Below are 141,933 nucleotides of genomic sequence, written 5' to 3' on the forward strand. Positions count from 1 at the left end.
TTTTGTTGCTTGTGCTTTTGGTGCATATCTAAGAAACCACTGCCTGAATCAGCATCACAAAATTTACTCCTCTGTCTCTTTTTAAGAGTTTTACAGTTTTGGGTCACCTGGGTGGCTCAGTCAGTTAAGCATCTGCCTTCGGCTCAGGTCAGGATCCCAGGGTCCTGGGATCGATTCCTGCATCAGGTTCCCTGGTCAGCAGGGAGTCTGCTTCTCCCTCCGCCTCTTCCCCCCACCACCCAGCTTGTGCTTTCTCTCTTGCTCATTCCCACCCCCCCAAATAAATTAATAAAATCTTAAAAAAAAAGTTTTCTAGGTTTAGCTCCTCCATTTAGGTAGTGACCCATTTTGAGTTATTTTTTGTATATGATGTGAGGTAATGATTCAGTTTTTCTTGCATGTGGATATAGACATGACATCTTAATTCTATTTTGTATTAACTTGTTCTAGGATATTGTATGTCAGTTTTCCATATATCATCTTTTAGATGATTTTCATCCGACTACAGCCTACAGTGATAAAAAAAAAAAAAAAGAAAACCTTATGAAGAAATAGTTTAAATGAGGAAGTGGTTAGCCCTTCCCTCATTGCCTGTCATCTGTAATTCATTTCCCCGATTTTAGACTTTTTCCCCTTTTCTTATAACATTCCACATTGCAAAGTAGCAGTTGGTTGACTCGTTAGTCATAACTGTATAAATGAGCTCTGCCCTGAAACTCAGATATTACATTTAAAAATGTAATATAACTAAGACTTTGGGTACCAACAATGTGCCCATTGGTCCTGATAAATCTGAGATAAAAAAAGACAGGTACTCTGCCCTCAGACAATTACAGCCTAGAAAGGGAAAGCAACAGCATATACTCGAATAACATAGAGTGAGTATGAACACAGGAAGGAAAGAGTGGTTGTATGGGAGGGCTGGGAAGACATAACAAAGGGAAGGACCCAGAACAAAGGCTTAGACTGGGCCCAGGCATGGAATGCCTATGTCTGATGCCCCCTAGGGAGGGCCTTGTTGAGCTGGAGGCCGGTGTGCTCCCCACTCATCCCCAGCAGATTATACCCCTACAGAGGTGGGCCTGGTAGACCCAGGAGGGCCAGACTTCTTTCTTTTTTTTTTCTTTCCCAAGAGAAGTTGGGGAAAAAATCTAATTTTTATGTGTAATCCTTCATTTTTTAAAGTTGCTAAGTACTTTAAATTTTAAATACTCTACAGTGGGTTCCTCAAAAAGTTTAACATAGAATTACCATCTGGCCTAGCAATTTCACTCCCAGGTATATATCCAAATGAATTAAAAAATGGGACTCAAACAGATATTTGTTATGCCGGTGCATGTTGTCGCATTACAACAAGCCAAAAGGTGGGAACAACCCAAGGGTCCATCAACAGATGAACGGATAAACAAAATGTGGTCTATCCACACCATAGATGGAATATTTTTCAGCCATAAAAAGGAATGAAGTATTGTTACATGCTACATAATGATTGAACCCTGAAAACATTATGCTAAGTGGAATAAAGCAGACACAGAAGCACAGATATTGTATGATTCCACCATATGAAATATGTAGAAGAGGCAAATTCATAGAAAGTAGAGAGGAGGTTAGCAGGGGCTGGGGAATTATTTCTTAAGGGTAGAGAGTTTCTGTTTGGGGTGATGACAATCTTGTAGAAATAGATGGTGGTAATGGTTGCACAACACTGGGAATGTAATTAATGCCACTGCATTGCTCACTTAAAAATGGTTAAAATGGCAAATTTTATATTTTGCATAATTCACCACCACCAAAAACAAAAAACAAAACAAAACCAACTCTAAGAGCGGCGGCACAAAATATGTCAGGGATTATTATGTGAGCTGTGGGCCACCAGTTTGAGACCTTGGGCTCGAGTGATTAACACCGAACCGAACATCTCATGTGCCCTGAGCAAGGACTCAGCAATAATGCAAAAGTTCCACACTAGACACTGGGCTGAGAAGGCAGATAAAATTAAAAATACATATTCTTTATCCTCAAGGAGATCAATGGCCAGAAATAGACCAACTAGTAGGAATATGACAGTTCAGGAAGTTCCAAAAATGTGCTTCGAGAGATTCGGAGAGGAGATCAGAGCTGGTTGTGGGGATCACTAAAGATTTGTGGATGTGAGGGAACTTGAGCTGAGCACTGAAGGACAGATACAAAAGCAAGGCTGCTCCAGAAGAGAAAGCATGAGTCAAGGTCAAGAGGAAGAAAAGAGGGTATATTTCAGTAAAGAGTCCAGTTTGGCTGGAGAAGAATCCAAGTGGACAGGTAGCTGTAAAGGTAAGAGGAGACCAGGACCAGAGTGCCGTGATTGCCAAATTGGGGATTTTCCACTTAATTTTGAGCAGAATGAAGTTCTCAAGGCTGTCCCTGGGATTGATGAGCTAGGCATCAATGTGTGAAATAGATTGAAGGAGGTGGCAGAAGCTTCTGGACAGCTAGGCGAGAGGTAAGGAAGGTCTGGCCCCGAACAGTGGCCATGGGAAGGGATGAAGAGGAGGGGGGCACAGGGGAGGGGGCTCTTTGGAAGAGTCGCAGAAGCTGATGGTTGCAAGGGGGAGGGGGAGTGTCAGAATGGGGCAGAGGGTGGTGGCTATATTGTTTAGGGTGTAGATGATTTTCAATTCATTTAACAATGAAGATGAAGAGAGGGATTTGGGGGGGCATCATTTTGATTCATTTTATCTGTTTTTTAGGCTAGGAGAGACTGAGGTAGAAGAACCAGTAGCATGGAGGAGACTAGAGACTAGACAGAGAAAGAAGAGTGAACCAATGGAACAGAAGAAGATGCCAGAGGGAGCAGAGTGGACAGGCCTGGCAAAGGGTTGGGATAACGCAGACAGAAGTGAAGGGGAAAGGGTAAGAGGAAGTCAAGAGAACATTTTTAGTGGAGTGGAAGGAATATGGCTTCCCGCTCATCAGTAAGATCAGAAGTGAGACTCTCACTGATGGCTCCATGATGGCACATCTGCTGCTAAAGGTGACACAGGGAGCCAACAGAGGAAGAATTCCATGACTGCTGAGTGTCAGCCACGCTTTGACCCAGCCATGAGTGCTTGGCACTTGAAGTGGAGGAGAGTGGGAAAAGCTTAGGGCAGGGGCTGGCTTCTAAGTATGCTTAGGATGAGTGTAACAAAAATCCAAGAGTGAGGCATTCTTGGACCATCAAAGCACATCTTTGAAATGGTCAGCCATGGGCTTTTCTGATCTCTGCAAACCAATAAGAGGAGGCAGCCTGGGGTGACTGGCAGAATGAGAGGTCTAGGGCTTGGAGGTCAGGATGAGTGTAGGTGGGAAGGAGAGAAAGAGGTGGTGGTCTCAAAAGGTTCTGAAAATTGTTGTAACTCCTTAGGCAAAATATGGTAAGATGTAGTGGCCCTACTGTTTCATGTTGAGGACCTTCAAATCTGTGTCCAGACTCAGTTTGACTAAGTGCCCTGGCCTGGCCATTGATTAATAATGTCTGGCAAGGGCAAGGTGAGGAGAGCCATGATCATAGCCTGTCAATCCTGTGAAACATGGTCAGAGAGATTTTAGGCTGAAGAGATTGGAAGAGGGATATTTCCACTTGATTAGGAAATCTGATGAGCCTAATTCTCCTCATGGTGGCTGCAGTGTCCGGCAAATGCAGGCACTGAACTTAAGGTCTAGAAAACTAGAAGGATGGGATGTGTGGATGGTCACTAACACAGATGTTCAATTCCTTGGTAGTGATGGTAATAAAGAGGGTGGGACGCTCTCAGTCCAGCACTGAACTTATTACAGTCGGTAGACTTCCTTGAAGGGAGGGCTTCCTTGAAGTCGGTAGATGGACATGATGATGACAGGCAGTATAATTAGGGAACCCAAGAGATAGCAGGTGTTCAAGAATTACTTACAGAACAAAGGGAAGCATCTCCAGAGAACAAGTAGTGTCCCGTTCCCTTCTCCTGCCCCCACAAGCCAAGGAATTGACAAGATAAGGAGCCAATTAGATGGGAAGTGGCATGGTCAGGAGAAAGTCAAGTGGATGCTAGCAGGAGTGGTCTGGGAAGGTGTGCACAGAGCCAGAGGAGTTGAGTCTTGAGGGACTGAGGAAGGGAGCCTGCTCTCAGGACTTAATATAAATTCCAGATTCCATACACAACACTATTGGGAAGAGCATGTGGATAATTCAGAGAAACACATTATGGCTTTAATAAAACCACTCAGAGCACAGGCCCTTCTGGAGATGGACCGGTCTCATCTCCTATGTGAAAGAAGTTTCCCAAAAAAAAAGAACAGCATGATAGAAATCAAACACAGATCAGAGGTCTAATCTCAATTGTGCCAACCAAGTCTGTGCTCTTTGGCATAAATGCTGAAAGGCCCCATTCATTCATTCACTCATTCCCTTTGCCTCAGGGTCCTCACTTTACAATGGGCCTAAATATCTGTCCTCCCGATTTCATGGAGTTGCTCTAATGATAAACACAAAAGCTACTTCAAAACACTTCACACTGAAGCCCCCCCAAGTTATCCCATCACAGTGAATTCTAAATAACTATCCCTCGTGCTTTAAAATATTGTGTAACATGTCTGGAATATGTGGGTCATCCAATAGGGCTTAGAATTAGCTTTGATCCAGAGACCAGGTCATATTTATGACAAGGGTTGACCCTGTACAAAAGTGAAGTATTACTCATACCCAACCTCCTCCTGTTTTCTATCCTCACTTGTGGTGTAATCGACACAGCCCTCCATGCTTCATCTTGTCTAGCTCTTTTTGGAAATAATGCCCTTGGATGTTTTGTTAGTAAAGCTGCCTTCCCCTCAGAGCATGTGTGCTGTGCAGCCACAAGGAAGGGAAAATAGAAAATCTCTAAAGCAGTAAATTATCACTCTCACTCAGACGGTGCTATGTCACTCTAGACAAGTCACCCAACCTAGCTGTGCCTGAATTTCTCTAAAGCATCCTGGAACGATTCTGGTGACAGACACACGCAGAGCTAGAAGGCAAGGAGCTCCTGCTGTGAAGGAGGAACACAGACACGTCACAGTTTGAACTTGAGTGGATCCAAGAAAACGAGTGCTGGGAAAGTGGCGAGAGAGAAAAAAATGCCTTGCTACAAACATAAAGTGGGATATTCAGCACAAGCTGTGCAGTGATGAGAGAATGAGAAGCTTAGCTAAAGGAGCCCATGAGACCCGTGGCCTGTCTCGGGTTGACCAGATGAAGGATGACTCATTTTTAAGCAAAGTATAGCATTAGGATGATTTTTCAACCAGGGATTCTGCTGGAAGTCAAAGGGGGACAGATGTGGTGAACTCTGGGCCTGGACCCGCACTAGGGGGTTTAGTGCTGAGAACACCAGGATTTGTCATTGAGATAATTTGGTGTTGGTAATATCTTGAGTTAGGGCTAGTAATAGGGGAGGACCAACCAAGAGATGTGACATACCTGGTTGAAAAGCTATCCTGAGAAGGAAAAATCCAACAACTGTGATTTCATACGTAAATATAATGCTTGCTGAGCAAGGGGAGAGAGAAAAGAATTAAGAGAGAAGAGTGGGACAAAGGGAACAGAATGCAGATTGGATTTAAGAGGGGCAGAATATAATACTGAGGGATATCATAGAGATTGACGTAGAAGCAAGTCCAGCAAATGGGGCTAAGTAGCCCCCTAACTGGGGCGCCTGGGTGGCTTGGTCGGTTGGATGTCTGCTTTGGCTCAGGTTGTGGTCCTGGGGCCCCAGGATGAAGCCCCGCATCTGGCTCCCTGCTCAGTGGGGAGTCTGCTTCTCTCTCTCTCTCCCTCTCTCTCCCTCTTCTCATCCTCTTTCTCTCTCTCAAATAGATAAATAAAATCTTAACCAAAAAAAGTAGGCCCCAAATTTAGATAAGTCTCTAAAAACGACCACTATCTTCCAAATCTCAGGACTGCTCTTCTCCATATTTCCCTAGGGCTTGGTACAGACAGGAGCAGGAAGCCCTTCAAAAAGGAATGGACCAGAGAGCAGAGCCTCTCCTGGCTGGCACTGCCTCCTACATCATTGGCCTCCCCACTGCTCCGCAGCCCAGCAAGCCCGGGAAGGGCACAGAATTCAAGTCGGGAAAGGAAACTGCTGGAGGCCTGACTCACCCTGTCCTCAGCCACTCAGATCATGGGTGGGCAGGCCTGCGCACGATGAATCACTGAGCACTGTGAATGCTATTCTGAGCTCTGCCAAGGACACGGCTGCTCTATTGGCACCCTGGCACCCTTCACAGTTTCTCTCCTTCCTTGTCTGGCTGCCAGGAGACAAGTGCTATAGGAACTGACTATTTGAGTTTTTTTAGCCCAAGACAGAAACTATCTAATTCGTTCTATTCCTGCTACCCTTCTCAGTTCCTGGAAATCACTAATCAGAGGCTGGGACTGAGAGCTACCTCCTTCCAAACCCAGCAGAGGTAGCCTCCCCTCCAGGGAAGGGCAGGGGAGGTCAGGGCATACCTCGTGTAATTTCCCAAATGAATCACTTGGCTATTTACTCTGACTGAAAGTGTGGAAGAAGTATATAAGCGTATTTCTAGATTCTACAAGGGAAAGCCAGACTGGTACCTACAGCTCTGCATAACTGCACAGCACTTGGGCTAATTTCCCAATCAAGCTCCCATACGGTCTATGATGACTTACATCCAAACAAGAGTTAACGCATAAACAGTTAAATGTTATATGGAACGGGATAGGCCGGTGATGGGTGTTAAGGAGGGCACGTATTGCATGGTGCACTGGGTGTTACACGCAAGTAATGAATCATGGAACTTTACATCAAAAACTAGGAATATACTGAATGGTGACTAACATAATATAATAAAAAATTATTATTAAAAAATGTTATATGGACTATATCAAACCCACTACATACTGCTGGACTTAGTTATCAAAAATTTAAATAAGAATGTGTCTTTGTAATATCCTCACACTACTCAGTATTAAATTACAAGAAGATCCACAGGGAAAAGTCTGTGGCCCTTCATCCTCTTATTGTCTGTGTCACACACCCTTGGGGATAGGCATTTGGAAAAGCAAAGCTCATGCTTCAGGAAGATGAGAATGTAGTATATTCCATTAACAAATATTGATTGAATATGAGAAAGGCATTTTGGGGTTTACAGAGATGGAGGCGGCACCCTGGAAGAGATTAAATCTATCTAAGATATGTACACAAATCATTTTAATGAAGCACAAAGTCCTACAGGATATGAGGAAGGGGAACTACCTGGTTTGATGAAAATCAGGCAGGATCCATGAGCTATGACTTGGAGAACAAGTACACTTTCCACAAGGGAAGAGTCAGAGATGATACTTAAGGTACAGAACACTCTCTCATTTTTCTACAAGGATGTGGGGAGCTAAAACTGGAGAAGCACATAGGGTTTGGACACGCAGTGCCTTAAGCTACAATCCAGTGGGCGTAGAGAACTCACTGAAGACAGTCAACCGGGTGAGAGTCATGATCGAGTCAGTTCCTGGAAGCTCAGCCTGGCAGTTCCAGCAGGGTGGACCAAAAGGGAGAGAAACCAGGGGTAGAGAATGAGTGTTTTAGTTCAGATGGTACTAAGAAAAGCCTGAAGGAAAGCAGTACTAGGGGGACAGAAAAGGAAACAGGTGTGTAAAGTATTATGGAAGGGATTAAACAGAGCCTGAATTTCACTGAAAGTGAGGAGATGAGAGGACAGAAAGACATCAAAATGACTCTGGAAAACTAGAAACCGTAAGAGACAAATGTGTTTTTCAATGAGAAAAAAATGATTTTAAGCTGGAATGACAGAAATTGATAGCAGCATTCATAGACTTACAGATATAAGGAGGAGGAAGAGATTTGGGGGATGGTTCTTCTTTTTAAAAATTAAGAGGCTGTGTAGATGCTCAGAACACAGTCAAAAATACTTAGGAGAGAGATGAGGGTGGACAGAGAGATGTGGGAGTCACCCACACAGGGGTACCAGTGGGGACTATGGGACACAGCAAAGAAAAGCATTCTGAAGGCAGAACTAACCTAATGAAGGCCTACATTTAAAAGAACAGAAGAAACAGATACAATGGGGGAAAGCAAAAAGAATGAGTATTTCTTGAGTTCCAACCATGTGCTTGTGCTGAGATTCCCATATACTATTATCTGTGATAGTTCCCATATACTGAGATCTGTGATATCTTTTTCCATTTTATAGATGAGAAAACTAAATCTCAGGTTAGTCCACCAAACAACCCAGAATCCCACATCAGACACCCGAGAATCATTCTCTTCAAGTCCATTTTCTTCACCTCTCACAGTCAAGTGCAACATACCTTGTTACTTCTACCTCTGAATCTTCCCTGACTCTCTTCCCTTCTTCCATCTTTACTTTGGGACTTTGATTCTTCCCTGCTTAGGCATAACCTCCTATCTCCAGATCTTCCCATTCACGGTCTCTCTTACCACCAATCCATCTCCATCTCCTCCCCTACCACCATCCAGTTCTCACAAAGCCTTCAGAAGCTTGCAAAGCCCCACTTATCTCCCTAGGATCACCTCAAACCCCTCACTTGCAAGCATTCCAGACTCAAGCCTCACGGACCGACCTGTGGTTCACAGAATCCAGTTACCATCCCATCTCTACACAGGTACCCTCTCTTCCAAGACTATCTCCAATTGTTCAAGAGCAATTTAGGCATCATCTCCTTAAGCTGATCTTCCCAAGGACCTGTTTTCTGTACTCCTCACAGGCCTGGCCATACTCCCATCACAGCACTTATTTATTTTTTAAAGATTTTATTTATTTATTTGACAGAAAGAGAGAGACAGCCAGCGAGAGACGGAACACAGCAGGGGGAGTGGGAGAGGAAGAAGCAGGCTTCCCACAGAGCAGGGAGCCTGATGTAGGGCTCGATCCCAGGACCCCGGGACCACGCCCTGAGCCGAAGGCAGACGCTTAATGACTGAGCCACCCAGGCGCCCCCCATCACAGCACTTATCACACTACAATATTTTATCCATATGACAGTCTCTCACTGTATAAACAGCAGTTTGGGAGCAGGGATTTTCTTCTATATACTGGTGTCTTAACACTCAACATCTTGTAGAATTAATAAGACAATCAATTCAAATCCAAATCTGATTTTGAGGTCCACGTTCCTTCCACCATACCATAAATTCAGAGAGTAGACAGAGAAACAAGATAGTTTAGAATGACAAAAAGGTAAGAGGCCATCTATGAAAAACCCACAGCTAACATCATACTTAATGGTGAAAGACTGGATGTTTTCCTCCAAAGATTAGGAGCAGGACAAGAATGGCCACTGTTGCCACTTATATTCAATACAGTAGTGAAAGTTCTAACCAGGGAAATTAGGTAAGAAAAAGAAGTAACAGTCATCCATACTGGAAAGGAAGAAGTAAAACTATTTCTATTCCCAGATGGTATGATCTTGCATACAAAAAAATTCTAAGAGGGATGGCTGGATGGCTCAGTGGGTTAACCATCTGCCTTGGCTCAGGTCATGATCCCATTCTGGGATTGAGTCTCAGGGGGGGTCCTTGCTCAGCAGGGAGCCTGTTTTTTCCTCTGCCTGCCACTCCCCTGTTTGTTCTCTCTCTCTCTCTGTCTCTCTGATAAATAAATAAATAGATAAATAAATAAATCTTTTAAAAAAGAAAAAAGATAGGATGAAGAACTTTAAAAAATAAATCCTAAGGAAGAATTATTAGAACATAAAACAAGTTCAGGGGCGTCTGGGTGGCACAGCGGTTAAGCGTCTGCCTTCGGCTCAGGGCGTGATCCCGGCATTATGGGATCGAGCCCCACATCAGGATCCTCCGCTATGAGCCTGCTTCTTCCTCTCCCACTCCCCCTGCTTGTGTTCCTTCTCTCGCTGGCTGTCTCTATCTCTGTCAAATAAATAAAAGCTTTAAAGAAAAAAAAAGATTAAAAAAAAACATAAAACAAGTTCAGCTAGGGGGTAGGACACAAGATCGATGTACAAAAATCAGCTGTATCTCTATATACTAGCAGTAAACAATATGAAACGAAACTAAGCAAACAGGTGCGCCTGGGTGGCTAGTCAGTTAAGCCTCTGCCTTCGACTCCGGTCAGGATCCCAGGGTCCTGGGATCAAGTCCCACATCGGGCTCCTGGCTCAGGCGGGGGTCTGCTTCTCCCTCTGACCCTCCCCGCTGCTTGTGCCCTCTTTCACTCTGTCTCAAATAAATAAATAAAATCTAAAGAAAAGAAAAAGGAAATGAAACTAAGCAAACAATCCATTTACAATAGCATCGAAAGAAAAATTACTTAGGAATAAATGTAACAAAAGAAGTACAAGACTTGTACACTGAAAACTACAAAACATGATTGAATGAAATTTAAGAAGACCTAAATAAATGGGAAGATATCCCATATTCAAGGACTGGAAGATTTAATACTGTTAAGATGGCAATACTCCCCAAATTGATCTACAGAGTCAACACAATCCCTTTCCAAATTCCAGCTGCCTTTTTTTTTTTTTTGCATAAATTGAGAAACCATAAAATTCACATGGAAAAATAAGGGACCCAGAATCACTAAACCAATTCTGACAAAGAAGAACAAAGTAGGAAGACCCACTCTACCTGTTCTCAAAACTTACTACAAAGCTTCAAAAATCAATACTGTGAGGTACTAACATAAGGACAGACATAGAAATCATTTAGATGTATAGGTCAATGGCACAGAACTGAGAATCCAGAAATAAACCTTTACATTAATGATCAATGGGTCTTTGACAGGGTGCCAAGACATTTCAATGAGGAAAGAACAGTCTTTCAACAAATGATGCTGGAACAACTGGATGTCCACGTGCAAAAGAATGAACGTGGACTCCTATCTTATACCACATACAAAAATTAACTCAAAATGGGTCATACACCTAAAGGTAAGAGCTAAAACAATAAAACTCTTAAGAGAAAATTTAGGACTAAATCTTCATGACCTTGGATTAGGCAAAGATATCTTGCATATGACACCAAACTCAAAAGCAATGAAAAAAAATATGTAAGCTGACTTTATCAAAATTTTTTAAAAATTGAGTTTCAAAGGTCACCAGCAAGAAAGTGAAAAGGCAATCCACAAGTTAAGAGAAAATATTTTCAAATCATGTATCTAATAAGGGACTTATATCCAGAATACAAAAAGAACTGCTACAATTCAACAGTAAAAAGACAATCTAGTTTTAAAATGGGTAAAGGAAACACTCTTCCTTGAAAAGTTGCTCAACGTGAAAAGTTGCTCAACATCATTAGTTACTAGAGAACTGCAAATAAAAACCACAGTAAGACACCACTTCAAATCTATGAGGATGACGAAGTTTAAAAAGTCATACAATAACAAGTACAGATGAAGACATGGAGAAACTGGAACTTTCACCTATTGCTGGCAGGATCGTAAAATGGTGTAGCCACTCTAGAAGATAGTTTGGCAGTTCTATACGCTAAATATAGTCACCATATGACTCGGCAATTCCACACCTAGGAATATACCCAAGAGACCTGAAAACACAGATCCACACAAAACTTGTACACTAAGCTCACAGCAGCATTTTTCACAATAGCCAAAAGTGGGTATAACCGGGAAGTCCATCAACTGAAGATTGAATCAACAAAATGTGGTGTATGTATAAAATCCAAAATCCAGTTAAAAAAGATGGAATGAGGAACTGATACGTGGAACATAAATGAGACTTTGTCTCAATTTTACTTGCTGAATTTTCATTCATGGAGTTACTGAGTGATGACACAGAGAGGTCGATGCCATTGGAAGAAGAGCTTTATTACTTACAATTCCTGAGAGGAGGGCACACCATGCCACACAGGGCCACACGGGGAGGCTCTCCAGTTTGGGTCTGGAGGCAGGAGGAATAGGAGAAAACTGGAACCAGAGCCTTTATTATGTTTTCTGCAGGAAAGGGAAGGCAGAACAGGGTAAATAGTTCAGGACTGGCTTGTCTGGATAACTCTGACAGGCTTTGGGAAATAGGGGCTGTCCCTAGTTGTCTGGTACCTGGCTCTGGGGTGATTTAGGGCAAAAAATATTGGCGCTGTGTGTGAGCGGTTGATAAAGTAGAAGGTTGGTTCAGGGTGTGGGCTCTGGATTGGTTCGTTTGCATATGAAAAGTGTGCCTCAGGGACAGTTCTTTGCTATCTCTAAGAACTGGCTAACCCGGGGAGAGGCAGTCTCTACCCCGTCACAGAGGCCACAAATGTCAGAGCATCAAGAACACAGGAAATAAGAAAAGTACAGTTAATACAGTTGGCCCTCTGATGAATGAATGCCAAGTAGACAAATACAGAATCTAAGAAAACCCAGTTAGAACAGCCTTGAAAACATAATGCTAAGAAGCCAATTACAAAAGACTGCATGTTATTATATGATCCCATTTATGTGAAATGTCCAGAATAGACAAATAGATACAGAATGTAAATTAGGAGGCGCCTGGGTGGCTCAGTCGGTTGAGTGTCTGACTCTTGGTTTCGGCTCAGGTCGTGATCTCACGGTTGTGAGATTGAGCCCCATGTCGGGCTGTGAGCTCAGTGCCGTGTCTGCTGGAGATTATCTCCCTTTCCCTCTGTTTCTCTCCCTAGTCGCACTCGTGCTCTCGCGCGCTCTCTCTCTCTAAAATAAGTAAATGAAATCTTAAAAATAAATAAATAAATAAATAAATAAATAAATAAATAAATAAATAAATAAATCAGTAGTTGCCAGGATCTGGGGATAAAGGAGAAGGAGAGTGACTGCTAATGAATCTGGGGTTTCTTCCTGGGGTGATGAAAATGTTCTAAAATTAACAATAGTGATGGACGTACAAATCTGTGAATGTGCCTAAAACCACTGTCCACTTTAAGTGGGTGACTCGTATGGTATGTGTAAATTATATTTCAATAAAGTTAAAAAAAAAAAAAGATAAGGGAAGAGAGCTGTTCAACGCTCTAACAAGACGCCACTGGAAGAGAAGTGTCCCCCATGCTTGCTCTCAGAGCTCTGGTCTCCCAGATTTTCTCGCTGAAAGTGAGGATTCATGCAAGATCTCAAAATTAATCCAGTAAAGAAGAGAGACACTTTTGATACATGACCAGGAGACTAACACCACAAAAACACTCTTCAAGAAGATTATTCTAAGAGTTGAGTGTATCCAGACTGGAGCGGGACAAGACAAAAATAAGGCAGGAACACCAAAAATAAGGCCGCTGTGACTAATTCAGGTAGAGTAAGGTAGCTTAGAAATTAACAAGAACAATGAATGAAAAAAGCAAGAAAGGATCAGCAACACCTGGAGGCTGACTGCATGGAGAGAGGAAAAGATGTGTCAAAAATGATCCTTAAGGCTGTGAAGGATGGTGTTGCCACTGACAGTTAAAGAGAAACCAGACAGTATGAGGATTATGGCACAGTTGAGGACTCATGGTCTAGGAAAAGAGACAGCTACTTAATGACGAAGAACTGAGGTTGCTTGGAAATGTTCCAAGCAGCTTATTATACAAAGTCCAGTGGGAAGGTTATATGAATAGTGGATCTGCAAGAACTGGGTGGAGGAAACGAACTATATTAAATCGGGCTGCCAACAGGACATCCTAGTGAGCTCCAGGCAATTTAAGATTAAAAAATGAGTAACAAATTGGGGCTAGAGATAAATACTATGTAGTCACCTGTAGGTATTAGAAAAATACGAAAAAGGAAGCTTTCTAAAGGAAAAAACTAGAACAGAGGAAATTAAATTAAGTTCTACCTTCCCCTCGCCAGGCACCATATTAGGAGATTTTCTAAATGGTTAGAAGGTGATCCTGACTTTCCAGAGTTCTGTAGACTGATAAAGACACGGCTGAAAATAGAGTATTAACGAGAGCCTCTGGAGTACAGAAGATGAAACAATTTTGTCCAGAGAGTGTTCTTGAGATTGAATATTAGGAGAAAGAGGGGAAATCAAATCGGAGAGAGAAGAGCTCAAAGAAGAGAGGCAAGGACTTCAAAAGTAAAGAACTGCATTGGTAGATTTGATCAGAAATCAATAGCTGGGGGAACAGTTTCAATACAGATTTAAGATTTTTGGAAGCCCAGGGGCGCCTGGGTGGCACAGCGGTTAAGCGTCTGCCTTCCGCTCAGGGCGTGATCCCGGCGTTATGGGATCGAGGCCCCACATCAGGCTCCTCTGCTATGAGCCTGCTTCTTCCTCTCCCATTCCCCCTGCTTGTGTTCCTTCTCTCGCTGGCTGTCTCTATCTCTGTCGAATAAATAAAAATAAAAAAAAAATCAAAAAGAAAAAAAAAAAAGATTTTTGGAAGCCCAAAAGGCTGAAAAAGAGAGGGAAGCGGTCCTCAAATATTCCAAGAGAAAAAATACATCTGTGTTGCTTGGGAAGGAAGAAATAATAAGGAAAGGATAAGGAGTTTTCTAACAATTAGAGCTCTGGAACAATGGAATGGCCTCACTAGGGAGGGCGCGCTCGGTCAGCAGAAAAGAACATTCCCAAGTGCTGGTCCCACGTAGCTGTTAGGGGACCATGCGAAGGAGTTCACACCTGGGGGAGGAGGCAGACTATGCTTTAGCTCTCACCTCAGTATTTCAAAGCTTGTGTCCAGGTTAGGGAAGGAACAGTTAGTGTGGTGGAAAAAAGAGAGAAGGGGGTTGGGAGAGAGGTTTGCATGGGTAGCCCATCCATGTGGGTTTGGACTTGGACTCACTCCTCAGGGTAGAAGGGATGGTTGAGGATGTCAAATGAGAGGCTTGCAGAGTTTAATGACTGGGAATGAAAGGTGCGAGGAAGCTAGTCAAAAGCCGTGGGATTTACAGTGAAGCTAAGGCATTGCTTCCTCTGGGAGGCAGAAATGTCTAAGTGGAGACACTCCAGAGAATCTCCATCTTCCCGTAAAGTAGGCTGGGCGGCTGTCAGCTGTGGTAGGAGGCTGGGGGCAGGGGCAGGGGTGTGCAGCGGGAACTCCACATATACAGTAATAATGAAATAAAGAGGGTTTCAAAACACATATACAGCAATCATGAAATAAAGAACACGTGGCACCTTCTGGTGCTGGAAAGTACAGCAGGCAGGGTCTCTGGGACTTTGTCTCCCCCTGCTGAGTCAAGAAATATGAACGGCCTGAGCCGGGGAAGGAGCTTGACGGGGGAAGACCGACTTCCTTTGGGATGGGCAGAAGGAGGAAAACACACCTGTTGATATAAAATCTCCTTACAGGGGCGCCTGGGTGGCACAGCGGTTAAGCGTCTGCCTTCGGCTCAGGGCGTGATCCCAGAGTTGTGGGATCGAGCCCCACATCAGGCTCCTCTGCTATGAGCCTGCTTCTTCCTCTCCCACTCCCCCTGCTTGTGTTCCCTCTCTCGCTGGCTGTCTCTATCTCTGTCAAATAAATAAATAAAATCTTAAAAAAAAAAATCTCCTTACAGATGAGAACCAGCACAATCTCACAGCACTCCATGCGCTCTGGCAAAAAGTAGCAGTGCTGAGCCCGAGCCAAATAGCTGGATGCGGGAAGGGGGGCAGCTCTGGGCCATTTCTATATGCCACCCCTGAGTCTTTTCTCAAAAAGATTCTTGTCTTAACTAACACATTCCTTTATCCAGAGGCTGTTTCAAGAGCCTAAGTGATTGCAGAGACCAGGGGTGGGGGTGGGGGGGCTATGGTCTTATTTTAACTTAATTAGGAACCTTTCCTCCGGTCGTGACACAGTCTTATCTCGAAAAGTTCTGCTAATCTGGGTGATGATGCAGCACTTACATTGCCCCCAAGAGCTCATTCATAGGATCATCTTTTACATGAACCCAGCTAGTAGTGCCAACAATGGTGAAACCTGTTTCACGGCTCTGGGGCATTTGGGGCAGGGTCTCAGTGGACTCGATTCTAGTCACTGTTGCTTCACCTCCCAGCCGCACCCGCCTGCCTCCAGTTCTTTTATAACCCCACTAACATCTTCATCCCACGAAACAAAGGCAACTCATGTATGCTACTCATTAGGTGGTCATTTTAATGGAAACCAACTGCATTACTGTTAGGTTTCTGAAACTTGTCTTAGGGCGAGGCTAGGAAAACAAACAAAACGCTAAATAAATAAGCAATTGCGCACACACACACACACACACACACACACAGAATTTAGGACTATGGTATCCTGATGTCCCTCTTTAGGGTGTGATAGTAACAATTAAACAAGGTGAAGGCCTCTGAAGTCCTCAGATGAAAGGTTTCACGTAAATACAATCATCCCATTAAAATCCACAACATTCTGGTCAAACAGGGCAGCACTTTTATCAACACTCCACCGTGATAAGGGGGATTTAGAACAGTTCCAAATGATTTTGGTACTTCTTGAATTTCTGGAAAGGCAAAAGGAAAAAATAGTTATTTCTTCAGTAGGACAATAGCAGGCATGAAAAAGCGGACTACCGGCATCTCAGAAGCAAGCCCGTCATTCAAAGTTAATGCAGCATTCATTAGAAAGAAAGGGACGAAGCAGGGATCTTGGTCAAGAGGAAAGAGGCAGCCCTGGCAAAGGTGAGCACATGACGTCATCACACCTGCACCAACTTATCCAGGGGCCCGGAAGGAGGGAAGAAATGACAATGCAAGAGGCCGTCAGGTGGCAGAATCCCCGACCCTCAGGGAAAAGGACCGAGAAAAAGAGGGAAGAGGCATTCTTTACAAAGGCAAACTTGGGGATGCAAAGCAACTGCAGAGGGAAGCCGTGGGCTGGCACAAGGGCAGCAGCTCTGAGGGGCCTGGCGGGGACCCCACCGAGCAGCAGGTGCAGGGCCGGAGGCCGTTTTAACTCAAGGTCTGCTCAGGCCCTGGGACTCTGGGCCTTGGAAAAGATGAGAGCAGTTGCACAACGTAAATACCTTGCAAGTAAGGCTAAGATGAAATCAAATGAGAAGAGGCCACATGGTATCATGGCAAAAGTGCTAGAGTTAAGTCAAAAGGCCTGGGTTTTTATTTCATTCTGCTTCTGTCATTTACTAACTCTGTGACCCTAGGCAAACCACTGAATGTCTCCGAGCCTCAGCTCTCCCATCGGAGGTACAGAACCACACGTCCTGCCTCACAACGATGTGGTGGGCGTAAGAGAGAGTAGTGAGCGGGTGGGCACTTTTTAAAGACATACATGTATGTGAACTATTACGTGAGGATGAGAGGAAGACCACACTACCGGGTACACAGGTACAGAATTTCAAGTATTAGACTTGACGTATGTGTGTGTAGGTACGTATGTATATGTGTGTATGCACACATATATTTACATATAACATATATACTGTGGCCCATAAGCTGTCACACATGCATATAACCATTTCAGTGATCTATATTATCTACCTTACCTATGTTTGCATATATAAATATCATTATCTGCTTTTTAATCTGATTTATTCCGATAGATGCTGAAACAAACTTGGTCACCAGAAAACGATCAGGGCATCTAAGGAAAAGCAAAAGGGAGATGACCCTGAATCTGAAAGTACAAGAGGCCACATGGGAAGGTAAACCGGCTGCCTGGATTAAATGGCGGGTACATCCTTGGACATGGAGCTTAGTCTTTGATGCTCACAATTTAATTGAGGAAATGACAACCAGAAACAACCAGAGAACAAAATAGAGCAGTAAAATCCATCAGCCTGGGGCAGACTGTGTGGTCTAGGAGTAACGGCTCTGGAAGTTTAAGGAAGAGAAAGAGCGTGAGGAGCAGCGTCATCAGGACAAGCTCCTCGGAGGCAGGCCGCCAGCGGCTGAGACGGATGAACAGCACTGGAACGGCAGCGGAAGGAGGGCAGTCCAGGTGAAATCGCACAGCAGGAATACAGACAGAAGCCTGAACAGCGTGGGACCTGCGCTGGAGCAAAAAGCTCGCTGCTCACTGTTGCTTAGCCTCTGGGAGAGCTGACAGGTCTCCCAAGGAGCCTGAGGAGAGGATAATGCACCCTAGGCCGGCCAGCCTCCCCACCTGGCCACTACTGCGGGAGGCGGTATTGTATATAAAGAGGAAGGGCCATCGGCAGGGTCAGGGACCGACACCCCGCTTTGCCTACCCTCCACTCCCTCATTTTCCTTCCACCTTTTCCAACATAATCAACATTTACTCAGCACCAACCATGCAGGAAATTGGAGAAAAAGAGCAACAATCTCCTTGGGGAGTTAGATGTAAAAAATAGCTAAGACAGAAGCAGCTAAGCACCAAGTAAGTAATATTGTTATTCCTAGCCAAGGAAGGCGAGACAGCGGATGCTAGTCATGCTGGTTGGGAAAGGTGTCTTGGACTAGCCAGTGCTGGCCAAGCCTTGGAAGAAAGTTGAGATTCATAAGGCTAAGAGTTAAAAAGGGGTATCACAGACAAGAAGGTATGCACAACGGGAATACTCATAATACTACTGTACTATACGCTTAAAATGATTAAAATGGTAAATGCTATATGTATTTTCATCACAGTTTTTTTAAGATTTTATTTATTTATTCGACAGAGAGACAGCCAGCGAGAGAGGGAACACAAGCAGGGGGAGTGGGAGAGGAAGAAGCAGGCTCATAGCAGAGGAGCCTGACGTGGGGCTCGATCCCACAACGCTGGGATCACGCCCTGAGCCGAAGGCAGACGCTTAACCGCTGTGCCACCCAGGCGCTCCCATCACAGTTTTTTTTTTAAATTATTTTAAATGTAAATACAGGTGCTTCCTTAAAAAAAAAAACAAGAAGATGTGAAAACACAACCGCCATTCGTAGCAAGTGATGAGCCAACCTGTCTGATTCTGTAGAAGGTTCATGTAGCGTGGCAATCAGGAAAGAAACAGCTCGAAACCAGACTGTGGAAAACCTCATGCCAGGCGGCACTTGGTTCTCTACACCAAGGTTTCTAACTTTGTGGTCCAAGGAAGGGCTTCAAGTTTTGGCCCATGAACACCCTGTAACAAATTTTGAATGTTCATTCATATGTGTGCTTTGATCTAGGGAGAGGGTAAATGGCTTTCAGATTCTCAAAAGGGTTTATGACTTAGACACCTTGAAAACCATTCCTGTAGGCAATTGGCAGAGTGGTCCGTGTGGGGACAGGACAAGGGAGTTGAGGTTATAGGACTTGAGTCCATTTCCCTTGAGACTTGCTCTTCACTATACACCAGATAGTATTTAACAAACTGATACCAGACCTCTCTTTAATGGTTTCTTATTCGCTAAGTATTTACCAGAGCTACTGGTAGATGAGAAGAACAGCTCACTGGGGAAAGGTGCTGACACTTATTGTAGAAAAGAAACTACCAGAGGGTGAACACCGAGGGAACCCAGTAAAGGGGACAGGAGGTCAGGAAAGTCAATAAATTAAAATGCTATAGAAGCTGGGGGAAAAGTCCTGAGGAGGATGGAGTGGTTACCAGCGTCCAGTACAAGAGAGGAAATAAGAAAGATAAGGAATGAGAGAAAAAGAGCTCCAAATTCAGTGGTCTTCAGACGTGCGGTTTCTATAGGGTGAGGAAAGAAGAGATGAGAGGGTACAGATAACGTGTCCAAACCGGGGCGTGTGTAGAGAAGGGAGGTGCTGCTGATAATTATGTCAGAACAACAGGAATAAACCTGGACTGTCCTGGGCAAGCAGATATACAGTTCGTTACCTCGCTGAGAAGGAAGTTAGTAGGACAGCCAGAAAGGCAGCAGAGGCCACCCATGAACTCAAAACGTTTCGCTGTGCAAAGAAAAATAGGAGTCAGCAGAACTAGGAGGGATAAGAAAAGGCTTTATCAGTTACTTATGGGGGAGCAGGGAAGACTTCTAGAGGTTTTAAAGAGTGGAGGGAAGAAATGCATGAGAGCGTCCTGCACCCTCCATCAACTTCACGATGCATTTCTTGCATGAATGTTGACTATGGGACTCTGGCCTTCTAGGAAGCAGGAAGGAAAAGAATAAGCAGGAGCAGGGAGGGGACTTTCTTCCTTTGAAACTACACAAAAGGGGAAAAGAGAACACAGTGTGACCAGAAAGGGCAGGGCAGAGTGATTTTCTTCAACCTAGTGAGCATCCGAGAGATAGCTGTCAGAGAAGCTGTCATCTCCAAATTAGCTTTCCCTGTGGCCTTTTCTTCAAGGGACAAGAAATTAATAAGAAAGTGAAGTTAGGAGTTCTTTAAAGCTGATGCCTATGTAGCCTGCCAGAACTAGAACAATAAGGAAATATACCCACCATGCAATATATCCTTTCACTCAGGGCTGAGCACTCATCTATTTATAATTTCATTTTAGATACTGCTGGCAGGTTACAAAGACGTCAGGGGAACACTCACCCAGCTAAGTTTAAACAGGGTAAAAAAAATAAAATAATAAAAAACAGTATAAGAAAACAATGTTGATGTCAGGACACAAAGATGCTACCATACTGATCATGTGGGCAGAGAGGAAACTCTCAGCCAAATGTCAGAAGGAGGTTAAATAATAAAAAAATGGCATTCATCTACAGACAATTCTTAAATTACAACCAGGCAACTCATCCAAACTTAGCACAATCTCACACAAAAGGGAAGGGAAGGTGTTCACAGAACATAACAGAGACGGGGCCATCAGGGAGAAGCTAGCTGTAGTCTGGTAGCACCGCAGGGTCAGTAAATGGTCAACCGCAGGAAATTATAAGGTATGAATCACATCCTAGAAAGAGGAAGTCACAGTATATATTTAAATAACCAGATGGACAGGTATTTACTATAAAAGTCAGTTTATTTTCCCTTCCTGTGTTTCGTATTTTCCCTTTTTTGTCAGTAATAAGGAATTAACTGATTGGAAATCTCCTTGATTAAATAACATTAACAAGTTCATAAATTTACACACCACATTTTAGAGTATAAAGCAAGAAGCTGAAAAATATTCCCTAACCCAACACAAATTAGGCAGCCCACAAAATTGCACATTTTCCCCCTAGTTTGTTTCCATAATTTAAAATACATATACAGAATGACCTAAAAATATTGATAATTAGTAGAGAATTCACAGCCTTGAAGACATACACGCTACAAACTTCTAAAGAATAGATACCTAGTTCCCAAGCCCTAGTAACCCATTAATGTGATTCAAGGTCACATACTTAATGCTTACTAGGACAAAAGGTCTTCCCTCTGTCTCTAATTCTAGTCTTCTGCTGAGGTAACTCAAGGAACCCGGTCGTGAGAAAGATCAATTCTCTGAAAATAGGGCTAAGCAGATCAGCGTCCTAGTGGATCCTAATGTTCCCAGAGAGCAAATCTGGGGTTGAGTACTTCAGCTGTGAGCTACACCTTGGAATGTTCATGACAACTGATGATGTACCTTATGGTCCTTGAAAGGAAGACTGAGTACTTCAGGAGTCGAAGTTAATTTTGAATGAAGACAGAAGAGAAGGAGCTGACAATAATTTGAAGGTATTTCTGCTTCTGGAGCTGAGTAACTTTAGATCAGAGAGAGTGACTGAGCCAGTCACCATGTAGTGTGATTTTTCCCACCACAGTTAACAAAGGGCTTCTTTGTCCAAGGCAGGCTGATGCTTGATCCAGCTTGAGCACTCTACCAGGATTTGATGCTTCAAAGATGAGCCGCTCTCTGCAAGCTCATTATCAAAGCAAAATCCAACGATCCTTTCCTATTCACGGAGCCCGTCATTGATGCAAACCATGTGCGACGGTCTCATGGCCACTCAACTTTCCAGGCTGGAGAATTAGGGTCCAAGTCCAAGACAGTATTTCAGGTTAAAAGGATAAACCTCAACAGGCCAAATAAAGAGGCTGGCAGATTCATAGGCCATTCAGTACATTTATGAAGCAACAATGAAAATCATCCACAATAACTCAGGCAGTGCAGAAAAGCGGCCCAGCCTTCACCACCGGTCAGCATCTCAAGCAGCTGACACTGCTGAAAGAGGCTTGACCATCTGAGGTTTTGTTGGAGCTCTTAAGACAACCCCCAATAGGGTGAGTTAAAAAAAATAATAGTCTGATGTGTCTCCCATTGTTCTTCTCTTCTGTGGGCAACACTCACTCACTCAATACATGAGCCTGTCGTCTTTGCATAAGATAGCAGATTTCCCTCACTATTAATGGCGAGATAAATAAAATTGTACAACTTGTCTGTGAAGAGAACAAAGCATTAAATATGCAGTGACAATTAACTCTGTTAAAGCATCATGTTTTGAACGTAATAATGAATGTGTGGACAATTGCAATCATTTTGACTTCGTACAAATTTGTAGATAACTCCATCTTTTCCAATGAATTAGAAAATGATTTTGAAAATCAGGTTAGTATTTTTTTAAAAAACTTAATGTTACATAGTCTCCAGAAAAAGAACTAAGGTACACAAAATTAAATAATTTGCCATAGGTAGAGCAAAAAATTGGTACTGGAGCTCGCTTTATTTATTTTTTATTTAAGTAATCTCTGCACCCAATGTGGGGCTCCAACTCATGACCCCAGGACCAGGAGTCGCACGCTCTACCGACTGAGCCAGCCAGGTGCCCCTGGAGCCCACTTTAAAAACAGTGCTTTTCCTAATAGATTCAGTTTTCTTTCTAATACAATTTCTTGTATGATCACACAGCAGGTTCATCAGGAGACATTTCCCTCTATTTAGCACAGATGTCAGAAGTGGAACACAGAGACATATGGCCCAGTCTTTAGAAGCCGGAAGGCAGTTAGGCAGAAGCAGCATCCTCTGTGATAGCAGAGTACGTAGCCCTAAGGCAGCTCCAGGGAATTCGGGAGCTGAGCTATCCCTGGGCTCCTTGGACAAGGCTGGAGGACCGTGGCTGCACTTGGAGCGCTTGAGGCTGTCTCCAATTAGGATGCGCTAGATTTAGGGACGGGATACAAAATGCATCCCCCCGTGGATGAAGCTGTCACCAGACTCTCTCACGCAGACCTGTCTTGAGCACCATTTCACCAATAATGCAGGAGGGTAGGTCACATATTTATTCAACAGAGAGCAACGTTTTAAAAGTATAAGGCCTTGCTCTGAATTGGCTATTTCCCAGAAAGTACACGATTCCGGCCGAGAATGTTTAAGGCATGACAAATATTTTCTCAAGAGACTTTCTTCATTTTAGAACCTACATACCACAGTTTAATTACAGCAATGCTTCTTTTAGAGCCCGATGTTGCTTTTTGTACACTGTAATTTCCTTCAAAATTCCCAAATTATAGCTAGCACAGAGAGTGTACCCCGGAAGAGTACACCGATTAATACTTTCAGTAAGTCTCTCATCACTTTTTCTGGAATTATAAATGGCAATATTCATTAGGCTCAGGTCAAGGGCAAACTATAGACCTGCTCCCACCACAAAAAAAGAATGTATCTTTTAGATGCATGAAATGTTATTTTTCACAAAAGGGTCATTAAAAGCCTTCAGCAATTGTGCCGATTTAGGAAGTGATCTAAGCAAATGCTTTGAACTAAATTCCTAAGAAAAACCACGAGTTAAAAAAGGCACACGCTCACTTACCATGAGAATGAAAAAGTAGAACACCCACATCCATCCCAGGTTGTCCTGGATCAAAGACACTAAATACTACAAGGGAGAAAAAGAAATTACAATATAAACCTTTATAAACTAATCAAATGAAGGAGCTGAAAGGTAGATTAAACACCGCTCTTCCAGAAAATGAGAAGGGAGTTCGATTTATAGAATGGTTTTCCGTTTGCATAGCTTTCACATGTGTTCCTACTTAAAGATACCCGGCCTTCATCATGTAAGCTGGCAGCGTCCAAGTACAAACACGGCAGAAGAGATGACTATAAGGTTTATTTTTATTCACTTTGCTAATAAAAGAGGAAGATGAACGTCCTCAAGCCACTTCTGTTTAATCGTTCTTTCTTCCAAGGAAAGGTACTGTAATTGATGCTTTTAAAAAAAGGTTGTCTTTCAAGCATGTTGCCCATTTTGCAATGGTGTTATTTATACTGAGGATTTCTATACAGCTTTAACACTCTACAGCAAATTCTTTTACCTTATTTCGATCACTGGAAAGAATCTAATAGCATTTAACCCATTTTCTTTTTCTATTATGATAAAATTTATATAAGATAAAATTGGCCATTTTAACCATTTTTAAGTGCACAATTCAGAGGTATTACGTACATTCACAGTATTATACCACCATCACCACTACCTAGTCCCCAAATTTTTCATCACCCTAAACGCCAAGTCTGCACCCATTAAGCAGTAACTCCCCCACCACCCCCTCTTCCCAGCCCCTGGTAACCTCTGAGAATTCGCCTGTTCTAAGGATTTCGTGTTCAGTGCAGTCACACAGTATTCGTCCTTCTGTGCCTGGCTTATCTCACTCAGCGTGCTGTCTTGGAGGCTGTGGCACATGTTGGACTAGCATCCCTTTTTATGGCTGAATAATACTGCATGCTACGCACATGCCACCTTTTGTCTGTCCTCAGTTGATGAACATTTGGTTTGTTTCCATCTTTTGGTTATTACGAATAATGCTGCCATGAACACTGGTATACACACATGTATGAGTCCTGTTTTCAGTTCTATTCCTAGGAGTGGAACTGCTGGGTCACAGGGTAATTCCATGTTTAACTTTCTGAGGACCCACCAAAGCATTCTGCACAGCAGCTACACCATTAGACATCCTCGCCAGCAATGTAGGAGATCCAGTTCCTCCACATCCTCCTAACTACTTGTTCTTTTCTGTTGTTGTTTTTAAAGTGATAGCCATCCCAGTGGCTGTGAAGTGGTATCTCGCTGAGGTTTTGATTTGCATTTCCCTAATAACTAAAGATGCTGAGAATCTTTACAGGTGTTTATTGACCATTTGTACATATTTGTCATGAAGATTTGTCCCTACGATTTCTTTTAAGAGTTTTTATATTTTTAGATCTTAAAGTTAGGTATTGATTCTTTTTATGTCAATTTTTGTCTATGCTGTAAGGCAGGGGGTCCACCTTCATCCTGCGTGTGTGTATATCCAGCTCCCCCAGCACCATTTGGTGAGGAAACCATTCTTTCCCCATTGAACGCTCTTGGCACCATTGTCAAGAATCAACTGACCAGGGCACCTGGGTGGCTCATTCAGTTAAGCGTCTGCCTTCAGCTCAGGTCATGATCTCAGGGTCCTGGGATCGAGCCCCACATCGGGCCCCCTGCTCAGCAGGAAGCCTGATTCTCCCCCTCCCTCTGCTTGCTGCTTCCCTGCTTGTGTGCACACGCGCTGTCAAGTAAATAAATAAAATCTTAAAAAAAAGAAAAAAAATCAACTGACCACAGATGTGAGAGTTTTACCCAAGTTCTTCCATCACACACTACCAGTGAAATTTACAAGTGGAAAAAAATTAAAGCAAAGCAAGTGAGTGATGTAACCTAGATTATATAATGGAAAAGCAAAAAAGCGAGTCTAGTCGCCTCTTAAAGGGCTCACAGCAACGCTCCCAAGTCTTTCTGCCACTTTATCTTTCCTTTAAACCATATAATTTACCTAACATAAAGTTCACCCATTTAAAATATACAACTCAATGGTTTTTAGTATATTTACAGAATTGTGCAACTATTACCATAATCTAATTTTAGACCATTACTATCACCCCCCCAAAAGAAACCCTGTACCCATTTAACAGTCACTCCGTAGACCCACCTGACCCTAGGCAACCACTAATCTAATTTCTTTCCCTATAGACTTGCCCATTTTGGATATCTCATACGAACGAAATCATTTAAGTATGTGGTCTTTTGTAACAGGCTTCTTTCACTTAGCATACTATTTTTTAGGGGCATCTATGTACCATCTATCCAATTTTAAGTGCCGGATATCCTGTTCAACTGCCAAATACTACTCCATCATATGAATACACACATTCTGTTTAATCCATTCCTCAGCCTATGACATTTGGGTTTTTTCTATGTTTTAGCTGTTATAAGTAATCCAGCAATGAACATATATGTGTTCCAGCGTTTATGTGCACATTTGTTCTTATTTTTCCTGGATAGATATCACAAGTTAATCTAACTGAGCCCCTACTATGTGTCAAAAACATACTAAGCCATTGGGACCACAAAGATCAAGGAAACGGTTCCTGTTCTCAAGGAAGCGCAGAGTCTGACACAGACAGATAAACCAGTTAATGTGATGCACGGTGACAAGCACTGTTAAAGTCGGCACCAACTGCTACGGAAACCAAGACAGAAACAAACAGTTTTCTTGTGAAGTCAAAGGAAGGTGGGGAAACAAAGCTGTTCGGGGTATATCAGGAGAGCTGGGACAAGGCTCATCAAGTTTCTAATATTAAGTCATAGAGTTTGGAATCTCACACCCCACGCAATGGGAAATTGTTAAAAAATCAGTATGGAAGAGGAATGAATAAAGCTAACAATGATTTACTCCAGATCCCATTTCACCAGCCACCAAAGGGAGCCTAATGCTGACCCAAGCTCATAGTTAGGGATCCGAATACTGGCAGGTGAAACATTCTAAATACAAATAAACTCCTTGAGGGGCACCTGGGTGGCTCAGTCAGTTAAGCGACTGCCTTCAGCTCAGGTCATGATCCCTGAGTCCCAGGATCGAGTCCTGCATCAGGCTCCCTGCTCAGCAAGCAGTCTGCTTCCCCCTTCTTGTGCTCTTCTCTCTCTCATTCTCTCAAATAAATAAATTAAAATCTTTAAAAAATAAAAATAAAAAATAAACTCCTTTAAATGCTCATTATATAACCCACTCATTTGATTAACGAAGAAAACAGGGAGAAACAATAACCGAAAATAGAGTAATATCAGGAAAGGATGACTAGGGGCGCCTGGGTGGCTCAGTTGGTTAAGCATCTGCCTTCGGCTCAGGTCATGATCTCAGGGTTCTGGGATCGGGCCCCACGTCAGGCTCTCTGCTCAGTGGGAGCCTGCTTCTCCCTCTCCCTACCGCTCCCCCTTCTTGTGCTTGCTCTCTGTCAAATAAATAAAATCCTAAAAAAAAAAGGATGTCCAATACAATCACCCCTTACCCTTTATATAAAGACCTCTAAACTAGTAGCCAATAGCATTTTTGGTTCCTACTCCAGCGCACACTCAAGTAAGCACATTTCTCGTACTTTTGCTAGGTTTTTTTTTCCTCTTCAGTTTCATAATCAAGTACGCTAAGCACATCAATCCTATCAATCATTCATTCTACAGCCATTCAACAGATGTGGGCTCGTCTACTGTGTGCCAGACACCATCCTATGTACTGGGGCTACCGTGGAACACAAAGCAAAATGCTGTCCTCGTCATACTTACATCATAGTGGGAAAGTCAGACATTAACAAATAAATATATGACATATGGTTGGGTAGTGATAAGCATTAAGATGGCTTATTTTCCTCAATACTTGCTCTCTCATTAACTACCAGGAATCAGACACTGGTGAGCTATCCCCACAGAGCAAGCAAAACAGCAATATTCAAGACTGGTAATGACCTGAATGTCAGAACTAAAGACACTTTTCTCCTCCCATTCTCCTTCTCTGGCACCTCTACACCTCTGATCTCACTGACTAATACCTCCCTTTGCCTACATGGCACTGCTGACTTCCTATGTCTTTGACCACCGGGCAACCCCTGAGGTTTTGCTTGTATTTTCTTTGCCCATTAAACATCTCATTAATTTCCAAAGTTTCATCTATTTTATCCATGCAGATGATTCTCTGATCCTTATTTTTGCAAAATTTGCCCTCAATGACTTGGAAAGGTATACCCCAGGAGAGGCATGAGTCACGACTGTCCCAAGGAAGAAAAGGCTGAATTTAAGCCTTTGAGTAGTTCTGACCACTTACTGTAGGCCAGTCTTAGCCTAGCCAATCTCAAGTTTAGAGTGCCTAAGAATCAGCAGGAAGGCTTGTTGAAACACAGATCTCCAGGTTCTAATTCAGCAAGCCTGTAGTAAGCTCAGTGTTCTGTACTTTAATAAATAACCCAGATGATTCTGACACAAGACATTTATGAACCTCCCTTTGAGACACAGTCACTGGAAACAGAGAAAGTGACTCAGAGCAGCTGCAGAGTCCATGGCAATTTCTGGTAGGGATCCATGAGAAGAACGTGTATGTCTGGTACGAGACAGGAGGTAGGGTATGCATGCCAGGTGGGGGATAATGAGAAGCACGTGTCTCGTGGCCCCTCGGAGTGCTCAGTTCAGGCTAGGAAGAAGGGAGAAGCAAACTGGGACTGAGGATCTGTCTTATGAAGTGTCAGCTCATTTCCAGACAGGAAGAATCTGAAAATAAAAGTGGGAAGAAGAAACTACAAAATGTAGAGGGACTTTCCGTATTAGGTCCCATGAGCTGACCTCAGAGAAGATTAGAAACCTAAGGCTTACACCTACTGTGGCCCAGTGGGCAGGTGTCAATTCTTCCACCAATGAGAAACTACTCACCACTCAATTTCAAGCCCTTTCTTGTTCTCTCACCTGGCCCACCGCAGCTCCAATGCTTCCAGTTCCATCAACAATTCCTGTGACGGTTGCCAAAGCCTCACTGCTCCCTTGGATCAGCTCTTGGCGACCAAGGTCCGCAGAAATAGCAGAGCTAATCATGTTAGAAGGTCCACCAATAAAAAATCCTGAAGTCATAAACAAAACAGGTTCTCATTAAAACACTATTCATCACACCACTAGAAATCTACTGGACAACTCTTATCCCAACATTTTAATCAGTACGTTGGAGAGAAACAGCAAAAGGGAGAGGAAAAAAACAGTAAAAACAAAAACTCTTCCAGATCATGTCATCTTCAAGCTAGTTAGCATCCACTTTTCTGAAAGCCCTACTTGAATTATACAACATTCTGGTATATCTTATAAAAAACCAAAGATACAGAAAATACAGTGAATATACAGTCTTTCTAATCCGTAAAGTCTGCATCCATTAATAACTAATTACACTCACTTGTCAACTCCTATGGTAGAGTTGTATCAACTGAGTATCTGACTATCCAAATTCAACCACACATATTGGGGGGAAAAAAAGAAGAGAAAAAGCTCTGTAAGCAGTACAGACAGGTCTATCAGCCACTGCTCTCCACGGACTGAGCAGGAGTTGGCCCATGAGACTCTGTTCACATGGATGGAATGAGTTCCATGTACCTCACACATCATGAGCAGCTCTCACTATCCTGAGTAGGATCTAAAGTTTAAAAATAATCTTTCTATACCATAGTCCCCAATTACACTCAACTATTTCATCCAGTGCCCACGTGGAGCAACACTGACCAATTCTGACATAGGAGGAAAACCTTTTTGAAAGCTGATGAATTGGTTTCCAATGTGGCATCTTTCTAAGCCACTTCCAGAATAAGGGAAGCTGGGGCAGCAATCAAACATTTTAGAAAATCTCTGTCAAAGGGGACTGCTCTGTAACAACAGGACTAAAGAGGTCACATAATAGCAGAGAAACAGAATCTGAATCTGAAGCAGGCAGCTTTCCTTTTACCACTGGAGCTCTTTATAATGAAGGTTTTAGTATTACTCAAAACTGAGGGAGCAAACGGTCTCCCTGTCTTCCTTTTTATTTACAGAGGAGCAGTAATAGTATAGTGAAACGGAGCCACATGACATACCTGTCACCGCCATCAGAAGTGCATTAATGGACTTATCGTTTGGAGAACCTATGAGAAAAGACACAGAAACAGCATGCTGACTTTAAAAGCAGATTACATGGGCCCCCACTGAACAGCACAGAAAGATCTGGATCTCAGTGACCTCACAGATCACTCCCAGAGACAACAAAGGGATACAACTCTTTCACCGCCTACTCCAACTTTTATTTGTAATGTCTGCCTCTTGCTGGTGCCCGAGCTAATAAGACTTCTAAAAGCTAAAGGAAAACTCCACTCCCATCTCAGCAGCATCTTAAGGGACATATACCAAACCTACTAATTACCATCTTTCCTCTTTTGAAACCCTTTCCCTTTTATTGTTTTATTGGCTCTAATGCTGGCCCTCTGGAGCCTACCCTCAAACAAAGCATATACACTCCCAGGCAAGCTTTTAAACAAATCTCCAAAGCAGAAGAGATGCCAGTTTCCTCCCCAACACAAATAAAACTACTAGATGGTACTTTGACCAGGCATTTACAGGACAATACAAAGGTCTCGTATCAGCCTTTGTAGCTGGTCTCAAGCATCTCCCCAGGGTGGATCGCTGACTCATGGCAAATGCCTTAGTCCGAGAGATCAGAAAAATAACTTAATTGCAAGCAAATACTCACGGCTATATCCAACGAGGGACCCAATGGCCAGAAGCAGACTGAGAGCTAAAACCGGAGCCCTCTTCTGTAATATGTCAGAGATGAAACCTTGCAAAGTTCCACCTGCAAGTACCAAGAGTGCATCACAACCAAAATCATTTATGATTTAGCTCAGTTATCTGAAGCTTGTTCCCCATGTACCCTCTCCCTGCTATCAGGATCCTGACACTGGTCTACCCAAAAAGATGGCTGACTTTCCCAAAAAGGCTTCTTCCACAGCTTCCTTTAAGGAAGATTACCTGACTGTTAATAGCCATGACAGCTGAGAGGGACACCATGAATCAGACAGCGAAATAAGGAAAAACAAAAAAATCTTCAAAACCACCCACTGTCCCTTGCTGTTCTCCCTTCTCAAACCAGCTGTGAAGGCTTTTCCTGATTTTTCTGCTTTTTATTATTTTATTTAATTTTTTTAATTTTTTTTTTTTAAGAGAGCAGCCATGCATGTGCAGGGAGCAGAAGGACAGAATCTTTTTTTTTTTTTAAGATTTTATTTATTTGAGAGAGAGAGAGAGAGTACAAGCAGGGGGAGTAGCAGAGGGAGAGTAAGAAGCAGGCTCCAGAGGCTCAATCCCAGGACCCTGAGATCATGACCTGAGCTGAAGGCAGCCACTTAACTGCCTGAGCCACCCAGGCTCCCCAGAGGGAGAGAATCTTTCTGTTGTTGTTGTTGGTTTGATTTGGTGTTTTGTTTTGTTTTGTTTTGTTTTGTTTTGTTTGTTTTGTTTTGAGGGAGAGAATCTTAAGCAGGCTCCACGCTCAGCGCAGGGCCCGACACGGGGCTCGATCTCACAACCCTGAAATCATGAGCCGAGCTGAAACCAAGAGTTGGACGCTTCACTGACTGAGCCACCCAGGTATCCCTCTGCTTTTTATTTTAAAAGATGATTCATTAAAGATCATGCCTCGTGGGCTGTTAGTAGCAGCCAATAAATGTTTACTAAAATTAAATGCAGTGATTATGATTTGGTGATAATGAACAGGTCAGGATCTTTAGAAAGAGGTAATGTGAATCCTTCAAGCAACAAGGTCACATTTAGCATGCAGCCCCATTTCGAGCAGTAGGGGCTATGAGACATGTGGTATATCCTCATTGGACAGCAAGACCCAGAAGTATGATCGGGTCTAAAGGTGGCAGCTTCACCTTTGGCTCTGTATCTAAGAATAGGGGCAGACAAGTTCAAGTACGGTAACAGTGTATCACCTGAGGACTCACTGCTCTCATGTGCTCAGGGCAGCTTTGCCTTACCACAATTCTAAATCCAAACATTACAGAAAGGATGTTCCGATTCTGCCATAGCCATATAAGTAACACCCACTAAAATCCATTCTGCACAACAGTCTTATTTTAAGTACTTATTTATGCTTCCAGCCACAGCAAAAAGTTACTATTAAAATCTGCTATGTGCGGGGCGCCTGGGTGGTACAGCGGTTAAGCGTCTGCCTTCGGCTCAGGGCGTGATCCCGGCGTTATGGGATCGAGCCCCACATGAGGCTCCTCCGCTATGAGCCTGCTTCTTCCTCTCCCACTCCCCCTACTTGTGTTCCCTCTCTCGCTGGCTATCTCTATCTCTGTCGAATAAATAAATAAAATCTTAAAAAAAAAAAAAATCTGCTGCGTGCAACGGAGCAGTTGCAAAATACTCACAGAAGTGAATCCCCACTATTATTCCTACCTCCATGACCTGACAAAATCTAGACACTATTTTCCCTTCTTGGCCTGTGGGTGGTGGGAAAGGGGGAAGTAGATAAAATGAACACATTCGCATTCTCACTTGGATCTCTGGCATAAAATTAGCTTTAGACCTAAGATATCACTGAAAGTGTGCGAAAGGGTTACATTTGAAGAGATCACAGAGGGAAACATCCCTGTGCTTCCCAACAGAAAAGAACTGATCCATAAACAAAGAACTGAGAAAAAAAGAGCCCTATAAATCACAGGGCTGCCATGGGCTGGCTCTTCTTTTCTATGGATTCTTTTTTTTAAGAGTTTAGCTGTTTACTGGTAGAAGGACGGTTTAGGAAAAATGGCTGTGGACTAAGTAATAAAACTTTAAACAACGTCAGATTTCATAACCCAGTAAAATATTACCAGTGACTAACTCTCATTATAGAAAAAGATGCATCTGGCATTACCTATAATTCCTCCAACATCGTACCAAATGGACAACTTGTCAGCTTCAGCCTCCTTCCATCCAAAGTTGTTAGTCAGATAAAAGGGCAACCAGAAGAAGAAGGAGTAATTTACTAACTTCAAGCAGGCATAGGCCAGTGAGTACTACAAGAAAAACATTCGACTTTTGATAAGGAACAAACAACAGCATAGCAGGACCACAATTCTCAATGTAATTAAAAAGCAAAACCATACACAGGAGTTTGGGAAGACAGTACCTGATTTTAAAATTACACACTCCTATAAATATCCATTTGCCTGACTTTACCTAGGCTCCCTTTTCTCTTTATCCCCATTAGCTTCCAGAAAAGCATGTGCAACAGGCTTCTGGAATAAAAATACATATGACCATTTCTTAATTGTCCCCAGTTTCTTCTCCTTTCAGTTCCCTAGTAGAAGCAAACCAGTGTTTGAACCTCAAAGGCAGAGCATACACTCCTGTTTCTTTGTTTCGACAAAGATAAAAGGTATCCATACCACTATCATTAACCATAAGCAGAGAAATCCAGTAAACACCGCAGCTTGTATTCCAAGCAGCCCAACTTTTTTGGTTCTACTTCCTGCAAAGTTAACATTATGAACAGTGGAGAGCAATGTGACGAAACCATAGTTTCAAGGTCTAAGAAAAGCATCAACATTAAAACCACTTTCACACTATGGTTTCCAAAAGCCTTGTATTCCAGCATCGAGTGGAAGAGCAAAAAGTATCTTTGGTGAGTCAGAAATGAAAGCACATGACCATCCTCGGCCTTGTGGCTCTACTTTGAGGAATACAAGTTGCAGCTGCCTTAGGATGGCAGTGGCGCTAAGACTCCTATATTCAACACATTATTACCAGGAAATCCTGACATTTAGCATCAAAGGAAAAAGGGGGAGGAACAGAGAGGCTGACTTCAAAGGGTGTCTGGCTAGTATATTCTTTTCCCTGGAGCGGCCAGTTATTCCCTAGGTATCACTCGTTTTTAAACAGCCTCCCTGGCAGGGCAACAGCCACCCCCTAGAGAGCCAAATCCCAATCAGGAGGGCGTTTTGTCCGGACAGCCTGCTACAAGACAAAGGAATTAAGTTAACTCGATTTCCTCTGCATCCCTGTCCATGTCAGGGAACAATTGCTTGTGAAATACAAAGGAGTAGCAAACGTTTCATATTTAGTCACATCAGATGTAAGGTCTGTCCCACAAAGTACACTATTACCAGCAGAATACTTTAACAACTACTTAAAAATTACTAATCTTTAGCGTAAGAACAGGCCTCAAGGAACTTGCATTTCGCCTGTATATCGTCTTTTGGTTACAGAACTGCAGAAACTTACCTTCTAACTCATACTTCACTATCTGTTTGCAAATGTCGGCCCTCTCAGCTTGGGGGCACAGGCAGAGGGAATTAATAAGTATGAAGTACAACAATCTGCAGACTGAATCTAGCTGAGGAGTGACATTCGTAAAGCACCTTAGACAATAAAATAAACAAAACCAGGTGCTTATTCACAATAAAGTAACCCAGTGTTACAGACCCCGGGGTAGACTTTCTGCTCTGTGGGAAGGGGAACTGAGGACACAAGGATGGGCTGAATGACTTACCCCAGGCCTCACAGAGAGTTAGTGGGTAAGCTGGAAATATAACCTAGGCCTCTTAACTTCCACTCCCGTGCCTGCGCGCCCGAAACATCAAGACAGAAAAACTGCAGCAGAAGGGATTTAGTTCAGACGTTAGAAGTTCTCCCAACTGTAAAGGTTTCGGAAACACTGGAATGCATTACCAAGAAATACTGTGGAGTACTGTGTTCTGCACCTTTTAATACAAGGGCAAACAATTGTTTTCTAGACTGATAAGAATACAGGCAAATAAGGCAGATTTAAATGAACCATTCAAAACCCTCTTGGTCACACAGAATTTTACATAATACTTCAACAGGCCAAAAAGAACATATTTAAAACACCACTTTTGCCTTCTTTCTTGAATGCAGGATCAGGGTCAGCAAACTAGAGCTCACAGGCCAAACCTGTCCACACCCATTTGTTCCATACCATCTAGGGTTTCTTGTGTTCTACAGATGTGAGTAGCTGTGGTAGAGACTGTACGACTTGCCCCCCACCCCCCGCAAAGCTGAACACATTTACTATCTGGCTCTTCACAAAAAAAAGGAACACCAACCCTGCATTAGAATGCAGATAAAATTTCAAGTCGTGCCACCCTAGACACAAGCTGAGGGGCACTATACAATAGACCTCTGAACGTAAATTCCTAAAATAAAGTATCAAAGAGAAGCTAAGTACTTCAAGATGCTTTATCAGAGGTAGAGCTAATATCCACGTATAATATCTCAAGAGTTGTGGTAAGGAGAGCTGAACAGTCCTTACCGGTATAACTCCAGGAAGACAGCAGGCCTGATAAAAGCTTACTGCCTTGACCTGGGTAACAGTACTGCCTTCTTGGATGGAATAATTGGGCTCATATTCGTCTTCGTTTTCAGCACCATTAATTAATGGCCTGTGTGAGTCTTCTTCAAAATTTTCTTCTGCCTCGATACCTGGGAGACCTAAAACAATAACAGCCATGATTTACAGAGTGCCTTCTAGATGCCTGGCACTGAGCAAGGTGCTTTGCATGTATCATTACTCATGGGGTTGAGATTATTTTTATCTCCACTTTACAGAAAAAGCAACTAAGGTTCAAGGCCAGGGTCAACCAAGGTCAATTAATGCCACACAGCTAATAAGCAGATTCTACTTTACCTGGCTTCAAAGCAATGTTTTTTCAACGACATTTACACTATCTCAATTACATTTAAGAAAATGTTAATTACATACTATTAAACCGACATGTCTCTTCAATAACACGCAAAAGATGGAATTGTACATCTATTTGCTTCTGTGGTTTTGCTTGTATGTAACCACAGATAAGTATCAAACTAAATTACTTTTATGAAAGGAAAGAAATCTGTCTGAAGAAGTGAAATGAGAAATAGATGATGCTAATTTCCAGTCAGTGTCTCAATTACAAAACTCATCTGCAAATGCAGAGTTTTCCCTGAATCTAGAAAGGTGAGCCTCGCTCCCCTCAAACGTCTGTGCCCAGTTAGCCAACCAGTGTCTACGGAACACAAGCAGCAAATACGACTCCTTCAACCCCCTGAAAGGAGCCCACAGTTCTCCTAGGGAAAAAGAGATTGGCTGTGCTGGCTCAGGTTTCTCGTAAACAGTAACAGTAAGACATGCTGAACCGAAAGGACAGCTTCTCCTCACCGATTTCTTCTGGTGACACCAGGAGTCCAAAGAAGATGACGATCCCACCGGCAAACTGCACAGCCGCTGTCACCAGAAAGGCATACTGGAGAAGAGAGGAGAGAGGTGCTGCTTACCCATCGGGGCTATTGCTTAGAGCACATTCACTAGAAGCACATGTGGGGAAGGTGGTGGAGGATCGGGTGGGAAGAACAGGGGGATAGGGAAGGAAATGAGCACTGAGTGCTCAGGCCATGCCAGGCACGGAGCTGTTCCACTTGTGTTTTCCACGCATTTTCCCCCGGAGGCTCAGAGAGGCCAGTTAAGGTCCCAGGGACACTGAGTGGTACCACTGCAATTGTGAAATCAGGACTGGCTCCAAAACCTCATTCTCTGTACCACAGAGCCTCCCACAAGAGACAGTATCTGCCCTCAAAAATATTCTATCCAGTGGAGGGGATTAAACAATACACCAAACAATAGTATAAGGCATCAAGCAGGCGAATGAAGGAGAAGGCCCAGTCCTAATAGGAAACAGCTAACGATGCTGGCACAGCAACACAATGTCTTCAGGAAGAGCCGAAAAGGCCACTGATGGTCTGTCCCAGCACGCCCAAAGCAAAGGGACTGGGAGGGGATAAGAAAGCCTCCCACGTGGTCGAAGGAGGGGGGCGGCTTCACAACCAAAAATAAAACCGCTAGGAATAGGTGAGATCAAGACGAAAGAACCTTAAAAGCCAGGCTGCATAGAGGAATTTTATTTAATAGGGAATGGAGCCTGATGTGGACAGTCTAAATTTCTGGAAAAGACAGTGACAAAATTAGTGCTTCCAGAAGTCAAATCTGGGAGCCGCACGCGGGGTGAACCAAAATTCCCATCTGAGCCAATTAGTACAATCCAGACACGAAGCCAAGAAGCCTGGAATAAAAGTGACTGGGAATACAGGAAGGACTTCTCACGGAGCCTAACTAACTTGACCAAAATTCTTCTGAGACCAAACACTTGGTGAACTACTTCAAGATTTAACTACTTTTTAAAAGAGCAACTTACTTACTTTTAATTATTTAGGTTTTTGAACACATCACACTTTCATATGATCCAAGCAACCAAAAGTAAATGGGTGGTAAAAACTCTCCCTCCCACCTCTTCTCCCGTCCACTTAATCCTCATTTTCCTAACATACAACCATTATTGTTATTTGATTTCTACTTCCCAGAGACTGTTTTAGAAACATACAGTCCAATACAAATATACACTCTGATTCTTCCTCCATTTTACAAAAATGGCATCGTTCAGTACACACTGTTCTGCACCCTGTTTTTCTTCACTTAACAAACCACGAAGAACTTTCCCTCTCAGGACCCACTTCACAGCTGGGCCACCTTCGCTTGCATAGATGTGTCACACTGTGTCTCCCTCCTGGTTCACATATGTGAATTTTTTGCTCTTACAATGTTGAAATAACCACGTAGATGCATCACTTTGCACACGTGGAAGCACGGTCACCTGTGGCATGAATTCCTGGAGGTGGAGCAGCTCGGTTAGGGCAGCTGTCATTTTTTTTTTTTTTAAGATTTTTTTTTTTATTTATTCGACAGAGATAGAGACAGCCAGCGAGAGAGGGAACACAAGCAGGGGGAGTGGGAGAGGAAGAAGCAGGCTCATAGTGGAAGAGCCTGACGTGGGGCTCGATCCCGTAATGCCGGGATCACACCCTGAGCCGAAGGCAGACGCCTAACCGCTGTGCCACCCAGGCGCCCCCGGGCAGCTGTCATTTTGACAGACAGTCTCAGACAGGCTCCAAGAGAGGTCAATGCTTGTTTGTCCACATTCTCATAAGCACAAAGTGCTATCAAATTTATGGATTCTTACCAATATAATAAATATACAGCATAGTTTGTTTTTCTTCTCTTTTTCTTTTTTTACAGTGTAGTTTTAATTTGCATTTCTCCACCAACTAACACCTAAGCTCCACAGGGCAGAGATTTTTCTTTTTTGGCCAGTGCTCTATTCTCGACTGCTGCACTAGGAGAACTGTGATACATGTTTACTGAATGAATGAATAAGTTACAAATGAAGTGGAATGTTTTGTCATCTATTTCGAAGCCATTTCTATTCCTTTTTCATGAACTACACATTCAAATCCTTTACCTTTCTGTGTATTCTTGGTCTTCTTATTGATTTGCAGGTACTCTTTACTTACGTACTAGGGAGATTAGCTCTTGATCTGTAACATGAGCTGCACACACTTTGTTCCCAACTGATTATACTGTCTTCAGACTTGGGTATTTTTCCCATGAATAATTTCTGTGTTTGATATTCTCAAGTGTTCACTTTTAATATAAGCCTTGCCCCACCCAAACAAGCTCTACATAGTTCTGGATGGCCATGGTATTATTTCCTAGAAAACCAAAACATATTATATATAGTGAAGAGAAAGCTACAAGGAAATACCTACCTCATAACCGTACTGCAGAACAGAAGAAGCTAGGCACGCTCCCAAAATATTGCCCACTGAAGCACAGGCACTCCAGAGACCAAAAACAACTCCTCGCCTAAGACAGAGAACAATGAAAAACAAGACAATAGAATCAGAAGGAATTCTGGTACAGTTCAAACACAAAATGGCCAAAACAGTGAAGTTTACATTCCAAAGAACCAACATTCTATCTTAAGATTTTTTTAAAGTATACCCAAATGACGAAACATCAGGTCACTTTAAGAAAATACTAAACTAGGGATACCTGGGTGGCTCAGTCGGTTAAGCATCTGCCTTCAGCTCAGGTCATGATCCCAAAGTCCCAGAGAGTCTGCTTCTCCCTCTCCCCCTGCTCCTGCTCTCTCTCTCTCTCTCATGTGCATACTCTCTCACTGTAATAAATAAATAAAATCTTTTTAAAAAAAAGATAGTATTAAACTAAAGTTCAGGAGCGCCTGGGTGGCTCAGTCATTAAGCGTCTGCCTTCGGATCAGGGCGTGATCCCAGCATTCTGGGATCGAGCCCCACATCAGGCTCTTCCACTATGAGCCTGCTTCTTCCTCTCCCACTCCCCCTGCTTGTGTTTCCTCTATCGCTGGCTGTCTCTCTCTCTGTCAAATAAATAAATAAATAAAATCTTTTTAAAAATATATAAATAAATAAATAAAATTAAAGTTCAATTTCGGGTGCATCACAAGACACTGTTAAGAGAATTTTTAAAATAAGCCACAGACTATTTGCATATCATTTATCTAATAAAAGGCTCACATCTGGAATATAAAGAACTCTCAAAACTCAGTAATACAAAAACAAACAATCCACAGGTGCTGGCTGGCTCAGTAGGCGGAGCATGCAACTCTTGATCGCGGGGTTGTAAAGTTCAAGCCCCACGTTGGGTAAGGAGATAAAAAATTTTTTTTAATCTTAAAAAAAAATCCAATACAATGTTAAAGAGTATGAAAACTCAAGATAGAAAAGTTTTTGAAAAAGCAGCTTCATGCACACAAAAACATGATGCAAATAAGCACATAAAAAGGTGTTCAACATCATCAGACATTAGGGAAACACAAATTAAAACCACGATTATGTATCACTACATACCTACGAGGATAGGTGAAAGTGAGAAGAGCACACACATGTGTTGGCAAGAATACATAGCAACTAGAACCCTCACATGCTGCTGATGGGAATATAAAACGGTAAAGCCACTTTGGAAGAGACCGCCGGTTCTTGAAAAGATGAACATACACCTACCACATGACCCTGCCATTCCACTCTGACATACTCATCCAAGGAAAATGAACGCATATGTTCATACAAGGATTTGTACACAAACGTTCACAGCAACTCTATCTGTAATGGCCAAAAACTGGTAGCAACCCAACTGTTCATCACCAGATGAAAAGATAAATTGTGATACAATAGATTACCGCTCAGCCATAAAAAGGAATGAACTATCGATGCATGTGACATGATTGGATCTCAGAATAATTACACTGAATGAAAGCAGACAAGAAATAGTATATCCTGTATGATTCTCTTTATATTAAGTTTGAGAAAATTTCAAATTAATCTAAAGTGACAGAAAGCAGGTCAACAGTTGCCTGGAGATGGTAATGGGAGGGAGGAGAGGAACTGCCAAAGGGGAAGAGGAAACTTTTAGGGGTAATGGATACGTCCATTTTCTTAATCGTGACAGTGGTTTTAAGGATGTATGCAAATGGTACGTCTTAAATATGTGCAGCTTATTACATACCTTAATAAAGCCATTTAAAAAAAAAAGGAAGAAGAAGGATGGGCAAAGAATCTAGTGGAAGGAAAACTAGCTATTACAACAGTCCTGGAGAAAAATGATTAGCTCTGAACAGAGGCAATGACAGTACGGCTGGTGAAAGAAAGAAGAATTAATTTTTTTTTTTAAGATTTTATTTTTAAGTAATCTCTACACCCAATGTGGGGGCTCAAATTCACGACCTTGAGATCAGGAGTCACGCGCTCTTCTGACGGAGCAAGCCAGGTGCCCCAAATTAATTTTTTAACATCAAAATTTGTATTTTATTCTACTTGATACATACATTTTTAAATGTGTTTATTTATTTATAAGGAATTTCTACACCCCACATGGGGCTCAAACTCACGACCCCGAGATCGAGAGTTGCATGTTTTTCTGACCAAGCCAGCCAGGTGCCCCTCTATTAATAACATATTATGTTAGGTCTAGATTTTTTAGCTCCTTAAACATTTTTATAACCTCACTGAGACAGAAGGAGTCTTAGAAACGAACAGGAAGACAACACAGCAGTGAAAAATGTCTGTTCTGAAGTCCTAGCTCTGCTGCTTCCAGCCGTGCAATCTCAAGCAGGTCACAGCTAAGGTTCAGCGTTCTCAACTAGAACGTGCTACACTCCTCAAAGCACTGAGCACAGTGCTGTGTGGGAAAGCACTCGGGGCTGCACGAGTGTACCTGTCAGCGTGACCTAGTCGGAATCTGCTTTTAAAAACTATGGCCCTGGGGCGCCTGGGTGGCACAGCGGTTAAGCGTCTGCCTTCGGCTCAGGGCATGATCCCGGCGTTATGGGTTCGAGCCCCACATCAGGCTCTTCTGCTATGAGCCTGCTTCTTCCTCTCCCACTCCCCCTGCTTGTGTTCCCTCTCTTGCTGGCTGTCTCTATCTCTGTCGAATAAATAAATAAAATTTTGAAAAAAAACAAAACAAAACAAAACTATGGCCCTGGGAGCACCTGGCTGGCTCAGTCAGCAGACTGTGAGGCTCTTGCTCTCAGGAAGAGTTTGAGCCCCACAATAGGTAGAGAGTACTTACAAATAAAATCTTTTTTTTTTTTTTAAAGATTTTTATTTTTATTTATTCGACAGAGATAGAGACAGCCAGCGAGAGAGGGAACACAAGCAGGGGGCGTGGGAGAGGAAGAAGCAGGCTCATAGCAGAGGAGCCTGATGTGGGGCTCGATCCCATAATGCCGGGATCACGCCCTGAGCCGAAGGCAGACGCCCAACCGCTGTGCCACCCAGGCGCCCCACAAATAAAATCTTTTTAAAAAATAAAAACTATGACCCTGATAAAGGGGCACGATTCATCCGAGGTTAGCAGTTTTTTAAGGCAATGTCTTCAACAGATCACTTAATTCCCTGGAGCCCCAACATTTTCTACCTGGAAAACAAATAATTTAAACTAGATAATCTCCATGTTCTCCCCAGGGCTCAAAAGCCCTGCCCTGTTCCTCTAAAATAATCAAACCTAGCAAGAGGGTCCTGGAGGAAAGAGTCGGAAGGTCAGGCTCTGAATAACATTGGCTGACCAAACACATGATTTTAGAAGAAACCAGCTGAGGGGCACCTGGTGGCTCAGTCAGTTGAGCAGCCGACTCTTGATTATGGCTCAGGTCATGATCCTGGGATCCTGGGTTCGAGCCCTGTGTTGGGCTCCATGCTCAGCAGGGAGTCTGCTTCTCTCTCTCCTTCTGCCTTGCCCCCAACTCATGCTCTCTCTCTCTCATATAAATAAGTAAAATCTTAAAAAAAAAAAAATGTGTTGAAGCAATTTGAGCGATAGGATTTCAAGTGGTTTTACCTTTATTTTTCTCTGTTCATTTATGTTCTCTGGCTTGTCCACAATAAAGAAGAAGCCTTTGTCTAATTTTCAAAAATCTCGAATGGAAAAAAATTACTTTAAAAATCTTGATAAAAATAAACAGCATGTAAGCAGATAGCATCACCTAGTCCAATAGAAAACTAAAGTATTACATGGGAATAAGTATCTCTTAAAATTAATTCTCTTAAACCAGGAATGCTAGCGTTAGAATTCAACAGAAATCACCAGCACAGTGAAGTATAGTCAGAGTATTCTCATTAAGTGGTACTTATTCTACCCACAAGACATCTCATGGGTAAACTTTCACGACGTTACAGATTATTAGCCAGCAGGAATATGACTCCCATCGTGAACCTGGGGAGGCTGGAAACCCAAGGGGGGCCGGGCAGAGCATGCACTGATCACCTGGTGGGCGGATAATGTGTGCTGCATACACTGGCCTATGGTAAAGGGAGTAAACAAATAAAAAAGATTGAGCTATAGATTAAATAAATGTGTATTTCATAATATATAAATATTTATCCAGGAAAAATGAAAAAAATTCAAATTAATAATATTCCTGAAATCAGAATGTCACCAACAATGGCAAACAACAAAGCCAAGTCTTTGGTTATCTCAACTTATTTTCCATCTTGCAAATGAAATATGGCTCTTCTTCCTGGTAGCCTAGAAGATACTGTAGCAGGTGTCCACCTTCACGCCACGGCCTGCATCACACATAAACTCACATACCATCTGACAACTACTTGAAGGTTTATGGAAAAAATGTCCAATTTGGGCTTTTTTTTTTTAAAGATTTTATTTATTTATTTGACAGAGAGAGAGAGAGAAAGAGAGCACAAGCAGGGAGAGCAGCAGGCAGAGGAAGAGGGAGAAGCAGACTCCCCACTGAGCAGGGAGCCTGATGCAGGGCTCGATCCTAGGGTCCTGGGATCATGACATGAGCCAAAGGTAGATGCTAAACTGACTGAGCCACCCAGGTGCCCTCCAATTTGGGCTTTTAAGCCCCAAATTTGGCATTCTTCATCTGCATCTTATTAGAGTCTTCGTTATGTGATCTTAGTTAGGCAAGTCCCATAGATAATTGTTGGCCTCAGTTTCTTCACCTTTAATGTAAGAAGGTAAAACTAAACCACTGAGTCTCAAAAAAGGGAAGGGAAGGCAAAACACACATGAAGACATGTGATGGGATGGCACGTGAGATTTTATCACGTTACGTTACTTATATCCTGTAAAGGGAAGATTTTTATTAAAAATTGAGATGTACTGCCTTAGCCACACTCAAAATCTGACCATGGCCAGCAGAATATTAAGAATGTGCCTCACTGGGGCACCTGGGTGGCTCAGTCGGTTAACGGTCCGACGCGATTTCAGCTCAGGCCCTGATCTCAGGGTTGTGAGATGGAGCCTTGTGTCGGGCTCCATGCTGGGTATGGAGTCTGTTTAAGATTCTCTCTCTCCATATATTTGCAAATGATGCTACAGAAAAAAGACTGGTATCCAAGATCTACAAAGAACTTCTCAAACTCAATACATGAGAAACAAATAAACAAATCATAAAATGGGCAGAAGATATGAACAGACACTTTTCCAATGATGACATACAAATGGCTAACAGACACATGAAAAAATGTTCAAAATCATTAGCCATCAGGAAAATTCAAATCAAAACCACACTAAGATACCACCTTACGCCAGTTAGAATGGCAAAGATAGACAAGGCAAGAAACAACAATTGTTGGAGAGGATGTGGAGAAAGGGGATCCCTCCTACATTGTTGGTGGGAATGCAAGTTGGTACAGCCACTCTGGAAAACAGTGTGGAGGTCCCTTAAAAAGTTAAAAATTGAGCTACCCTAGGATCCAGCCATTGCACTACTGGGTATTTACCCCAAAGATACAGACGTAGTGAAGAGAACGGCCACNATATGCCCCAATGTTCATAGCAGCATTGTCCACAATAGCCAAATCGTGGAAAGAACCAAGATGCCCTTCAACAGATGAATGGATTAAGAAGATGTGGTCCATATATACGATGGAATATTACGCAGCTATCAGAAAGAACAATTTCTCAACATTTGCTGCAACATGGACGGCACTGGAGGAGATAATGCTAAGTGAAATAAGTCAAGCAGAGAAAGACAATTATCATATGATTTCTCTCATCTATGGAACGTAAGAACTAGGAAGATCGGTAGGGGAAGAAAGGGATAAAGAAAGGGGGGGGTAATCAGAAGGGGGAATGAAGCATGAGAGACTATGGACTCTGAGAAACAAACTGAGGGCTTCAGAGGGGAGGGGGGTGGGGGAATGGGATGGACTGGTGATGGGTAGTGAGGAGGGCACGTGTTGCATGGTGCACTGGGTGTTATACGCAACTAATGAATCATCGAACTTTACATCAGAAACCAGGGATGTACTGTATGGTGACTAACATAATATAATAAAGTATATAATATACAAAAAAAAAAAAAAGATTCTCTCTCCCTCTACCCCTCCCCCTGCTCACATGCACTCTCTCACTCACAAAAATAAAGAAAGAAAAAGAAAAAGAGAGAAAAAGAACATGTCTCACTGAGCTAGGCCATCCCTCCAGTCCACACTAATTCCTGTAATACGTTCTGACGTGAAACCTTCTCTCTCAACTAGTCTAATTTTCTAAAATAGAAGCTGTGGGTAGTGTCAAAAAGATCGACTTAACTGATGACAAGTCTGAATAATCTGATATTAAAATCACTTAAAAAGAGAAATTAAAGAGGAAGGGAGTGGCATACCCAGCTTTCCCAAACCAATTGCCCATAACAGCAACCACACAGGGCCAACCAGTGGACTGCAGCAGGCCATTTATGATCCACAGGCAGCAGTAGAGCCCCTTGTTGTAGAAATGCAGCCATTCTGTGACTGTGCCAAAGACGAAGACCTAAGAGACGAAGGGAAGAAAAGGGGACATGTGACATCCACACAGATACTTTCAGGGACACCAAACTGGCTACCACACTGACATTTGCACATTCAAAGGTCTAGAAAGGTCTAGAGCCTAAGAGACCTATGCCGACTCTTCAGATGCTCCCACTCAGAGCAGCACCGAGTAAGACACCCACCAAACCGCCACCTCTGCCCAGAGATGTCAAACACAATGCTCAGTAATGATTACCCCCGTCCAACTTGTATCTTAGGCTCTATGAAGTTAAGTCCTCATTGTTCAATTTCATTAGACAACGCTTTCCGTTTTCTCGTCACCAGGTCTGTGGGTGTGCAGGACTTCTGTAGGGACTGACTGAGGTCACATATGTGTGGTCAGGGCAGTGCCGCGCACACCGTGGGGACCAGGACGCGCCACCTACGGTCATTACTGCAGCCGTTGTAACCTGTGATCTGCTCAGCAATTCAGGAGCATTTGCCAAATCACTGCTTTTTTTTGGCATTTTCCTCAAGCAGATGTTTTATCGGTAGTCAGAGTTTCTTTTGGAGGGGTGCCTGGGTGGCTCAGTCAGTTGAGCGCCTGCCTTTAGCTTAGGTATGATCCCAGGGTCCTGGGATCAAGTCCCGCATTGGGTTCCTTGTGCAGCGGGGAGCCTGCTTCTCCCTCTGCCTGCCGCTCCCCCTGCTTGTGCTCTCTGACAAATAAATAAAATCTTTAAAAAAAAAAGGTTTTTTGGGAATATTTTGCATGGGCTAAAAACTAGTATGTACAATACTGTAGGATTCCATTCTGGAAAAAGCACAAGGACAGAAAAATGGTCAGCGGTTGCCAGAGGTTGGGGGAGGCGGGGGGAGTGGTGGTGACACAACTATACTCGTTTGTCAAATTTAGAACTACACACCAAGAAGGGCGAGTTTATGCACATACTTCAATTTTTCAAAAAATGTGAAAAAACAAAACAAAAATGTACACAGGATTTAAAACAATACATACATATGTGTGGGTGAGTGGGCCGTGAATAAGTGAAGTGTGTCGAACTCTCAAACGGCAGATACTGGAAAGCAGTAATAAAATTGGGTCTAACTGAACTCCATGCTTTCATTCAACAAAAATTCCTCACTAGGAGCTAGGAAACAAAAAAAGATGCATCAAATGTGGATCTTGGCCTCTCTAGCACTTCGTCAGCCAGGCGCTGTTCTGCGTGCCTCACACACAGAAACCCCTATAACCGTCCCTACCAACCCAGGTGGGAGGTATTCCAACAAGGAGGCTGAAGCACACAGCAATCACACCTAGGAAATGGCAGACGAGGGACAGACACCCAGGGAGTCCAGGTCTTAGGAAATCTGTGACCTCAACCACCATGCCACAGACTCCTAGGGAAAGCAAGAGTAATACAGAAATCAGTGGACTAAGTCGTTGACAACATCAGTGCCTTCAAAGAAATATAGGCGGGGGAGGCACAGAAGAGGAACCGATTACTTTCAAGAATGAATGAGGTCAGTAAAGGAAGACATTGTGAAGGAAGTGCCATTTGGCCAATAACTTGCTGGCGACATTGAGTGAGACTATGGAGAGCTGAAGAGAGAGCCATTCAAGGCAGGAAGAGCAAGAGCAAACATAGTGAGGCAGAAAGGCACAGGATATGTTAGGACCATGGAAAATAGTCTGGCCAGAGCCAAGTGGTGAAGTGTAGTGACAGACACAACAATCAAGGCGGGACATGACCCGGTTCTCGAGAGCACTGAATGCCGCGTTATTTATGCTTGGCTCTTGGGCTCGCTTCACAGCACGTATACTATTATGCATGGCTCCGGTGCTGACTGAGTCATGGAAGGGGCATGATCCAAATCTCACTTTAAAAAGATTCCCCTAACTGATGGGGCGCCTGGGTGGCTCAGTCGTTAAGCGTCTGCCTTCGGCTCAGGTCATGATCCCAGCATTCTGGGATCGAGCCCACATATCAGGCTCCCTGCTCAGCAGGAAGCCTGCTTCTCCTTCACCCACTCCCCCTGCTTGTGTTCCCTCTCTCGCTGCCTCTCTCTGTCAAATAAATAAATAAAATCTTAAAAAAAAAAATCTTCAAAGAAGCAGTCTGAAATTAAATAAATAAATAAATAAATAAATAAAAAGACTCCCCCAACTGAAAAGACACACACAGCATTAAAAAACTGAAGATTAATTTTACTTTTCTATTCTACATATAGAAATGGGGGGGAGGGTACTTGGATTCTAAAATACCAGACCAAGATGATGATACTGATGATGATGATACCTTTTCAACTTACCACTAGCGCAGAAGAGCACATGCCAAAAGACAGAACCCATCGTAAATTAAGCCGATCACCAACAATTCCACTGATGAAAAGGCCCTAAAAATAAAGCATTTTATTTTATAGCTCTGAATAACAATAGAGCCTGAGAAAAGGAAGACATGTTGCAAAGCAAGTAGGGAAATAAAACACTAACATGACTCAAAATTGAACTTCATTCTTACGCCCAGACTAGCTGTCTCCATCAGTTTCACAAATGTTTCATGAAACGACAGGGCGCTTCTGCACATGATACTGTAAACAGACTCATGCACCAAAATACCAGAATCCACTGTAACTTTGCTTCTACCAAAAGCAGATAGATCCCCCTCACTGCCTAAAAGGAGGCTGGAAAAACAAAAATAAAAACAAAATGAAATAAAACCAGGAATACTAATAAAACAAGCACATAAATATACTTCATTTTCTAGAACAGATCAACTCTTACAGATCAGTCATCTGCATTCCCAAAGGGGCTGCTCTTAGCCATCTGCATTCTGAATCAAGATGTGTTACAACATGTCCTGCACAACAGAAGTTTCTGGGGCACAGGCACTGCCTGTTTAATCTGACCCTTGGGTTTCATGACCTCATGAGGCAGGGAGAGTAGGGACGCAAAGACAGTAATTAGTTGAAGATAAGTACAAATGTTCTGCCTTCTGCTCTCCTCCCACGGAGGGGCAGGAAATAAAAACCTAGGTCATGGAAGCAAAGGCAGACAAAAGAGCCCAGGACAATACACTAGGTTTCTTCCATAAATACGTAAAATGAATAAACGCCCTGACTGGAAACCTAAATCCAAATACAAGTGTTTCTGATCAATTGATATCTACATTAGAGAAAATTTAGATACGTGTCTCATTATGGTAGACCTGTCACTACCTCAAAAGAGGCACCTGTAAGCTTTCGATCCTGTGTTCTATAGCTGTCACTCACAAGCCTTACGCTATATACAGAAATATATACATAAAAGAGCAGTGAAAAAATCTCTCAGTGTTTCAGATTAGGGAATCAATTCATTCCATGTTGTTCCAAAAGCCTGTATGATGCCTGGAAGCTACAGAAGAACATGCAGCTCAGTATAAAGAAATATGATCACTGACGTTTCATGGCACCTTTTATCTTCCAAACCTATTTAATTCTAGGGATAGGTATTATCACAACTCTACAAAAGAGGAAACTAACGATCAAAAAAAGGTTAAATTCCATTTCAAAACCGAGTTTCACACAGCTAGTTGACGGCGGTAGAGCCAGTCTTTGCACTAGACTACACTGCTTCTTAAAATACTCACAAAAGGCTCAAAGAGAGGCACCCCCGGAAGTGCACCAGCCAAAGCCAGGTGGCCATATACTGGCATTTCATACAGAAAACGCCCAGGGTGAGGGGCATGGCTATGTGATCTAAGGTCTGCTCCAATTGTTTCTACAAGTTTCCTCTTTGAAGAAGATATTTCAATAACTGCCCAAGTAAACATTCAGAGAATACTCGGGGACTTTCACTGGGGATTTCACATCACCTGGACATTCATAATGAAAAGGCTTTTTTATAGGGCGCCTGTGTGGCTCAGTCCGTTAAGTGTCTGACTCTTGATTTCGGCTCAGGTTGTAGTTTTGCGGTTGTGGGACTGAGCCCCGTGTAGCTCGGCAGGGAGTCTGCTTGGGATTCTCTCCCTCCTTCTGCCCCTGGCCCTGCTTGCATGTGTGCATGTACTCTCTCACACTCTCTCTCAGATAAATAAGTCTTTAAAAAAAAAAAAAGGTTTTTTTGTAACTGTACACATTTTCAAGAGAGGAAATCAGACACTGGGAGGAAAGGGAGGACCACTCAGGGTTTGTGGGTCCAGGGGCTACCACCTCTTCCCACAGCCTTAATTCAGCAACCACCAAACCTGCTCCCCACAACCACACAGAGATCCCAGCTGCCCCATCCAAGATGACTACCCCAGACAGAGAATTAGCCCCTGCCATGCTGGTATGGCTCCCAGGACACCACCATCCCACGGTTCTCCTCCTTCACTGCTCTACCTCGGCCCTGCTCGTCCACTGTTCATGTCCCCTGCCTCTAAGTAAGGAAAGCCCTACTCCTCTTCTCTATCCTCACCCGCTCCCTTGATGATTTCATCCAGTCTCGTAATTGAAAATTATCTAGATGCCAAGGACTCTCAAATTTGTACCGCCAGCCTGAACCTCTATCTTGAACTCCAGACTCGCATAATCAAGTGTCTACTCTTCATCCTTGGGGCAGTAATAGGTATCTCACAGATAACATGTCCAAAAGACATTTCCCCCAAAGCCTACCGTCCCCATCATCTTCCTCTCTGTCAATGATACTTCCTCCCTAGAGTCGTTCTCAACACCTCCTTTTCTCTTATATTCCACATTCAACAGGAAAAAAATTTCTTGGTTCTACCTTCAAAACACAATTAAAACCTACTCTTCTCACCTCTGTTACTCCCACCCTGGATCTAAGCCACCATCATCCTTCACCTCAAAACTGGAATAGCCTAACCTGTCTCCTTGTTTCTGTCTCTGCCCTTTGGTCTAGTCTCCCAGGGCAGCAAGTGCGCCTGTCCAAACACAGGGCAGATCCTGGTACTCCTCTGTGAAAAACCTTCCAGGGCTCCCATCTCACTCAAGGTTAAAGCCAAAGCCCCAAACAAAGGAACCGAAGCCCTAAAGGTCTGAGCCCCATTCCTTCCCTGGCCTCACTTCCTGTCACTCTGTTCCAGTCACCCTGACCTCACTTACCCACTTCAGGTCTTTGCTCAAATATCCCCTCCCACCCGAGGCTTTCCCCAGCCATCCTACTTAAATTATGACTCCCAGACAGGGCTATTTATTCCCCTTTTCCTGCTTTTTTCTCCACAGCACCTACCCCCTTCAACCATACTCTCTATTTGCTTATATATTACTATTTGTCTTCCTTAGATCCCATTGCAAGAATATAAGTTTTATAAAGCTAGGGATTGTTCCTGTGTTGCTCACTGATGAACTCCCACAGACCTGGCACATGCTAGGTGCTCAGTAAATATTTGTCAAATGGATGAATAAATGAATGGATGGATAGGTGGATGGATGGATGGATGGATGGATGGATGGATGGGAGGGACACAGAACATCAACTTTAGCAATACTGAACTCTCCTTAGTCAGCAAATTCTAGAATCCCTTACACACTTTATAAGGTTGGGAGTCATTTCCATTTCCATCTTTCCTCAACCTAAAACCCTCAAATTCTAAAACTTACCACAGCGTAAGAGAAGAGGAAAATAGTATCCAGGGTCCCGAGGAAAAGAGTGGCCTCCTCTGCACTGGGAAACAAATGGTTGCTGTTCCAGATCTGTAGCGACACAACAAGAACCACATCAGTCCCCACCGGTGCCTATCAGGTCTTCCCATTTCTCAGAGCACCGGCATCTACAGCCTCACAGAATCCTGGGGAGGTTGAACAGAGGAAGTCGGCACTCTGTAGGCAAGGCAACGCACATGCCAAAAGGTCTGCAAGGTCAAAGCTATTTGCACAATACTAAAATGTTATCTGCTTTTGCCCTTTAACTTTTCCATTGATGATGCAAACGCAGGTGGGGGGGGTCATGTAAGCTCGTGTGGCTCAGCAGGAGTCAAGGCAGTTACACTAAACCTAATCCTATATTTAAAAAAAAATAATCGCTGTATTTATTGCCACAGTCACAGTTTAAAAAAAAAAAAGCCAATTTCACTTAAGAACATCCTCGGTACATGTTAGATGCTCAATAAATATTTGTGGAGTAGTAGAGTGCCTGAGTGGTTCTGTCGGTTGAGCCCTGGACTCCTGATGTCAGCTCAGGTCAGGATCTCAGGGTCGTGAGATCGAGCCCGTGGGCTCCATGCTCAGTGGAGAGTCTACTTGTCCCTCTCCCTCTATTCCACCCCCCCACACACAAGCTCTCTCTCTCTCAAATAAAAATCTTTTTAAAAAAAAACTGTTGAGCAGTAAGAAGTATTAATTGTATTAAATCTGGCTCGAGTACACTTATCTTTGATACTCTGTGTGCTGGAGTGGACAGAGCGCACCCGCACTCAGCAAACAGAAGCACCACGGCTGTCCCGCAGGAAAGCAGTTGCGCAGCTGTGTGAGGGGCAAGCGAGGGGGCTGTTTTTCACTTGAAAGAATGACTGACAGACAAGCTATAGTTATTCAGATTTGGGTATTTGGCAGATATTTCCTCAAAAAAGAACGAAATAAGCCTGTCATTTCAGAATCCATTCAAAGACAAGACAGACAAATGGATCTTAATGTAAGGGTATAAAAAGTTAATTGATACAGTTTCAGATTCCACATGGCAACTAACCTTTAAGAAACTGCCACTTGTCAAATTCTGGCGTAGTATCAAAGATGAATGCCCACAATTAACTGAAAAGGCTATTAAAATACTTCTCCCTTTCCCACTATGTATCTGTCAAAGGTCAAATTCTCTTTGTATGGTTCAAAGGATCATGTTGCAAGAGACTGAATTCAGAAGCAGACATGAAAATCTACTATCTTCTATTAAGCCAGACATGAGGGTTGCAAAAATGTAAACCAATGCCACTCTCCTCATGAAGTGATTCTGTTCCAAAAAAATCGTTTTTCATAAAATGTTATTTATGTTAACACATTATGAATTTATTTAATTCACTTAAAAATAACTAAAAAAAGAACTTTTTGAGATTTTATTTATTACTTATTTTAGAGGTGGGGGGAGAGGCAGAGGGAGATGGAGAGAGAGAATCTCAAGCAGACTCTGTGCTCAGTGTGGAACTCGACCCGGGGCTTGACCCCACAACCCTGAGATCACGACCTGAGCTGAAATCAAGAGTCAGATGCTTAACCAACTGAGCCACACAGACACACCTGCCCTTTTGATTGTTGAAAACTGATGTATTTTTTTTTCAATTTCTCAGTTTTAATTTCTAAAACAGTAAGTATCTAAAAATATGAACCCACATAACCAAAAGCTCTTTGGGATGATCCTCAGAGCAAAAATTTAGAGAACTATGGGAATAAATGATTTCTGAGATGGGCTGTTACAGAAAAGAAATTCTGACTTTAGAATATTCAGAAGAAAAATCACAATCAGCAATAAAAAAAAATTTGAGAAGAAAGCAAAATTATAAAAGAATATATAAAGTGTGATTCTAAAGGACTGGGACTCACTTCTGTGTGGCTTGTGGCACCAGTCTTGCTCCTTTAACACCGCCTCACATACTGCTGTCATGATAGAGAAGAGCTTCCAAAGCTAAGATCCATCAATGTCTCAGTGCGCTAAGTGGGGCCCTAAAGTTCTCCAATTAGAGTTATTTTGCCACATTTTCCCTCGGACCACAATCTCTGACCCTGATGTTCATCAGGACCCAGGATTAAGCCCTGTTGGGCACACACCAATGTGACAGCGGCCTCAAGCAGCTGCTTGGTTTCTGGAGTTTTTCTTTATTCTCTCAAGAGGTCACCAAAACTCCCGGCAGGTGTGGTTTTCACAAGAACTGACAGATTTTAAACAGGTTTCTTCTGCTTCACTGCCAGAATTCAGCTGACATATACTTTTGATGGCTTACTTGACAAGTAGAAAACAAAGCCAAGCCAAAAACTAAAAAAACAAAGTAGGATTAACACAAAGATACAGAAAATAGGATAACAGAAAAAGCCTAGAAAAGAAAGTTTAACCCAATCATAGAAGTCAGATCAAGAAGAATATACTAAGTGAGAAATGGTCCAAATAAACACAGTGAATCATCCAATGTTTTGTGAAAGTCACCGACAAAATGACTTTACCATGCTGAAACCCCACATGCTTCAGTGGTTTGAGGTGCCCTGCAAGTGTGTACAATTATCACATGAACCCACTGGCCTGTATGAATGTGGGGTTTTCCTGTGTCTGGAGGGGAGGGGTTGCACGAGCCTACGAGAACAGCTGCGTGTTGAGGCACTTCCTGGAAACACAAAATTGCGTGCTTACATCAACAATGACAGTATGGGTTTCCTAAGTGAGAATGTTCATCACCGAGTGCGGGTGAGGCATGGGGTAGGACCCACTGACAAGAGCTTCCTGCAGTGGTGAGCGGAGAATGAGCTAATGCTGACCTGCGTTCAGGGTTTGTTCTCTGCCTACAGTGAGTGGTTTCCGCTGACGTTAGGTTCTTCAGGGGAAGAGTGGCTGTGGATGAGCTTGAGATGGAATGCTGAGGACACCCTGAATCCCGCTTCCCTCTCCTGCACAGTGGAGGCCCCCTACACTATGCTCATGGAAAGACTGTACTGTCGGGAGAGGTAAGGCCTTTAATTTAGTGAATAAAATTCTGTTTACAATTTTCAGTCAAGTTATCTGACATGTCAAATTTAACCATTACTTCCTTATTACCTCTAAACTTAGATTTTATGTTATGTTCACTGGCTGTTTTCAAAGTTTGTCCAAATCAGCGGGATCCATTATAAATTCTCAAGGTAAAGGGACTGTATGTGCTTAATTCTTTTTGTAAAGCACCTAAGATAGCTATGCATAAAAATGAAAGCTATCTTAAGTAATTTTTGATAATGCTGTTCAGGACACATAAGTAATGTTTAACAATATATAAGCAAAATATTTTTCAGAATAATTCCACATAAACTTCCAGTTCTAGAAACACTTCCCACTTTGGACAAGAAAGCAAGTCCCAAAGGGAGGCCAGGGTTGACAGTTACAGACCCAGAAGCACAGGAAGAGTGAAAGGAACAGATGGCCCTAGCAGCTCCACTCCCAGCAGTGGGCTTCAGGAAGGAAAAAACCCAGACCTTAAGGTCTAAAGAAAGGAACGGAAGGTCAGCACAGCTGTCCACAGCACAGCAGAGACAGAAGTACAAAGATCTTCAGGATCAGTCTGAACTTGACTTCTATATAACCAATCCATCCAAACTATTTAATCCATAGCTCTGAAAAACCAGAATGGTGAAACCTATTGTAGCAGCAACTAGAGTAAGTAAATAAATGAACACCCAAACAGAAAAGTTAATGCAAGTCCCATAAGAGCTAATAATGTGACATAGTTACTGGCAGGAAAGAGTTAACACAGCAGGCCCCAGACTGTTCTCCTCAAAAGGGCCTACTTGTGAGGCGAGCCCCTGGCTGGCCTCTGGTAACAGGGATTTCAGGAGGGTTCCCATCCTTCCCTGCTAAGAGTGGTTCACTACACCTAAACTGCTTATACAAACAATGTGGTTTATGCTGAACCTGCTTTCCTTCTGAGAGTCTGGAATTTTTGTATGTGCCAGGCACAGGGTGCCTATACGACCAGTCCCAATAAAAACCCTGGGTGCTGAGTCTCTAATAACCTTCCCTGGTAGACAAGATTCCGCCACTGTTGTCACAACTTGTTGCTGGAAGAATTACATCCATCCTATGTAACTCCACCAGACATGCGCTCTTGGAAACTTGCACCTGGCTTCCTCCAGACCTCAGCCTGTGTGCCTTTTTTCCCCTTTGCTGATTTTGCTCTGTATCCTTTCACTGGAATAAACCATAACTGTGAGTAGGACTATAAGCTGAGTCCTGTGAGTCCTCTTAGTGAATCATCAAACCTGGGGGTGGTCCTGGGAACCCCCAACTCAGTCATCTAAAAAGCAAAGGCAGCCTTAGGCAGTATAACCAGAAACTCGGTGCCTAAATGAAACCCGATCATTCTGTATACTAGTCAGACCCGTGCAGTACCACAGTTAGAGCAGAGTGTACCACACTACAGATGAAGGGGCCAGCGATGTCTGGCCTCAACGAGAGAAACTTAGGGAGACAGGTTTTCTTTGACTATTCAGCAGGCTGTCATGCAGCAGGGATCAACCACTACGCGTGCCTCAGAAAAAAACCCAAGAGCGAAACTAAACAGCAGAATACTTTTCCCTCAATACAAGAAAGAACGTCCTCAAAGTATTAAAGCAGAAGGTGAGTGGTCATCTTTCAATAATGACAAAGAAAGATTCCATTCTGGCTGAGAGGTTAGAGCACACGACCACTCTAAGGCCATTCCGTCTTGAAGGTTTGTGACAAGTCACCTGATCATTTAGACATACTCACTGTGCACACAACACTAGTCAAGACTCAGTGTGAAATCTAGTCCTCTATTCTTAATATCTTTCCTTTTAAAAGTTCCTGATAACTTAAATTCAAGAAAAATTGTACAAGAGGGCCGCCTGGCTGGCTCAGTCAGAAGAGCATGGAACTCTCGATGGGGTCGTAAGTTTGAGCCCCACGGGGGTATAGAGATTACTAAAAAAATAAATAAATAAACTTTTTTTTTTAAGATTATTTATTTATTTATTTTTGCGAGGGAGAAAGAAAGAGAGTGCGAGAGAGAGCATGAGCAGGGAGAGGGGCAAAGCGAGAAGCAGACTCCCTGTTGAACAGGGAGCCCAATGCAGGGCTCCATCCCAGGACCCCGGAATCATGACCTGGGCCATGGGCAGACGCTTAACTGACTGACCCACCCAGGCGCCCAAAAATAAACTTTAAATAAAGGGGGGTGGGGAAGAAAAATCGTACAAGAGCATCTTCAACAAAACATTAGTTCTGTGAGGACAGGCTTTTTTTTTTTTCTTTTAATCCCCTCTCTAGGCTTTTTTGTGTTGGGGGGGGGTATGCTCACTGCCTAGAACAGTGTTTACGCAAGACAGACCCTCAATAAACAATCGACTAAGTAGTTTAATCACATTTTGAGGGGATAGTTCTATAACCTTCAGATCTGTCAACTTTTAATTTAATTGATCCAAATAAGGGGAAAATATTTTAAGAAATAAGACATGCTGGGGCGCCTAGGTGGCTCAGTCAGTTAAGCATCTGACTTTGGCTCAGGTCATGATCTCAGGGGTCCTGGGATCAAGCCCCGTGTTGGGCTCCCCACTCAGTAGGGAGTCTGCTTCCCCTCTCGCTCTGTCCCACCCCTCCCCCAGCTTATCCTCTCTGTCTCTCTGTCTCTCAAATGAATAAAACCTTAAAAAAAAAGAAGAACACATGCCAAAAATATTAATATGTATGTACATAACTCCACATAGGTAGAACTCAAGGAATGCGGTAAAGAATGAGTGGAATGGACTTGCGTATTGATGTAGGATATTGTAAAGAATAGCATCTCCATTCCAAACTGTCATCAAAGGATTCACCTGATCCATAATGAATTCAAGGAAGTGGATACATACTCCTTGACTTCTAGACTCTTAAGCAAGACACAAGCAAATGAAACAATTAGAAAGTGTGTAAACACTGAGACATTAAATTATGTAACACACTGTATACACCTTTCAGAAGGGGAAAAAAATAAGTGAAAGGCGGGGGGGGGACTTGATAGAAAAACTAGCATTTTAGGGGTGCCTGGCTGGCTCAGTCAGTACAGCATATGCCTCTTGGTCTCAGGGTCATGAGTTTGAGCCCCATGCTGGGTGTAGAGGTGACTTAAAAAAAAAAAAAATGGCATTTTATCTTGCCACAAAGGAAAAAGCAAGATTCAGATGGGTGGGAAGAAAGCAAAGGAGCATACAAAAGAATATGAGCAAAATCTCAGAGGCAGAAATGAGTTGAGGTACTTGTGAAACCCAACTTCGCCAGATATGCGTCACCTCAAAACAGTGAGAAGGAAGCTGGATGGAAGGGTTGGACAGACCTGAGTCAGGGCAAGCTAAGAAATTGAGCAGAATAGTTTGGGTTTTATGCCATAGGAAACAGCCATTTCAGAGTCCTAGGCAGATGAATGAAACAAAGTTGAAGAACTTGAGAGGAATTCAGAGGGTGGGCACAGCTCCCTTCCTGAACCCGCCCTAGCATTTGCTCTGCTTACCTCTACAGGCAGTCTAATAGACTTGTTAAAAGCACTTGGGGTCCACTGCTTAGAGATACTGACTTTGACATTGCTGAAAGTTTTTCTTGATGCATGGAGCAACGAATAACTGCAAAAGAGAAAAGAAATACGGCTGAATGAATAGCAAAGAAAACGGAATTTGATAAAATCCCGGATATAGGCCCATTTGTTTCATTCAATTTTAGAATTCTTCTCTTGAAAAAAAAAAAAAAAGGAAAAGTACTGCCTTATAAAAACTATCAATTGAACAGTCTCTGCCAAGCAAAAGAAAAAACTAATTTTCTTCAATATGAGCCCCTGTGTTCACTCACAACTTATCCCTCCACCTAGAAGATAAATCATGGTGCAGTTCCGTAAAGAATTTTAAGTCTTTAACAACCGTTGGCCCCTTGATGCATTAGCCATTAAGCAGCTTTCTCTGAAGTCCTGTCTTTTCCGCCTACTGATGCTCCTGTCACCCCTCCCAAATGGGTAACCCTAAAGCAAGCATCCAAAATTACCTATCAACTCTTACATAGCGAACCATTTCCTAGTTTCTGCCTTAAAACAAACAAATAAATCACATAATTTGTGGTGCCTTCAATAAAGATTAATAACAAACAAAATCTACCTAGAAGATATAATCAAAATAGCTGAGTCACAGGGTTATAAGTAACATGGCTCGTAAAACCAAAGAGCCTGGCTTATGGCATCTACGGACCACCAAAGAGAGCCATGGAGGGCCACAGAATCATAAACATGGACGATCTCTCAGTCATGCTAACACTCGGGATCTTGCAGGAGTTACTAGAGCTCCTCACAAGTGTCTCATACCACCTTCACTGCTCAAGGATGCACAGGCAGTCCCTGAATATGCGCACCCTTTGTCCTGAAGCTCCTGGCTTCAACAGCTAACAAACTATATTAAACCAGGGTTTCTCAACCGAGGCACTACTGACATTTTGGGCCCCCCAAATTCTCTCTTGTGGGAGGCTAGCCCATGTATCTACAGCAGCATCCCTGGTCTCTACCCATTGCAAGTGGCACCCCTTCCCCCGGTGTGACACCCAAAAATGCCTCTGGACATTGCCATAAATGGGCAAAATGGTCCTTGAAAACTACTCAGAGGTACCAGAAAGCACAACAGAAACAATAACTAGCCCATTTCTTAAGCCCATGCCAATCACCGCACTGAATACTTGCCGTGCCAGTAACTAGCTCCCTCAACCAAACAAAACCAAAAAACACAAGAGCACACAGCTTGGGCAACAAACGTACCTGAAGAAGGTGAGCAGGAACACAACAACATGATGATGGCTGAACCGGGAGAACAGAGTTCCTCTCTGAAAAATATTTGGCCAGGCCATAGTCTTCCTGACCTTCCTTCTCACCTCTGATCTTAAAGTTTGGATAGTGAATTACTTACATCATTTCTTCTTTCTGGAAAGACAAAATGCATTATCAACATTACTTAAAATAGGCAGTCTATCCAAGAACTGAACTATTTAGTCTTCTAACCAGTCAGTATATTATCAGGCCTTGAAAAAAATCACATGGGCTAACTTGACACCAGAAAACTAGATCGTTAATTATGTTTATAACAAGTCCTAAAAAAGAAAAATCCTTCACAAAAGATTACATCCTAATGGAACTCTCACACAAACTGATAAGAAAATCACTAATTCAGGAGCGCCCAGCTGGCTCAGTCAGAACGTACAACTCTTGACCTCAGGGTTGTGAGTTCGAGCCCGACATTGGGTGTAGAGACAAAATAAAATCTTTTTTTAAAAATTTATTTATTTATTTGAGACAGAAAGAGTGAGCGAGAGAGAGAGCATGAGTGAGGTGGAGGGGCAGAAGGAGAGGGATAAGCAGACTCCCTGCTGGGCAGAGAGACTGACATGGGGCTCAATCCCAGCACCTTGGGATCATGACCTGAGCCGAAGGCAGACGCTTAACTGACTGAGCCACCCCGGCACCTTAAAAATAAAATCTTAAAAAAAGAGAGAGAGAAAATCACTAATTCTGACAGAAAAACGAGGAAAGGAAATGACTAGGCAATTCAGAAGAAATGAAATGGCTATTAAACTTAATCAAATAAAAGCTCCAATCTTACCAATAACCCAAGAAATGCCAAGTAAGGCAAGAAAACGTTTTCATAGTTAAAAAAGATTGTGCACAGGGGCACCTGGGTGGCACAGCAGTTAAAGCGTCTGCCTTCGGCTCAGGGCGTGATCCCGGCGTTGTGGGATCGAGCCCCACATCAGGCTTCTCCTGCGATGAGCCTGCTTCTTCCTCTCCCACTCCCCCTGCTTGTGTTCCCTCTCTCTCTGGCTGTCTCTATCTCTGTCGAATAAATAAATAAAATCTTTAAAAAAAAAAAAAAAAGAGAGAGATTGGCTTAACAAAAGTCTTTAAAAAAATAAAATAAAATAAAATAAAAAATAAAAAAGATTGTGCGCAATGCAGTTCAAGGTCTAGTGACTCCTGAACTCTCTCTCATATGCTGCTGAGGGAGGTGAAACGTAATATTACAGGAAGATAATCGAGCATGTTCATCAAGAGCCTTTGACACAAAAATTCAATTTCCAGGGATCTACACCTAAAGAAATACAAGATACATTCAGGTCTATAAACAAAAGTAGTTTTCACAACATGTCAAAGGACCTTTTTTATATTAAAGTAATAAACTTTGTGTCAGTCATAAGGAAGCCGGGAAAGAGGCAGTGCCACTCCCATCCCATCTGTCTCCACTACTTCCTCTCACGGCTCCCTGGTCCCCTCTGAAAGCTGCACCGTGCTCTGACAAAGTAAGCATCTAAACTTAATGCCTCCAGTTATTAGTCTGCAGAAACAACCTAAATATGCAATTAAAAGGGGAATGATTAAATAAACTATGGTATAGCCATATGGCTGAATATTTTATAATCATTTGACATGATGAATCAAGGCTTTTTAATGACATGAAAAAATGTCACATAAAAACAGTAAAAAATGGGGTGCTTGCCTGGCTCAGTCAGTAGAGCATGGACTCTTGATCTCCGGGTCATGAGTTCAAGACCCACATAGGGCGAAGCTTACCAAAAAAAAAAGTAAGATATGACTTATAAATATAATCAACTCAACTCTATGTTTACATAATGTTTACAAATAAATAGGGAATATACTACTTCTCTCTGGGTATCAGCATTATGGGTAATTTTAATTCTCTATAACCTTTCCTAAAAATTCTACAATAAAGGCGTATATTACTTTTACAATCAGAAGGGAAAACATACACAGCATTGGAAAAGCCCTATAATTTACCTGCATATTAGAAAAAAATTAAATTAACAAAATGACCTGTATGCTACATGTATTACAACAGCCAAGGTGGGAGACAAACTCAAGAACTCCCAATACTGAAATTGGCAAATCACAGGGCTTTGCTTTCAAGGCTGTGCTCCTTGTAACTTCTATTATACTCATGTTTTCACTAGCCACAGCTTAGTAGATGTAGCCAAACCTTACATGCCGACAGACCCAGCCAAAAAGCCATTCCTGAAACTTTTGGATAAAAGGTACAAAGTTGAAGTGGTTAAAATTATATAAACATTACAGTTGCTTCACTTACTGGCTATAAGCCCTTGGACAAGCCAATATTTTTTTTTAAAGATTTTATTTATTTTTATTTGACAGAGCACAAGCAGGGGGAGCAGCAGGCAGAGGGAGAGGGAGGCTCCCCACTGAGCAGGGGTTCGATCCCCAGATGTGGGGCTTGATCCCCAGACCCCGGAATCATGACCTGAGCGAAAGGCAGACGCTCAACCAACTGAGCCACCCAGGCGTCCCAGGACAAGCCAATCTTTATGAATCACAGATGGTCATCTATAAAATGGCCTATCTCTTCTGAGAGTTATAAGACTAAAATAAACAATGTATGTAAGGTATTAAGATAATTATTTTAGGGGCACCTGGGTGGCTCAGCCGTTAAGCGTCTGCCTTCGGCTCAGGTCATGATCCCAGGGTCCTGGGATCGAGCCCCTCATCAGACTCCCTGCTCCGCGAGAAGCCTGATTCTCCCTCTCACACTCCCCTTGCTTGTGTTCCCTCTCTCACTATCTCTAATAATAAATAAAATCTTTAAAAATAATTATTATTATTATTTTAGCCACTGACCTGCCCAGGATTATTAATGCCACATCAGTAGAATGTGGGTAATTTCATTTAATCTTTTGCCTGAAAAATGTTCACAAAATAATGAGCCAAGCAGGATATTAAAATTTCACTTACAAGATGTAACAAATAAACTTTCTGTCTGTAATTCCAGAAAGTTACAAACCCGAGGGCTATTAGTGTCACTGCTAAATTTACCTCCATCCCCTAAATTAAACATGAAACCCCAGTGGAACAACTCAAAACTTTATGTAAATTGTAGCTCTATGAATTGAACACATTCACACCTCAAAACAGTGTACTGAGTACTTCAGGAAAGGATATGATTTATGAAGTTCAGTAAATTATCAGGTAAAATAATAATTCCAAAAAGGTACACTCTACCAGATTGGGATTACATTGCTTTGGCAATAATGGTTGTGTATTTCAAAGTTGTACAGTTACATTAATAACTTTACATGACTACCAAGCTGTTTGAGACCATCTGGATTTCATTTCTAAATAAACCACTTTTTCCTTAGCTACCGTGACAGGACAGAAAGGGCTTAATAAGTACACCGGGAAAACAGTTTTAAATATTCACCTGCTGTTGGCAGAATGCCACTTAAAATGAATACTATTATAGCATCTGGTCCTAAGTAATTACAGTAATTAATAATAATAATAATACCTTGCACTTATATTCCCTACATTACAGAAGTAATTTCTCATCATCTGTGAGCTCTGCGACTCTGGGGAAGTGCCGAGAGTTTCTGCCAAGTCTGAATCCGTCAAGCACATCCTACTTTCTGAAGACCATTTTCTTTCCTGTTCTAAATACAGACAGAACAAATATCTAACATTTTTCAAGTGTACATAAATGCTGTTATAATTAATAAAACCAAAATTCATTAAAGTATTTCTAAATTCATAGTAGCTTACCATTTAGTATTTTCTCAATGAATGGATACTGAATATACAACTATCTAACGAGAACAAGAATTAGCTTTTAAAAACAAAACTTATTCAAAATAAGATCCTTGCCGTCAAAAAGGATCCAGAACCATTGAGCCATGTTCTACTTTTCAAAACAAGCTGATAATCATTAACTCATCCGATTCATAATGAAGCTTTCTTGAGTCCTAGAAGATCACCCACACAAGGTATTTTTCAGAATGGAACACTCCATATTACGTGATCAATGTATGAGGGGGGTGGGGGTGGGGGGAGGCTGGCAGGAAAGGAAATGGCACTCGTAAAGCATCTGGCCCATGTCACCTGACCCAAACTTCACCCCACCCCAATCTTCTTATCTTGCTCTCTGGAAAGAAATCTAGATATGCGGTGAATGAACTTCTTCACATGGTCACCCTCCTCTGAGAGTTCTTTGCCTCAGACTCCTGCCTGCCCCCAGATGACCCTGCCTCCTCTGAGGTCTCTCAAGAAGTCGTCTTTCTTCTCACGGTCACTCTTCCTCCTCACAAGACCCCAGCTTCTCTGAACTCAGGCTGGTGGGGGAGGACTCTCCTGCCGGCCCTGAAGCCTTGTCACCTCCTGACCTCCCAGCACTCTGCTCTCACTGAGACAGCCTCTTGCCTCACTTTCCTTCCTTCCGTCCCAGTGCAATAGCCAGGTGGCTCAATTGTTCCTCCCCTGTCCTCTTCACCACCAATCTCTTCCTCTGCCCCACACTGAAAACCCACTCCGTGGTCCAAACTGGTCCAGTACCTACATCACCTCCCCAGACTAGGCTGCAAACACCCTATGTTCTTTCCCTCCAGAGAATGGCTTGCTCTCCCACTTCCCACTCAACGGTCATTTTACCTCAGCAAGGCTCCCAATTCGGTCACCTCACCATTTTTCTGTTTTCCATTACCCTCCTTTTGTCCTCATTTTCCTCTTTACTTAGAATCTAACCAACTCCCTTGGAGGCCTTTTTTTTTTTTTTTTTTTTTTTTTTTTTTTGCTTGCCTCTGTCCTCCTTGCCTGCACCCAAGTAGTTGAGTTTTGCCACAGAAAAATCACACAAGCAGGCCGATTTCGCTTTTTAGATTCAAAACCACAAACCTCAAAGAACATGCAACACTGCCCAGCATGTCTACACTTTTATTTTGCTTCCTCAACCTCTAAGATGACAATTTCACACTTTGCTCTTTAAATTTCTAACATCCTTCTTGCTCCTTCCCCTAGTACAATGGCTTTCTGCCAATGACCCCCCAGAACTAGGGCTCTAACTGGGACCTTCCAGGGTTCCCAAGAGTACAGCCAACTGTCCACCTGATATGCCTCCATGGATCTGAAGCAAAATTCTTCATTTCCTCCCTCCAGACCTGTTCCTCCCCCAATATTCCCCACCTCATAAATGACACCACCATTCCTCCCAAGCTGCCCAAGGTAACCAGGACTTATCCTTCACTTTTCCTTTTCTCTCTCTCAGCTTCCACACCAACCCATTACCTCCCAAAATACAACCCAAATCCATCCTCCTCTCTTCATCCCCACTGCCACTACCAAGATTAACCACCCATATCGCCAAGCAAGCCAACCCCAACAGCCTTCTGCAGGCTTTCACCATTTCTACATCAACCCTGCCCCCAACTCATTCTCCACACATCAGCCAGAAATGGATCTTAAAACAGAAATCAGCTCTCATTCCTCTGCTCAAAACAGAATGATGGCTTCCCAAGACTCAGAAAAGAATACGGAACTCTTGGGGCGCCTGGGTGGCACAGCGGTTAGGCGTCTGCCTTCGGCTCAGGGCGTGATCCCGGCGTTGTGGGATCGAGCCCCACATCAGGCTCCTCCGCTATGAGCCTGCTTCTTCCTATCCCACTCCCCCTGCTTGTGTTCCGTCTCTCGCTGGCTGTCTCAATCTGTCAAATAAATAAATAAATAAAATCTTAAAAAAAAAAAAAAAAAAGAATATGGAACTCTTTGCATGGCCTTCAAAGCCTGAATACCCCAGCGTCGGTAGTAAAATAGGAAGGTTACCGGGGAGAGCAGTGGAGTTCACAGTTGTGGTTGGCAAAAGGAGGCTAGGGATGAAGGAGCAGACTGCCTGAGGCAATGATTTTTGAGAGACTGGGGTTTTTTTTTAATTGTTTTATTGATTTTCAATAGGTTATACATGCATAAGGCAGAAAAAGCAAAAGACATCAAAGGGCATATACAATGATGTCACCCTCTGTGATCTCATCGCCCTGTGTTTCCTACATCCTCGCAGAATCTATGCCCATGCATACACTCCAGGTAGAGCCCCTCATACACATCCACAAAACAACCTATCACACGCACTATTCTGCACCTTTTTTTTCTTTCAAAGATTTTATTTACTTATTTGACACAGAGAGAGAGAGAGAGCACAAGTAGGGGGAGTGGGACAGGCAGAAGCAGACTCCCCACTGAGCAAGGATCCCCACACGGGGCTTGATCCCAGGACCCTGGGACCAAGACCCCAGCCAAAGGCAGACACTTCACCGACTGAGCCACCCCAGCACCCCATTCTTTTCTTCATTTATCAGAGGTTAGAGATCTGTCCTTATCTGCACCTACAGAGTTACCACATCCCAATCTCCTACCAGACATCTGGGAGGTTCCCGATCCTTTGCTAGGATGGAGCCAGCCATACTTCAAAACAGTGAGAAGCTAGCCCATTTCCTTCCTCCTCTTTGCCCACCTTCCACCCCACCCTTGCCAGTACCACTCTTCCTCGCTCATGGCACCCTCCCCACACCTAATTATTTTCTTGTCCCTGAGCCCTTTCTTGCTTTGGGCCTTTGCATTTGTTGTTCCACTGCCTGAAATGCTTTTTTCCTGGTTCTTTACAAATGGCTTGCTCTTTCCTTTTCTTGGCTCATCCTCAAGTCATCTCCCTCGGTGTGTGCCCTGATGGCCCTATCTACAATGCTTGGGGCAGTTATTCAGTGACCTCTCTCATCTGTCTGTTTCTTCCCTTCATAGCATTGCTCCCAATCGAATTATTCTGGTTTAACTGTTTACATGTGGATTTTCCATCTGTAAACTCCCCAAAAGCCAGTGGTCTCAAATGTCTTAAGTCCATGGCTATATCTCGAGCACCTAGCAGAGCATTTAGAACCATCAATAAAGATTTTGTGAATGAATGAGTTCTTTGATCATAACAAACACCGAATACTTTCAAAGTGCCAGGCACTGTGCTAGGTACTTGCCCTGATATGCTTAGAGGTATAAATTCAGAATGGAAAAAAAACCCCACACCTTACTAGTAATAGTGTAACCACTATTACTCAAGGCGTAGGATATTAAAATGGGCAATGACTTCACTTCAGTTTTTACATTTGCAAAGTAAAAAGATTATGTGTACTAAAATATAAAAAGGCAGCTGGAAGAGTATTAAATGCATAGCTGAGTTGACTTATTTTGACAGTATTGTGTATGTTGTAATTTAGCACCTCAATGCTTGACACTTATGCAAATATCCTTTTCATCCCACATCTCATTTGATGCCATTTACTTGTACTACCTGAACCCTTCCACTCAAAACTGCAATCTTCTGTAATTTTTCTCTCTTCTGAAATTGTTGCATTACCACAAATGTAAAGTACTTAGCACTTACCTGTAAAATTTTCTTGTCTTACTCCAGAGTTCCTAAAACTACATTTTTTTTTAAAGATTTTATTTATTTATTCGACAGAGATAGAGACAGCCAGCGAGAGAGGGAACACAAGCAGGGGGAGTGGGAGAGGAAGAAGCAGGCTCATAGCGGAGGAGCCTGGTGGGGCTCGATCCCATAACCCCGGGATCACGCCCTGAGCCGAAGGCAGACGCTTAACCGCTGTGCCACCCATGCGCCCCTAAAACTACATTCTTCCTACATATTTTAAACATACTCCAAAGACAAGGAGTTTTCAAGACACAAATCTTTCCCTCTTGGGGCACCTGGCTGGTTCAGTAGGTGGAGCATGCAACCCTTGATCCTGGGGTCTGGGTTTGAGCCCCACACTGGGGGATAGATTGTACTTAAAAAAAAAAAAAAAAAGTATGGGTGTTTGAGTGGCTCAGTTAGTTAAGCATCTGCCTTCACCTCAGGTCGTGATCCCAGGGTCCTGGGATGGGAGCCCTGCATCTGGCCCCTGCTCAGTAAGGAGTCTACTATCCCCATCCCTCTACACCTCCCCCTGGGCGTGCTCTCTTGCTCTCTGTCAAATAAATAAATAAAATCTTTAAAAAAAGAAAAAAAAGTTGGCTAACTGAACATAATGAAAAAAAAAAGATTAATGGAAGAATGATGCTAAGTGAAGCCACGTGTGGCCGACAAAATGGCATTAAAGTTCGAGTTGGAACCACAGACCCTCCACTTAAAGTCTCTCAGCCTTAATTCCCTCATTTAAGAATTAAATGAGATCATTTTAAAGAGCTCCTAGTATAGAGCCTGGCACACAGTAAACATCCAACAAATGGCAAAGAAATAATTCAGCACCAAGACACTGAAGAAAGGTGGGAATTAAGATTCAGATTTCGCTCACCCCAGAAACACACTCTTTTCTCTATAAACACTCAGTAATCAGTTACTATGAGATCACCTACAATCTTACATTTCCGGAAACACCAAAACCCCTGTGGACACATTCCCATTATCCCCTGCCAAAAGTGAGAATAAACAGACCGCATTCTGCAAATAAGAATACTGAGGGAATGACGAATAAGTAATTTGACCACATTCCTTGACTGAGGCCACAGTAGTTGCCAGAACACAAAACTCAGTTATTCCATTAAGACCCTCCTCCCTCCCTAGCCTCAGTGCATCTTTTCCAAAAGCCTTCCTCCGCACCCAACCTGAAAAGCGTCCCTTCACGGGGTCTGAACGACAGCCCTACTCCTGGACAAGAGCCCTCGTGGCGCGGCCCGGACCCGACTCTCCCGAGGGCCCTCCGCGATCCTCCCGCTCTCCTCCCGCTCTCCTCCCGCTGCGGTCCTCGCCGGCCCCGCCCGGCCCCGCACACCCGCACCGCGGAGCGGGACCCGAGCGGAGAGGAACGGCCGGCCCGCCCAGCCCACGGCGCCACACCCACCGGCCGTCACCCGCCGCATCTCCGCGCCGTCGCCCTCCGTCCCTGGAAGCCCCCCGGACCGCCCTCGCGGGCAGCGCCCCCACACCTCACCCCAAGCCGGGCTCCAGCCCCTTCTCGGTCGGACCCCACGCTCCGCGGCTAGCGCACCCGAGACCCGCCGTAATCGTCGTGCTGCGGTCCACCGCCCAGCTCGCTCGGCTCCGGTGCTCGCACCCCCTCACCCGTGCCGCCACCTCACCCGCGGCTCGGCGGCCAGGGTTTCCGGACGCTCACGTGACCCGCCTGTCCCCAAGGCATGCTGGGAGTTGTAGTCCGACAGCGGCCTCACCTGCGGGCCGCCAGGAGAGGAGGGGGAGGCGGAGGGAGAGGGAGGGCGGAGGCCTAGGTGAAGCTGAGCTGCTGGGCTGGGGAGGGGACGATGGCCAGGAGTGTAAGCTGGAAAAAGTCTGTGAGAAAGAGATAAGATATAATCTGGGGAGAAATGCTATCTAGGTCATCTTTTTTCAGAAAAGCTTTATTCTTCTTTCTTTTTATAAAAAGTAGCATGCTGCTAAGTTTGCTACTGACCAGCCAGCCGTAAGGGCATTAAGCTTCAGATTTTTGTTTAAATTAATTAAATGCCGTGGCCCCTGCCCACGGGGCCAGTAACCTGCCACTGTCATTCGCTGTTCTGGACTCCACCCCACCCACCCAGACAAATAGATGAATGTTAAGATCCTGACAGCCTCTCGAAAAATTTAAAGGCGTTGGGACATAGGACTTGCATGCAAGTGGAGTCTGCTGCCTTCCTGGGCCCTCTTTCAACTGTTGGGGAAATTCAACTTAAAAAAAAAAAAAAAATCCCCCAACCCAGAAAACCTCCGCACAAAGGGAGCAGAAGAAGAAAAAAGATTTACTGTGGGATAAGCGTTAAACCAGAAGGTGATGCTCGTTACAATGAACTAACAGACTGCAAAAACACGGACAGGAATCTCCTGCATGTGCAGCCAAGCAGATACAACCCCTTATATGCTCGTTCTCGGGATAAACAACCACCAGTCCTCAAACGAGAGGACTTGACAGGACGTTTTGTCACAAATAGTGGGTCCTGACTTTATCATGGTGATTGGGGAGACTGCCTATGTTGGCTTATCCAAAGGAGAAACAAACTTCTCTTATCTTTAGGACATGAGATAGTGTTGCAAATCAGAGCAAGGAGCCCACAGAAGTTAGGCTTTTAGCCTCCCTGGCAACTGGGGGACTGGAGCACTCCCTGGATGTTTATTTCAAAAGATAGCTCCCAGGTCCTGCAAAGGTTCCTGATAGGAGACTGGCAAGAGATTATTTAGCCATTATGAAGCTATTCATCTATTTGAAAGGGATAAAGAAAGAAATTTTGAAAGAAAAAGAAAGAAAAGGGCAGGGTCGAGGTGGGAGTTCTACCTTAGTTTCTCTCTTCCCTTATTTCTAAGGGAGAATTAAACCTCTTCTTCTTAATTTGTATTTGCCTTTGCACAACACAATTGTAGTTCTGTTTCCAGTCGTTTGAGAGTGTGGCTGGGAAAATGTGATGTCAGGGTGAGCAAAACCAAATCAGCCAAATGGTTCACTCTTATTTTTAAAAATATAATCTGGAGGGGTCCCTGGCTGGCTCAGTTGGTCGAGCGTGCAACTCTTGATCTTGGGGTGGTGAGTTCGAGCCCCATGTTGGGTGTAGAGATTACTTAATAAAAAAAAAAATATATATATATATATATATGAATATTATGCAGCCTTTAAAAGGAATGAAATTCTAACACATGCTACAACATAGATGAAACTGGAGAGCATTATGCTAAATGAAATAAGCCAGTCACAAAAGGACAAATATTATATGATTCCATTTACATGAAGTACCTAGAGTAATCAAATTCACAGGGAGAGAAAGTAGGATCATGGTTACAAGAGGCTGAGGGGAAGAGAAATGTGAGTTATTGTTTAATGGGTAGAGTTTCAGGAGCAGCTGGGTGGCTCAGTCGTTAAGCATCTGCCTTCGGCTCTGGGTGTGATCCCGGCGTTCTGGGATTGAGCCCCACATCGGGCTCCTCTGCTGGGAGCCTGCTTCCTCCTCTCCCACTCCCTCTGCTTGTCTCTCTCTCACTAGATCTCTCCCTCACTGGCTGTCTCTGTGTCAAATAAATAAATAAAACCTTTAAAAAAAATGGGTAGAGATTCAGTTGGGGATGATGCAAAAGTTCTGGAAATGGATATTAGTGATGGTTGCACAACACTGTGAATATATTTATGCCATTGAACAGAACCCTTAAAAATGGCTAAAACGGGGCCCCGGGTGGCTCAGTCGGTTAAGCATCTGACTCTTGATTCCAGCTCAGGTGGTGATCTCAGGGTTGTGAGATCGAGCCCGGCGCTGGGTTCCACACTCAGCACAGAGTCTGCTTAAGGGAGAGTCTCCCTCTCCCTCTGCCCTTCCCCAACCCGGCTCATACTCTCTAAAGAAAAAAAAGGCTAAAATGGTAAAGTGTACATATTGTGAAACATATGTGTGTGCATGTACATATGTGTATGTTTGCGTGTGTGGAGAGGATGTGAATAAGTGTAGGGCGCCTGAGTGGCTCAGTTGGTTAAGCATCTGCCTTCAGCTAAGTTCATGATCCCAGGGTCCTGGGGACTCTTTGCTCAGTGGGGAGTCTGCTCCTCCCTCTCCCTTTGCCTCTCCCCAGGCTTGTGCTCTCTCTCTCGCTCACCTTCTCTCAAATAAATTAATAAAATCTTTTTTAAAAAATAAAATGAGTATATAACCTGTGTCACTACCAGGTCAAGAAGCCCACGCCACGCTCTCTGCGCTCATAGTCATGTTGGCAGAGAGGGTCTGGTGGAGAAGGTCAGAATGGGGGAGGCAGAATCTCTCTCTCTCCTTAACTTCCATAACCATCTAGACATTTTACTATTTGATTTTTCTAGGATTTTATTTATTTGTGAGAGAGAGAGAGAGAGAGAACATGGCAGGGTTGGGACAGCAGAGGGAGAGTAGGGAGCCTGCCCTCAGGACTTGGTCCCACGACCCTGAGATCATAACCTGAGCCAAAGGCAGAGGCTTAACCAACTGAACCACCCAGGTGCCTAGATATTTTACTATTTGATTTCCACTTCTAGATGTTCTCCAAGTACTGGAGCTGAGTCAGCTGACTGTTTTTCTTCCCCAGTAACCATTACCAGAGGAAGAAACCATTTTGACAAATAGCCTCACTGACAGGAACATCTAACAGGTTTTATTTCCTGCCTCCTGCCCATACAGGGTGGTGGGTCTTGAACAATATTTCATTTTCAATTTGTGGACATCTGCCTGTGGCTCTCCCAGTGACCACGTGCAACAGCAGCACTTGGCAGTGCCTTGGTTTTCTTGCTCTACCTGCCAGCACCAGGTTTATGACTCAAAAAAGAGGTGCCTGAAAAGGGATGTGTAAATGGAATATGAGATAAGATAAATTATAACTTACGGGTTTTCTGAAGGAATCATAGAAAGAAATGCTCTTGGGAAGTGAACAAATCCTCCTCTATTTCTGTGCTTCTCAATCTTTTTAGACCTCAACCCCACAGTGAGAGATACACGGGTACATCCATGCACGGACACAACTGACCCAAACAGTATACAAAATAGTTCTTAGCCTTACCGCATGAGACAACATTCTGAAATTCTGTCCTAGTTTCTTCCGTAAAAATGCTGGTTGTGGGGCACCTGGCTGGCTCAGTTGGTAGAGCATACTGACTGTCACTCTTGGGGTCATGAGTTAAAGGCTCATGTTGGCCATGGAACCTTCTTGAAAAAAAGAAAACAATGCTAGTTGCCACCCATCAAAATGGATTTCATGACTAATAGTTCTCAGCCCGCAGTTTGAAAACACTGTACCAATTTAAATATTTTATCAGTCTGACGTTTCCGTTTGCACATGGTAGCTTAACTGTCTACACCTTACGTCTGCATTACGGAGAAAATCTAGTCCCTAAGATAGGACAAGCGGTGACTCTTCCAAGGAAAACTCACCTCAGCTTTATGCTTGACTGCTAGTAGGAGACAGATAAATTCTAGGTTTTCCCAGACCTAGAAATTAACCTTCGTTCTGTGGTAGACTTTTTGAGGAAGGGAATCAAATGTTTTTCAGCTTTTCTTCCCATGCAAGTTCACAGTTGTTTTGGTTTAAGCTTCTCTTTGGGTCGCCCCCTTTCTCTCAGTGGCCCCTCAGAAAGAGTTATTCAAGTCCACAAAAAGTCAAATGTCTCAAGATGTAGATCTGTATTCTCCTTGACCTTGCCTCCCTCTCAACTGGCCACCCCCCACCCCAGCCAAACGAGGGACCCCAAGAACACCGGGGCGCAAGGGCTGCAAAAGAGAAGGTGAGTAGAAGGAAGGACCAGGGCGGCTGGAGAGATCGTGGCCGAGTTCAGCGGCTAGCCCTTCTCGCTGGGCTTTGCTAGGTGACGGATGTTGGGAGGACAAGCTGAGTGCGTGGGGCGCGCTGGCCAGCGCCTCGCCTTGCGCTTCGTACCCAACGGCAGCTCCGCGCCGGGCTCAGGGGCGGTGGGAGGGCTCGCGCTTTCCTTTCACTTTCTCAGGTCGCCAAGCCCGACACCGGGGGACCGACCCACAGCTCTCACCACGCCGGCCAGACGGGAGGACGAAAGGCGCGGAGGGCTGGAAAGGAAAGCGAGGAGAATAAAGTAAACCATTATCTGCCAGCAAAGGTGAGCGAGCCAGCTCATTTCTCCTTGCAGGGGGCGGCGGCTGAGGTAAAGAGGGCTTCTGTCGAAACCCCAGAGGACTGACTTGGGGCAAGGGGAAGGTGGAAGTAAGATGCCCGCTCAAGTTACAGTGATATGACACCGGAAGTGGAATGGCCTCCTTTGAGAAGCCAGAAGGGAAAAACTGGTTTCATGGTGTCTTTTGTCTGCTGGATCATTTGCCATAGGTGATTTAAGAGGCGTTCAGGAGAGGCACGGGAGCTTTCCGCCATCCATTTAAAGCCCAGGGTTTGCACGTACGGATTATGAGTCTGTGTGCTTTTTAATTTGTGTGATGATACAGACGTGTCCTTTTCTGACTTTTAGAGAAAACCAAAAAATAAAACTGGAAGAAATGGAGAAGGGTGTCATAAGGCAGGAGCAATGTGAAGCATGTCAAATTTAATCATCAAATGGTTTAAGTTTTCATGTATTTTTATGAAACATTGGATGAGGAGACCCAACACAACATCATGTGAAGAACAGTTGAAAGGCCCAGGGATATTTGCCTTGAGGGGATATGTTTGCTGCCTCAGATTTCTGACGGGCTGTCGTGTGGAATAGGAATCTGCCAAGTCCTGGCACAGCCCGAGGGGCAACAGATGGAAACCCCAGGGAGATAGAGTTCAACCCCATGTAAGTTAGAGTTGGACATGCCAAATGGATTTTTGCAGAAGGTAGTGAGTTCCCTGTGATCAAAGATATCAAAGTACAGGTAGATACTGAAGCAGAAACGCTGAGGTGGGAATAGTTTCAGGTGAGTGATTGTGTCCATCAGTGCTCCCCAAACCTGGATGGTCTTCAGAATCACCTGGGGAGTGTGTGCTTGTGTGCGTGTGTGTGTGTGTGTGTCTTTAAATATATTTGGCAGATCTTGGGTGGGTTCTAGTCATATATTTTTCTAATTCTCTCCTCCAGATAGTTGTGACATAATCAGTTAGTTTGGGAAACACTGGCATTAAAAACTTTAAGTTATTTCCCAGCCTACAGTAAAATATGCCATAAACACTTGAAGACCATAGTTTTCATTTTGGGTTTTTTTTTTAAGTTTATTTCTTTTTTAAGTGATTTCTACACCCAGCGTGGTGCTTGAACTCATGACCCTGAGATCAAGAGTCACGTGCTCTATTGACTGAGCCAGCCAGGCGCTCCCCACAGTTTTCATCTCGAATACTCCTGAAATTGCAATTTCCTGGTCAGAAGAAAAAGGCCATGTCACTCTTCCCCAAACTGACTTGTCTGTCACATCTTGTTGGTCCTTGTTGCTGGTTGCCTGGATGGTCTGTCTTCCATATTTGGGAGTTTTCCTCCCTGTGAGAAGTGGAGCTAAGATGACAACAAGGCATGTCCCCCAGCTGCTGAGTGGCAGGTGAAACACTCCTGTAGGCGTTTCCTCTGCCATCCTCCTGCTCTGGGCACTTGACAGAGCGTGGGACACTTCCTTGCCTCGGTGACTAAGATTTCAGTCAATGCCTTCATCTTCGAATGTCGCTTGTGTGCTGGGTCCAACAGAGAATGGCAGTTCAACCTCTTCATTTTAAAGTAATGCCAACCCATGTAGGCCAGGTGTGGGCGTGTGGGGACAGCTCCCTTGTACCTGACCAGGAATATCCTTCTTCCACAAGAATGCAAGTACTATGAAAGAATAACCTACCTTTCTCTTGTCCTGTCCTACATCCCGAGTGCCTAGAACGGTGCCTGGCTCCTGATAGGACCATGCCTAGCTCACTAAAAAGATGCTGAATTCCTTCTTTTCTTCCTAGGTCCATTCTAGGTGGCAGGAGCCATGCAATTCTCCAGCTCATCCAGGGCAGCAGATGAGAATTTTGATTATTTGTTCAAGATTATCCTCATTGGGGATTCCAATGTGGGGAAGACGTGTGTGGTGCAGCATTTCAAATCTGGCGTCTACACAGAGGCACAGCAGAACACGATTGGGGTGGACTTCACTGTGCGCTCCCTTGATATCGATGGCAAGAAAGTGAAGGTCAGAAAGACACGGGATTGGCTCCTCCTCTCTTTTTTAAGATTTTATTTATTTATCTGAGGGGGAGAGAGAGAGAGAGCATGAGCAGTGGGGAGGGGTAGAGAAGAAGCAGACTTCCTACTGAGCAAGAAGCCAATGTGAGGCCCCTTCCCAGGACCCTGGGATCATGCCCTGAGCCGAAGGCAGACGCTTAACTACTGCGCCACCCAGGCGCCCCCAGACCAATTAAAAAAAAAAAAAAAAAAAAAAAGGCCAATTCAAATTTCTACAGCCACAAAAATACTATAAACAAAGTCAAAACATGAATGACAAACTGGAAAGAAATATTTGCAAATATGGAACTGACAAAAGGCTAATTTCTTTAATGTGAAAGGGGCCCCAATAAATATCTAAGAAAAAGACTAACAGCCAAATACAAAAAGTAGGCAGTCCACAGACTGGACACAATTGCTATTTCATAAATTTGGTAAGAATTAGCTCAGAAATTTATGTCAAGTTATAAAGGGGCCCATTCTCGCTCATAATTTTAAAAGTGCAAATTCGAATAACAGTGAGAGATTTTACCCATTTGATTAGAAAAGAGATCAGGTGTTGGTGAAAATGTAAAGCACGATCATGCTTGGGATCTTGATTAAATAAAAACAGTAAAAAAGACGTTTTGGAGACAAGAAAATTTTAACGTATTAGAGGACACCAAAGAGTTATTGGAAAGCTGATTAGCAGTGATTGTGGCATTGTGTTTTGTAAGGAAATGCCCAGGTTTGATACAAATGAAATGACATGAAGTCTGGGATTCACTTAAAAATAACACCCCAAAGAAATCAACAGAAGAGGCTAGATGAAGCAAGAATGGTGACATTTTGGGGCGCCTGGGTGTCTCAGTCAGGTTAGGCATCTGCCTTTGGCTCAGGTCATGGTCCCAAGGTCCTGGGATTGAGCCCCGCATCGGGCTCCTGCTCCATGGGGAGCCTGCTTCTCCCTCTCCCGTTCTCCCTGCTTGTGCTTTCTCTCTCTCTCCCTATCAAATAAATAAATAAATAAAATCTTTTAAAAAATAAAAATAATAATAATAAAAAGGGTGGTGAAATCTTGATAATTATTGCGTCTGGATAATGGCTATATGAGGGTTCCTTGTTTTATTCTCTCTAGTTTGAGGTACATTTGCATTTTTAAAAAGCACATTTTATAGGGGTGCCTGGCTGGCTCAGTCAGTAGAGCATGCGGCTCTTGATCTCAGGGTCATGAATACAAGCCCCACATCGGGTGCCGAACTTAACTTAATGGATTAATTAATTAATAGTAATAATTAATTAATTAGTGCATTTATAAATAGTGTGAGAGAGTGAACCAACGGGTACCCTCAGACGCGGTGGGAGGGTGTACAACTGGGCACTCTGGAGTGGGACGGTCACTGAGAAGGTATTATTTTAAGGACACTCCGAAGCAGACACAGCTGAGTGGTCCTTTAAAATCAGACCGGTTCAGCCAGTGCTATCACCTTGAGTGGGATCAACGAGCAGGTCCAAAAGGTTAACACCAAAATCTAGACAAAGGGATGATGGAGGTAAAAAGGTCAAGAACATCAGTGTCCCTTAGGTGGTGGGTCCCAAACCTGAAAGCTTATCCAACTCACCCTAAGGAGCAAAGAGACACACGGATCCCTGAGCCCCACTCCTGACCTACTGAATTTGGGTATCTTGAAGTGAGACCCAAGAAGCTGCCTTTTGCAGACGACTTAGGTGAGCAAGGTCCCATCAGGCGCCGGAACTGCTGATGCGATCACCCCTTTCCTGCCCTTTTCCAGATGCAAGTGTGGGACACGGCAGGCCAGGAGCGTTTCCGGACCATCACTCAGAGCTACTACCGCAGTGCCCACGCCGCCATCATCGCCTACGACCTCACCCGACGGTCCACCTTCGAGTCTGTTCCTCACTGGATCCACGAGATAGAAAAATACGGAGCGGCGAACTTGGTCATCATGCTGATTGGTATGGCGTTTTCAAAGCATTTAGCTTTTCTTTCCTGGTCCCCTCTGCAGATGCTCGGCTTTTTGTGCGTTTCTGATGGCAAGGGAACGTGAAATCGTGAAAGTGCAGGTGTAGGACAGGACCTCAAAAAGTGTTTGGCCACAAAACTCGCATCGGATTCACTTGAGAATGGGGGTTGGGGGGGAGGGATGTGTACTTGTTAATAATACAGATTCCAAGGACCCACCCTAGAAGTGTCTCATCCCAGAGATCTGGGATGCGGCCCGGGCTTCTCGATGAAGGCATCATGCCCCAACTGATTTGATGCAAATGTGTGTAGACCACACAGGAAATACCCCGTAGGCTGAGGTTCACAGTATCAGGTGGTTCCAAATCCCCAAGGGAGCCATTCAGAGGCATGGACCCCCACCCATGAATGACTCCTTACACCTGCTCGGATCTTAAGCAAATCCTAATGACAAACCACCATCGAAATTAACAGCAACTTCAGTGACACAAAGGAAACAGCCTAATGTGAGCGGTCCTATTGTACGTTCAGAAGGTGTAACATTTCCATCCCTTCTCTGTAGTTTCAGTTTTGCAAACAGAGCTGCCTTTTCCTTCCTCCTATGAACACAACTATTAACCAAGTGGCTGCTTCATTTCGGCAAGATGGTTTAGGCCCTTGCTACTCAAAATGTGGTCTGTCGGCCAGCAGCATCAGCCGGAGTTTGTGCAAAGTGCAAGATCTCAGGCCGCATCCCAGACTTCCTGAATCAGAATCTTCATTTTAAGAGGATCCTAAGGAGATTCACAGGCAAATGGAAGTTTGCACACCACAAGTCTAGACAGCCAGCTGGGAGACTGAGAAAGACCTAAACACACCATATTTAATGGCTGATTCATTCTCTGGCAAGCATGTTCTAGCTCTGTGGCCAGTCACCCTCTGAGCCTTAATTCCTGATCTATAAGATGTGACTAATACTTAATGGGTTGTGGTAAAAATGTGATGAGATACTGTATATAAATTGCTTAGCAGTGCCTGGCACCAAGTTAGTGTTTAATAAACCGTAAGATGTGTTCTAGAAAGTTTGTTTGAGGAACTGTCCCATCTATGTTCCAAATAATTCAGGGCTTATGGTGAGGGTGCAAGTTCCTAGGACCTAGGAAAAGCCAGCAATTGAGCCCCAGCCAGAGCAGGAGACACAGTGGAGCCAGCCTGCCTCCCCCACCGAGCCCCTGCCATGGACAGGCAGGACCTGTGCATTCTCCTTCGGGGCCAGGCTCTGGGAACCAGCCTCCTTGGTCTGTATCGTGCACCTGTTTCCCCTCTCTCGGAGCTGCTTCTCACGTCTTACTCGTGCAATCTCTCAAAACATCACCCCCCACCTGCTCCTGCCACAAACCTCCTCATTCTCTCAGGATCTGCATGCTCACAAAGGAATCCCATTGCCCCGTTCCTTCTTTTCACGGCAAAGGCTGCTGGCCAACCCGAGGATGGGCAGGTGTGGGGCAAGGTGCCTACCTGAGACTAAGATCTGGGCCCGCATGGTGAAGGAGCTCACAGAATGCAAAGCCTGGCCACGGGTGGGCCCTAGAAGAGGCCAATGGCACGTGTTCTTAGCACATCTAGCCCGCTCATTATTACTGCCATGATTCCCGAAACAGTTCGGCCCCTGTCGTATGCACAGACTTGAAGAGAATGCTGCTTTGGAATTCATGCCGCTCCTCCTAACTTGAGAAACAAAGTCATTCCAAGAGCTTAGAGCATGCTCCCTCCTTCCTGCTACCTCAGATCAAAAGCCCCAGATTCCACAGGCTGCTGCCAAAGCAGATGCCCCTCCCCTTCCGTCCCCTCATTTTCTCAGAGGGGCTTAGCCCACATGGCAGAAACCAGGGAGGAGAGATTAGTGAGGCCTCCCCACAGAGGGCACCTCGTCTCTTTGGGAGGAACGAGATGGCTCTCTCCTATAGTTTCTCACCCAAAGGCCCCCTTTGGGACCAGAAACCTTTGTAATTGGGCTTCTGATATAAAGGACACTTCCACAAGCAGAGTTCAGAGTGGGAGAAATAAGCACTGACCCCAGAAAGAGCCGAATTTCTTCCCCAACAACCACTTCTGGGAAGCACAAAGGAGAATGCTCCCCGAGGTGTCAAGCATCCTTCGGGACAGCTGCTCCCTGACGGAGCAGAGCGCCCCCCCTTGGGGTGTGAGGACCAGAGGCAGTGCTAGATGCTGGTGACAGGTGACACTAAATGCTTAGCCAACTCCAGGTACAATTCTGAGCCCTCTGAGTCACTGCATTTAACTGGACTTTGGAGTCAGACGGATTGGGGTTCAAATCTCCCTCTCTGCCCCTCTCCTCTGAACTTGGGCTCTTTCTCAAAATTTCTGTCTCATCTATGAGACTGACACTTGCTTCGGGTGTACTGTTGAGTTGAATGGATATATAGGAAGCACCTGGCACTGTGCTAGGACCACCCCCCCAATAAGGGGAAGCCATTATTTCCTGGTGGAGCAAAGATGAGGCTCCGCTGTGCTAGACAGAGGGGCTCAGGGCCCACAGGGTAGAGCAGAGCTGACGGGGAAGGACATCCATGACCTCCGGGGTGGAAGGAAACCCCACCAGGGGTAGCTCCCAGAGAAAGGACACACAAGGGTGGAAAAGGTGCATCTCGCTGAAGGGAACGAAGCTGTTCTAATCACAAAGTTTCCCCAGGAAGGTGGACTGGATCTCTTTTCCACTAAATTCCGGTGCTTCCCACAATGAAGCAGCTCTTCCTCAGGGCCTGGAAGGCTGCAAGGCAAAGCTGCATGCCCCCAGGGCCCCTTCCCTTCTGAGCTATCTTTGGAAGACAACACCCTTTCTCCAACCTCCTGGCCTGTCCTGGCCTCCCTCGAGGGCTCTACCCCCAGCACCCTCCCTAACTACTACTAGTTCCTCTGCTGCAGACACAGATGGGGCACAGGAGGGGGTAACAAATGCTAAGATGGGGGCGCCTGGGTGGCTCAGTCGGTTAAGCCTCTGCCTTCGGATCAGGTCATGATTCCAGGGTTCCTGGGATGGAACCCAGCGACGGCCTCCCTGCTCAGCAGTGAGTCTATTTCTCCCTCTCCCTCTACCCCTGCCCCCAACTCGTGCTTGCACGCGCTCGCGCACGCGCTCTCTCTCTCTCTCTCGCACTCTATCTCAAATAAATAAATAAAATCTTTTTTAAAATGCTAAGATGTTGCAGGATTTCCAGGAATCTCACAGCTGTTGTGGTATTTATACCCTAGTCTGTCATTCCTCGCAACCGTCTCTGCCTCACTTTGTAACTGGTTCTAGAAATGCCCCCAGAGATGGTCAGGATGTGTCAGTTTATGACGTGTCCAGTCCCAAGGACTGACACAACGGTCTTCCTGTTTTTGTCTCCATGGCCTCCTCACCTTAATCTAGAAAAGTCAACTGTGCTGTTCCCTCACAGAAGCGTCCTCGCCCCCACTCTATCTTCCTTCCTGTTTCCACATTTCTTCATGCAAGTGTCTCTCTCACAAGGTTACCGCAGCCTCTCTCAGTCACGCAAATGTCAAAGAGATGATTGTGCACAGATCCGTACTGCCCCTCCTCTCTGGCCATTTACCAGAAGACCAGCCCCTCGGTAGTGTCCCTCTGTTTAAAATCCTTGTTGGTCCCCCCATCGCTGGCAAGATAGCATACAAATTCCTGAGCACAACCTACAAGGAACCTGCTTTCCTCCTGGAGAAGGCTGGCTCTTACCTTTTCCTCATCCCTTCTGCTGTTGGTGCCCTCCGAGCTGTCGGTACTCTCCGTCCGAGGGAGAGGTCAGGAGCCAACTTCAAGCAGAGGTTACACAGGATGTTCTCCTAACTTCCCTCGGGTCCTACTATTTCAGGCAAACCTTCCACTTCAAGTGCTGTTGTATTCCCAGGTCCACGGTCTTTCAGCAAAAACTTTGTGCCTGAAGTGTCAGCCTTCAGAATTTGCCAGATCTTAGAAGAATGCATTCAATGTTACGTAACACCCTCAGTCGGTCTGGGCCAACACCCCAAGGTCAAATGCATTATTTATGCAGTGCAGTGAAACCGGTGACATAGTCACACAAAGCAGGTTGAAGAAAAACTTCAAATGCCAGTGTAAGGCAGATTTTACTGTCGGAGGAATTGCCAAATACCCTTCGGGGTTTCCGAGGTTTTTGGATTTGGGAACTGTAGACAAGGGATTATACACCTGTACTACTAACAACTATTACCATTCGCCTGGTCCTTGGCCTGTATTATTTCATGGCCTGTCTCGGATCAGAAAATTCTGGTACAGTAGCTGAACTGTCTGTGTGTCTGTCTTGTCCCCCTAAAGAGCTGAGGAACTCCTACCTTCGGGGCAGGAACATCTCTCTGGGTGCCGAACACACAACCCTTAGCAAGCAAGGACTCAGATCACAAGTGGCAAACACACGGTTTCTTTCCCTTCCACCAGGTGTCCTGGCTCATCCTGAGGTGTGCAGCCCCCAGCTGTGGAGAGGCTGGGCACTGGACAGTTGATGGCGGGTGGGGCAGGTTAGGGGAGCAGGTCATTAAAGGCAAAACCCAGCACTCACAGCTCAAAGTAAGGGACGCAAGGAGCAGACCAGACTCCCAGCTTAGGGACTCCCACTCCTACAGCATCACTTCCCCCACCAAGAGCCTCTCACACCTGCCTTCCAGAAGCAGAGCTGTGCCCTGAGCTTCGACCTCACGGGCTATAAATACGCATGCAGCTGTCTTGAAGATATCTACCTGAGTTAGTTTCCAGTGGCTGCTGTGACAAATTACCATCAACTGAGCAGCTTAAATCACGGGACGGTGTCCGCTCCCAATTCTGGAGGCCAGAAATCTGAACTCAGTATCACTGGGCCAAAATCAAGGCATCTGCAGGGCCACACCACTCTGGGGGCTCTGGGGGAGTACCTGTTCTTTACCTCTTTCAGCTTCTGGCGACTGCCAGCATTCTCTCCTGTGGCCGTGACGTCCAGTATGTACGTCCCTCTTCACCTCACCTCCTCTGTGTGTGTAAAGTCTCCCCCTGGCCCACTCAGCCAGATACATGTGGCTGTATCGGGGCCCATCCATCTAATCCAGGATCCTCTCCACATCTCAAGATTCTTAATAACATCTGCAAAGACCCTCTTCCCACATAAGGTAACATTCAGTTTCCAGGGATCAGAACCTGGAATCTTTGGGAGTTAGCTTTCAGCCCACTACCGTAAAAGTGGGTAGGCATCTCAGACTGAACACCATTGTAAGAATGGTTCCTTTAGCCCTGAGCCAACGTTGCCTGACAGAGGGCTGGAATCCTGCAGCCTGCAGCCTGGGTCTGCATTAGTGAGCCCTACTTAAGCCTACTTTAAAAATAGAAGGATTTTATTTTTAAGTAATCTTTACACCCAACGTGTGGCTCGAATTTACGATCCTGAGATCAAGAGGGTCCCATGCTCTACCAACTGAGCCAGTCAGGCACCCCTGAAGAGACATTTTTTTTTTTAAGATTTTATTTATTTATTTGAGAGAGATTGAGCATGAGTGGAGGGAGGAGCAGAGGGACAAGTAGAGTCCACGCAAATCAAGGAGCCTGACGTGGGGGCTTGATCCCACACCCCGAGACCATGACCCAAGCTGAAATCAAGAGTTGGCCGCTTAACCAATTGAGCCACCCAGGCACCTCCTGAATAGACATTTTTAATTTCAGTTTATGTCAATCCATCAATTTTACATGCACACACATGCAAAGGAGTGCACCGTATCACTGGGGGAACCTGCGTAAGTTCTGTGGGATGTACCAATGTTCATTTCCGGGCTTTGACGTCGGACTATCACTGCCCAAGAGGTTACCAACGGGGAAACTGGGTGAACGGTATGCTAGACCTCCCTGAAGGACCTCCTTCAACAACCCGTGAGCCTATAATTGTTTCAAAATGAAAACTTTTCAAGGTTTTCATGGTGGGGAGGGTTAATTATGGGGGAAAGGATCTAAGGAGGCTCCTTTATGGGAAAAAACAAGTTGAGAAACACCGGTCTGGCCCGTCTTAATTACGGTAGCTTTGTAATAAACCCTGATGTCTGGTAGAACAAATCCTGTAGGAAAGCAATTTTACCTTTAGATTCCTGCCTCAGAGAAATCCAAGTCCAACGACTGGATGAATGTAGGGTTGAAGTGGAGAAGCAAAAGAGATGAGTCACTCCTCTTTCTCTAAGGATGCTCAGGGGCGCCTGGGCGGCTCAGTCAGTTAAGCGTCTGCCCTCGGCTCAGGTCATGATCCCAGGGTCCTGGGATCGAGCCTAGCATTGGGCTCCCTGCTCCCTGGAAAGCCTGCTTCTCCCTCTACCTGTCATTCCCCCTGCCTGTGCGCACTCTGTGTCAAATAAATAAATAAATAAAATAATTTTTAAAAAATTATAACCATGGGGGCGCCTGGGTAACAGTCATTAATCGTCTGCCTTCGGCTCAGGGAGTGATCCCGGCGTTCTGGGATCGAGTCCCACATCAGGCTCCTCCGCAGAGAGCCTGCTTCTTCCTCTCCCACTCCCCCTGCTGTGTTCCCTCTCTCTCTGGCTGTCTCTCTGTCAAATAAATAAATAAAGTCTTTAAAAAAATAAAAACTATCTAAAAATTATAACCATGCTCACAAAACCCCTCACGGAACTTTCTGGGGTAATAGGGAATGTTCTATATCCTGAAGGGAATGATGGTTACAGAGCATATATGTTTGTCAGAATTCATGAACTGCACACTATTGTATTTAAGTTATAGCTAAATCCTACATATTCATTCCATACCTTCAATCGGCAAATCCCATCACAATCTCCTCAGCTAGCCCGGGCCCCATCCCACAGTGTCCAACCCTTTGTGCTTTGGAAAGAGAGCAGAAAGAGAAACAAGATTTGAAGGAAGAAGAGAGAAGACCGAGACACTCCCTGTGGCACAGTCTTTACCGTGTTAGACTTGGAAGGAAGGACCGTCCCTCCCTAGAACACAGAGGCTCCACCTGTCTGTGCTAATAAAACACAGCCTCCATTTCTCACAGCTCCTCAAGATCTCATTTAACAGTGAATTAAGACCGAGGCTCTGTTTCCATCCATCCGTGGTTTCATTTTCAGTAAATCTGCCCACAACGGCTGTTTAGGAATGAATCATGCCTGCATACTGCTGAACTAAAATGTTTCTTGTAAAGGTTCACTAAAAAACAACAACAAAAACAAACAAACAGATTCAATTCCTCCTTTGCTTCTTTCTCGCTCCCAGGAAACAAATGCGACCTGTGGGAAAAACGGCATGTCCTGTTTGAGGATGCCTGCACCCTGGCCGAGAAGTACGGCCTCCTTGCTGTTTTAGAAACATCTGCCAAGGAGTCTAAGAACATAGACGAGGTCTTCATGCTGATGGCCAGGGAGCTGATCGCCCGCAACAGCCTGCACTTATTTGGGGAGAGCGCCCTGAACAGCCTGGCCCCGGATTCTAGGCCGGTCCTTGTGGCCCAGGGTCCGAGGGAGAAGACCCAATGCACGTGCTGAGATGCTCAAGGCCAGTTGCGGCCACCGGATGCCGTGTCTGACGCTGAAGGTAACTGGATACCCTGCTGTCTGCCCCGAAGCCTCTCAGACCAAAGCACAGACTTGCAGCTGGTCCTTACCCCTTCCCACCTGGATGGGGAGCAGTTTGCCTCCATTCACACCAGAGACCAGACCTGCTGACTGAGTAAAGCCACACCACTGTTTCTCTTGGTTCTGCTTTGGACTTGAGGCGCAGGGGTAGGAAGGACAAGGTCTGCTCTGCTTTATCCTTCCACTTTGTCTCCTCAACCCTTCAACCGTTTTCTACTGAATTTTGCTTCTCGCTTGAAGAGGATAGTGAAGGAAAGAATAAAGGAGGGATATCAAGAGAGGGGAGAGGATGTTTAGAACATTCCAGTGCTGTTTCAAGGAGCTCGGTAAGGGGGCGATGGGGAAAAAAAGCCTGCAGTGATAAACCAGAGTGCTGCTAACTTCTGCTTTCTCACGTTCACACCTCAGGTCTTTAGTTGGGGGAGCAAAGCCTTTGACATCAAGACCATAAATACTGTCTTGCCGAATGGTCAAGAGCCATGTGATGGAGACAGAATTGGATCTCACTCTATCCTAGATGGGCTGATGTAACCACCCTCCTTGAATGTGGGAGATGCCAACAATGTCCTTCTAAAATACCAGATTATCTGCTGGATAAAAACTCACTTTGGAATTGAAATTCAGTTGGCTTATAGATGAATGTCAAGTCAATACTGACCTCGCTGTGTGGCCCCCATGCGTGCCCTGTACCCGCCAGAACCTTTGGATAATAAACGTTTTTTCCAAGTTCCCTGATGGTTGTTGCTGGGGCACATCTTGTAATGATAGTAAGAACCACAAGGGCTGGTCCAGCTGCAACAATGGCTCCGAACCAGGAAAGGTCCATGGGGACTCACCTCAGCTGAAACCGCACAAAACAGATAGCCACTAACCATGTGTGGCTGTTGAGTACTTGAAACGTGGCTAATTCAAACGACATAAGCTCTAAGTGTAAAATACACACCAGACTTCGAACACTTAGTACAAAAAAAAAAAAAAAAGTGTAAAGTGTCTTAAATAATTTTATATTGATTACATTTTGAAATATTTTAGATACACTAGGTTAAATAAACATACTATCCATTTTCACCTATTTCTTTTTACTTTTTTAAATGTGGCTACGAGGGGCACCTGGATGGCTCAGTCGGTTAAGCATCTGCCTTTGGCTCAAGTCATGATCCCAGGGTCCTGGGATGGAGCCCTGTGGTGGGCTCCCTGCTCATCGGGAGTCTGCTTCTCCCTCTCCCGCTACTGTCCCCCCGCTTGTGCTCCCTTAAATAAATAAAGTCTTTAAAAATAAATACATTAATAAATAAATGTGGGCTACAAGAAAAATTTAAACTACATATGCGGTTCACACCATACATCTATCAAACAGTACAATAAAGCAACGTTCCTCAAAGTGTAGTTTGCCAACCAGACGTATGAGTGGCCAGGGGATGCTTGTTACAGATTCTTGAGCCCTGTGACTGACTGACAGGAATCAGAATCTTTTCAGAAATCCGCACTTAGCCAAGCTTGCCGGGCGATTGTTCCCCACACTGAAACTTTCAAATTGCTACTGTATAGAGGTTGGGGGGATGAGGTTAGGAGGAATATCATAGAGAATTAATAACATTTTAATTCCTTTCACTATGTACTTGTTGTTGAAATAAACCACGTACCTTAAGGAAACAGGAGGGAAATCTAGTTCCATGCCAGAGAGAATACATGCATCAGAGTGGATTGACCTCTTTCCTCTCCATGTTATTGTTCTAAAGGAAGGGTGAGGCACCTCAGAATCCCACGGGCACATCAGGAGTACATCCGTACTGAGCCAATGCAGGATTTTCTGAGGAGGGAAGAAGCAGACGGTCATTAAGAAGAGTAAGGAGGGGCGCCTGGGTGGCGCAGTCGTTAAAGCGACCGCCTTCAGCTCAGGGCGTGATCCCGGCGTTCCGGGATCGAGTCCCACATCAGGCTCCTCGGCTAGGAGCCTGCTTCTTCCTCTCTCTCTCCCCTGCTGTGTTCCCTCTCTCGCTGGCTGTCTCTCTGTCACATAAGTAAAATAAAAAATCTTTAAAAAAAAAAAAAAGTACATTTAAAGAAGAGTAAGGAAAATTGAGTAGGTCAGGGGAGAGAGTGAGCAAAGAAGAGAGAGGCCAAGCAAAATAGAAAATAACGTCTCACACAAATTTTCCTTCATTTCTGTGCACATCAATCTCAACATTCTGGAAACCTCATCAGCTTCTTGGGTTCTGCACTCTGAGGATTGGATGGAGTTTAAAGATTCCTACCAACAGGGTACACGTGTGAGAACAAGGCCACCTGAACACCAGCACCTGTAATTACCCAGCCTGGGCTTCTGCCGAAATAGGTCTGCTGGAAAGGGGAGTGTAGGCTTTCCTGGAGCTCAAGGCAGCCTCATAACCCGCACTGTGAAGCCAGCTCCACAGGCTTCCCTTCAGAGCCGTGCTACGGAAAGGCTGTGTGTCACCGAACTCTGGCATTTTTCTCACACCCCCCAAATTGTATAGTTGGTAACGGAGTTCTGAGAAAATTAAGTTTTAAAAAGGACATTTCAGGGGCACCTGGGTGGCACAGTCGTTAAGCCTCTGCCTTCAGCTCAGGGCGTGATCCCAGCATTCTGGGATCGAGCCCCACATCAGGCTCTTCCACTGGGACCCTGCTTCTTCCTCTCCTACTCCTCCTGCTTGTGTTAGTAATAATAGGAATATTACTACGATCCTATTAATAATGGCAAACACATATAGCAATTACTATGTGCCCAGCACTGTACCACTTTATACTAACTCAATGAATTCTGCCTACTATCTTTTGAAGTGGGTACTATTTATACTTCTATTTTTAAATGATGATACAAAACACAGAGGGATTAAGGTCACACAGCTAGTAAGGGGCAAAGCCAGGATTCAAACCCAAACAATCTGGTTCCTGAGCCCTTTCTTGGCAATGAGGCTCCACTCCCCCACCAGATAATGTCCAGTATTGGATTTGGGTTCTGTCCTATTAACCCTTCATCATCCATTAACGCCCCCCCACACACACAGAAAAAGAGAAATATAAGATATACTTTAAAACATACATTTCAATACCCTTCAAGTCATGCAGCTCTCTGCAAAAGAAGCTGGAGTTGGGGGGAGGGGGGGAGTCAGTGTGGGAAGAGCCAGGGGTAGAGAAAGGTGGCCATTGGGGGGATTAGGCTTGTCCTATCACAGGGGAATTATGGAGGAGCCGTGCCTCAATCATGCCAGGCCCAGCCTGAGTCTACCTGCTCTTGAACAGGGATGATGTGCAACTCCACTTTGCTCATATGCAAGGTTATTTGGGCGCCCCAAGGCTGACTAGACTGAGTTCTACCCCAGCACAAGGGGTTAGATGGGGAGGATGGGAACACATTTGTGCTCCCCACAGATCACTTACAAACTTCCAGGGAACATATGGAACAGGTTCAGGGATTCGTATCACCAAAGGCAGTAATAGTGCCTGCTTTAATATCTGCTCAAGAGACTGTGATCAATTATTGAGCAAACACGTACAAACGCTCACAAGATTCACTTAGTTGGTTTAACATTCATCAGAATCCCGAGAGCTGCTAAGGCAGTTTTGATATCATGCAGTTTCTTTTGCGTTTGTTCTTAAACATACATTGTTTAATCTATACCCAAAAAGAATTGCCAGACTGGAAGCACCAGGAATCAGAGGTAAAGTACAAGGTAACAAGGAGCACAGAGGTGATCGTTCTGTAAAATCATCCAAAGATTGCTCTCATCTGACATGTAAGATGAATTATCATTATTACTTAATTTTACTTATCCTTTTTTTTAAAGATTTTTTTTATTTTTATTTTTTTAAAGTAGGTTCCGCACCCAGTGAGGAGCCCAACCCAGGGCTCAAACACATGACCCAGAGATCAAGAGTCACACACACACTCCACCAACTGAGCCAGCCAGGTGGCCCTAAATTTACTTACTCTTACTTACTCTTACATGGTGTATCAGGATGTCTCTAGAATTTAACAGACCAATGTTTTTTATTTTTTTAAAAAAGATTTTATTTATTTATTTAAAATAATTTATTTATTTATTTAAAATTATTTATTTATTTATGTGACAGAGAGAAAGAAGCAGGCCCATAACGCCAGGATCACGCCCTGAGCAGAAGGCAGACGCTTAATGACTGCGCCACCCAGGCGCCCCCAGACCAATGTTTTTTTGTTTTTGTTTTTGTTTTTTTTAAAAAGGCCAACGTTTAAAAGGGATCACAGAGTGATGATTGTATTCAACTAATGTTTTCACTTACTGGGAATAAAAATCATCCACACATTAATGCGTTAATTTTTAGAAATGCTTGCAAATAACAGCCTGAAAACTTCTTACCTAATTTAGACACAAAATTCCAATTACAAAATTTATAACATCAGTAAAACATAAAACCATTTTTTTATTTTTTTAAAAAGATTTTTATTTATTTATTTGAGAGATAGAGAATGCGTGAGCAGGGGGTGGGGGTAGGCTGAGGGAGAAGGAGAAGCAGACTGAGTAGGAAGCCATACACGGGGCTCAATCCTGGGACCCCGGATCATGACCCGAGTCGAAAGCAGACACTTAACCAATTGAGACACCCAGGCGCCCGATTTATTTTACTTTGTTTATTTAAAGTTTTTTGAGATTTTCATAAGTAATCTCCACATTCAACATGGGGCTTCATTTCATAACCCTGAGATCTGAAGTCACATGCTCTACTGACTGAGGCAGGCACCCCTGAAGATTTTATTTTTAAGTAATTTCTACACCCAATGTGGGGCTTGAACTTAAAACCCCGAGATCAAGAGTCATATGCTCTACTGACAGAGCCAGCCAGCCAGGAGCTCCAAAAAATTGTATTTTAATTTTAATATGAACTTTAAGGGATGCCTGGGTAGCTCAGTCAGTTGGGCGTCCGCCTTCAGCTCAAGTCATGATCCTGGGGTCCTGGGATTGAACCCCATGTCGGGCTCCCCACTCAGTGGGAGGTCTGCTTCTCCCTCTCCCCCTCCCCCTTCTATACGCTCTCAAGTAAATTTAAAAAATCTTTAAAAAAAATACACACTTTGATAATTTACCAACCAGAAGAACTTTTTCACTTTAACTGTTATTTACCATGTGGAGACATTAAAACTATTTTTTTAAATCCTGAATGGAGTAACTAAGATTATATATTACTCAGAAACGACCAAGAAAGGGATTTGTCATTTGGTGGGGCGGGGGGAGAGGAGTTTAAGTACACTGGCTTTAGAAAAGAAGATTTTTTTTTTACCAATGAAGCATTTTAAATCATTTTTTTGCATGCTGCATTACTGAAGAAAAAATTTTAAATTACAGAAAATCTTATCAAAAGCAGGGACATCTAGGTGGCTCAGTCAGTTAAGCATCTGTCTTCGGCTCAGGTCATGACCCCAGAGTCCTGGGATTGAGTCAAAAAGTATCAAAAGCACTTGGGATCCCATGCAAAATGACTTTCCCAATATGATCTTATAATCTTTTTTCGGAACATTGACTTTCTAACATTTCAGCACGCAGAGGATGTAGGGCCCTCAAGGGGTGAATATTCTGACCTGGGCATTTACAGTATGAACCTGGCAACTCATTTCCACTTTGGGGGGTTTTAATATTCTCAACTGGAAAAGAGGCGGCTGGACCACAGAAAGGGTCTGCATCCTGGCTGTGCTTCAGACGGGTCGTAAGACTTGCTAAACATGCAGATGCCCAGGCCCCAGCCCTGAACTATATGCATCACTAGGTCTGGACTAGCATACATAATTTGTACTTTCTAAACATCTCTTCAGGGCCCAAGGTGATTCTCACAAGCCAATTCACGAACTGGGCATAAGACTATGGCTCTCTAAGCACCGAAGCCTTAGCAGCCAGTGACCACAGAGATTTAAGGCAGACGTGGAGGTGCAAAGAAGCCCACTATCCTCTTGGAGTTTTGCTACTCAATGCTTACCATGAGCTCAATTTAAGGGTTACTATATACTTTGTCATAGAGGATGTGGGAGTTAAAAAAGAAGTATCAGAAATAATTTCCTGGGTGCCTTGGTGGCACAGTCGGTTAAGCCTCTGCCTTCGGCTCAGGTCATGATCTCAGAGTCCTGGGATTGAGCCCCACCTCGGCCCCTGATCAGCAGGGAGTCTGCTTCTTCCTCTCCCTCCGCCCCTCCCCGCCTATGCTCTCTCTGTTGCTCTCTCTCAAATAAATAAAATCTTTAAAAAAAAATTCACGACCTAAAATAATTCAATGTTTAGCAAACAAACCTTACATATTCAAAGTTAAAAAATGTTACACAGTTAATGGCCAGAAAAACTGGCAGAGAATAACATGCCAGTCCATGTGAGGGGAAAACACCTGGGCTGGCTGAAGTGGGAAAACGTCTTGGAGGATTCAGGACCTCAACGGGTCCTGTGAGAGAAAGGATGAGATAGGTTAACAAAGGGGCCGTGTGTGAACAAAGTGGAAGGAGGCAGGAACCAGCCCAGGGTTTGGGGATGAGGAAAAATGGCTTCTGTTGGAATGTCACGGGCATATGCGAGGTATACTTAAGAGCCCAGAATGAAAACGGTGATGGATTTGATCCTGCTCCTAGAGAAAGCAAAGAGTTCCTGACGTTTTTGGAAAAGGGAATTAGAGGAGACCCTTGATAGAAATACACGAACCCAAGGGATGGAGTCAAACCCGAGGAAAGGAAGCATATCGAGCAAGCAGCTTGATACTGAGCAGTGCCTGATGCAAGGCCAGGACAGAGAGGAAAAGGTGGAGTCCTAAGACTGGTGATGACCCCACTGGCCCCAGCTACTTGTATTCTCTCCCTTGATCTTGTCCAGGAGACTAACTTCCTGTAGGGCACGTACTGTCGTGTTTAGCTTTACTGTGTCGCCAGCACCTGACGTACCTAGGTAAAGCCCTTCAGATGTTTGTTGATGGGATGAATTTTGAGGAGTGAAGGAGGAGGGGAAAAGCCCAGAAATGGGCCTTAAGAAATGCCCGTAAACAGGGGGGAGGAGAGAGGAGCTACCACACTTCAGGAGAAATCAGAACCAAGATGGTGTCAATAATGCTGCTCAGGAATGTTCTGCAATGGTTCCCAGTCCATAGCAAAGCAAGTACGGGGAGAGCATTTAGAAACTTAGATCTGGCATTGCCACAACAGCCAACTCTATGTCTGTCCAATCCAAAAGCAACTTTGTGAAGGTACTTCGAAGGATGTTCTTTTTTTTTTAAAGATGTATTTATTCTATAGAGTGTGAGTAGGAGAGCACGCACGCATATCCGTGAGGGGAGGAGCGGAGGGAGAGAATCTTCAAGCAGACTCCACAGAGTGTGCAGCCTGACTTGGGGCTTGATCTCATGACCCTGAGATCATAAACTGAGCTGAAATCAAAAACTTGGATGCTCAGATGAACAGGCCAGCCAGGCTCCCCCATTTCATTTTTGTAACAATTCCTTTTTATTATTACATCACAAAAGTATTGGCCCATGGTGGATTAAAAAGGTAAGAAAATAACAAAGACAACTAGTCCTTTACCATGAACAATTTGAGAAAAATAGGTGAAAATAACATTTAAGATTGGAGAAAACAGGGGCACTTGGCTGGCTTAGTCGGTAGAGCATCCAACTCTTGACCTTGGGTTAAGTTCGAGCCCCACTTTGGGTGTAGAGATAACTTAAAAATAAAATCGTAAAAAAAAAAATTGGGGAAAAGTGTTCAGTTCTACCAATTGCTCTGAGAAGCCAAGGAAATGGGAGAAAAGTTTCCTACAATTTCTGAATTTGGCAGGACCGTCGTCAGTGACCTTCAGCAATGTACTTTTGGGGGAATGAAGAGAATGAGGTCCACGTCCACCGTGTGAGGCAATCAACTTGAGTCTGGCCTCTAATCTGAAGGACCTCAGTTTGAAGCCTACGTCATAGCTTATCCACTGTGAAACCACAGGCAAATGACTTAACCTGTGTTTCTGTTTCATGGTAAATCAGAGATGCCACTTTCCTCAAATTGCTACAAGCATTAAATGAAAACTAAGTGCTGAGTACAGGGTCTAGGCAAGTTATACACATTCCATCAAGGATAGTTACTTTATCTCATTTTTTTAAACGATTTACATATTGAAAGAGAAAGAGCACGAGCAGGGGGAGGAGGAGGAAGAGGCAGGAGGAGAGAGAGAAGCAGACTCCCTGCTGAGCTGGCAGCCTGATGTGGGGCTCGATCCCAGGACCCTGAGATCAGAAACTGAGTGGAAGTCAGATGCTTAACCGGCTGAGCCACCCAGGAACCATAACGGTAGTTGTTCTAAAATCACCCTAAGTAGACACCTCTTGCTCAGGAACAGTGAAAAAGAAGGACAGTTGGTATCCAGAAATAAGAAAAGGTTTTTTTAATACCAAGAATACGACTTCTAAATATTTAGGCTCTGGAATTCCTCAGGGATTGTGAGTTGGTATTGCTAGTAATAATGAAAACCTGAAAATAATCAACAATACAAGGTTATTAAAAATAATCCTATACAACTTTGATTAAGTAACTCTATACCAACTTCCGACCCAGAGATCAAGAACCACACGCTCCACTGGCTGAACCAGCCAGGAGCCAACTTTTAAAGGTGTGGTAAAATTGTTCAAAGGGGTGAAAAATGTTCACCATTACAATAAATAAAGTTAAAGGGAAAAAAAAAGGTTAAAGGAAAAGTGTAATTCCATTGCACACACCACAGTATACACATACACAGAGAAGATAAAACCCATAGAAGACAATACTCAACATAAACCAAAAGGTTATTCCTGGATATATTGGCTTCCTATTACTGCGTAACAAATGGCTACAAACTCAGTGGCTTACAACCACACACCCTCACTATCTCACCGTGTCTGTAGGTCCGAAGTGCACGCACAGCTTACACGGATCCTGAGTCTCACTGGGCTGAAACAAGGGGTCATCCAGGGCTGCCGTTTCCACCTGGGGCTCAGGATCTTCTTCCGTGCTCACTGGTTTTTGGCAGAACTCATTTCCCTGTGGTTGTAGGGCTGAGGTCTTTGTTTTCCTGTCACCTCAGAAAGGCTGCCCACAGTCTCTTGCCACATGGCCCCAGAGGCAATTTGTAACACCGATCTTTGCTTAAGCCAGGCCAGAGCCAGGAGCCAGGCTGACTGAAGAGCCTCTTTTGACTTTCTCTTCTGCAACCACCGGTTGAAAACTCCCTACTTTGAAAGGGCTGCCTGATTACATCAGGGTCACCCAGGATAAGCTCCTTTAGCCAGGCTAAAGGCTCCTGGGAGCAAGATCTCACTCAATGCTAACAGTCCCACCCATACTCAAAGGGGAGGATACTATATCCAGATGAGGGCCATGGGGATCCTCCCAGAGTCCTGCCTACCACACTGGATTCTTTGGGTTATATATTTTATAATTGTTACTTTTTTAAGATTTGTCAGAGACAGAGGGAAAGCATATACAGGGAGAACAGCAAGCATAGAGAAGCAGGCTCCCTGAGAAAGCCGCCCCACGCAGGACTCAATCCCAGGACCCCGGGATTATGACCCGAGCCGTAGCTAGCTTAACTGAGCCACTTCAATTAAGTGAAAATTGAACAACATAAAGACTGGAGAAAATAGGAGCACTTGGCTGGCTCAGCCTGTACAGCATGCACTGCCTGACCTCAGGGGTTATCATCTGAAGACAGTGTCCTTGTTGGTTTAATTTTATTTCCAAGAGCCAGCGAGCAAGGATGGGGGGAGGGGGGCAGAGAGCAAAGCAAGCTCCCCGCTGAGCAGCAAGCCCCATGCAGGGCTCCATCCATAAGGGCTCCATCCCAGGACCCTGAGATCATGACCCAAGGCAAAGACAGACACTTAACCAAATGAGTCACCAAGGAGCCCCAGAAAGCAGTGCTTTATAGCTAGGTGACACAGACTCCAAATTGTGGTACCGGTAGCCCGATAACATGAAAGTGGCTTCAGAACAGTGATGGCCAAGGTCTCTTGGAGACAATTCTGGAGGTGCAGTGGCTTCAGGGGAGGACTGAGTTTCTAGTTAGGCCAGGACTAGAGGAAAACAACGGCACAATCAAAACCATGAGATACAACTGCACACCTACTGGAGTAGCTAGGTTAGGCAAGTATTGGGGATGGGGTGCCTGGGTGGCTCAATTTTTAAGGGTCTGCCTTCAGCTCAGAGCATGGTCCCAGGGTCCTGAGATCGAGCCCTGCATCGGGCTTCATGCTCCTCTGGGACCCTGCTTCCTCCTCTCCCACTCCCCCTGCTTGTGTTCTCTCTCCCGCTGGCTGGCTGGCTGTCAAATAAAATCTTAAATTAAAAAAAGTATTGGTGAGGATGTGAAGAAACCGGAATCCTATACATTTTCAGGGTGTGCCACTTGGGGGAAGTTTGGTGGTTCCTCAAAATGTTAGACATAGAATTATGACCCAGCATTTTTACTCTTAGGTATATATACCAGAGATGAAAACATGTCCGCACAAGACCTTGCACCTGAGTGTTCACTGCAGCGTAAAAGCCAGGAATGGGAACCCAAGTACCCACCCACTGATGAAGGGATGAACAGATGGTCTAGCCATATAGTGGAACAGTCTTCTGCCAGGAGGAGGAATGAATTACCAGTACATGCTACAAAGCTCAAAAACGTTCCTCAAGAACACTACGTTAAGTCAAAGAAGCCAGTCACAGGCGGCCACATATGGTTCTATTTATATGAAGTGCTCAGAATAGGCAAGAGACAGCAAGCCTCTCTCTGATGTGAAAGCCACAGACCAGTGGTTGGGGGTGTTGGGCACGTGAAGGGAAGAGAAGGGAAGGAATGGGAGTGACTAATTGAAATCAGGTTTCTTTTGGGGAGGATGAAAATGCTCTGGAACTAGACAGTGATGAGGATTGCACAAATGCTGTATTTGAACAATTGCTGAATTGCACACTTTAAAGATGCTTGATTTTAGGGGCGTCTGGGTGGCTCAGTCGTTAAGTGTCTGCCTTCGGCTCAGAGCATGATCCCAGCGTTCTGGGATTGAGCACCACGTCAGGCTCCTCCGCTGGGAGCCTGCTTCTTCCTCTCCCACTCCCCCTGCTTGTTGTGTTCCCTCTCTCGCTGGCTGTCTCTGTCAAATAAATAAAATCTTTTTTCTTAAAGATACCCTGATTTTAAAAAAAGAAATAATGGCATGAGAAATGGGTCAAGATTAAGGATTTTCTTGTAAGTGGTCATTAGGTACAATAACAGGCCATAAACAGCACTGCCAGGGAAAAGGGAGCGAAATGGATCAGAGTGGAACAGGCATGGCCCCCAGCAGTACATACAGGTGCCAAGTCCATAAGGGCTGACACTAGGAGCAAAAAGCAGCGGTGCTAGAAAGGGTTGACTCGACAAGATGCCTCAACTCACTGAGCAGGATAAACTGGAGAAAAACATGTTCATTAAGGATCTGGATCTGGTAGAATAGCCTGGGTGGCTCTGCGGGTTATAGGGTCCTACTCTTGCATCTCGGCTAAGGTCCTGATCTCAAGGATTTGAGTGCAAGCCCCAATCTGGGCTCCATGATGGGCACGGAACCTACTTATTGGAGAGGGGGGGAAAAAAAGGATCTGTTAGAATATAAATCTTAGGGCGGGATCTACCAATCTGTTCCTTCTTATATACCAAGTAGCTAAAAAAAGTCATGACTCAAAAACTTAAGGAAAAAAATTAGAAGTACAGTGTATTTAACTAGATTTGGACCCTTTCTCCTCAAGAAATTGGAACAGTAGGAAAAATTTGTAAATCAATGTTATCACGGGGATATACCCCGATAATCGTACTGGGGTTACATGACAGAAGTACTTACAGGTGTCACATGTACGATCTTCCCAAATGGATCAGCAGGGCCAGAGACAGAATGAAAAATCAAATGTAGCAAACATTAATAAATGGTGAACCTCAAGCTTAATACACTATCATTAGTTTTTCTGAGATTTGACCAAAAAAAAAATGCTAAGGAACCAATAGGTGTAATTCTACACATGCGCATTTGGGCCAACTATACATTCCCAAGAGCTCTTCTAATTGCACATGCACACGTCCCGTCCCATAACAGTAATCAAACAGGAATGTGTTTACTAAACAGGAAGGTACAAGACCAGAATAGCTGATTTGATTTAATATTAGAAGATCTGGAAATTAGACTAAGGAAAGGTTTGGGCCTTAAGTTGCAGGCAGGATGATTATCACTAACTTGCTTGACTACTGGTTAGCGAACACTAGAACAAGGTAAAAATGCTGTTTGTGGCTCTTTAAACAGTATCCTCAATGTGTTCCCTTAGGTTAAGAGTCTGCCGTTCCCTATGCTTTCAGTTGGAAATTATTTCAGAAGTTAAATCAAAACCCCACATTTCCTTGGCCACTTACAGATTTCTCTCTATTCCAAGGTTTCAAAGGAAATTTACAAAAACCCCCAAACAGTGCAGACACAAAGGCAGGCCCATAGATTGCTTCCCCAACGGCAAGGGGGCAAACAGCCTCGTCCTGCCTGCTGTAGGACCTACACTTGCGGGAAGATCTCAGGATCCTACAAGGGATCCCAGGACTAGCAGGACTACTGCTTCACAAACCACATCTTAACAAGGTCCCCACCTCCCCTCCCCTCCACCTTGGTTAGCACGCTGCAGGATGGTTCCCAACAGCACATCAGGATGTCATCATTTACTAACATACTGAAACTTACTAAGAACATCTTGACATATGAAGGCAATCAGCCTTTACTGTGTTACTGACACTTGCCAAGATCTTTCCTAGAAGTTGTAGCTGAGACACTCAACTGCAGATCCTAGGGACCATCAGATGGCAGGCATGGAGTGTCCAATAAAAGCTGCTGCCTTTTGTGGGCCTCAGTTCCGCACAGCTGTTCCTTCAGAGGATGCCCTTTCTCCCCACCTCGGGTGAGCTTTCCCTGGCCAGAGATTAGCCAGGCCTGGGTAGCTCAGTCTGTTAAGCAGCTCAATTTCGGCTCAGGATGTTATCTCAACTGCCGTCGCAGCTAAACTGTGGGGAGGCCTGCTTGATGAGACTCTTTCTCCCTCTCTTGGTGCTCACATGCTCTGAACGTCTTAAAAAAAAAAAAAAAGCTCTCAGGGACAGCTGGGTGGCTCAGTTGGTTAAGCATCAGGTCATGGTCCCAGGGTCCTGGAATCGAGTGCCTGCATGGGGCTCTACTGGTCCTCCGTCTGCCTATGCTCTGACAAGATCTTTAATACTCTTAATCTACACCTTGACAGTAATCATAAAATCATCAATAACCACTGTTGAAATCACTGTTATACCTAAAACACCGTATTAACTCAAAAAAATTGGCAACTTAAAATAAATCAACAAATGTAACTTCACGAAGAAAAGGATCACAACTGTTCAAGGATATCTCATGCCAGGCTACATTGGCAAAATAATCACTAACACCCCCCCCGCCAATCTCAGTCACAATTTATATTCATGCAAAATCTGATTTGGGGTGGAGGGGCTCTCCCCTCCCCTGTGACTTAGGGAAGCAGGAGAGCATCTCCATGACAGCAAGAAGGATAGAGGCCTGGAGCAGGTGGTGTGAGGGAGTTACATGGCACCAACTACACCGGAGTCTGGGGTCTGGAGGGATCACACGGACTATCTTAAAACGCCTGGTTTTCTGCTACGAGGGCGCTCATCGGACCCCCCAGTGCTAGCAGTGTCTGGCAGGGACTCTTATCTGTAAAACAAATGGTTACCTTCCTCTTACTAAAATGTTATCCATTAACAGTTTTAACACCAAAAGCAAGGGGCCCTGGGAGACAGTGCACCTGCACCTAAGTAAAAGCAAATCCTTTTGAAGAAATAAACTATCAGAAAGGAGTCTTGAAACAAAAAATCATTTTTTAAAACAAATTCAGTTTTACGTGACAGATTATGCTCACTGTTGGCAAAGACAGGAGTACCTAAGCCTTCTCAAGTCTATTTGAGAGGAATAAGAAAACTAAGCACATCAACTGGACCTGAAACTACTTGCATAGGTGCTGCATGGTATTATCATCTATGTACCGCTGAGGTGGTATAATGAAGACCTGGTTTGTTGGTAAAGATCCATCTTTGGTATCTTCTGTTACAATGGATCTCTTTCTATCATTAAATACACAAAGATAAGCACTGCCCTCAAAGTTATTTACTGCAGAGCACTTTTATATCAGAGCACTTTTATCTAAAATAGAAGCCTGTTTGGGAGTGGCTCAGTTGGTTAAGCATCTGCCTTTGGCTCAGGTCCTGATCTCAGATCCTGGGATCAAGCCCCACATGGGCTCCCTGCTTCTCCCTGTCTGTTCGCACTCATGTGCACACTCGAACTCAAAATCCCTTTGCTGCTCAAGCCCACGGAAACTCTCAGAAACAGCTTCTAGTGTTTTGAAGTTTAAAAAAACTTTCCTTCAGGTACCTATTTTCAACAGTTTAACTGAGCTCTACGTCCAATGTGGGGCTTGAACTCATGACTGTAAGATCTAGGGTCGCATGCTCTATTGCTTGAGCCAGCAACAATTTAAATACATGCTGCAGACACTTAAGAGACTACCAATCTCCTGGGGGGCCTGGGTGGCTCAGTCAGTTAAGCATCTGCCTTCGGTTCAGGTTATAATGCCAGAGTCCTAGGACTGAACCTCACATCTGGCTCCCTCAGTGGGGAGCCTGCTTCTCACTCTCCTGTTCCCCCTGGTTATGCACTGTCAATTTTTAAAATCTTTAAAAATTAAAAAAAATACCAGTCTCCTAAAAAAATAATTTCATTAGTAATGTTATCAATGAGTAAGGCAAATAAGTACGGTTGGTTTATTTTTCTTACTAATCATATCTATGTATCAATTTTAACCACACAAGTTTGTTGGTTCGAGAGAATTTACTTGACCTTACAGTTTTTACGCAATTATGTTGAATAAGATGACTAAAATAATATTGCTAAGATAATTATTTTAAACATCAAAAGCACCCTCTTTGGTTTTCCTTACAAAATGATGTTTTCAGCCTGAGACCGGCCGTTCCACTGCGACAACGAAGATACCTTTATCCATACCCTTTACCACCTCCACCTTCCAAGTCTTAGGTAGTATTTGCTTCACATTTTCCTAAAATGTGTACCCATTCATGTTCGTGAGAGTTAGTCAGAGATGTAAACATCACCTCCTGTGTGTAGTGGCAGGGCAGAGGTTGAGACCAGTTGTGCGAGAAGGGAGAATTTCACTTAAAACAGGCTAGCACACAGCTCACACCCAACGCGCGAGAACAGGGCAGCCATGCACGTCATGCCTGGCTGCTACATGAACTTGCACTGCCTTTTCCAAGATGCAAAGGGAGCTGCTCCGGACCCAAACCTACCTTAGGTCCAGCAGTGAGCTGTTGTCACAGCCTCCCTAGATCATTCTCCCACCACACACTCGGATATGGCAACAGAGCAGCTGATGAGCTGCCGCCTACTTCCCAGGCACCAAAAGGCAGAGGCTTTTGCTTTTAAGAAGTCTCTTCCCTACTATGGCCCCTAACACTTCCACGCTGCCTCTGCAGCTATCCATCACCTGTGATCCCCAGCATAGCTTGATCCGTAGCGGCTGAAGGCAGCTTCTCAACACTTCTGGACGGAAGTGGTGGATACATGAGCTTACACAAAGCCTACTTGTGGACCCACAGCTCTTACCAGGACTACACGCCAAGTCACAATACACAAAATTCCTAGAAATGGAAACACTGAACCCTGTTAGTTCCTAATAGAACTATTTTAACTAAAGAGTATTTTAAAAAGATTCCACTTATGTATGAGAGCAAGTGAGTGAGCACATGCAGGGTAAGGGGAAGAGGGAGACGCAGATTGCAGATTCCTTGCTCAGCAGGGAGCCCAATGCTCATGACCAAGAAGGCAGATGCTTAACAGACTGAGCCACCCAATAGCCAATACAAAAAGGTCACCACAGAATGGGTTTTATAAGAAGTATGATAGAGTAATTAGGGAGAAAAGTACCCTTTCAAAACACATTGTATTTTGTGACATACCTGCTATTTGTGCGTAGGAAGCAAGTTCAACCACAGCTGCGTGGCTGCAGAAAACAGGCGGTGCCTTTGGCCACTAAAGAGGGAAGGGTTAGTCCTGCAAATTCTAAAATACAAGAGGTGATTCCTGCTGGTGGTTTCCCTGTTTATGGCTCAAACATTTCTCAGCAGGTTACAGGTCTTAGGAAAGCTATCACTTCTCTCAATGAAACCATATCCACATAATAACTGACGAACTGATCAGAGACAACGAAAGGAAACAATGTTATGCTGACACCTGCAAGTTTCAGAACAGCTCATTGAACATTACACAAAACAAAGCCAATTTGGTTTTTTTATTGTTTTATTTGGGAAAAGTGCTTCTTACAAAAGGGCAGCTGCAAAATACAGAGACCTCTGCAACAATTACTTTTTTTTTCTTAAAAGTGAAAGAATGGGTGGGATCCAAGGAATCAAAGCAGTAGATGGACAAACGAGGAGCATCTCCCAAGTTATTTTAGGAACTAGAGCAACAAAACTCAATACTAAAATTTCCAATCAAGAAATTTCTCTACCAACTTAAGTCCTACTCTTGTGGATTACCACCCCTGCCCCCCTCTGGTGGAAAAGCATGAGGTATCCTGCCAACCAATGACCCCACTACAAGAAACACCTTAGGGAGGAAGTTCCGAATCATGTCTACCTGCAAAAGCTCAGGGATGGAATGAGGCAAATACCCACAAAAAACAAACACAAAAACCCGACAACAAAACCTCAAACGAGGACAAACATTCGTCCAAAAGTGCCTGGGCTGGAAAGGCTGGGACCCTAAAACATTAAATACAACTGTGTACCCAAGCCCTGGTTTGTCTTAATATATGGGACAGACAGCTGAAACCTGTGGCTAAGCCCATTTCTCTGACAGAGCTAGCACTGCTCTACCGACAGCTACCATATATATACTGCTTTGTCCTTTACAATCTATGGGCCATACTAGGCTGAAACCACTAAACCATGTTTTTCCACTAAGGCTAAGAACACAGCACCTATGCAGGGACGAGAAGCTTATGACACACTCGCACACACGCACACACCATGTCTATCAGCCCTCGGGAGTCGCTTCCAGCTCAGCATTTCACTTATGCAGCTGCATCTGTTAGGTGTCCCTTCACAATTTTCCTATCATGCTAAACACAGTAAAACTCTCAACACATTCGCACCTGGTTCTGGTTACCCAGTAGTCTTACTTGTGTGCAATCGACAAGAGACCAAAACCACAGAACAAGTGCACAGGTGGGGGTTACAGGGTAGGGAACAGATATAAAAACACCTATGTGCAGATTTCACCAGAAACCTCAAGTATCCACCTTGTTAGGTCTGTAGCAGGCTACTTGCCACAGTTCAGATCCGTCACCCATCACCTCTATTCTCGGACCCAAAGCAGGGCCGATGCTGTTCCTTTTGAACTTTGGGGTCCTCTGAGTGAGTGTGGAGAGTCCATCAACGCTACCCTAGAACGGTGTGAATCTGGTGGAAAACAGATGACGCAACAAACCTACGCTAACTGTCTGACAGTTAAATTCATGTTACAAAAAAAACTAGCTTTAAGATTTATTTTTGTAACTTTTTTTTTTTTTAGAACAGAAAAAACAACACACTCCTTGGGGAAAGGTGAGGGATTGAGAAGACAGGCCCTGGGTAAGAAGGATCACGACAGCACCTGGAGTTGAGAGACCTGCCTAGGAGAGAAACTCGGGCACTGCCACACCACCACAGGGGACAGCTACTGTCTGAGGCTCAGCAGGCCAGCTCCCACGCCACACCACGCTGCTATAGATCCAAGTCATAAAAATCTTCCAGCTCATCATGAAACAAGTCCCACTCGTCTTCAGAGTCTGTCAGGTCGTCGTCCCCACCTGCAGCCAAAAGCATAAGCAACATCTCGCCCAGCTCAAAGGTGACAACCTCCTCTTCTTCGTTGTCAAAGGGGTTGCTGTTCTCTCTTTCCTCAATGAGCTCCCAGAAGTGGTTCCTTCGTTGGGCCTGTAAAAAACAAGGCCATGATAGGGATGGCACTGTCGAGCAGTAGTATCTTCTAGTCTGTTGTTTCTAAGGCAAACGTCCAGCACACCAGAGGGCATGACGAACAGACTTCTCATTTAGGGTTTCGACTTTACCAACTCCTCACTCCTCCCCTCTGGTCACTTGAGGCAAACCGATTAGTCTAGCGCTTTAGGCACTCTAGCTTTTCCTCTATCCCGCCCAGTTTCCTGAGGTTGCCGTTCGCTTTTCATCCGCCAGTCTCACTCCCAGACCTGAGCGTTAATCTCTTTCCCCTACCCCAATCTGTGCAGGCCTCAACTGATAGCGTGTTATTTCCCCTCCTTTAAAAAAACAGCGAGAGTTACCCGGTATCTGCTTGATGTTCCCACTTTCTGTCTCTGTGGCTCCTCTCTACGGCCATCAGGGTACGCATGCTTGTAAAAACAGTTCCCTCCAAATGGGCAGCTCCCACGTCCTTCATCAAAATACCTGCACGCCTTGTTGCTGGAAAGGAAAATATCGCAACCCTTATTCACAGTGGATTTCAGGTCTGTATTTGACTATCATCTGGTATTTCTTTAAACAGGTAGGGATAGAACCGGCATGTCTGCTTCCAGCCCTCCCCAAGGTGTGTTCTTAATGTGTGTGCTAATGCATGAAGCACTGACAGAAACAGATACTCTGTTCCAGTCTGTGCTGTTCAAAGAGCTCCAGTCCCGCAGATCTGGCAGAGAGGAAACCTTCTAGGAAGCCCACACACAAGCACATAGGACAACATGGACTCGGAATGAGGTAGAAACCCACTCACGGGGCATCAGCTGGCAGTACAGACTTCGTTATAACACAGTCCTCGGCACGCACCCCAAGGACTGCGTTATAGCAAGGTACGTAAGGGGTTAAGTGTTATCAGGGGTGACAAAAAGAAACTGTACTGGGAAGTCAAAGAAAGGGTAGGAAGGAGGTAGGAGTATATAATGCAGCACTGTTCTTTTCAAAGTGAACCCAAGCTCTGTTGGGATCTTAGCTTGAGAAAAGGCTGCAGTGCTCATACCTCATTGCTTCCTTGTATTTCTGAATGAGTTTCTGCTTCTCTTCTTTCTCCTCCACCCAGTACTCACTTGGAATGACAAAGTTAGATGTGATCCGGCATTCTGGGCAGGACCTGGGAAACAATGAACAGGCTGCAATGCACATCCCCCTTTATAGGCCCACTCTTCAAGGACACACCCTGGTGTGTCACCACCACACTTAAGACTTAACTGAAGGCCAAGTGGGCATTTCCTGAAAGGGCTCCAACACTGTCACACAACTGACCATTTCTTTTGAGGCAAGACAAACTCCTTTAGAAATGGCTAGCCAGTTAAAGAAACAAAAACAAAAAACGAAACAAAAAACAAAACAAAGATAACAAAAGAAGACATTTCACACGGACTCCTTTTTCTTTCGTTTAAATAAATTTATTTCTTGTAACTTTGCTCTGTTTCGATTATGTAGTTCTTGTTCAGTTATGAGAACAATCTTTTTAAAGGATGGTGGACTATTGGCTAGCTTAATGGATGGAATAGGAAAGTGGAAAATGTAAAACGTCAGGAAACATACATTCAGAGCTAGATAAGTCTGTTCACTGAGCCTAAACTGGCTAATCCATTAAACACAATCTCCTCAGAAAAAGCACGAAGATTCTACTAACTGATACATAGGGTTTCCTCACTCAAATAAAGTAGATATACCAACTAACCTAGAAGCTAGCTGAAATACAAAGAAGAAATCCCAATTAGAACACCCCAGTTTCAAGATAAAATGCATGCATTTATATGCGCGTCCATCTGGTTCAAAGTTGGCACAAGATACTAAATTCTTCCCCAAAATAGAAAGCAAACACGAAGATTGGGGAGGAGTCTCACTTTATGATCTTGCTCTCAAATTGCTTAGCACTCCTCCACTTGCGAATACACTTGAGACAGTAAGTGTGGTTGCAGTTGGAGAGAATCCCAAAGCGGCGCTCACTGGGGTTGGCTTTCTCATAGACCACCTCCATGCAGATGCCACACACCATGTCCTTACTGCGCTGGACAGCAAATGAGAGCTCCATGTCCTTCTCATGGGCCTCAATGCAAGACTAGAAAAAGCAGAGAAATAACAAGTGTAATCAAGCCACTGATTTAGACTTCAACTTGACAGTTAATGACTCATGTTCAAGGACTCAATCGTCCACTGAAAAGATGTTCCCAATTTGACACGAAAAGCAGCTTTGTTCACAACTCTCTCTCTAGGTGGACAGACAATTCTAGATCTTTACATCAGTCAAGAACTCAACTTCAGAAACTGGGGCGGGGGGATAAATAAATAAATAAAAACATCACCCAAATCTTCGCTACCCTCCCATGTTATGATCCGTGTTAGAGACAGTTTTTCATACCAAGTTTGTTAACCTTCTGGTTTCTAGGTGGAAAATGTAATTAAGATTAAGGTCTTAATTTACAACGTGTCATAAAGTTAAGGGTGAAAGAAGCTAACATTTATTGGGTGACAATTAGGTGCTGGGCACCTCATTTTCTCATTTAAAAAAAAAACCAGCTTTGAGATACTTCACATACTATGTAATTCATTCCTTCAATGGTACATTAAATGTAGATGCGGTCTGCAACCATTACACCATCAGTATAGATAGACTGTGTCCACTACCCATACCCACAGCAAGTCACTCATTTCCCCAGAAACGGACCCCTCCCCAGTCAACTACTAATCTGTGGCTTTGCTTTTCAGGGCGTTTCACATAAATGTGTCCTTTTGTGACTGGCTTTGTTTATTTAGCACATTTTCAAAGTTATCTATGCTGTGGAAGGTATCCGTATTTTGTTTCTTTTTACTGCTGAGTAATATTCCATCACGATAGGGCACAACTTATTTAACCACTCACCAAGTGATGGGTATTTAGGTTTTTTCCACTTTGGGGCTAGTAAGAACCATGGGGGCACCTTGGCCACTCAGAAGAGCATATAACCCTTGATGCCAGGTTGTGGGTCCAAGCCCCATGTTCTGTAAGTGGGCACTCAGGTGTCTCAGTCAGTTGCGCATCCAACTCTTGATTTAGGATGTAATGGTCTGACAGTTATGAGACCGAGCACCGTGGCTGACTCTGCTCAACGGGGAGTCTCCACGGACCTCCCCTCCCTGTCTCAAATAAATCGTAAAAGAAGAGAGGGGTGTCTAACACGTATGTTTTACATTTTCAATTTATATGAAATATACTAATTGTAAGGAATGCAAAAAAAGCAGCCAAAGTCACCCATAATTCCACGTAACTCCAACGTTTTAATATTTTTCTCTCTTTTTAAAACCTCTTTGTAAACAATCCTTAAAAAGATACTACTAAAAAGGGAAGAACAAAGACGAATACACTACTGCCGCCAATACCCAAAACATACCTGAAAGACTTACAGGGATTTAACTTACCTCAATTCACACAGCCAACATGCTGTGTAGGTAGGATTCAAAAATCTCTTATACAATGCTTTACCCAATAACCAAATTAATTTTTTTAAACAGATGATAAAAGGTTTTAGACAGAAATATGTTGCTCCAATAAATACGGTTGGTAAAGCAGTGTCTTCAACAAAAAACTGATGTTGCAAATGGGCTTAAAAACCATAGTCTGGGGGTGCCTAGGTGGATCAGTGGGTTAGGGGTCTGCCTTCAGCTCAGGTCAAGATCCTGGGGCTCACTGCTCAGCAGGGAGCCTGCCTCTCCCTCTCCTTCAAGTTCTCTCAAATTAATACATTAAAAAACTTTACAGCCATGGTCTGAAATCCTCACCCATTGCAATTGGGAATGTAAAACGGTAGTCACTGTGCATGAAGTCTGGCATTGCTCAAAATGTTAAGCACTGAGTTACCACATGACCCAGCAACTCTACTAAGATAACCTAAAACACGCTCACAGCATTATTCACAACAGCCAGTGGGTGAAACAATCCCAACATCCTTCAATTAACGAATGGAAGAAGATGTGGTAGAGCTATACAGTGAATTTTTCAGCCAGAAAAAGGACTGAAGTACTGATACACACAACATGAATAAACCCTGGAAACATTATGCTATTGTTTGAGCATGTCACAAAAGGCCACACAGGATTCCATTCATATGCAATCTCCAGAACAGGCCAGTTTAGAGACAGAAAGTACATCAGCTGTTGCCAGGAGCTGGAGGGAAGGGCAAAAAGGAGAGTTAATGGAGCTAAGGGGCATAGGGTTTCTTTTGGGGGTGATGAAAAGGTCCTGAAAATCATACAAAACCCTGGTAATGGTTGCACAAGTCTGTTACTATATTAAAAATCAATGAAATGTGCATCTTAGAAGAAGTCTCACATGGATTAACAAATATATCTCCCTGAAGACTTACTTTTATGTGTTGTGATCTCTGGGCTGCATCCATCGGATGGAGGACCTGCAGCCCACACATGTCACAGGCATCCCCGTGGAGATACACACAGTTCTCCCCATACCGGCACTCTCCCACCGCAGCATACGGGCACAGCTGTTTCTTGGTTTCCGCTGCCGTTTGCTCTTTCTCTGCTTCTTCCTTGGTCACTGAGCCCTGCGGGGGTGCTTCAGTGCAGGAAGGGGCAGCTGAAAACGTTTAAGAGGGTAGTAAAGGTCCAAAATGGGTAAGGCAGATATATGAACTAAGTAAGGTAACTGAGAATAACTGCACAGAAAAAAAATGAAGAACTTCCACTAAACTCCAAGTCTACTAAACTAATCCCTTACTCTTGAGGAATCAATTTTCTAATGCTGAAATTTCCAAGAGTAGGCTTGCTTTAAGAAAGAAAAACTTTATTTCTTGTGCAATTGCACTGATTTAAGATGCTTCAGTTTTTCAAAACATTCTGAATTCATTACTACTGGGATTCAAAAAGTTTCTTTCACTCCATCGGTAAGTAGTAGGCAATCCAATTTAGAGTATTTAATCAAGCTAAGTATGAAGGGCAGAAGCAGGAAGGTTGTTTTTAGTCTTCAAATACTCACTACGGCCACAGTAGGGCTGACCAGGAACAAACTCAATGGCATTCACCCAGTCTTCTGAACCTGCTCCTACAGTTGCAAAGTTTGAATTTCTTGACTCGGCTTCGCCTGAATTCATTTCAACAAGTGGTCCAACTCCTGATGAGAGACTTGAGGAAGCAGCAAGAGATGATTTTGCAGTTATGTCTGTAGCAGTCACTTCTTCCTGTTTCAATGGCTTGCTATGTTCATATCTTTAAAAAAAAAAATTAAAAAGTCAGCAGTCACTGTCTAGCCAGCAGCCCCAAATGAAGTATGTATTCCCTGATCCTATCTTTGGGTTCTTTTCAAAATATTGCGCCTATGAATCAGATGGGGAATTGTTAAGAGGCATATCCGTAATTTCTAAGTCTGGGGCAGAGGCCATGATTCTGCATGTCTACCAACCCACATAGGATAATACCGCTGGTCCAAGAACGGCACTCTGAGTAGCCAAGGTCATAGACCATAACTTTAGAGCCTTCAGCCAGGTTTGCCCACCCCTGCAGCAGACCATCTATCACCCCTCAAATTCCATGCTCATCTGGAGATAAGTCTCATGGTTCTCATAGCAACTCTACTAAAGAGACGGGTGGTGCACCCAAGATCGACAGATTCAAACCCTCAAATTCAACAGGTAGAAAATGGAAGAACATTTTTTAAAAAGATTTTATTTATTTATTCGACAGAGATAGAAACAGCCAGCGAGAGAGGGAACACAAGCAGGGGGAGTGGGAGAGGAAGAAGCAGGCTCATAGCAGAGGAGCCTGATGTGGGGCTCGATCCCATAACGCCGGGATCACGCCCTGAGCTGAAGGCAGACGCTTAACCCCTGTGCCACCCAGGTGCCCCCGGAAGAACATTTTACCACATTTACAATATCCATTATGTATTCTTTTCCTGTATCCACTCATTGACCTACTTTTTAAAATTTTTACACCATAGATTTTCTCATTTCTTTTCATCTGTGAAATTATTAAAATCACATCTCCAAACTATTCCCTTCAAGAACCAACTTTCTGCCCAACAAAATCTGCACAATTCAGACATTCATTCAGACACAAAGTGAGATATATAAGTCTGAACTGGTCTAACTTATAGTACACATATTTAGCTGGTCTTGCAATTGACTGATTAATTGGGCCATCCTAACCATGGGCCAGCAGTGTTACTGGTGCCTATATTTACATCTAAAAAAGACAGACTAACTACACACTGTCCCTTAGCTTACCGCAACATTTGCTGATATTTACCACTGGAGTCTATTACCTCAAACTTTCATATTCCTACTCTTGGGCGTTAAGGAACCTACTTTGCCTTTCATGCAAGTAACGGGAATATTTCGCTATCAGCTATAAAACCCAGTGCATTTTAAGCCAAACTGGAATCCTGATCATGCAAGCTGAGAGCAGAAACCACTGAAGTATGCACTTCGCCTGCACCACACCTCACTTCATTGTCAAAAAATTATCAAGCAGGTGGTGTTCTAGCCCTACTGTGACTCTAAAATACTCTGTATGACAGCAACCAATAGCCACATCTAGCTCAAGTATGTAAAACCCTGTTGGTTAGTCCCGGTACTAGCCATATTCTCAAGTGTTCAAAAGGTACAGGTAGCTCACAGTTACCATTAGAGGGATAGACAGCATTTTTTTTTCCATATTTATCTGAGAAAGAGAGCGAGCAAGGGCGTGCGTGCAAGGGCGTGCGTCCGTATGAGCAGGTAGGCTGGGGGTGCAGAAAGAGAGGGAGAAGCCAACTTCCAGCACCATCCAAGGACTCTGATCATGATCGGAGCTGAAGACAGGCGCCTAACCAACTGAGCCACCCAGGCGCCTGAACAGTTCAATTTTTTGAGCAACACCTGGTAATCAACACGTACCATGCATTATGAACTACATCATGTGGGATACCTGGGTGGCTCAGTTGGTTAAACAAGGTCATCATGTTGGGAGTCCTGAGAGATAGAGCCCTGCCTACCAGGCTGGGTGTGGAGCCTGCTTAAGATTCTCTCCCCCTCTCCCCCTCTGCTACTCTCCCCACCCCTTGCGGGCTTGTTCTCAAAATAAATTTAAAAGAAATCATCTACTGAGGGGTCAAATTTAAATGAGTAAAACAGGGTCCTTGCATACAAATGATAATCTATTTTGAAAATTAAGTTTTAAAATCAAATCTGCCTATTTAGGCAAAGGTAATCCCTTACAGGGCGCCTGGGTGGCACGGCGGTTAAGCGTCTGCCTTCGGCTCAGGGCCTGATCCCGGCGTTATGGGATCGAGCCCCATATCAGGCTCCTCCGCTATGAGCCTGCTTCTTCCTCTCCCACTCCCCCTGCTTGTGTTCCCTCTCTCACTGGCTGTCTCTATCTCTGTCGCATAAATAAATAAAATCTTTTTAATAAAAAAAAAAGGGTAATCCCTTAGGGCAGAATAGAGCTATATAAAATGATTCTGAAGTGAAGATTTGTGCATTAAGTACAAGGAAAGATAAAGTACAAATAAGAGAAAACTAAAAGCAAGAAGAAAAAGCAAGACACATTTTGAAAGGTGCTTTACTAGGGGCACCTGGGTAGCTCAGTCCGTGTTAAGTGTCTAACTTATAGTATAGCTCAGGTCAAGATCCTAGGGTCCTGGGATTGAGCCCTGCTTCAGGCTCTCTGCTCAGAGGGGAGCCTGCTTCTCCCTGCCTGCTGCTCTGCCTCCTTGTGTGCATTCTGTCAAATAAATTAAATAAGAAAAACAAAAAGGCGCTTACTAAAAAAAAATATATGGTTCAGTAAGCATGAATCTTCTTAAGGAACAGGGATCAATGCAGCCTTTGACCCTTAGGCCAAACCCAGAGCTAAAAATGCTTTTGATACTGACTGAGCCAGCCAGGCACCCCACTGACATCCTTACTATTTTTTTAAGCGGCCTTTATTAGAATTGTGTAATTCAGGAGACTGACTCCGGTACCGAAGGAACTTGTACTCTTGGTTTAGGTATTTTTAAATGGTTGAAAAAAATCATTTTATGACACATGAAATTCATGTCAAACATCCCAATGAAGTTTCATGGGAACGCAGCCACATCCATTAGCTTATCTTATCATCTAGGCTGCTACTGCACAAGGAAAAGTATGACCTCCATAGCCAAAATACATTATCTGGCCCTGTACAGATGAAGCCTGCCAACTCTCACTTAAGAGGACTCTCACATCTACTGTACTCAGAGTCCGTGATGATGTGTTTGTAATGTTTGTTTGTAATGGTATTAAATTAATTCTTTAAGATTATCCAGAATCGGCGATCCTTTAAATCGAAGTGTTAAGTGAAGAAAACTACTACTGAGACAACACGGAAACTAACATTGGGCTTTTCTTTCACATCTTTGAAAATACTCTCAGGTCATCATCTTGGGGTTCCTGGGAATCGTCGCTCAGTGGGGACTCAGTGGGGAGTCTGCTTCTCTCCCTCTGCCCCGCCCCACTGCTTGCATGCTCTCTTTCAAATAAATAAACCTTAATGTTTTAGTTTATGAGAATCAGTGGGTCCAGAGGGAAAAAGCCCTCCAAATGAAAGAAGATTGACCACAGCAATGGTTGTCACCTAAGACCTCTTTCCCACTGGGTGTGCAGAACGGATGAGGGCACTGAGTAGGTGGGGGCCAAGGACCTTAGAGGTCCTGCAATGTGCACAACAGCTCTGCAGAATAAGGAACTGGCTTAAGTAATATGCCACCATCATCATGAAGTACTGACACAGTATTTGTGAACTCCTGGCATTAAGGACATGATTTTTCACTATGAACTATTCCCTCTATGAAGCACTCAGTTATCTGTAATCCCTGGGCACTGGCCAATTTGTGAAAAGAAAGATCCTTACACCGTTGATGAGAGTGAAAAGTAGGGTCTGTCCCAAACAATTACCACAGCAGCTTTCAGGCCGATTATTAAAACATAGGTTTCCCTAATTCCTTTCACTTTATCCTGAGGGCTCTAAATCCAGCTCCAATCAGGTAATTCGCCGATATGAAAACTAAAAAGAAAAAAGCAGTTCATTAGGTGACTTGAGACTGCCTGTCAGAGCGTCACCAAAACAGGGCCCCCACACCTCAGTCCCTGGCCTCAACCTTGGTCTCCCACACGAAGCCCACTGATTACACAGGGTTAGGCTGAGGACAGGCCTCCATGCTTGCTCTGAAGGGAGAGTATGAAATGGCATTTAGGGCTGGCAAGGTTCCCTGAAAAATAAGCTGATTAACACATACAGCCTCGGCTTTAGCTTAGATTTCTTCAATTTAACCTTGTTTTTCATTCTTTCACCTATACGGTCCCATCAGATGAGTCCCTCTTCTGAAGAAGCTCAAAGAAGCTCATCTGTTACCAGCCACACTTCCCCTCCTATCACACAGCACTCTCCACTTCTCTGCTGGACATCCTTGGGTCTCACCTCCACTCCTGACATTTATTTCTTCTCTCCTTGGACAGAGTTTATAAAGATTCCAGGCTGACTGTCTAGGCCAAGAACCCAGCTCCCCAATTAAGTTGGTCGGAAACTGTGCAGACCATTCTACTACGAAGAACTGCTCTTTATACATACAGTAAGATGGAGTTCTACCAAACCCCCCTTTCATACTGTGACTCAAAGAGATAAACCTGGCTTTTTGGGTTTCGGGGGGAAGGGGTGTCATTTTCCCTGTAATACTGAAAAAAAATTAGCATAGAGCAACTAACTTAAACTCAGATATCAGGGAATCCATTTCTGATCCTTAAAGTCACATAAAAACAAATCTGTTCATTTTTCTCTATCCTTCCTAGATTTCCTAGTAAAATGAATGTGGGATGACTGAACATTAATATTCCACCCATCAATAATTTCTTAGCCTTTTGAATTCTAAGCATCTGAACACAAGAGTTGACATAATCTTTTCTGCTCAGTATGCTAAAAATGGCTCACATGCCCCAAAATGTCTGACCTAATATGATGGTTTACAGTTTGATACTCCTCCCTTCGAAAGGTGAGGCCCAATCTCCCTCCCCTTGAACATGGGCTTGACTTAGTGACTTGCTTGTTGTAAGGAGTACAGTGGAAGTGAGTGTGGGACTTCTGAGACTAGGTCATAAAAGGCATTGTGGATGTGTCCTTGCTGGCTCTCTTTAATCACTTGCTCTGGGGAAGGACAGCAACCAAGTAAGGACACTGAAGGAGCCCTAGGAAGAGGTCCAACTGGTAAAAACTAAGTTCTCTGGCCAACAGTGTGTGAGCCACCTTAGAATTGATCCTCCAAGCCCAAGGAGAGGTCAAGTATCACAGCCCTGCCCAAAATCCTGACTACAACCTCTGGAATTTCAGAGCTAGAACCACCCAGCTAAGTCATGCTGGTTTCATACCCCCAGAAACTAGGACATGGATTTTTTTTTGTTTCCAAGCTGGTAAATCTTGGGGTAATTTGTTCAACATCAATAGGTAACTTTTTTTTTTTTTAAGATTTTATTTGACAGAGAGAATAAGCAGGGGGAGGCGGCAGGGAGACGGAGAGGGGGAAGCAGGATCCCCACCTCACAGGGAGCACAATGCAGGGCTCAATCCCAGGAGCCTGGGATCAAGACCTGAGCCGAAGGCAGTCGCTTAACCAGCTAAGCCAACCCAGGTGTCCCACTCTACGGATTTCTTAAGCACAACCCACTACTGCCAAATTGCAATTTAACAAGATTATGGTACCAATTCAATGATGACAGAAATTAAAGAAGGAATCCCTCTTGGTTACTAGACACATTCCTGAAGTATTTTCCCTAAATCTAAGCTTAGATTTAGTCTTGTAGGCTGAAGGGGTTGAGGAAAGTTGACATGGAATGATAAGCTCTCGTAACTAGTAACCTAAGAAACTATTCCAAATGCCTAGAATCCCATATTCTCTCAATTCATTAACCACGAGATCTGAAACTATGGTCAAATACGCACATCATTTTTACTTTTAAAAAGGAAATGCCATATACAAACATGCTTTCTCCATACCTTAAACCTAGGTTTGCAGAAGGGGCTCAGGGGCTCCTCAGGAAATGAAGTTAGGAATGCACTACAAACTTATTTTTTTTAATGGATTAATACATGCCCTGTAAGAGATTTATCGGGGTACTAACACTGCTACAGAGTCCTTTTTCAAAGCATTTATTTTAAACCTATTTGTAAAGCTATTGGAATTATGTGTTTTACTCACTTTTTCTCAACCTCTCCCACTCTACCTCTGAATACAACTATTTGTAAACAATTCTTACCTGCAGCGGTCTCCGTAAATACAGTATCCTCGCTGAAAATACTTGCACACTACACCGTAAGGGCTGTCAGAGAGGTCATGCGAGTAGCGACAGTTATCTCCTTCCTTACAAACCCCGTGCATGAAATACCTGTGAGAAAAAGAACCACAGGTTTAAAAAGATTAAAGCCAGTCCTACAAGAATTCATGACCAATATATCCTATCTTACGCCACCATGTGAAATGAACACAAAAGCCAAGTAGAATTAGACTGTATGACAAGATTATCTGTTATGGTACCACAGGAAAGCTGCCTATACATTATGTGTACCAATTTAAGATTTCAACTGTGGTCATCATTAATCTGGTCTCTGCAGGGTACATTTGACCACGGTTCTCATTTTACAGTCCTAGGGAGGTAACATCTTGTTTTTCACTAACTTTAGCCATAATGGCAGACCTGTTTAAACAAAAAAAAGAAAAAAGAGAGAAGAGAAAGAAAAGAAGCAATAAACAATGTAGACCAGAATGGGTCAGACTACTGTATGTTTCACTACTTTTAGAAACCATTTCAGGGGTGCCTGGGTGGCTCAGTCGGTTAAGCATCTGCCTTCAGATCAGGTCACCATGGAATCGAGCCCCGCCACTGCGCACCCTGCTCGGTGTGGAGCCTGCTTCTCCCTCTGCCCCCCCCCCACTTCGTGCTTGTTCGTAGGCAACCCCTCTCTCTAGTGCTCGTTCAGATAAATCTTGGAGCCACATATGAGGGGCACCTGAGTGGCTTAGCAATTCAATCTCAGATTGCGTCTCCATCCCAGGGTTTCAAGTACAAGCCCCACGCTGAACTCCCAAAAGGGCATGGAACCTTTTAAAAAATTCATGTAAAAGCCACATGTGAAAATATATCCAAATTTGCTGCAAACAGAGGCAAAGGGCAATCACTTTATGTTCTTTGGTTAGCGGACTATTGGTCCTCAGCCTTAAAGGATTGTGTGTGTACCTAACTAGCGGTTTCCTTTCTTCTTCTCCCCTAAGATTTTATTTATTTGACAAAGAGACAGCTAGTGAGAGAGGGAACACAGGCGGGGGAGTGAGTGGGAGAGGAAGAAGCAGTCTCCCAGCGGAGGAGCCTGATGTGGGGCTCGATCCCAGGACTCTGGGATCCCGCCCTGGGCTGAAGGCAGACGCTTAACCGCTGTGCCACCCAGGCACCCCCTAACTGTTTCCTAAACACCAAGTATCAGAGTATAACTTAGGACTCAGTTCCTAAAGAACTTGGACTAGAAGCACTGGCATCATCTGGGAACTTGCTAGAACTGCAAACGTAGAGAATGCCTCATACCTACTAAATCACAAAGTGGGGACTGGTGGGAGTGGGCAGAGCAAGCAGCAATCTGCGTTTCTCTAGGTAACTATATGGAAGCGATATGGGTCTTATTTTTGTAGGTAACCCTGATCAAGCAGAGGAGAACCACGGCACCATCCCCGATCTTCCCATCACTGACTTCTGTCAGGGTTTTTTCTTTTCCCCAAGATTTTGTTTTTAAGTAAGCTCTACCCCCAACGTGGCACATGCTCTACTGACTGAGACAGCCAAGGCACCCCAGGGTTTTTTGGGGTTTAAATTGTTTGGTCATTTATTAGTCTCTTTCTCTTAAGCAGAGAGAGTAATCATTTTTGGCAGGCCCCAACTCCCCGAATAGGCATCTATGTACAGCTGAAGAGTAAGGAAAACGTACCAAGTGTAAACGTGGCTGGCCTTGCAGATGTCATCACTATATCCAAGAATGTCAGTTATCTACACCTGGTGAACAGAGGGACAGTATGTATACTCCACTGCCCAGTGTCTGAATTGTGTAGAAAATATCCATATTCACCAGAAGAACCTTGAATAAGGCTGCCCAAATTTGAATGGGAAAGGTTCTATTCAAAGAGTACCTGGAAGGAAAAACTTCTGTATGACAGTTCACCACATGGAAAGAACAGTTAACATGCTGGTGAAACAATTAAAATGACCAAGATCCTTAAGTGCGCCCTGGGGTTTTAGTCCGTAAGACATGTTAATAATATACTAGGAAGTCAATTAAAACTATAGGTGACCTAATTTCAACTGTTAAGTCTACCATCATCTGACTCAGGTGTGAACTCAACTACAGGGCAACTTTTGAGTTAAACTACTCAAAAGATATTTTGGGGGTGCCTGGCTGGCTCAGCTACTTAAGCGTCTCACTTCAGCTCAGGTCATGATCTCGTGGTCCTGGGATCAAGCCCTGTATCGAGCTCCCCACTCAATTGTCCCTCTCCCTCTGCTCCTCCCCGAGCTGAAAGTCTTAAAAAATGCTCATTTTTGACTGCATAAATGAAGACATCACAGACACCCCAACAACTAAACAAGCCAATGATAATTACATTGTAATCTCCACTACAGTAAAATCTTGCCTCAAAGTACGTAGAAAAGTATCCAGGGGCACCTGGGTGGCTCAGTTGGTTCAGGTGTCTGCCTTCGGCTCAGGTTATGATCCGTGAGACCTAGGATCGAGCCCCCTTTCCAGCTCCCTGCAGAACTGGGAGTCTGTTTCCCCCTCTGCCCCCCACCCTGTTCCATACTCTCTCGCGCTCAAGTAAATACATAAGGAAAATCCTTGAAGAAAGAAAGTATCCAGCTGGTAACAGGTTATCCTTTTGAAACAGTTATCAGTGCTTGAATACAGTAGTTTACCATCTCATCCCCAGTGGCAACTTCTGCTTTTCAAACACACAAGACAAAGCTGTCTATACCTTCAATATTTCTTTGGGATCGATCAATTTGAAGTCAGATACATATACTGATTCAGTTTTAAAGCTCGATAAAATATTTAGAGATTCCAAACTGGGAAGGTTAGCACCTAAACCTCAGGCGCAACTCAATTTTACATTTGTTCTTAAATCTCATTTCGTCCAACTTTCAATTGTTGCCCTTGGGTTTATGATGCTCTTTACTGTGTCAGATTCTGTCTTCCACCAATCACTACCTGACAGTTGCTGACCTTAACCTCAGTTCCTTAACCAGTTGCTTCAAGGAGCTCCATTCCCTAATACCTGCACCTTGATTCATTCCTTAGCACCTCTGCAACACTTACACTAGTACTCACTTGTTGACATGTATGATGGGTAAAAACTTCTGGAGAATCCAAAATGATAGCAAAAATTGAGAGTCAAACAGACTGGCTGGCCTAGGGCAGTGGTGCACGGCAGAGCATATGACCACAGTGAAGAGAGTAAGGAAAAAAATGGGGGAAAGGGGGAAAGGAGATGGGGCTGGATAGCTAAGAACAAATTCTGTAGGGCCTTGTAAGCCAACTTATCTTTAAGCAGTAAGATATCAATTAAGTATCTGAAACAAGGAAGCAAGAGAATTAAATTACTGCATTAAACTGCCTTCCAAGCACTGGTCTTGGCCAACTGATGTATTTACATCTAGGGGCTTTAGTTGATCCCAAGTTTCAAGAGCCAGAAGGGAATGCAGCTACCAGAGCAGTCAATACAATCAGGCTGCATTAGTAGTAGACTGTTTGGATCTAATAAGAGTACAAAGGCTCAGAATTGGGATTTTTTTTAAGCTTTATTTAAGCAATCTCTACACCCAGCGTGGGGCTCGAACTCATGTCTGCGATCAAGAGTTGTGTGCTCTTCTGACTGAGCCAGCCAGGCGCCCCATCAGAACTGTGAAGACTTTCAATTCCAGCCTTGTAACTTACTAAGTGACCTTCAGCAGGTGATTTGATCTTAGTTTCATAACTGCATAGTCTTTGCGCTATGCATGTTCACTCAAATCTGTCCTTCCACATCTTTACTCTGCCCAGCCAGACTACATTCGTTCACTATATTGGTTTATAACCATGCCTGGCAAGAAGAGGTACACATGTACAAATAGTTAAGAATTAGTAAGGCAAACCATTAAGGCAAGTCACCTAGATGTCATGCCACAAGGTTTTAAGTAACTGGGGTAATATAGCCAGAATACAACCTTTTTGGGCACTATTCCCGACAAAGTGAATATATGCAGAAAGTTACATCACAGATCTGGTTCAACATGAAGACTACCCAGCAATGAAATTCGTTCCTGAGGTCCAGAACTAGCAACACTGAAGGAATTCAAGCAGACACATAATCACCTGATACTTCAGAATCAACAGAAACCCTAGAATACAAGCCCTCATTAGTTACTGCCAAATACTAAGCATTATTTTACATGGTTGTTTGGTATGTATGGTCTGGGTTTTCATTTTATTTTTTTTGCCTTTTATTCCTCAGTTGATATGAACACTAGTGGTATACCCAGAATTAAATGCAATCCTCACACTGAAATCCCCCCTTGCCAACCCATCTGTAAGACATTATGACATGAAAAGTGTTGTTATTAAGGAAGTAGAAAAAAAGGCAAACTGCACCCTAAGAAATTTCTCCCGCAAACGAATCTCATCAAAGTGCTTTTGTTTTTTAAATGCTACCACCAAGCCACCAACCAAATCTTGATGCCACTGCCCAGACTAAAGCTTCCTTTGGTGAAAAGCTAGGCCATATGACTTTTAATTATTTTAGAGAGGGACGGGTGAGAGGGAGAGACAATCTCAAGCAGGCTCCCCACTGAGCTTGGAGCTGGTATGGGGCTCCATCCCTCCACCAGGATCATGACCTTAGACAAATCAAGAGTTGGGAACTGACTGAGACACCCAGGTGCCCCTGGGCCTATGATTTCTAAAACTTCTTCCACCTTGATTCTATGATGCTAGGGTGCCTGGGTGGTTCAGTGTGTTAAGCATCTGCCTTCAGCTCAGGGGGGTGAAGTGTCCTTCCAGCTTCTCCCTCTCCCTCCCTACCGCTCGTGCTCTCACTTATGCTCTCTCCCAAATGGGAGAAACAAAAAAATTAAAAATCTTGACTCCAGACATTTTAAAGTAATGAAGACAAATTTAGTCGACTAAAATCTCCCTACTGCTGGACCTCTTCGAAACCTAAGCCTTGTTTGCCAAAATACATTACAAAGCACCCCAATAGTAGCTTCTAAGGGTACAACAGAACCAAACCACCACCTGGCTGTGGATCTGCAGAAGTTACAGATATTTACTGATGAGTGCACATACCATTTTTCAGACTAGACTGAAAATTCCTGGTGGCTGAGGACCATGGTTTACTTTTATCTCCTACAATACCTATACAAACAGAAGTTTATGTATTTGTTTCATAAAAAACTGTAGAAGACACCTAGTTGTCATGATGAATCAATCATAATGTCAGCAGCAAATTAATTTTTCTTAATGGGCTGGTAACTTTTTCAATGCCACTCCTTCAAAAATACCTATATAGTTTCCAACTAATAAACTTCACTATGGATATCCCAGCAGTTGGATAGAGACTTCCTGGAATAATTCCCTTTCTTTTTAAACTGTATTAACTACACTTGAAAAGAAATTGAAATATAAAAACACTTATTTTGGGGATATTATTTCAACTGCCAGAGCAGGCATCTACTTCTACGCAGAAGAACTCTCTCAAAGCAGTGTCTAAATCCAAAATTATAGCTTGCAAGTTACGACTTAAGTATTATCTTAACCCCATACTCTCAAAGAAGTTATAATTTTAACCCCATACTCTCAAGTTATAAGCAATAGCTTATTAATATTCCTCCAATAAAAAAAATATGAAAAATGGCCTGGTGGGGGCAGCATAATACAGTTCCTTGGCAAAGGTACATGTAGTTAGGTTTTTCTTAAGCTGCGGACATAGAACACAATGAAACAGAATTTTGAGAAATATGAAGGAAACAGTAGCCAGAGAAAATATGACTGAGCAATTAAAAAATCATCCAAACTTGAGTATTATGCCCTAAGAAAATAGCCTTAGTCAAACTGCTAGATAGAAGGAAATAAGCAGAAATACTAAAATGTTATCACTATCTTGAATTCAAGGGAGATTGTTATCAAACACAATGAAGATACGATGCATTTTTGCATTCCCTTCAACATCTCCCATGGTAGGCACTAGTACTAATCAATAACTGAATGATACACAGATCTTAAGTCCTTTGTCTTTGCTCATTTACAAGTTTTTTTTTTAATGACAGCAGAGGAACCTTCAAAGCACATATTAAAGTGGGTAATTTTAGGTGTGGGCTTACCAGCATCAACTAAGTACAGATTAATGATAACAAAATAGGGCCCCTGTTCAAGAAGGCTCAAGGTCTACAATAACTGAAAGTATCGTATTTGATATTCCACTGCCCCAAAAAAATTTTAAAATAGATCATGTTGTTAACTAGAACTGAAAACAATGTCAAATACTACAATCTAAGATACAACTCAATCAAAAGCTAGACAGGTTTACTGGGGGGGGGGTACTAGTACATCTAAGCCTGTATCTTTTACATAATGCCTTTCCAAAATATATTACTGAGCTATGTAAAATTTTTAAATACATAAATCAATGCTATTTTGAATTATGATTATATACTAGGGAACTAGAAGAGGAAATAAGAACAGGGTGAACCGTCTAACAGGAAAGTAAAGTGTAAAAGTGACGAATTCTGTGCACTGCTGTAAAGCTGGGTTCAAGTACAGCTACGTGATAAAAATGAGATAGTATGGTAATGCCAGGTTGGTGATGGGTGTTCAAGGCTGACTATATTGAGATCGAAAATGATAGGTTAAAATTAGGACTTTGTATGGAGTTCTTGAAAGAACTCACATTCAAGGAAAGAACTCACATTCAAGGAACATTATTTTCAGTATATGGAGGTAGACTGGGACTGCCACTAGTACGTAATCAACTGCAGCATTGGGAAGAGAAATTGTCTATAGGGACTCAACTAACGGGTTTCACGAACAGGAATTTTCAAATTCTCATTCTTTTAAGACATTGCACTTGATTCCCTTAGGATCTACAAATGACTGGTAAGAAAAACTACCTAAAATAGCTTTTATAGTTCTCCATCCCGCTACTGAAAGTAAGCTTAATTAAGCTTGTTATTCATGCCTTACATGTATATATTAGTTTAATATAACTGCTAACACCAAGACAGAGTTCTGCATACTAAGAATTCGTAGTATTGCATGGAAATTATCCCCCCGCCCCCAGTGAAAACTGGCGTTCCAGTTGGATTTTTTCAACTGATAGAAAAAGAAAAGCTTCCAGTTGCTAATGATCACTTCTTAAGAATCCAAGTATGACATCCAATTATTAAACACACTCATCCTGTATGTACGCTCGTTCATTCTTTACACCCGTACACACGTACCTATAACCGCCCATCCACTAATTATTAAAATACTTGCATCTGACATACCAAAACCAAATAAAACCGCTCTCCTCCGCGAAAGACAAGCTCTTTGATTCCCCTTCAGAAGTAAGATCAGTGTATTTCAAGAGAGAACATTTTCACCGCGGAAGGGGAATGGCAGCTCGTAAAATTTAAGGCGGAGTAGACGACCCCAGCCCGGCACTCGGTTCTAAGACAAAGCTCAGAACCGCCAACCTCGATAAACATACAAAGAAATAACAAAAGCTACTTCTCGGGTGGGGCGGGGGGCGGGGGCTGAGAGACGCGAGCCGACTTTACCAACGGATGACAGGGCTCCGAGGCCCGGCAGCCAGGCCACCTCGCCCGGGCCCGCGGCCGCGCTCCCCGGCCCCCCACGGCTGCGGGGAGGCAGGCTGCGTGGCACCCCCTTCCCGAACCTGCGGAGCTGCAAGCAGGGGCTACAGCCTCCGGCTACAATGAGGAGGGGGGAGGAATCAGTCCACCTTTCCCTCTGCGCCGCACGCAGCTCCGCCGGCGCGGGGAGGGCAGCGGGCGGTGCGGTGCGGCGGCTCCGCAGCGCAGCTGCGCGCGCCCAGGACCACGGCAGCAGGCGGGGGTTGACGCAGCGCGGGCGGGAGGCCGCGGAGGCCAAACGTCGCTCTCCTCCCTCTGCCGCCCGCCCCCGACCTCCCGCCCGCCCCTTCCTCTACGCCCTCTCCGCGGCCTCAGCCCCCTCCCGCGCCGGCACCCGGCTGCGCAGTCTCACCTGCAAGTGACCTGTTTAGTCCAGCCGCCGCCGCTGCCGTCGCTGCCGCCGCCGCCTCCCCCTCCCCCCGCCCCCGAGGACGGGGACGTGACTGTGGGGATAGGGGTGGGGGAGGCCGCTGCCACCGCCGCCGCTGCCGCTCCTGCTCCTGATGTTGTGGCTGTTGTTCCGGGAGCTGCAGCCTCCGCCATTACTGTTTATCCCACACAGCAATGGCACCGGAACTTCCGGGATCACATAGTTCCGGTCCGGCTGCGGGAGAAGGCGACGAGGGGAGGGGAAGGAGACTGGGGTGCCCGCTCGCTCCCCTTGGCTCCGCGCAGTGTCTCCGAGCGCTCTCGCCGCTCGAACTGCGAGCTGGAGCCGCAGCGCCGCGGCCCGCCTCCCGCCCCCAGCGCCCTCTGATTGGCGGACGTGACAGCCCCGCCCCGTGGGGCGGGGGCCGGGCTCCGCCAGCTGGACCCGCCCTCACTGCGCCCCCCCACTGCGCCCCCCCCACGCACACACACGAGGCCGCACGTCTAGGGCACTTAAGTCCCATTTCAAGGGTGCTAACCCAGAGGAATACCTGCTAGCAGAGGCTGCTGCAGTGGAGGGCGGGAACTGAGGACCTAGGTTGGAATCCAGACTTTACCATTTACTGATTCTACCAATTGCCTGCTGAGCGAACCGGGGATCAATACCCATCCTGAACCTGTTTCCTCATCTCCAACGGGGTGATAGTAGGCCCTCCCTCACATGGTTGCTTTGAGGATTATGGGACATGCATAGCAATCACTGAGCTTAGTGCCTGGTACATAGTAAACACTTTATGTTCTCTCTTATTCCTCCAATCAGGGTATAATCTCTAAGCCCAGGAGACTAGCATGGTAGCCAAGCACAGGCTCTGGAGTCCGCTTGTCTCCCTTATCTCTCGGTTTCTCCCATTCTTGGCCATGGGCCTTTGAGCAAGTTAATTTACCTCTTAGTGCTCCTGCTTTCTCTATCTGTAAATAACAATAATTTGAGTCCATGGAAAGCACTGTTCTTTCACACGGTAGTTAATACTGAACAAATTACAAAAGGGGTCTGGAATATCCCAGTTTACAGTCTTTTGTAAAACTGAAAATTAAAATGTGTATTTATCTTATTTCCCTTTAATGTCCACTGTCCTCTGAGATGCTGCCTATTAAATCGTGATTTTCCATAGACAGTTTTTTTAAGCCCTTGATTTGCTTTTCTTTAGTTTACCTGAGAGTGAAAATCCTCCCCCCTGGTAATCAGACCAGTTGGCACAAATAAGGGCAATGATAAAGCCAACAGGAAACAATGTTTCTTTCAAGGCCACACCATGGCTGCAAGAAGACTAACAATCCCTTTTTTCGGTAAGTTTTAAAAATGTCTTCCCAGTCCTACTTCATTGCCCCCTCCAACCTCCCAAACAAAGGATCATTGAGATGTCCAGTTCCTAAAACTGCCCCCACCTCATGACAGTACATAATCCTGAGCTGACTCCTCTTCTGGTCTCTCCCCCAAGCCAGCTTCAAACCCTGTAAGAGGCCAAGTAGGCTCCTCCCTCCTGCCCCACCACTGAGCCCCACCACTGAGCCCCACCACTGAGCCCCACCACTGAGCCCCACCACTGAGCCCCACCACTGAGCCGTGGTCTCCCTGCTGCAAATTCACTTTGCGGGACTCCAGGTATATTCCCAAGTCTTGAGTTTTACGAAGTCAAGTAATGATTTTTAAAAAGGGAGGTGGGGGAGGGACACCTGACTGGCTCACTGGAGCAGGCAGTACTTAATCTACAGGTCTTGAGTTTGAGTCTCACAGTGTTTTTTAAAAAGTGGGGCAAGTAGGGGAAGCAAGCCCTTAAATTTTAAAAGAGAGGGTCACTTGGGCACCCTGCTCCCTGCTCAATGCAGAGTTTGCTTGTCCTAAAATAAACTCAAAAAAAAAAAAAAAAGGAGAAAGTCACTTAAAGCACTCCTCTATTTTAGGAAAATCCTCTGTATGTTATGGATTCATTTTGTCCCCATATTGCTGCCCTCCCTGGAAAGCATTGGCGCCCAGCTCAGAGCCCTCAGTGGCATCATAGGAGATCATTAAGAGATATGAGCCTCAGTAACACACCTGAGAAAGCCCTGGGAATGCACTTCAAATAATCCAGACCTGGTCCTAAGGTAGGGGAAGATGGGACGCAAGGCTGTCCCCAAGGTCAGATGCGCCCACCCAAGCTTAGTTCTGAATTTCTGATCTCCCTGCTCAACCCTGCAGCCCGAGTGTGTCACTCTCTGCTCCAAGTCCTCCAAGTAAGGTTTCAACCAGCATGAGTCCTTAGCAATGAAAGATGCCTACGCCTTGGCTCACCATCCATACCAACAGGAATGATATGTTCTGTGTTACAGGAAACAAACTAGAGTTACCCGTTTTTGATTCCTGGGAGAAAGTTCAGCACAAGGGCAATTCATGGATTTCTTCACTCAAGAAATTACTATTAGTGACTCTGCTATACCAAATAGTCAGGTTCTTTATTGCAGGAGCCAAGGGCCTCCTGTGTGGTATGAGGTGAGGGCACCAAGAACCTCCTCAGATTACAAATGCCTCCTTAGATGCCAAGATCCAGAAGGGGAGGACCCCAGGCAGGGGAGGACTCCCATGCGAGCACTTTACCCACTTTCAAGACTGGGCATCAAGGGTTTAAAAACCCTTGGCAGACACAAGGGAAAGAAAGGATTCCCAAGAAAGGGCATGTTGGGCACTCCTTCACAACTTTGTGAAAAGCCAGTCACCTTGGGGCGCCTGGGTGGCACAGCGGTTAAGCGTCTGCCTTCGGCTCAGGGCGTGATCCCGGCGTTATGGGATCGAGCCCCACGTCAGGCTCCTCTGCTGTGAGCCTGCTTCTTCCTCTCCCACTCCCCCTGCTTGCGTTCCCTCTCTCACTGGCTNTTCTTTAAAAAAAAAAAAAAAAAAATTTTAAAAAAAAAAAAAAAAAAAAAAAAAAAAAAAAAAAGCCAGTCACCTCAAGTACAGTGATCATATTTATTAAAACAAAAATGTTGCATGGCTTGACGAGGCGGGTGCAGCGGACTGGTCAGGAAAACAGGAAGCTTTAAGTCAGGGCTGAGCAGAAAACCCAGATGACTAAGGAAATCATGAAAACTTTAGTGTCTGAACCTAGTAGTTGTGACCTAGGGCAAGTTACTGTTTCCTCACTGGTGAAAATACCTCCCTTGTAAATATTAAATGTATTAATAATATACATAATGCTCAAAAGACAGTCGCTGGCCTTAGTAAGGGCTAGATATTTGCTGTTGTTTAAGATTTTTAGAGTGAGCACATGCACGGGGCGGGGGGGAAGCAGAGCTGGACGAGAGCCAGGACCCTGAGATCATGACCTGAGCCCAAGGCAGAGGCTACCCACCGAGGCACCCCAGCATAGGATATTAAAAAAGGTTTGTCCAATTTAGCAAATAAAAATACAGGGTGCCCAGTTGTATCTGAATTTCATTTAAAAAAATTTTTTTCATAAGCTCTATGCCCAATGTGGGGCTCGAACACACGACTCTGAGATCAACAGTCACACGCTCTGCCGCCTGAGCCAGCCAGGTGGTCTTAAGTTTGAGTTTCAGATAAATGACCTTAACTGGTTATTCATGTAGTATATCCCCGATATTGCATGGAATACACTTACACTTAGAAATAATTCACCGTCTGAACTTCAACTATAACTAGGCCGCCTATACTTTACCTGACAACCTGGAAGTTAGAACCAGTTTTCAAAATGCTACTGGCAGGCCAGGTGAGCCAGGAGGAAGTGAAAGCCAAGTTTAGGGATGAGACACACACACCGGACGGAGTGTCCAGGAGAAAAAATAACATGAAGTCTTTGCTTGGGGTCTAGGATTCTTATTGGCGATTTCGGTCTGATGGACATGTCCTCTTGGCACCTGGGAACTGGTCAGAACAAGAACAGGGTCCAGGTGTCCCTTACGAAATCTCTGAAGCCAGGGCTCTGGCGGCAAAGTGTTTTGGAGTCAGTTTTGGAGAATGTTTAGGAGGACCCCACCCCGTCACTCTTCAGATTTTATCTAATGTTCTGGAAACTTCCAAGAACATCAACCTTTGTCTCTTTCAAGGGGCACACATGCCATTTGCATTACAAGGCCATGTGCAGAGTGGGGCGAGGGTGCAGGCCAAAGCAAGAACTGAGGCTGGAAAAGGAGTTGGGGCACCTGGGAGGCAGTCATGATGCTGAAGTCCCCGGATGAGTGGGGCTCCCTGCTCAGTGGGAAGTCTGCTTCTCCCTCTGCCCCTCACCCTGCTTGTGCTCTCAAAATACTTTAAAAAAGAAAAAAAGAAAAAAGCTGGAAAAGGAGCAAAAAGGAAAAAAAAAAGCTGGTCCCCACCACCACAATGGTCTCAACTTCTTCCCCTACTTTGAGCCTCCCACCAGGCTTTCGCAGGAGGGCAAGCAGAAATGACTTTGCCCCTTTTAATCTGACAAGGTAAGGTGGAGACAGGCAGTGATAGAGCAGAACTTAGAGCTTCCGGTCTGGGGCTCCCTCCCCAGCAGCTGCTGAAGTCAGGCCCTGCCTTAAGGGAGCTTTTCCTCTGGAAGGGGGACCTGCAGACCAGACACAATCACGCTTGTCCGTGTGTGGGGAGTGCTGCGGAATTAAAGTGTAAGATAGGCCTGGCACCCTGCCATGCTACCCTGGGAGTATACCACTGTGAACTTTAGTTTGTACTCTGGAGCAAACTTTGAAAACTTTAGCCTGGCGGTGAACACAGGGCTACTCTGTGCGATTTTTCTTACAAAGGGATTTAAATTTTTAGGAGATTTTTTTATTTGACAGAGCACGTTGCCAGCAGGAGTCAGGGGAGGGGCAGAGGAAGAGACTCGCTAGCAGACTCCCCCACTGAGTGGGGAGCCCACTGCGGGGGAATCCATCCCTGGACCCTGAGATCATGACCCTGAGGGATGTTTAACCATGGAACCACCCAGGCAGCCCTACAAAGGGGATTCAAATAATGACTTGGTCCCTCTAAAAAGTTTGTGTTCTCACAGAGGTCAGTGTTTCCCCTGAATCATCTCCACAATTCATAAATTATTTTTTTTTTTTTTTTAAAGATTTTATTTATTTATTTGACAGAGACAGAGACAGCCAGAGAGAGAGGGAACACAAGCAGTGGGAGCGGGAGAGGAAGAAGCAGGCTCACTGCAGAGGAGCCCGATGTGGGGCTTGATCCCAGAACGCCGGGATCACGCCCTGAGCTGAAGGCAGACGTGCTTAACCGCTGTGCCACCCAGGCGCCCCCTCATAAATTATTTTTGTACAAGTACTGTTGTTAATGTGTGGTTTGCATGCATTTTTGTAGTTAACGATGCAGTCACCTGACTGTAGAAGCAGAAAAGGCTTGACAAGAATCTGACCAAATCCTACTCAAGCTCCCCTAACTTTTCTGCAGTAGGCCTCAGTTTTTGGACTTCCATATTCATCTCTGCATTGTCTGACGTTAGCCAAGAATCCTGCAAATTGGGTTAGCCAGAACCCTCCACCCTCCATATCTCATCAGGCTCACCTTACACCACCCCTCCTGTTGAAAGAGGACTTCCACCACCTCCATTTTGACCTCCATCTTTCTCACTGATTAAGTTCTGCTTTCCAGCTTATCTCTTAACACAGGCCAAAGACCCTGCAGGTAAAGCATCCCCTGATAGGATCTGAAAGCTCCCCCCTTGAGTGAGGACGACTGCCCTGAGCCAGTGAGACCCCACGACTGACCCCAAGATATTGATCAACCTGACCTTTACTGCCCACCTGCAAGTACCCACCCACCTTTGTCCCGAATTCTTTTATATAAACCTGAAGTGGGGCACCTGGCTGGCTCGGGGTAAAGCATGAGACAATCTCAGGGTTGGGTTTAAGCCCCACATTGGACACAGAGCCTACTTAAACAAAAAACCTGGAAGTATTTTCAGCACTTTGAGATGTTAGTCTGTCGTCTTCCTGGTATTGGCCTCACTGAAATAAATCCCTTTGTCTCACCACCACTCTCTGCCTGGGACCCCCGCGCCCTGCCTACAGGGTGAGGTCTGATCACCCTGGCTCGCCTTTAGCCATTGTCCTGTTAGGTTGGTTTAGCCGAAACTCCCCACTGACCGTTTTTTCCTTAATTTTCCATCCACAGAATCCCCCACCCACCCCCATTCTGCTCCTTGGCTGTAAATTCCCAATTGCCCAACCCATATTTGAAGGAGTCCAATCTCTCCCCTCACTGCGAGCCCCCCCCCGCCGCCGTGGCCATCCCTATGCCCACCGGGACGGCGGCTCCCCTCAACTTCTATTGAAGCTGGTCTTGCCATGCTCTCCCTAGTACCACTGCAATTCTTTTTTAACAGTTGGACTGTTATTTTCCTTAACAAATATCGAGCGAAAATGTCACCAGCTAGGCCCCAAGACCTGGCCTTTACTGACCACCTGCTTGGACTCACTAACCTTTGTCTTATATTTTCCTTCATCTTTCCTTCCCGGCTTTTCCCTTAATGCAGCTAAATGAAACCCAAAACCATCCCCCAGGTGATGGGCACTGCGGACAAATCTCCCACTGGCCCAGACCACCCAGACTGAGCTAAACCCCCCTCGAGCCTGTGCAGATGAACCATTGAATGACCTCTGGAATGACCCACACGTACCCTTACCTTCCGGAATGACCCACACGTACCCTTACCTCCTTGTAATACTGAATCCCTGCCTCACTTACAGAGTAGGTATGCACAGGCAAGTTCCCTTAAAGCACATGTGTGGCCCTCACTGCCCGCCTCTACCTGCGATGGCCAGCTTCCCTTACTTAATATTCATCCTAACCCTAAGCAAAAGCAATCTAGTCACCCTCTCAGGAGCCATTCCCCAGGCTCTCATTTGCTGAAAATGAAGACTTTGGTGTGGCCACTCAACCTGGTTGTTTGACTCACCAAGGAATGTATTCAAAAATTCTAACTCCCTCTCTTTTTCCTGGCCTCCCAGTTCATCCTTCCGTAGTCACCTACTCCTTTTCATTAATTTGTATATCCTTCCGGAAATACCTTGCGCACATTCAAACGAATGTCTACGTTACTTTTCCCTCCCCTTGAAAATAGGACTAGTGGCAGGCTATCCACCTGGCCCCCACCCCCATGTAAGAAGCAAAACATCTGAAGCTCTTTCCATACCAGAACCTAAAGGAATCTTCACTTTTTTATACTTGCGTAGTTCTCTGTTGGCTAGATGTACCCCATCATTTATAGGACTGGCCCCCCATTAGGAACTGGTTTGTTTTCAGTCTTTTGTCATACCAGCGCTTCAATTAATCACTTGTCATGATATCGTGCCCATGGGGCATCACATCTGTAAGGATAAACTACAACTGGCATTAATAGGTTAAAGACTACGGGCATTTGCCACGTTCACAGACTTTATGAAAACGTCCCACTCCCAGGCTGTTCCCACAAGCAATGCGTACGAACAACTGTTTGCAGGTAACTTTAGAATGTAGTTTTTTTTAACATCAAACATTTTGGGAGGGACCTTCCTACCCCCATCTGAATACAATCCTTGGAACTCTTTCTCAACATTTTAGGTCAATGCCTGACTCAGATTAGAAGCCCAATATATGTGCCCAAGTAAACAAACGGATAGATAAATCAATGAAGAATACAGGTTATGAACTGCACAAATTTAGATCCGTGGGGACTTACCTTAGCTCCACGCTTTCCTTCTTGCTTTTGACGTGGTTTGAAGTGGTGGGGTTCGAAGCCTGATGGCCAAGAAAATTCTCGGAGGTGCTCGGTGCCAAAACGGTGGTCTTCTCAAAACACAAGAACAAGAGTCGTGGGCAACATAGACTGTGGCTCGGACAGCGTGAGGAGCAACTGATTATATACTATGGAGTTGGGTGGCGGTAAAGACAAAGGGAAGTTTCCAGAAGGACTTTCAAATGCTAAAGAAGGCTCCCAGGATCCTGGAGGCCTGCCTATTGTCAAGCCAAGGTTGTTTTTCCCTCTAGCAAAGCATTAACATTAAGACAATTGGAAGTTTCCTGGAGGAATGTTATAATCCGCCTGCCTCCAGTACTTGTCAACCCGCAGCAAGTTATAAGGACATTTAATTTTATCTACACTTCCTTCTGCCTTTGTTTCCCACATCACTTTGACACGACGGGAACTAAGGTTTTAGGAAAAGAATAAGGAAAACTTAGTCGCCTTCTCTTTAAATGCCTGGCTTGGAGCTCTTCCGTTTCCAAAAGCCTTTGTGTGCGGCCGGCGAGTGTTTGTTGCTTGAGGGCATTCTCTTAGGGAGGGGCAAAATGTGCTAACAGATTTCCAACTTCCATTCTTGCCCTTGCTACTTGTGGGAGCTGAAAACAATTGATAATCTCAAAAAGGAACAGAACCTGCCTGGGGTCACCTGTGAATAGGAAAAAGATAAACTAGATTGTAGAAAAGGGCTCAGAGTAACCTTTTAAAATACAAAGACTTTAGAGTTAGAAAAACCTTGTCTGCTTTAACCTTCCCTTTCTCGCTTTGGTGGGGGTGGGGAGGGGTGGGGAAGTGGTTAGAAGTTGCAAATGAAACTCCGCTGAAAGCCCTGAGACCCAGAGGCCAGCCTGATCGCCTTGGAAGTGATCTGTTTCGGGGAATTCTGGGGTCCCGACCGAAAAGTAGATGCTGAGAAGGAGTTTGAGAATTTCCCAGTTTTACTTGGTTAAAATACCAGGTTTTGTATGGTGACTAACATAACATAATAAAAAATTATTATTTAAAAAAAGATACCAGGTTTTGTCTTTTTGGGAAAAAGCCTCGTCCAGCTTCAGCCTGAAGGCGCCACAGCTACGGGCTGATGGCATCAGTGAGTGCATTCACTCACACACTCAGTCAGATAGGTGTGTCAGGGAGGGCTTTTCTAACATATTCGCACAGAGACCTAAAGGGTTAGAATAAGCCATGGAAGAGTCTAAGGGAATGGTGGACAGGACAGAGGGATCGGCAGGTGTAGCTGTGCGTTGGGGCCTTGGTTGATGTGATCCAGGCATGGTTGATGCCAGTGCGGCTGGAGCCCAGAGAGCCCTGCCGAATGTGGTCAGAGGCAGGCGGGCTGGCTCGAGAGCAGTGGGGGGAGATGGTGGGGGCTGGTGCCCTGGTGAGCAGATTCCTCCCAACCCCTCAGCTCGCAGCGTGCTTCTGGGGCACAGAGGAGCTAGAGCACCTGGCTGGGGGGACGGGCAGTGCAAACAGACCAGGTTCAGCCAAAATCCAAAGGCAGAGAGACGGGTGGTGGTGAAACAAGAAAGGATTTCGTTTCAGCGAGGCCCACACCTGGAAGACAGTAGACTAGAGTCTCAAAGGCTGTCTGCAAGCACTGAAACTGCTTCCAGGTTTATGGAAGGGAAATGCGGGACAAAGAGGAGTGGGTACCGGCAGGTGGGCCACATGGGTCAGGTAGATCCCGTCTTAGGGTCAATCATGGGTGGGGGCTTCCTGGCTCACGGCAGTTCTTATCGCTGGAGGGAGCAGTTTCAGTTCTCAGCAGGGGATGCTTTACCCGCAGGGTCTTTTGCCTGAGTTAAAAGATAAGTTGCAAGGAAGAACTTAATCAGTAAGAAAGTACAAACTGAGGTCAAGATGGAGGTGGTTGAGGGGCGCCTGGGTGTCTCAGTTAAGCACTTGCCTGCGGCTCGGGTCATGATCTCGGGGTTCTGAGATCGAGTCCCACATCAGGCTCCCTGCCCAACGGGGAGCCGGTTTCTCCCTCGCCTTCTGCCCCTCCCCCTCATGCTCTCTCTCTCTCTCAAATAAATAAATAGAATCTTTAAAAAAAAATGGCGTGGTTGAAGTCCTCTTTCACTTGGGGTGTCAGGTGTGACTCTACCCGCCAAGCAGAGGTTACCAAAGCGAGACTGTGTTGGGGAAGTGGGCACGTTGGGGTGTGGCCACTTNGGAGCGGGTGGGGGGTGGGGAGGGGGTGGCGAGCACGCTATGAAGGCTGGTACATGAGTGGTGTCTGTCGACCGAATCAGATTTATTCAATCAGAAAGCAAGGTCAGTGTAATTGTGAGGCAGGTCCGGGATTTCCAAACTCAATGGCATTTCCCTACACCACCCGGCTTCCTGCACACGAGCACCGTACAGAGTCAGCAACAAACAAGATACGCTCAGGGGTAAGAAGTTAACAAACCGAACTCGAAGTCAGTCTGTGAGTGGGCAGCTGGGACGAGGACTCCGTCTGGCCCGGGTGAGCTTATCACGGTCAAACAGTGGAAGATCACTGCTATGTTTAGAGATCAATCGGACAGAGCCTTTGGTGGCCGCTGCCTTTTTACTGCGGTCAGATGTGGAAGGGTCAGCATCTGCAGAGTCTGACAGTTTGCTGCAGAAATCCTCCCTTTGTAAAGGCGTTTGTTCCGTCTTTATGATGAGGGAGCAGAAGGCTAGCAGAGGACAGGCAGAAGCTGACACCCCACAACCCGCCCCCTGCCCCCTCCCCATGGGATCTATGTGACATTCCTCAGGCACTCCTCACTGCCCTAAAGGAAAAACAAATAGTTAACTTATAGAGATCACAATCCTGCAAAACAGGAGTCTCCCTCAGTTTACAAAAGTCTTAGCAATTTACAAGAACAAAGCATTTCCATCAATGGCTTAGCTTCCAGAAGGGACTATAGATACGATTAAATGTCCTTATGGCCTGCAGCCCATCGAGAGGCACTTGAAGCCGGCAGAGCGTAACGTTCCTCCAGGAAGTTCCTAACTATCTTATTGTTAACGCCTAAGAGAAGAAAAAACAACCTTAACTTGACAATGGCAAGGCCTCCGGTATCCTGTGAATCTTCTTTAACATAAAAAATCCTTTCGAAACCTCCCTTTTCCTTACCCCCCTCCCAACTCCCAAGTATGTAATCAGCCACCCCTCACAAACCCCGGGGCAGCAGTACCCACGGGTCCTGTCCCCGTGCTTCAATAAAACCACGATTTTGCACCAGAGCCATCTCAAGAATTCTTTCTTGGTCTTTGGCTCCGAACCTCACCTATATTCTAAAACCACATCATTTAGCCTTGCGGACCTCTCCTGGTTGTAGTGGTTATCAGTTCTCAGCTCTTCCAGGCTTCTTGGTTTTGCTGGTTATCAGTTCTGGATGCCACCAGTATGTTCTGGTTCTAACGATATCTATTCTCAGCTCATCGTCCTTGGCTGCCTTCCTGATTTATTATGTCATTGCTTGGCATGAGTCACTGCTTGACATGAGTGACTCCATCTTGCTCTCTACAAGGCAACACAGACCCCTTTTTCACCCTTGGATAATCACAGATGCAGAGTATCTATTCAACTTTCTGCCTGCTTCTGCTCCTGGCTTCATACTAACTGGGAGCTTTGATCTGAAGGATTACAGCAATGCATTCTGGATTTGGTAGTTATTAGAGAGGAAGAAAAATCTTTCTCTCTACCCTGTTAAGTTTAATAACTGGGGCTTGTGAATTAAATTGAAAAAAGCCATTAATAGGAGAGAACAGCTTATTTCATAAGCATAAGGGGAGCCAACAAAAGAAGTAGCTGGCTCCTGGGGTGCCCGGCTGGCTCAGTAGAAAGAGCACGTGACTCTTGATCTTGGGGTTGTGAGTTCGAGCCCCACTTTGGGTGTAGAGATTACTAAAAATAAATAAACTTAAAAAAAATTAGCTGGCTCTTAAATGACTAAAGTTAAAGGCTTATATATCTAACTTAGCAGGGAAAAGGGAGGGGGGAAAAAAGGCTACTGTGGGAAAAACCAGTAGGCTTCTTTAGGAAAGACAAATGGGCTTTTAGAACAGATGAGAGATAAGAAAGTTTGTGATAATGTTTGTATATACAGTTAGGCATGGTCTTTCTGTCCTCTTAAGGGCCAAAAAAGGGATTTATGGTAGCTTCATTTTCCAGAAGGTGTTGCTTTTAGTCAGTAAGAGAAGCAGTGAAAGGGCTTTTTTCTCCATCTTTTGAATCTCAAATGTCTTCAGCTTAAAATAATTTTTATATCAACTCTGGGGTTCTGAGTGGGTCCCCACGTTATCAAGGTGTATCTCAGAGCATCTTGTGCCTGTTGTCCCCAGACTGAAAATGCACATGTAATTGATGGATGAAACCAATGTTCCTGGATAAGAGAGCTGGGCAGAGAATGCTTGCATTTATATGTCCTAATAGGACAGGGATCTGAGCTGCCAGAGCTCCCTGCAAAGAGCAGCAGAAGACCCCCTCCCCCTTGGCCTGCAGGGGACCCTTCACCTCCCCTACCACAGCTCAGCCTGGTGCCTGCAGCCCCCTGCTGCCTCTCACAGCACTGGCCCAGCTCCCAGAGCACTCATTCCCCATACAGGCATCACCTGCAAGACCCATGGGCTGCCTACTTATGCCTTCCTCTCTCTCTTTCTCTCCCCACTGCAACCCTGAGCCCAACTCCTGGTCTTTTCACTGCTGAAATCCAGCTCCAATGTGCCCACTTCCCTCTCCGGCACCAGCAATACGCTAAGCCAAGGCACTGATGCTACTTGCTGGCCTGTTTCAGGGGCCTTGTAAGTGGTCTGTCTGTGGGCATCTACTCTGGTCCTTTCCATTCCATCCCCAGCATTGCAGGCAGTGATCGTCTAAATCTGAAGATGCTTGTGTCATTCTCTTGCTTAAAACTTTTTATAGTTTCTAGTAACTGTTAGAATAAAAATTTTCATTATTAATATGATCTATAGAGCCTTACGAAATTTGGCCCTAATGTAGACTGAATTGTACCCCTCTCTCCAGTTCCTGTGTTGCAGCCCTAACCCGCATTACCTCACAGAATGTGACTGTATGTGGAGACAGAGCCTTTCAAGAGGTAATTAAGGTTAAATGAGGTCGTTGGGGTGGCCCCTAATCCAGGGACCCGTCTCTTTATGAGAAGAGGAGTTTAGGGCACAGACATGCACAGAGGACGGAATCTGTGAAGACACAGAGAAAAGACAGTCCGAAAGCCAAGGAGAGAGGCCCCTGAAGAAACCAACCCTTGGATTTCTGCCTCTGGAGCTGGGAGACAATCCATTTCTGTGACGTTACCTAGTCTGGAGTCCTCTGTGATGGCAGCCTTAGCAAATCAACACAAGTCTACTCACATCTCCAGGTGCCGGTCTCTACAAAGCTCCCTTTTCTCAGTTTCTAGAACTTGATTTAATCCCTCCTACCAGGGGGCTGTTGCAAGCCGTTTCCAACCTTCTCTCCTTTGCTGGTTCCCACTACGGGAGCCAAATACATACTGGCTTTCTCAGCATCCCTTATAGCAAAAGACAGCTTCCTGGTAAGCTCTGGCCAGCGAGCTGGGAGAGCTGACTGCTGGAGGCTTCTGGGAAAGGTCTCCTGGATTTCCTGGATAGGAGGCCGGCTCCCATTTGGTCCTCCTGCTTCCTGCCTTTGCAATCCATCTCAATCACTGGATCTGGGCTGATAAGAGGACAAGCCTGGGAACAAGCCCTAGCGCATGAAAGATGGGAAGCAGAAAGAGGCTGGCTCCGTAATGACAGTGTGCGGCAACTGGACCAGTGCCCACAGCCACCACCTCTGATGTGGGAAATAAAGACAGAGGAAAAATTATAAAATTTCCTTATTACCTACAGCCCACTGACAAGTCCTTGAAATAAGCAGAGTGATATTCCTCTAGGGACTCACTCAACTGCCCCAATGTTAATACTTTGCTAAAGGCAAAAGGCAATCCTAGCCTGACCCTCCCCCCCACCAACCAGGATCCTGTAAGTCTACTTTAACATATAAAAATTCCTTTGGAAGTTTCCTTTATCTCTAAACCCTCCAAGATACGTGTTGGCAGTCATCCTCCAAGCATATGGCCACCCATATACATCCGAAGGGTCTCATGACTAAGGTTTGATTGGACGGTAATAAATGACCCTTCCCCTACAACAGCTAGCCCCCTCAAGGTCCTGGAAACCTTGCTTCCAAAATTTCTTAGAGACTACACTATCTTAATCCCCTCCCAACTTGAAAGTATATAATGGGCCACTTCTTACTACCCCGGTGCAGCTCTTTCTGCCCGCGGGTCCTGTCCCCTGCCTTAATAAAATCACCTTTTTGCACCAAAGACGTTTCAAGAATTCTTTCTTGGCCATCGGCTTTGAACCCTAATATCTTTCCTACATCACCTCCGTACTTCTCCTTATGTGAAAAAAGAAACTCCATTGGTTTAAACCACCCGCTTTGTGATTTTGTGTTTCTTGGAGGCAAAAGCATTTCTAACCAATATATGATTCAAGGCTTTGCACATGCTATTCCCTCTTTCTAGAATGCTGTTTCCTGCTCTCCTCAACTTTCAGATCTCAGACAAGTGCCACTTTTCTTGGGGAAGCGTTCTTTAGACTCTTAACCAAGTCCAACCCCCTGTGATCCACTCTCACACTCCATTCCCCATCCTTCTTAACGCCTCTCATGATGGCAACATTAAGTTTGCCTGTGTGTGATTCTTTGAATGTCTTTCTTACCACCCTCCCCTCAGAAGCTCTTGAGATCAGGGACCATATCTTTGTTTACTGTTGTACCTTCAATACCTATCACTCAGTCTGTGTCAAATGAATGAAAAATGAACGAATGTCAAGAACACCCAATGTCAAGACATGCGTTCATTCAAACTAGCATAGTATTTGGCACATCATTGTAGTTCAGTAAATATACGTCTAATGAGTAAATGAGTGAATAGATGGGGAATACAAAAATGGAAAGAAATAGCACTTACCTTGGGGGAGCTTAAAACCGAAGAGGACCCCAAAGCAGAGCCTTTTATTGGGGGATGTGCAAAGGCAGTAAGGTGGTGTCGGAGCTCAGAGAGGTGCCTCTAGGTCAGACCTGACTGGGAGTGAGGGTAGCAGGGAAGCTGCAACAGGAGTTGAATTTTAAGTGAGCTGAGCTCGCACGTGGCCTTGCTGCAGATGACAGAAGCTCGGGGACGAAGGTGAGGGACAGGATGTGCGGGAGGGAGGCCCGGGGCCCCTCAGGGCTCACTGTTGGAGCATGAAATCGCAGGCAGGAAGGGGCAGCCTGCATCCCGGGGCACATGGGGGGAGGGGGCAGGGAGGACTTGGATTTGGTCCTGCCAGTAATGGGGAGCCCCACAAGGTTTTGGGCAGGTGCCTGGCAGTGTTGGTCAGACCACATTCTAGCAGTGGAAGAAACGTAGCTCTGGGTCCGAGAGCTGCCAGCTTTGCCATTGTTACCAGTGCTTCTAACTGGGATGTTTCCAAGGGCAGGCAAGTTTCTACACACAGGTTGTTCTGAAAAACAAATCGGCCCTGTTAACTGAGTCAAGTAAACAGGTTCTCACCCTTCACCGGACACTTGGGCATCTGCCCTGCCCTGCAGTCTCTCTACCCCAAGCTGGATCCTAACACTGGGTGTCTTTAAAATCCGCAGGGACCACCTTGACCTCTGGTGCCCACACCCTCATCCTCGGTGGCCTGCTTTCTCTCTCTGTCTCCCTGCTTTCCTCCCTATCTTCCTTCTTCTTCTTCTTTTTTTTAAGATTTTATTTATTTATTTGACAGAGAGAGAGGCAGTGAGAGAGGGAACACAAGCAGGGGGAGTGGGAGAGGGAGCCTGACGCGGGGCTCGATCCCAAGACCTTGAGATCATGACCTGAGCCGAAGGCAGATGCTTAACTGACTAAGCCACCCAGGTGCCACACTAAAAAAAAAAAAAGTCCTATGCTCCGCCCACTGAGGCAGCCAGGCCCTCCCCAAAATGTTTTTAATATGAATGGATTTAGGAGCATTTGGAATACATAGGGCACACGTGGCCGAGTGCCTGTTTTCTGTAAAGCCCCGCGCCAACCAGAGCTGCACAAGGGCCCGTGTGCTCCTCGGGCGGCAGACGCCCCGACGCCCCGGGAGAGAGAACAGAGCATTGGCTACCAAATAAGGAGCTGCACACACTATAAATAGCTGTCCAGACTAGCGGAGGCACGTCCTGACTTTAAGATCAGCCCAATCCCGGCGTTATGGGATCGAGCCCCACATCAGGCTCTTCCTCTGTGAGCCTGCTTCTTCCTCTCCCACTCCCCCTGCTTGTGTTCCCTCTCTCGCTGGCTGTCTCTATCTCTGTTGAATAAAGAAATTAAAAAAAAAAAAAAAAATCTTTAAGATCAGCCCAGCTGTTAGCTGCCTGGGGGACACAGGGCTATGGCTCCCTCTTTGTCTCCTCCCTCTTCACCCACCACCTGTCCTCCCATCTGCCCAGCAGCCCCATCAGCTTAAGGTTCTGGGATCCAGTCCTAGCAGGCTCCCAGGCCACCCTTCCCGGGTGTGGCTGCAGGTGCTCCAGGAGTCAGGCAAGTCTGGGGTCAGGAGGGACCTCTTTTCCTCTGTTTCAGGTGGGGAAACAGAAGGGCAGGAGGTGAGAACATGTGCCCCAAATTTCACAGTAACTCGGAGACGGAGCTGGGCAACGAGGCTGCAGGCACCATTCACCCCCATACTTCACTCCCCCTTTGACGCTGGAGACCCACGCCCCCTGTCCCATGGGAAACAAGTGGGAATCTGGAGCAGTGGCTGGTCCCTCCCCCCAGTGAGGCCAGGACATTCTCAGTTTGCCAGAGAGATACCGATTTGCGGTGCTTGGCACACAACACACAGGGAGGAGGATGGAGTTTTCTCTTCTCTTTTTGATACTTGCGTGTGAGCGAACAAAAGAGTGTGTAGAACCAACGTTCCCAGTCTAAACTGAAGGGGTTTGGTATAAGCCATCATAAAATATGCCATTTTGGTCTAAAGACATTTTGAGCTGAAGGCAATCGAGAATCAACAGATAAAAAAAGTCTTTATTTTTAAACTAAGCTCTAGGAGCAACATGGGGCTTGAACTCATGACCCAGAGATCAAGAGTCCGAGATCAAGAGCCATATGCTCTACTAACTGAGTCCGCCGGAGGCCCTCCTCCTGAGTTTTATTACCACAGATTCATTTTCTTTTTGTTGTTTTGTTGGATGTGTATAGACAGAGAATGCTGCGGTGTGTGTCCTTCTGCACGCTGGTGGTGATTTCATCGCGTCAGTGCTCCGTCATAGTCGTGTACCAAGACCCCTGTGGGATCTTCTCGTATGAAGTCCTTATTTTTACTATATTAAGATTCATCAGTGCTCTGCTTTATTTTAATTTATATATATAAATAAAATTACATATTTATAAATAAAATTTTTAAAGATTTTATTTATTTGACAAGAGAGAGAACACAAGCAGGGGGAGTGGCAGAGGAAGCCTGATGCGAGGCTCGATCCCAAGACCCCGAGACCATGACTTGGTCATGGAGGCAGAGGCTTAACCAACTGAGCCTCCCCGGTGCCCCAGGGTTCTGCTCTATAGTTTGACCGTTTTTATGTCTTGTCACAGAACTCACCCACCTTGAGGTCAGACAGACTTTCTCCTGTATTGGCTTCTGAAATGTTAGATCTAGCTTTTTACGCTTTGGTTTGTTTTAACAAGCTGTTAAATGGTACTTATCAAGTTCTAAACCTTAAAAATATTAACTGATTTAAACGTCATAAAAGCTCCATTTATTATTTCCATCTTCTAGATGAGGAAACTCAGAGAGACGTTCAGTAAGTCACTCGGAGCCCCACGGCTAGGTAGGGGAAGCCAGGATTCAAACCCGCAGTCTCCAGAATCCGTAACTCATCATGGGCACACTTTGGTGGGTACCTGGAGTTAATTTGCGTGCACGGGCTCAGGTGGGGGGCCAGTTTTCTTCTTGCTCCATATGGACAACCACCAGCACCAGATAACAGCGTGATTCAGGGGCACTTTTTTTTTTTAAGATTTTATTAATTTATCTCAGACAGAGCACGTGCATGTGGTGGGGGGGGGAAGGGCAGACGGAGAGAGACAAGCAGCCCCAGTGTAAGACTCGATTCCACACCCCTGAGATCATGATGGGAGCTGACACCAAGAGTCGATGCTCAACCGAGTGAGCTTCCCAAGCACCCCATTCATTCAGGGACACTTTGAAGCAGCTTCAGAGCAAATCACTGTTCTTTCGGCCTTTAAAAAAAAAAAAAGAAAAGAAAAGAAAAGGAAGAAAGGCCAAGTACGTGTTCCTTCCTCAAGTACCTTGTCCTCCCTAGCCTGGGTCCTGCAGGTCTTCAAGGGCAGTAGGGAGCTTCTCTCCTACCTTGGGTCCTGGTCTTGGCTTTTCAATATGGTGCAAACACCCAAAACGTCCTTCCCCAGACACAGAGCAGTTAGTGCAGGGAGAAGTGTGACAGAAACACTCTGGCCTTCTCATGCTTCTTTCAGAAGACTGAGGCTGACCTCCATCCTGGCCTCCTCTGTAGAGGGCATTGTTCACCGTCCACTGGTGTGACACTGGCAATCACGCCCAATGTGGGGACGGTGAGGGCCTGGGGACTTGGGGAGCCTGCAAAGGAAGGGAGGGTACGTATGGCCCAGGACAGACGTTTGAGCTGTTCCGGGGTTCAGGGGCTGGAAGTGATGCCAAGATTCAGAGAGGTGTTTGATGCCCCCCTGGATGTGTCCCTGGAAGAGGATTAATCAGGGAGATGCCTGTGCGGCCAGAACATGCGGTGATCTCACGGGAGCTTGGGAGGCTGCTACCGGCCTGAGCAGTGGACACAGGCTACTGTCAGGAACACGGTGTTCCACAACTGTAGGAAAAGCGTGGTGCACATCGGCGGTGGTTCTAAGTCTCAGGAGCTGCTGTGACAGTACCCCAGCCCCACGGCGGGGCTTCACGGCCCTGACGTTGGCCTGGGTGCCGCTGCTTCTTTCTGCAGCTGCTGTGGTCCCGTCACCCCGCGCAGCTACGAGGTGGGCTTAACCCAGACGCCCAGCTTCACTTCCCCCGGTCCCCCAGCGGCTGGTCTCCCCTCGGGGTTTACCTGAAATAGAACTCGCACACCCTAAAGTTCACCCTTTCCAAGTGTACAGCTCGGTGGTTTCTCGTGTGGTCTCAAGGTCGTGACCATCAGCACTAGCTAATCCCAGAATATTCTCGTCTTCACAGAGATCTCGCCTCTCTTTACTTGCCGTGGGTGGCCGCGTGGGCGACCCCGAGTGGAAGTGCATGGGCTTGCAGACACTCGGTTCCTTTCCACGTGCTGTTTAAAGTGCAGAGGTTTATCCCCCTGAAGGTCCCCAGTGCGTGTGCGTGTGCGCGCGCGTGCACGTGCGCGTGTGAGGGGCGGGGGGGGTGGCCCGGGGCACGCTGTGTTGCCTCAGACAGCGGAGGGTTTGGGCGGTAGGGACCCAGTGTGGGTGGTAGGCAGGTCCGGTCGGGGAGGGGATGGCAAGTCAAAGAGAACATGCAGGACAGCTGCACTGCACTGCACCCCACCCCCCACGATCTCTCTAGGTGTGTGGGGTGGGTGTCTTTTTTAATGATAATCACCCGTGACCAACAAAGACTAACCAGACCCTGAAAAGGAAGTAAGCCATTGAAGGTGTTAATCGCTAGTCCTAGCTCAGTGGGGTTATCAATAGAAATGTTAAAAAGATTTAAGTTCTCTGGTTAGCTTTCTAGAAAAGACCAACCCTAAAGGCCCTCGTAGGTGACCCTGTCGGGACCCTTCTCACTCTTGAGAGCTTTTTCTGTACCTTCACTCAATAAACTTCTATCTCTTTACTCACACTCGGTTGTCCTCGAGATTCATTCTTCAACTGCTGAGACGAGAACTTCTCTCTCCTGCTTCATTTGGAGGCAACTGCATAGGGGAAGTTGTCACGTATGTCACAGATGTGTGGACGAAACATGGCCAGAGTTAAAGTAATTGCACTAGAGTAGAAAGGCACTGTAACATTATTGCGCCGGTTTGTGTGTGTCTTGGAGGGGGTTTAACACGTACACAACATAAAATGCATCATTGTAACCGTTTTTAAACTATGCAGCTCAGCGGCATTAACATATTCATGTTGTACAGTGATCACCTGGTTTTTGTTTCTATTATTTTAAAAGATTTTATTTATCTGAGAAAGTAAGAGAGAAGGGGGGAACTCGAGCAGGGCGAGGGGGAGGGGCAGGGGCAGGGGGAGAGGCAGGCTCCCCGCTGAGCAGGGAGCCTGACGTGATGCAGGGCTCAATCCCAGGACCCCCCGGGATCATGACCTGACCCAGAGGCAGATGCTTAACCGACAGAGCCATCCAGGTGGCCCTGGTTTTTGTTCTTGAAGTGCAATATTTTGACGCGGCCAGAAGAGCAGGGTGGTGAGGGTCCCACTTGATGTAGCATGGCCAGAACCCCACTCACTCCCCCAGAGGGCAGAGGCCCCATCTCTGGCAGCTTTCAGCTTCACTCCGCCTCCAGAGCACCATCTCCTTACTCAGCAGGGGCTTGACGAGGCTGGAGGGAGGGGCCCCCGGGCTGACCGGAACCAAGGCCATGGGGCCAGTGGACCCCACGCTGCTGGGAAGGGCCCTGACCCACCTCACCCTGAGTCGCCCGAGCGGCTGACCCCCGCTTGGGTGCCTGCTCAGGGCTTCCCCCAGACTGGATAAACTAAGGCAGAGGGGGGAGAAGAGCAACTGCGCCCCGAGGCCCAGGCTAACCGCCAGGTACGGGGGGGGGGGGGGGGGGGGTGGTGCTCTGGTCTGCTCAGGCAGTTGTCTGCCTGCCTAGCCCCCCAGGCCCCCCAGAGCTGCCCCCCAGATCTGCCCGAAGGGACGAAGCCCTTTCACACCTGCCTGAGAGAGGGATGGGTGAGTTCACTCAGTCCACATTCCACTCATGCGGGGAAGGGGGAAGGGAGTTTATTGAGAAGAGACAACCCGTGGTGGGGTTTGGGTTCAGGACTGAACTGGGCGCTCTTAGGAAGGTGGTTGGGGTGGGGCGGGTGATGGTTGCAGGCAGAGGAGCGCAAGAGCGGCAGCTAAGCAGCCCTGGGTTGACCAAGGTAAGACTGTTTTGCTTTTTGGCCCATTGCCGGGGAAGTTGGCACCAGGCCTCTGTTAACTGTAACCAAAAAGGAGTCAGAGGCTGGCAGCTGCGCGCCACCCAAGATCTGGGTGAGGGCGAGGTGTGGTCACTGGACAAGCTGGGGAGTGAATTTTATTGGCCTTCACAGGTGCCAGCAGTCCAATGACCCCTCTCACCTACCTTTCACTTTTCTGACTAACCTTTGCTCAGGCCAGACTCTCCCCTTCCTCCTCGGCCTGTTTCAGCCCCTCCTGTCTACCCAAGTCTGGCTCTGAACTCAGCTCACATGGACTCCTGGTGAAGTCTGA

At 44.8% G+C, this 141,933-nt stretch overlaps 4 protein-coding genes and 1 long non-coding RNA gene across 9 annotated transcripts in view; 1 reads left to right on the forward strand and 4 right to left on the reverse strand.

Moving 5' to 3' along the window:
* KDM7A (lysine demethylase 7A) overlaps window positions 1–11,963 on the reverse strand; it is a gene marked incomplete at its 5' end in the record, with an annotated part of 193,591 nt that extends 181,628 nt beyond the window's left edge. Inside the window, one exon of the mRNA XM_034637975.1 lies at window positions 11,821–11,963. Within this exon, the coding sequence (XP_034493866.1) occupies window positions 11,821–11,963 (143 nt within the window). The remainder of the gene's footprint in view (window positions 1–11,820) is intronic.
* An 8,742-nt stretch (window positions 11,964–20,705) lies between these two features.
* On the reverse strand, window positions 20,706–67,224 carry SLC37A3 (solute carrier family 37 member 3). Of its 4 annotated transcripts, none has more exons than XM_034637995.1 (15): window positions 67,110–67,224; window positions 58,057–58,218; window positions 56,779–56,887; window positions 50,213–50,305; window positions 46,943–47,026; window positions 44,506–44,651; window positions 38,102–38,198; window positions 35,664–35,748; window positions 34,779–34,957; window positions 32,382–32,523; window positions 30,207–30,308; window positions 29,557–29,604; window positions 28,412–28,563; window positions 23,474–23,539; window positions 20,706–22,103 (listed from the first exon to the last, which is right to left on the reverse strand). In XM_034637995.1, exons 2-15 carry the CDS (start codon window positions 58,143–58,145, stop codon window positions 22,011–22,013), a joined length of 1,485 nt encoding a protein of 494 aa, XP_034493886.1. In that variant the 5' UTR covers window positions 58,146–58,218; window positions 67,110–67,224; the 3' UTR covers window positions 20,706–22,010. The 4 variants fall into 4 exon arrangements, with proteins under 4 accessions (XP_034493886.1, XP_019649644.1, XP_011216498.1 ...); XM_019794085.2 differs by having other exon boundaries at window positions 32,382–32,433; window positions 67,053–67,224; XM_011218196.3 differs by having other exon boundaries at window positions 67,053–67,224.
* A 4,286-nt stretch (window positions 67,225–71,510) lies between these two features.
* On the reverse strand, window positions 71,511–93,554 carry LOC117795132. Its single transcript, XR_004618958.1, has 3 exons — window positions 92,186–93,554; window positions 84,954–85,120; window positions 71,511–71,631 (listed from the first exon to the last, which is right to left on the reverse strand). It is a non-coding gene; the product is annotated as an uncharacterized LOC117795132 (long non-coding RNA).
* On the forward strand, window positions 71,553–84,040 carry RAB19 (RAB19, member RAS oncogene family). Its single transcript, XM_034638059.1, has 5 exons — window positions 71,553–71,681; window positions 73,481–73,704; window positions 75,509–75,692; window positions 82,952–83,269; window positions 83,719–84,040. The coding sequence occupies exons 2-4, from the start codon at window positions 73,504–73,506 to the stop codon at window positions 83,218–83,220; spliced, it is 654 nt and encodes a 217-aa protein (XP_034493950.1). The 5' UTR covers window positions 71,553–71,681; window positions 73,481–73,503; the 3' UTR covers window positions 83,221–83,269; window positions 83,719–84,040.
* Window positions 93,555–99,678: 6,124 nt separating the features above from the next.
* Window positions 99,679–121,054, reverse strand: MKRN1 (makorin ring finger protein 1). 2 transcript variants are annotated; one of them, XM_034638070.1, is made up of 8 exons: window positions 120,690–121,052; window positions 112,670–112,798; window positions 106,402–106,631; window positions 105,776–106,002; window positions 103,280–103,494; window positions 102,427–102,537; window positions 101,741–101,879; window positions 99,679–101,375 (listed from the first exon to the last, which is right to left on the reverse strand). In XM_034638070.1, the coding sequence occupies exons 1-8, from the start codon at window positions 120,878–120,880 to the stop codon at window positions 101,163–101,165; spliced, it is 1,455 nt and encodes a 484-aa protein (XP_034493961.1). In that variant the 5' UTR covers window positions 120,881–121,052; the 3' UTR covers window positions 99,679–101,162. The 2 variants fall into 2 exon arrangements, with proteins under 2 accessions (XP_034493961.1, XP_034493970.1); XM_034638079.1 differs by lacking the exon at window positions 112,670–112,798 and having other exon boundaries at window positions 120,690–121,054.
* Between the last annotated feature and the right edge of the window lie 20,879 nt (window positions 121,055–141,933).

The sequence above is a fragment of the Ailuropoda melanoleuca genome, chromosome 1 (assembly GCF_002007445.2).
Source record: "Ailuropoda melanoleuca isolate Jingjing chromosome 1, ASM200744v2, whole genome shotgun sequence".
In the NCBI taxonomy this organism is placed as follows: Eukaryota; Metazoa; Chordata; class Mammalia; order Carnivora; family Ursidae; genus Ailuropoda; species Ailuropoda melanoleuca.

Coding starts and splice junctions, on each gene's coding strand:
- SLC37A3 (XM_034637995.1), bottom strand. CDS start 58,145: ATGGCCTGGCCAAATATTTTTCAGAGAGGAACTCTGTTCTCCCGGTTC. Junction 34,958..35,663: donor GGTGTCACCAGAAGAAATCG/GTGAGGAGAAGC, acceptor TTATTGTTTTAG/GTCTCCCAGGTATCGAGGCA. Junction 23,540..28,411: donor TTGGAGCTGCGGTGGGCCAG/GTGAGAGAACAA, acceptor TCTCCCTTGTAG/TATTTAGTGTCTTTGATCCA.
- RAB19 (XM_034638059.1), top strand. CDS start 73,504: ATGCAATTCTCCAGCTCATCCAGGGCAGCAGATGAGAATTTTGATTAT. Junction 73,705..75,508: donor TCGATGGCAAGAAAGTGAAG/GTCAGAAAGACA, acceptor GCCCTTTTCCAG/ATGCAAGTGTGGGACACGGC. Junction 75,693..82,951: donor CTTGGTCATCATGCTGATTG/GTATGGCGTTTT, acceptor TCTCGCTCCCAG/GAAACAAATGCGACCTGTGG.
- MKRN1 (XM_034638070.1), bottom strand. CDS start 120,880: ATGGCGGAGGCTGCAGCTCCCGGAACAACAGCCACAACATCAGGAGCA. Junction 106,003..106,401: donor TCAGCCCTACTGTGGCCGTA/GTGAGTATTTGA, acceptor AAACGTTTTCAG/CTGCCCCTTCCTGCACTGAA. Junction 102,538..103,279: donor TTTGAGAGCAAGATCATAAA/GTGAGACTCCTC, acceptor ATTGTTTCCCAG/GTCCTGCCCAGAATGCCGGA.